We start from the raw sequence: 144,179 nt of genomic DNA on the forward strand, positions 1-144,179 counted from the left end.
GGTGTGCTTTAAAATCTGTTCTGCCATTTCATGATTTCCTTTATGTTTTATATTTAATTGCACAGGTTTGATTAGTAAATTTAACGATATCGTTAATTTATTTATGTTCCAGTAACTAGACTAAAAATAGAGTAGAGATAACAAGTGCTTCTTTTCTCATTTTCATTATTGCCCTGTTCAATTTATTTTATAACGAAACATATTTTGAGTTGCAGGGATTCAAGATGGGGATAATAATGGTATGAGATCAACAAGGTTTTCATTTAATTCATTATTCATATTATTGGGCACTTATGAATTGATTTTGGAATTGTAAGACAACGACATTTATTTAAATACCAAGATTAGTTTGAATACATTTTTAACATAAGTAAAGTGTCTAGCAACTTGAAGATATCCTCACTCAATAATTTAAATTTTGGATTGAATATTTCCATACCCTTATGATTCCTTTCCAACATCATTCGAAAGAAGCATTTTAAGTACAGATTTTAAAATAGTTTGAAATTGAATTTGTTTCATGCTTTCATATTTGCAGCGTAGCTGTAGTTTTTTAAGAAGCTTTGCATTCTTTATTTGTTGTAGTGTGTTTACTTTGGAATGTCTTTTCTTGAATGATTTCCTTTTCGAATTGTTTTTAAGATTTTGATTTTACAAATCCTTGAGGTCGTATTCTAGCATATATTGTGCTACGTCTCTAAGTCTTACGACCCCAGATTGACAATTTAAATGTGGGTGTAAATATAGCATTTACACCTCCCAACAAATAAATATTTTTGTTATGAATATATTTTATATAAAAATAACATGAATATAAATAAATAAATAGTAATCATAGTCATAGTTAATTAATGAGTAGTTAATGAAGATGCATGTCTTAAGTAGGCCCTCGTTGTAACATTCATCGTACTTGTACATTTCATATATATTAATAAAATATTGTTTACAAAATACATTTGTGTATTTCACAGTTAAAGTCAACAAGCACTAGTTTTGTTGCTTCAGTGGTATCAAAGCCATGCAAGTCTTTGAACGTTATCTGCCGCACAATATGTTGTTAAGTTTTTGCCCTAAATTCATTGAGAAATTTAGTAAAATTCAAGAAGCATTTTAACAATTAGAAAAATCATGTGCAAAAATTACAACATGTCTAAAGGGAGAATACACTGACATGAAGGAGACTAACATTAAATAATGTTCTAACCAAGAAAATGATGCAGAACATGATATAGAAGAAGTTGATATTGATGTGGATGAGGATGATCTAGATCAAGATGATGATCCAGATGAAGTTGATATAGATCAAGATGAGGATACAAAGGAAGTTGATCTTGATGTGGATGAGGATGATATAGATCAAGATGATGATTTAGATGAAGTTGATCTTGATGTGGATGAGAATGATATAGATCAAGATGATGATCCAAATGAAGATGATGTGGATGAGGATTATGTAGATCAAGATGATGATCCAGATGAAAATCATGTTGATGAAGATTATGTAGATCAAGATGATGATCCATATGAAGATGATAAAAATGAATCGACAAAAATATTCATGACGAATCACTACATTCAACAGAAGATCAGGAATATGTTATGTCAATTTCAGATTATGAGGAGAATTAAGGTGATCTTAAAGACAAAGAATACTCTAACCGAGAAAAAGATGTTCAAAGGATAGAAACTAAATGCACTCTAGATAACGCTACAATAGCTAATACTAACAATTTTAGGATTCTCCGCTTTGGTAAAGAGAATAATGGAAATATAGATTGTAGTTTAGACAATGTTGCCATATTTAATATCCCTATGGAAAGAAGTGAAGAATAAATCCCAAGGAAGAAAATATCATTACTTCTCCATCAACATCTATTATAGTGACTCCATCTACTTCTAGTCAAAATTTCCTGGTTCAAACTCAATGACAAAGACAACGAAAGAACAAAAAAGTTGAGAGAAAAAATAAAATGACTTCCATGTGCAGGAGGTCAATAAGGACAGGGGCATCTAAAGTTGTCGACACCCATTCTTCGTAGAATAGATCTCCATCTGTGAAGAAGATAGGAAATGCAGAAAGTATAAAGAAAACACCTACAACTAGGAGTAAGGCTAGAAGAGTGAAACTATCTCCTATGGAAGAAAAATTGGCTGCCAATGAAGAAGAAGGTGATAAAGTAAAGGAGGTTATCAAATTTCCTTCCAAGAAAAATCTATTAGCCAAACCAGAATACTCGTGTAACAATGATGTTAAAAGCCCTGTTAGGACTCAAAGCACATTGGGGAATAATCATAAGGATTTTACAAAAGTCCTTGATAAAGATGCCTTGGAAGAATTTGCAAGTAAGGTTAAGCGAATGCTCATCTGTAGAGGGAGAAACCCAGTCCGAAATATAAATCAGGTGATTGGTTCAGGAAATCAAGAGGAATTAAATTATGAATTAGAAGATTTAGATGTAAATGCTGGTAAGGAAGATAGAAACGTTGCAAAGGTAGGTGATTTGGGAAGGTTTCAAGCAATCTATTTTTCGAATCCAACCGACATCAACGCACATGACAACCATTCTCGTATGTCATTACATTTAGCGACATGGTCAAGCCAAAACCCTTCGTTGCCTCATCGAGTAGTGAAGCGGCTATTTTTCCTTGATGATGCCCAGGTCTTGGAGCATTGTTTTTTTTTCTACGATTTCTAAAGCACTTGGCCTATCGAAACAACATCTCAAAAAAATAAAAAATAAAAAATAAATAGAAACCTAAAATAATTCCGTCCGTGGAAGACATTGAAGAAGGGGAAATTGCAAAAGACATTGAGACCTCAGGCAAGGTTATAAGCGTTCATGATAATTTGTTGACTACCTTCTCTGCACTCTATCACCCACTGCTTCTTCTCGGACTTCTGTCTCCCTGTTCCCTGTCGACCTATTCTTAATCATCATCCTATCCACTCCGTCGTTTTCTTCGAAAAAACACTCCCCTCTCGACCAACGCGTTGTCCGACCAATCCACCACGATTTGTCTTGCGCCTTTACCTGTCAACCAACGTCATGCCATTCCATATCGCACCTTTTCATACCATATATAAGTTCAAAACTATATAGTTATATAATTAAAGTTATATAATAATATAAGCTAATTGAATTAATTAATAATTTGTAATTAATATAAGTTAATTTAATTAATTTTAATATATATATATATATATATATATATATATATATATATATATATATATATATATATATATATATATATATATATATATATATATATATATATATATATATATATATTGAAGGAGAAATAAAAAACCCTTGATTCCAAAACAATATTATCGATGATTTATACATATTGAAATGACGTGGATGAATGGAGAAATTAATAACGAATTAAGCTTTGAGGACAAAGCTTATTGAAGAGAGAGGCAATGTTACGAATATATTTTATGTAAAAATAGCATGAATATAAATAAATAAATCTTAATCATAGTTATAGTTAATTAATTAGTAGTTAATGGAGAGGCATGTCTTAATGGACATGCCCATTCATGAAAGGGCACCTACCTAGGTATATAAGCAGGGCCTCATTGTAACATTCATCATACTTGTACATTTCATATATATTAATAAAATATTATTTACAAAATACATTTGTGTATTTCACAGTTAGAGTCAATAAGCAGTAGTTTTGTTGGTTCAATTTTCCTATGATTGGACGACTTTCAAAAGTAACGGGTCTTCCTTCTTGCATTAAAACAACACCAATTCCATTTCCTGAGGCATCACATTCCACAATAAAGGTTTTTGTGAAGTTTGGCATAGCTAAGACCGGTGTTTGGCACATTGCCTCTTTAAGATGTTCAAAGGCTTTAGTTGCTTCTAGAGTCCAAGAAAATGCATATTTCTTCAGTAATATTGTTAGAGGTGTTGTTATTCTCCCATAATTCTTAACAAATTTTCGATAATACCTTGTCAATCCGAGAAATCCTCGAAGATGCTTTATGGTTGTGGGGATTTTACATTCCTCAATGGTTTTAATTTTGTTAGGGTCTACCTTAACACCCTCATGAGATACAATATGACCCAAATATTCCACCTCTTGTACTCCAAAGAAACATTTGAAGGTTTTTGCATATAATTGTTTCTCTTCCAATAGTTTGAGCACCCTGTCAACATGTTGAACATGATCCTTCCAAGATTTTTTGTGGATTAGAATATCAGCAAAAAATACTAACACAAATTTTCTAAGGAAGGGTTTGAAAATGGAATTGATCAAACCTTGAAATGTGGAAGGTGCATTAGTAAGTCCAAAAGGCATGACCAAAAATTCATAATGACCCTCATGAATTCTGAATTTTGTTTTCATAATGTTTTCAATCTTCATTCTAATTTGATGATATCCTGAATGAAGATCCAGATTGGTGAAGTAAATTGCTCCATGTAATTCATCCAACAATTCATTAATGACATGAATGGGATATTTATCGTTAATAGTGAGCTTGTTGAGATCCATATAATACAGACACATACGCCACAATCCATCCTTCTTATGCACCAATACTACTGGAGCAGAGAAAGAACTTTGACTAGGTTGAATTATACCAGCCTCTAGCATTTATGCAACCATATGTTCAATTTCACTCTTTTGGGCATAAGGATATATGTAAGGTTTGATTTTTGAAGGAACACTTCTTGGAATCAAATGAATAACATGATCATGATCATGAATAGGTGGGAGGCCTTTGGGAGTCTCAAATATCTTGGAATGATTGTCCAAGGCTTTTTGGAGATCTGGATAAATAGATTATTTCGATGTTTGAACCCATAGTGAGCATAATTATGCAATTACGCCACATTGTTCTTTCTTCAGAAGCTTTGTCATGCCATTAGAGCTGATTATCTTTCCTGGTTTCCTTGTGATACCCATTAATTCCACTTCCTTTCTTTCCCAATTTATTTTAAAGAAAATTTCTTGAAAATTTAAAGCTATCATCCCCATAGATTGTAACCATTGGACTCCTAATACAACATCAACACCACCCATTGGAATGGAAAGCATTGGACTATTCAATACATATTCCCCCATGGTTAGCTTAATATTATGACAATTTATAGTTCTTCCATTTGCAACCATCACTTGACACTCTAGTGCTGGATATAGAAATCAATTCAATTCCTTGGCTATCTTACAATGAATAAAATTATGGGTACTACCCGAATCAATCAACATTATTACCTTTTTCTTCTTGATATATCCTTCTAACTTGGGAGTTTGAGGAGTAGTAATTCCTTCTAGTGCATTACAAGTTATGGCCAGATTCATTTCTTCTTTCTCTGGGATTGGTTTCTAGTGTATATCCTCCTCTTTTGATGTTTCTTGTTCCTTTTCTTCCTCCTCTTCACAATCTACATAGAATTTTCTTCTCAACACAACTATGACTTTTATTGTATTGCTATAACAACTGTAACAAAGCCATTTTGCTCTTTTTTCCTCCAATTGTTGTGGTGTCAAACTTGTAGGTTATGGAAGGCTAAGAGCAACAACACTTCTAACTTTATAATTGTGAGTGGTAGACTTCCTTGTTGCCATAATTTTGCTTTCAACTTTTCTTGCCACCCTGAATGCCTTCTCCAATGAATCAAGTTCCCAAAGACGAACCTCATGTTGAATGTTATCCTTTAAAGTCCCTATGAAGACACACATTTTATGCTCTTATGGAATATTAGTTACCTTGATATTCAATTTTTGGACGTCCTCAATATGCTCCACCATTGAACCCTTTTGTTTGAGATTTATCAATTGGCTAAAGAAGGTGTTGCTCTTTATATCATCATAATGTGCTATCTTTTCCTATGTAAAATTTGACCAAGTGACAAGTGGTTTACGAGAACAAAGTCATCAATACCATATAAATTGATTAAGTTCTAAATATAAAGATGCAATGTGTACCTTTTGTGTGTGTTGCACATCATGGAAATCAAAATATTGCTCCATCTATAGTATCCATGTTATCAGATCCTTGCCATCAAACTTCCTCATATCGATCTTTGGAATGTGGTGGTTCTTAAACCCAACATTGAAGTCTCTAAAATCATAATTCATATTCGTTTTGTTCTCATCATGATTTTCATGGATTACCTTGTCACCACTAGGAATCCTTTCTTCTAGCAACTTTACTAAACCTTCATTCAACCCTTCTATCTTGACATTCATCATTGCTTCCATGTCTTCTTTTAAACCATCATTAAAAACTCCCATGTCCATTTTTATTCCATCTATCTTAACATTCATCATGGTTTCCAATTCATTTTTTGGTACTTTTTATGAGAGTGAAATTTCTTACACTTGGGTTCATAATTTTGTTATATCACGCTGCATTTCTTCCTCTTATTCATGCATCATAGAAGAGATTTTTGGTTTCTTACTAGGTGTGTCCATTTTTTTTCCGAGACGTTTTTGGATCAAACAATGATATCTATATTTCACTATGTCCTTTGAATCATTTCAAACTAATTTTTCAAACAAAAGTTATGCAAAATTAAAAAAAACACACACTTTTTTTTTTTAGGAACTCGATATTGACACTATTGTATCTCTGTAATTTCGGATCTTTAAGGTTTAAATTTTTATTCTGTGGTATCCCTTTGCGTGTTGTTTCCAACCCCACAAGTCATACTGAGATTGGATTCTTCAAGAAAGAGTTATGCCCAATCTCCCACAATGACCTGATTATATACTAGTTCAGTAGAGTGAACTTGTACGGAAAGCCACATATCACTGTTTCAAACTTCGACCTTGAAAATGATACACAAAAATCTGCACTCCGTGCAATTTCAATCACCTTTTACAAAATTCAAATCCGATGCTCAGAGAGAAAGTTATGTCAATTTACCCTAGGTCACCCGTTTGAGATTGAATTTTGGAGCTTGCAAAAACCTTAATTTCTTCACACCATATCTCAGAAAATATAGCGAAACAAGATATGAAATTTCTACATGAAGTTCACCAATATTTCTACTCCATGTGGTCAAAATTTCAGCTTCTGAAGCCAAGTAGAAAAAAAATATAGCGAAAATTCCAAGATGACTTGTTTGAAGCAGCGAAACCCTAGAACCCAAAGCTCTGATACCAAATGTTATGCAACCAGCTCACAAAACAAAAGAAAAGATAGATAAACGACTTAAAAATTATCCCCTTCGAGGGGGAAACCTTTTTTACATTACATAAATGAATAATTCTTGGATGATACAAATAATAAGACCTCCTTGGTATATATAGGAGTCTAAGGGGTCACAATATAATTAGAACCTATATAACAATAATAATGTAAGGGCACAACAATAACAATAATAATGTAAGGGCACAACAATAACAATAATGAGGTTCTATGAGGCACAACAATAACAACATGGGGGATACATGGACACAACAATAACAATAATGGACTACACTAACAATAACAATAAAGGGGGATACACTAGTATTATAGGGGCCTAGTGTTAAGAAATGAAATTATGTTAAGTTTTAACTATGATTTGAAATTTTAAAAGAAATTTTTCCTTTTGATAAATAATTTTATATTTTATATATATTTTTATTCTAATAATAGTTTTAGTTAATATGTTTTTGGTTCAATGTTTAAATGAGGCGGTGATATGTCTCGGTATAGATTCCTTAGAAACACAGTTTTTCTTCTTATAGATCCTATCAATTTTATTTTAAGTAGATGACATCGAGCAATTGGTGCTAACTGTAAGACCTAATCAATTGTGATTAAAAAAAAAAATCTTCATTCATGATTTTTTAGCCAATAATTTTCCCCTGAATGTTGTAAGACATAGTACATTCATTTCCATAATGTGAAATTGGAGAAAATCATACTCATTATATCATAATAAGAGGAAACTGTGAGTTTCTGATATATGTGGCTTGCGGGCTATTGCATATATATGGGGAGGTTGCTAGTTTCCCACCAAAAGTTTTACTTTGAAAAAAATAATTTTGTTGTCATACCTTGTGGGTTGTTTTTTGTTTTGTTTTATCTAAGTGATGTTGTAGGTTGTCTTCATCTAGTGAGACATCTTTATGCTAAGTTATGATTCCGCATTAATATTGCATGTCGAGTTGTGTATTTTGTGAATGATTACAAATGTATAACTTTTGTGAGACATAGGTGGTTTATAAGACAATACCCACATCAAAGGTTTTGTCACTAAGAAATTTGGCTTTAGGGTACAAGCCCATGGGTTGATGTGAAGTGTTAACACCCTCTCATGTAGATATTTTCATGGTGTGTACTTCTGGGTTTTTATGATATTTTAGGGATTTCAATTGTAAACATTAGACCACAGCTTTAGAATGCATGGTTCCAAATTGTATGATAACATTATCTTCCATTTTGATATTAACATTGATATCATACTTTGTAAACCGTCTTTTAGTTATAATTATTATCCTTATTTCCAAGGAAAACATGGCATGGAAACCCAAGGGATTCTTCCTAACATTTATGGATGGCATCTCTGACAAACACTTTGGCATAGTTTAGCATGTCTAACCTAGGGGGTTCTAATTGAACACTCACTAACAACATACAAACCAAATGTCTAAGAATAACAATCACTAGTTGAGCTAACCCCTAAGACTTAAAATGTTTGTAAGACTTATTTTGTCCCATTCTTAAGCACTTAATTGGGAGCAAGATTAATGTCCAATTAGCCCACAAAGACACACATATTGTAAGTAAGATTTAACCCTAGATAAGGAGGATAACATCTTCCCCTATTAAACACCCTTAATAAACCCTATTTATATCTTATGTTTCCATGAATGCCTTATTAATATCCTATAATTGTTACCTGTACAATATTACATATTCTCTCCTCGTTTTTTTTCAAGTTGGAAAAATCTATCATAACTTAGTTGCGAATCAGTAGTGACGACAACCATCATTGGCTTGAAGCCATGAAATCAAGCTTACTAATCATCAATATTCAAAGAAAACCATGCTACCTAAAACACCCCGTTGTTGGTCTATAAGGGGGCAAATTTTCCCTCTTGGTTGATGACCCCTCTGTGGTCGTCACCAAAACTACCTCTGATGGAGTTATATATTTTTTAATAACATTTAACCTTAATTCCTATAACCTATTGCTTAAACAGAGCCGATACATTTTGACCCATAATAAACTCTATCCTAAAAGTGCCTATGAATTCTATCTCTATATCATAATAATAATAAAAAATTACAAATCAAGAATTCACCCTAATTTAAATAATAAAAACATTTAACATTGATATCTACTATTGGCCTATTGCTGAAATAGAGTCGAGACATTTTGACCCATAATAAACTCTTTCCTAAAAATGCCTACTTTACTGAGTTCCATCTCTATATCATAATAATAAGAGGAAGCTTGTTATAACCGAGCTACATTCATTGCCATAACCTTGGATTACCTTGAATTAAAGAAAAATATACTTATCCAATCATGTTAAGAAAAGTTTACGTAAACAAATATTTTAGATACAAAGACTTAGGTTGATGTTATAGCATCATCTCTTAGGTATCCATTCTTTAAGAAAATTCCAAAGCATTTGGGTGTTTTTGAAGTTTAATATTATAAATATGTTGTTCACGGTCACTGAGTGGCCGCTACATCCACGGGAAAATATCGGGGCAGATCCACCCGAAGGGATCTGCCCGTCGGCCAATCTTAACAGGCCTAACCCCGAGGGCGTCGAGGAGATTTGACCCCGTGACCTCCCAAACTGGGAAAGTGCTTTAGCAACGGGAACTCGACCATTTGAGCTATCCCTTGGGGCTTATAAATATGTTGTTCTTAAGTTTAATTATGTTGAGTATTTAATTGTAAATTTATGTAATAATTTGTTGGGATTCCCATTTCTTAGGCATGAGAGGGGCTTGCTGCATCAACAACAACAAATTACATTTTATAAAACAACATAGATGAAATGTATAATATGAATAATGCTTATAAAATGTTAAAATTTATAGTAACAAAATAAAATTAAGAAAATTGAGGGAAATGATAATGAATATTGAACGAGTGATGAAATTGCATTTGTTATGTTAAAGTTCCATAGATTGTACAAATGGATTCCACATTCCGGGACAAAACTTGTAATTGCATGATTTTTATGTCCATATATTAATGTTTCAAAATATATAACAATACATTGTTGTTATGTTAACATTTCAAAGATTGTACAAATGGATTCCACATTGCTGGACAAAACTTTGACAATGATGCATGCAAGAGACTACCACTCAATATGATAATCATATGATGAGATAACAAAATATGCCTACAATCCTTACCATTGGAAATTTCATTGCATTCCACTTTTATGACTTAAAGGGATAGGATACAATTTGTAAATATGATAATGATAGTTGAACAAGGCACAAAGCTATGGAGTTTTATGCTTGTGACAATATGTTGCATAAAGCTATGGGGTTTTATGCTTGTGACATTATGTTGCATAAAGCTATGAAGTTTTATGCTTGTGACAATTTTTTATTGGGTCAAAGTTTTGGAGTATACAAAAAATTCTTTGTTGAATGACAACACTTTACCCTATAAAACTTACATGGTGATCACCCATTAATAAATTATATACTATTTCAATAATAATTTATAAATATTAAATTAAATTAATCTAATCATAATAAAATATTAATAAATTATATACTATTTTAATAATGAATTAAAAATATTAAATTAAATTAATCTTATCATATATATATATATATATTTTTTTTTTTCAATAAAGTTTTATGAAAAAAATGAATGGACTAAAATCCCAAAATATCCCTAAATCCTAAATAAAATGTAACAAATTTAATAAATTATTATTTTTTTACTAAATAACTCTAAAATTATATATTAAAATTTCAAATCTAAAAAATGGAATGAATTCCAAGAACATAAAAAAGTTATTTCAAATCTGAAATGTAATAAATCCCAACAACATAAAAAAGTTTGCTGCATAAATACATGGCTCCTAACTTATATATCTCAAGGAGTTGTCTATAATGCGACTTTTTGGAGATTCCGGTGACGGAATCCGGCGGAAGAAATTGAGATTAAATCATGATTTGTTGCAGTTAAAATGGTTTTTTAACTGCATATTTGGATTCAGCGCCCTGAAAAACCCTTGGGACGCTTTGATTGTGCAGAAACTAGCTATCAAACTTGCGATTCCAATAAATTGCTGCCAGATTTTCACCGAAAAAACCGGCCAGAAAGACTTTCAAAAAGTCGCGTTATAAAGAACAATCTCAAAAATATAAAAGTTGAAATCTCTGCATAATTAAACTATGTGCGGATTTAACTTTCTTGGGAAATGTTGAAATTTGTACACTTGCCATTTATAAAATAGTGGTTTCTGATGTAATTTTGCAGACTTATACTTCAAAATTATAAATTCTTCATTAAGATAAACAAATTTTAAACAGTATAATATTTTATTTTTTATAACATAATTAAACGACTAGAGATGATACCTTAAAATACTGATTTAGAAATAATAATATAAATACGATCTATTATGATTTGACATTATTGATTTGAAGAAGAATAATATAAATAAAGGCCTCTGCATCTGATGCTGATTTGGGAAATAAATATAAAAAGGAAACAACAGATTGGAGAGAGAGAGATTCGATATGGATGGGTGTAGAAAAGTTGATATTACGTCTAAAAGGGGACGATCTCCTCTTGATTCGCCCTTCCGACATGGAAGAAGAAATGCATACAAGCGTGACACAACGTGTGGGCGTGGATGGATTCGGTGGGATTTCCTATGGCCTCCTCGTCTGTACTCCCTTGCCCGTTCTGATTCATCGAGATATCTTTCTCCCTTCAATCCAAGCTATATAATCATTTGAAATGAAACCGCCTCTGACACTGATGAGATTATGCATAAATACCTGCTTCCTTCCCAAGTACAGAGTATGCAGGACTCGAACCTCTGACGGCTTTGATAATCTCGGCCCCATAAGTTCCTGACGGACTTTTCTCATCGCAGAAAATGGAGGACAAGATCACCTCATAGTCTTTCTGAAGGACCTGAAATTCTTGCAGCCACCGTCAGAGGCGCAAGAGATTTTGAATGCACTGCATAATATGGTGCTCACCGAAGAAAACGGCGGCGCCGCTAGCGGCAGCGGGCTTCAACAGACGCTGGAGGCATTTGTCCGCGAGAATCACAGGTTGAGGATTCAGAATTTGACGCTGGTGAAGGAAATTGACGGAGGCAGGAAGGAGAACGAGCGGCTTAGATCCGAGAACGCGGCTTTGGCTCGTGAGTTGCAGGGATTCAAAGGCTCGCCGTCGCCAGATCTTGTGAGGCCGAAGCTGGAGGTGGAGGAAGTGACAGGAAATTCTTCTTCTTCTTCTGTCAGTGATGGTTGTTTGAATTTTGACGTAGCAAAACGTATTCTTGTTGCGCTGGAGGAGCTCCCTGTGTACGTCAGTTACGTTGACGCTAACCTGCGGCGTATCTGGTCTGATGACCCCATGAGCGATTTTAACAAGGAGGCAAGTAGGGAAACCCTTTCTAATTATCTGCATTTTCTTCACAATGGTTGAAATTAAAATAAGCCGAATCACGTTTTTTGTCCTATTTAATTAAAAAACTGCGAAGACGTTCAACGGGGTGAAAACCAATTTTTCCGGACAGCTTGATGAATGCCATCCAGTTGGGAGTGTGCTCGTCAGAATTTGACATTTTATATATATATATATATATATAAAAGTAGCGAAACCCTTTCTAATTATCTGCATTTTCTTCAGAATGGTTGAAATTAAATAAGGCGAATCAGGTTTTTTTTTTTGTGTTTAAATTAAAAAAAGGGGAAGTCGTTCAAAGGAGTGAAACATCACATAAACCAATTTTTTCGGACAGCTTCACGAATGCCTTGCAGTTGGGAGTGTGTTTGTCAGAATTTGACTTTTGATTATATATATATATATATATATTTAAAGATGTTGCCATTCAGTTCGGAGTGTGCTCGTCAGAATTTGATTTTAGATTATTGTGGCCAAAATCTATTATTAAATGTGCAAATTATGTCAACAGCAGTTCAAGTAGGAGTATCTCCAACTTAAGTCATTACGTTTATAACTATCCCAAATTACTACTAAACCACAACTTACCAATAATTTTTTTTGGAAATTGGTAAGAAAACAAGAAATTTTGAATATTTCTAAATTTCATTTAATAAACCCATGAAGAAGACAATGCGTTTTCACTGTTTTCACCAGAGTTCCCCTCTTTGTTAACCTAGTGGGCTTTACTTTCAACAAATATCCCATGGCTAAGAAATACATTTTGCATCAAATCCACTCAGGAAACTTGTACCCAACTTCCTTCATTGATATATACTACCTAGGCAAACTGCATTGGCTGAGTTAACAATGAAATATTACAAGATTCAACCTCCTCTGTCGAGATACATTACCTGGGACAAACTGCATAGACCGAATCAACATTGGGATATCGCAAGTTGCTGCCTTCTCCTTTGAGCTGTACTATTTAAGACCGCAAACCGAATAGCTTTTGAGTTAATAATGAGATGTTATAAGTTATTGGTATATTTGGTTTGTTAAATGTTAATTATAGTTGTGAATTTTATGGGCCCACCGGCCCAGAAGCTTTTCAAGCTCAAGCGTTTACTTTTTTAGTTAGAGACCAACGTCTTGGAGCTAGTGTGGGATCTGCTCAAGGACCTACTGGTTTAGGTAAATACCTTATGCCTTCTCCGACTGGAGAAATTATCTTTGGAGGGGAAACGATGCGTTTTTGGGATCTCCTTGCTCCTTGGTTGGAACCCCTAAGGGGCCCTACTGGTTTGGATTTGAGCAAGTTGAGAAAAGACATCCAGCCTTGGCAGGAACGACGTTCAGCAGAATATATGACTCATGCTCCTTTAGGTTCTTTAAATTCTGTGGGTGGTGTAGCTACCAAAATCAATGCAGTAAATTATGTCTCTCCCCGAAGTTGGTTATCCACCTCCCATTTCGTTCTAGGATTTTTTTTCTTTGTAGGTCATTTGTGACATGCGAGAAGGGCTCGTGCAGCTGCAGCAGGATTTGAGAAAGGGATTGATCGTGATTTCTAACCTGTCCTTTTCATGACTCCTCTTAACTGAAACAATAGATCAAACCAGATGGAAGAAAAATCGATATAATTATAATGTATTTTATGAACCTTTCCTGGATTACTCAAACAAGCCTGGATTACTCAAACAAGTTAATAATTCATATTCTAGGTTAAAAAAATAAAATTATAAATTTACTTTCTAGTGATGAGAGATACTGATGAGAGATTCTTATTGAGGACAAACTGCATAGGCTAAATTAACAAGGAGATATCAAAAGATCCCTGCCCCCTCTGTTAAGATACGCTATGGAGGACAAACTGAATAGGCTGAGTTAACAATGAAATATCACAAGAATCCTGTCTCCTCTGCTGAGATACAGAATCAGGGGCAAACTATAAAGGCTGAGTTAAAAATGAGATATGGCAGGATAACGTATAATTGGCTACATTAACTCGACAATATATGCTGGAGAAATTGAATTATAATCATTCCTGGGAATAAAGTCGCTTGAATTACCCACTTCACCATAGCCTGATTGATATTAAAAAGATATTTTTAAAAAATTATATGTAAATGAGCAATTTCTTTTCCCCGAGTTTTATTCTCCAAGATAACCAAATGAAGACATGGAAATGCTAAATCCATAAATGAATAGAAACCTAATTCAGGGTTTGAGTATTAAGATTCTGTATAAGGACTTATTTGTATGCGCGGCAGTTTGTGTGAGGGTACATATAATCCTAAATCCCTCCAATAATAATTCGAAAGCTAATTCAGGGCTTGAGTATCAACATCCTATAGAAGGACTTATTTGTAGGGGCGGCAATTTGTATGAGTACATATAGCGACGGGGAAACAACAGTAAAATCCACAATGGGAAAGAGAGAGGTTGCACTCCTCATGCAGGAGTAGCCTATGCACATTGATGAGTGAACTGGCCATCCAACTGCAGCTGCTTCTAGTCCAAGTGAGTGCGAGTCCTGTAACCCCGGAGAAGAGTAGAGTAAAGTTTCAAGCACTCTGAGTTAAAACTGGGGAGTGGTTGAGTCAATTCAGGGTGAAATAACATGGAGTATCAATGCGCATTAGGTCCTTTAGAACGATTATGAGGAATATCATGCAGTATCAATGCGCGTCCTTTAGAACGATTATGAGGTGAACTAGGGATGAAGTGGAGAAAAGTGAAAGGCCATGTGCATGGTGAAGAGAAGGTGAGCTTAGTCCAACTGAGGTTGAACTAGAGAGAGACACAGAATTGGATTAAAAGTAGAGAGAAGAGAATGCATGCATTTAGTTAACTTGAGAGAAGACCTCTTAAACTCTTTCCTGCATGCATGTGACTTAGTTAACTCTAGAAGATGCCAAGTCACTCTTCGATCCATGCACGTGTACTAGTAAGCTGCAGTTGACTCACTTAAGCAACCCAATCAACTCACTGGCATTTCTAGTCCAACTTAGATGATTCACCATCTCACTCTAGCACATACACGTGTCAGATCTTACCACGTGTCATCACCAGAGGTTGCCACATGTCACTCCTCATGACCATTGCCAAAAATAAAAAGCTGCCCGCATGTCCATAAAAATATTCTTATTGGACTCAATTTTCATTGAGGAGTTTGAATATGCCCATTAGAATTGGCATACAACACTTGCTAAAAATATAAAAATATAAATTTCTCGAATGTCTGAAACTACCCTCATCGGACTCGATTTTTAACGAGCAGTCTGAATATGTGATTAGCTCTAACATGCAACCCTTTCTAAAAATAGCACTGTCTTGCATGTCGCTCGAAAGCAGCTCATTGGAATCGTGATATCAAATATACCATCATCACTGACATGACATGAGTTATTGAATTCTATCTCTTAAAAAGGAATTTTTTTGCGCATTAGTTAATTTTTACACATATATATTTAATTAAATAAATAATATTCGCAAAAAAATAACCAATTTTAATAATAAATTACATATTTTTTATTCAATATTTACCTCTATTCTATATATACCTCTATTCTATATATGTGACTTTTTAAACTAAAATAGTTACATATAATAATACATAAGCATAATATTTCAATTCTTAAAAATACCTTGCTTAAAAAGTAAGGGCATTGCTTAAAATTAGAAATTCTCTCCGATCTGATTAAACTCTCCGCATAATCTATATATGAACAACTATAACATCACTGAACCGATACTCTAGCTGAACTCCATGCGAACCAACCCTTGGCTCAAGCAAGGCTATATCTGAATATGTCTTTGAACCTCCAGCTTAATGAAATGTGTTGTTCATTAACCCCCCAGATTGGTAAGGGGAAAATGTAGGGTTAATAGTGCGGAATGTAGAATTTAGAGAGCCTAGTTGCTTTTTCTCCCCATGGGTGAGTTCCTGCATTCTTGCATCGCCACATCAAGGGTAAAGTGTTGAGCTGAGTTTTTTAGTTGTTCTTTATATATATTTCTGCATTTTGAATGTGGAATTTTGTTTCTCTTTCTTCCCATAGTCAAGCCCCCACATTCTTGCATTGCCACATCCAATGTCGTGATGGGGAGCTGAGTTTCTGAGTTGTTCTTTCCTTATCTGTATTTCCACATTTCTGCATCCCACATGCTGAATGCAAAATGCAGAGAGTCTTGTTGCTCTTTCTCCTAATGGCCGAGTCCCTGCATTCCTGCATCGCCACATTCGGTGTGAAGTGTTGAGCCAAGTTTCCAACTTGTTCTTCCCTTATTTGCATTTCCACATTTCTGCATTTCTCATATTGAATGTGGAGGCAGAATCTTGTTGCTTTTTCTCTCCCTCGCTGAGTAGGATGAATTTTCTTTTCATCATAGACAATGAAAAGGATTTTTCAATTTGCCAAAGTGCATATGATAACATTTCGAACACCTGCTTGTCTTTCCTCGCTTACACCCTATACAAGATTCTAATGATTTATGTTTCAGTTTTCATATATTTTCATTTTAAGTTTTTAGTATTTTGGATGGGGACCCTTATATTGGGGACTGTGATGTCTGCTTTGGCATTCTCTAGAATTTGATGGTGCTTACGCACATCTCCTGTATGCATTTCCCATGCTCATGGGTCCTCGTGTCTCATAAACTTGGTGGAACATTATTTATAGATACATTGTGAGTTTTCATCTACCTAAGTTCTGATTCCTTTTCTCATGCCAAATTAAATTAATTGTTATGATCAGAAGAAACTCAAATTTATAATGAGCAGACTGATTCCCTTTAAAACATTTGCAAATATCCTTCTAGCAATAAATGATTTTTCTATATCAAGCTCTTATCATGTCTTGCCCAAAGGACTGCTTGCTCTTTATGTATGTTTTTTTTTCAGCGAGGATGATATGACATGAAAGGTTCTGACTAAGAAACCGAAAAACATATAGATACTATATATTCCGTGCTTCTGTCTCTAAGGCACTCCTTTAGGATTTTTCTAAACTGCAATCTTTGTTGATATTTTCATAAAATAAAAATTTTTTTTTTTGTATTTGTTAAAAACCTCATTGATGGAAACTACAAGAAAATGAAACCAACATGCAGAACAACAATTAACTGATATAATGTGACAGAAGGTAATGTTTCTCACGCCTTCCCATATTTGTTTCTAAAAAGATTCTTATGTTCTCATTTCTAAGGTAATTATGGCCTTTCCTATGTAAGATTCCTTTTGGAAACACCTTAATTTTTCCCTTAAATCTCTGGGTTTTTATTGAAGTTCTCGGTGAGAGTTTTTGTCAAACAATTTAATGTCTTATGGCTGTAGGTGGTTGTTTCTTCTTTTTTATTTCAGATTAGAAAACATAATGCTGTATTCATGCCCAAACATTTTTCAAATAGCGGGACAACCTTAATATTAGACTTCAGCCAAAGATACAATTCTGATATACACCATACAATGACAAGAAGCACCTTTCACCAATGCAAATAACCCAGAACTAAATAATATTGCATTTCTAATTTATGAGCTGATATGCCAACCAGTCTTCAACCAGCAACTAATATACCATGCAATACTCTGAAATAACACCATTCACTGATAAATATGAGCATCATTAACAAGCTGGAAATTGTAGGGCCATTATACAAACTCAATAAAGAAAATACATGGCATTAAGTATAACAGAGGAACCTGATATCATACACAGCAATGAACCTTCATTTCAATATTCAGCCCCTTGAGGAATATCAGCAGGGATGACTACAGAAATTCGAGCTCTTCATTCCTCAATCTTTAGCCTCTGCCACAGTCCTGAATACGCTACAGGAGTTTACTTGGTGACTGATATACACGCACAGCAACTAGATGTATCTCGGCCTCTTTTTAATCTTAAGCTTCAGCCACTGAGGATAGTTAATGCAGCCAGCATATAAAGAGATAATTTGGCCCAGTAATGAAGGTGATACGACCCTCTCAAGCAGCAGAGGAACACGGCCAGCAAGGTAAGGAACTCAGCTACTGGAAAATGGAGAAACTCGGCCCAGGTGTGCCCAGAATATGTTCCCCTGAGGTGCCAAACTCGATCCAACTAGGAGCAGCCAACTCGTCTCTCTAGATTGATGTGCACAACATCTTTCTCCCAAGAACTTCGACCCAATGAGAGAGAAACTCAGCCAGCAAGTAAAGTGAAGGAATCTTGTCCCTCTCAGCAAAGGAAATCGACCCACAAAGAGTTCAGATTTGAAGGTCACGAACAGCCATGAAATGGATACCTTGACCCTTGGAAATATAGCTCATCTTTGGCCCTTCTCCTTCAGCAAATATTCAGGTAGAAAAACCAAATATTAGAAAATAAATCAACTGATAACACCTTTTACCTCCACTATCTTTTGCAAATCTTCTTCTTCTTTGAAATGAAATGGCGAAATTTGAATGATTCCTCTCTCTAGACCAACTATGGTATATAGTTTCAACACCGAAGCTAGCAATGACAGCTAGCGTTTCTCAAACCCTATGCTTTTCTCCCAAAACTCTCCAAGAGTTTATTTTGTTAAAATGCAAGTGATAGAATAAGGTGAGACTCCTCACTTTTGCCATTTTATAACTTAGTGGCCACTTTTGTCGCCATTTTATTTTTTTTCCCACTTACATAATAAGAACACTTTTCCCTTCTTTATTTAATAAAGTGACTTTTATTAAACTAATTAGAGTCACTTTTAACCCTGCGAAATGCTTAATTCACCTCCATGGTCACACCGGCCACCTAGAGCCCCTTTTTATCATCTTGCCCTTTAGATCTTTTCACCCTGATTCCAACAAGCTATTACACTAAGGTGTTTCTCCAAATAATCAGCTCGAAACAAAACCTTAAGCGTAATTAATTAAAATATTCCTATTAATAACTTCGTTTTATGGAAATCGTAGGAATGCAATGGAACCAAGAGCGAACCATGCGAAACTAATCTTGATGATAAAATATGGCAAGCGATCTCAATCGCCCCCCCATAAAACTCCTCAAAACCCTTTGGGCCCACCAATAATATAATCGTGCTGCTGTGACTTGGATGACATAAGCTCTGTAAATCCCTCCTGATCTCACCATAAGGCAATCCAAAAATTGGGGACATTACAATCTCCCCTCCCCAAAATTGCTTGTCCTCAAGCAATGTCATCGCATGTTGCCGCTCCACAAGCTGATCCAAAGTATTACTAGGGTCCCAAACCATCCTGATCATCGTCAAGCATTCTTCGCTCCACCCACTCTCCAACAAGGCATAGATACCAGAGGCCCTCTACATACTGCCAATAAGTAAAGCATCTCAAAAATCTCATCCATCTCCTAGAGAAGCTGCTCTATTAGAAATCTAATCTCATGTACCTCAAGAGTAAACTCTTGAAAGTACAATCCAATTCCTGCTGAAAAGTGTCCTCGCCCACATGAACTAACCACTGCCACCTCTGATACCATCAACGAATCATAGAGAAGTGAAACGCCCTCTGCCAAATTGAAGTCCAATGGAAGATCTAAGTGATCTTCCCATGTAAAGACTAGCTCATCTATAATGGTAGCTGAGTTGTCGAGATCTATAATGCCAGGGTCCCATGCTAATCTCAAAAGGAGACTGCCGTGCTGCCGCTGCACCACTCTGATCATAACTGACTGCTACGACGAGGTATTGCTAATTGTTGGCACCCATCCATGCCTCATCTCTAATCCCTGTATGCAACCAATAGGCGGACACCATGTATCATGAATCAATCTAGCGAATGTTAAACTTCCCTGCTCTCACCAAATCACACAACGAACTCTGCGATCCTATCTCTTGGTGATGTACCCAATTACTGCCTGGAGTCCACATGCCCCCCTGTAAAGGAGGTCTACTGTCCACTATGCCCCATGCTTGTACAATGCCTTGAGATGTCCTGTTGAAGGTGTGTCATGAAAATCTCTCTTGATCATCTCCCCAAGTGGGTACTCAGGGACAGAACATACGCTACATCTGCAGTAGGTCACACCATCCCTAATCCTGTATCTTTCAATTCACACTCCGATTATATGCCTCAATTGGGCAGTTGTTCTCCTGTCCATGATGCACTATGTCTCACCCAACTGTCTCAAGTGACCCCCATGTGTCCTGCTATATGGGATGAGAGCATCAAAGAACAACAACAAAAACCTCTACAATAGTATGTAGGACTAGAAAGTGATAGATGTGCGGGTCAATCCCCAGGGCATGATCAAGAACCCATATAGATACCCAAGGGTAGTCCTGCGTGTATCCTACTCTCCAACTCTGATCAGGGGATGTTCCAATCGCAGATCAATCTTTGAGGAATTCAATGCTCCTTGACGCTCATTCATCCACTCACTGATCCTAAGTAAGACAGGCCCAAGGTTACTTGGGAGCGAAAGTGGAGTGGGAGCAGGGAATGACATTTTCAAACGCTCCCAGTTTGGGAGCGAATTTTTATAAAATATATATTTTGATATATTTTGATGCATATTTGTCAACAAAAGCATGCAGAATGACGAATTAGATATAAAAAACATAAAAACATGGATTGAACCATATAACATCAATCATCTAGAAGTTATAATCCTCATCAACCACGTCCACAAGTTAGTAACATACAACATATCAAGTCTCATGATTTATCAATCTTAAAGTTTCAAGCTTTCAAAATTCAATATATAACATTTATCATCATTGATCACTAAAGTTGTACTTTTAACTATTGCCATTACCAAGTGACCAAACTATAACAAAAAATATCTAACATGAAATGGAATGTTTCAACTTTCAACTTTCACGAATCATCATATTCATAATTCATTATCAATGAGTTATAATTGTGAACTTCAAACTTAAATTGTCGTATATTGTTTACAAAAAATATCATAATAAATATGAAAGAGTCAACAGTTATAAAAACTACTAGAAACTAGAAAAGACAAGTAAATCTATTATCTACTACTTCCTCTTGCCGCCACGAGAAATGTCTAATGTCTAAGAAGGTCGTGGTGGTCTACTACTACTGGGAGTCTCCTCCTGCATAGTCAGATGACTAGAACCAAAAGTCACATGCCCTCCACGTGAGGATGTAGATGGAGGTGGCAACAACAAAAGCAAAGATGTTGGAACTCGAGTACTGCTACTGGATGGTGGGGGTGGTATGGCTGGTGTTGCTTCATCATCATCTCTTTGAAGTCCTGTTTGCAATTCTTCTAGATGTAGAGCACCATCCTCCAAATTATCTTCCTCTGGTTTGTTGTCCCAAGTTTTATATGATGTATCCTCACAAGCCCCAATCATAATAATGACTCAACAACCTCAAGTTGTAGTACACATAAACCAAGCTTTCTGCCCGGTTTTCATTGAGTCTGTTTCTTCTCATATTATGGATGAAGCTGTAGGTGCTCCAACTCCTCTCTGCAAAAGAAGTATTTACAGCCTGTGAGAGCACTTTTTTTGCCATTTTTGGCAAAAGTCCATGTCCGCCATATGCGTCCCACCATGTGATAGCATCAAATCTGTCCCTATCTTCCATTGCATTGAAATAACCAAACACTCCAGTGCTAGTAAAGTATCTTCTTAATTCAAGACGCAAATTAGCACACTCCTCCCTGTCAGGGACCAACTTGTCTAATGCTTTCATATATCCCTGTTGTACCTCCAGATTTGTATGGGGTTTGGCATTAACAACACCCCAAGTGCAGGTTGTCCCAACCAAGATGGAGAGTAGTATTTTGGCATAAGGATGTACGCCAAGGCATGTAGTGGAGCATTAAGTTTATTCCACTGTGCACACACACATTTGTGAATAATATCATACAAGTCGGGATCTTTTCCCTGAACAATATCTTTTATTTACCCCAACATGTTACCCATCTGCTCATACACCTCCCCAATCACTGGTGCATTTGTATTCGTAAAACAAATCATGTTATAAATGGGCTTGGTGAATTGCAAAACATCCCTCACATGTGCCCAAAACAGACCACTAAGAGCAATGTCCTACACCTGTTCAAAACCTTGCTTGTCAACTGCAGTTAGAGCCCTGTCCTTTAATACTTGCCATTGTTGACTTGATACCATACTAGCCAATGACTCTCTTACCTTCAAAAGGCGCCTGAAGGTGAGGTAATAGCTAGCAAATCCAGTCTTCGCAATCTTCAATAGCTCCAAACTTGAGTGATTGCAGAAAAGCCCATGGGTATTGCAATGGTTGGTAATAAATTTTATCATTCTTTTGCCTCTCTTGTACAAATCACCAATCCATTTGTATTGAGGGTTTTTTTCTTAATAATATCATGCATCAAAAGGTTCATTGTGTGAACCAAACACCCAGACCAAAATATGTTGGGGTATCTATCCTCAATAATTACTCCCACCGCCTTATAATTAGAAGCATTATCAGTGATGACTTGGATGACATTGTATGGGCCAATACGTTCAATTGTTTGAGGTAATGGTTCTGCAATGTTGATCGCTATCTTGAACTTTTCTGAGTAATCATATGCTGAAAGGAAGATTGCACCACCTTTAGACATAGCAAGAACACTTATCAATGGTTTGCTTTTTACATCGTCTATCCATCAGATACAATGGATACCCCATGTTCATTCCAAGAACTTGTCATTTGACCCAAAGCATGTGCTATTTTTGCTTTTCCATTATCAAGTCCCACAGTTCTAGTCTTGTCATACCCAGGGCTCTTGTATCCTTTGGGGGCATCATTAATGGCAGAAACCATTTCATGCCAATAAGGTGAGTGAACAACATTGAATGGTATTCCACATGCATAGAGAAACCGGAAAATTTTTGAATCCACCTCATTCCTACACCCTTCATCAAGGAAATCTGATATGGTTCTACGCCTTAAAGGGGTGTTTGTTCGTATGCGTCCATATCCACTACCATGGGAGGACGCTGATGCAGTTCTTTGTCTATGTGATTGTGGGCTATTATGTTCAAAGTCACCCTTTGATCTTTTAGATTTATATTGGGCTTCCTCCTCTTCCCTTATGTATTTGGCTCTTTGTTGTCTTGTCACACTTACACAAGTTTTGATTCCTATTTGTTTACCTCCATCCCATGGCCTTGTCCCATAGAGGTGCTTTCTGAAACTTGTGTATGAACCTGTGTAATTGCTTTTGCAACGGAGGCATGTAAATTTAGTGATTCCACCCCCTTTCCATGCTTTAGGCCTATAAACATATTTCCACAATGGGGTTTGGTTTGCTTTCATTTTTGTGCCCTCATCTCCACTCTCCTCTTCCTCCTCACCAAGGTACTCCTCTCCAGGGGTTTCAAATCCACCATTACCCACTTCTTCATCATCTTCATCATGATCAACCCTCATTCTTCTACTCTTCAACACCACAATAACAAAAAAAGGAACCAACATCAAGAGAATGTCAAGCCATATAGCCATGATGCTTGAAGTTTTCATTCTTTGAACTTTGGTGGAATTATAGTTTCTTTCCCTTGCAAGCTTATCAAGCTCCTAAGCAATCCTCTCAATCTTTCTCTCAATCTTCCTCCTCAACTCAAGCTCCAATTCCAAAAGCCCTCTCTTGCTCTCTCAATGTGTAAATTGTGAATTATGGGAGGGGAGGAGGGCCTTTTATTTCTTTTGGCCCCTCCCCTCTCTCCCTCTCCCGCTGCTTGGTCGCCCAATTTACCCACATGGAGCGATTTTTTTTAAGGCGGGAGCAGTTAGGAGCGACCGCTAACACCTTAAAAAATCGCTTCCGGAGCAACCACTCCCTTGGTCGCTCTCGAAAAACCAAGGAGCGGTTTTTTTCCACGAGAGCGTGCTCCCGAAATTCGCTCCTTGAATTTCGGGAGTGCGCACCCGAGGTTGCTCTTGAGCGGAGCATGTTCGAGGGGTGTGGGGGAAGGGACGCTCCCTCGCAACCCTGGCCAGGCCCACTAGTATGCCCAATGTCCTAGTCAATCGGTCTCCTTGGAAGAAATTCTCCAAGATCCTGTTGTGCAACATCGTACATGCATACAACCATGCATCATTGTGCTCCTTTGCACGCTGCGACATATCTCTATACACCACTGGATATTGTCGCCTATTGATATGCCACCTTGTATCATCTGGTATCCAACATGTGCTAATGCATTTGTCACTCTGCTAGTGAACCCACCATGATGTGAGTCATATCTCCTCATCTGTCCTGGTAGACCTGAGTGGCATAACTCCTCACATGCTAATGGGGATGTCACTGTTGTGTCGATCCTCAGTGGTTTCTGTGCCCATTACATCAATGGAAGTGCATCGTCTCCATGCAATGCCCTACCTGGTGGCATACCAATGCCCTCCCATCCGAATAACTCTTGCTTGCAACCCTGCACACAGATGATGTGTCAGGATGTCTCCTAGAGTCTGCTCATAAACCGACTGGCCATTAGTGTTGATTGGACTCCCCTAAAGAATGTGTGTGTTAAATTACTGGGTCAACCATCCCACCAATGCTATAGTCATTTTGCATCTCTGGTATATGATGGAAAGCCCCACTTGGATCCCAATGCCAACCTGAGCTTCCAATATCCTGTCCACTTGTGTCAACTGAACTTGGATCCCAAATGGATGTATCCTCGTCTTAAATATACATGTCTCCACATTCCATGGGTGCATAATCAAAAACATATGTGACATACCTCTAGTGCTAGTTCATTTGGGTGCTCCTCATGCTCAACTATCATAGGAGGCTCCTCTATCAAATAATGAGTGCCCCTAACATCCTCTTGTATGATTGTTTCCATATTTAGCTGATTATCTGCTATGGAGGATGAAGAACACACATAAGTCAACTCCATACAAAGCTGCTCGAGCTGCAACCCTGATTCTTGAAGTGCCATCTGAGTGCTCTTCAAGGATTCTGGGAAATCTCAAGCTCATGAAGAAGTTTGTCAACTTCCTCCTCTTTCCCTACTAGTGCATCATGATATATCTCAACAAGCATGAGTAGGTGATCTCTGTTTGAAAGGAGGTGTAGGTAGTTGGATTTCATCTCTACCAATGCCTTTCTAAGAATCTGAAAATTTGCAAGTGAAGGCTCTCCTCCCAAACCGTCATGTGTCACTACACTTCTCCAACAATAATCTGCCACCAATGCCTGTGTATCATCAAAATGCCTCATGGATGCAACAATCATATCTTCACCTACCTTCAATTTCCTTGCCAAATGATGGGACTCATGGTGACCATCATCACGCTTCCCAAAATCATCTTCCTCTATGTCATCCTTCATGCCTAACTCCTGAGAAATTGGATCAACATCCAAATCTTTATCATGATTAGGTGCTAACACACCCGAATCATCATAATCATCATTACTAATTGATTCGGAAACTTTATCATATGTATTCTTATCCTGTTTATCATATTTACTGGTGTTATTAGCGCCATAGGATGGTTCTAATGGAGTACTAAAGGTTGTTGTTTTGTCAACCTCATTGCACACATCCTCAACATGAACAGGTGCATGCACTTCCAAGAAGTCATTCACTTCTTCAAATTTGAGCCTCTCTTTTTTCCCCAACCGATAGGAGTGGCTTCAACCATTCAGGATGCTCTAACAATGTTGTTAAATTCTTTTGATATTCATGCATAGCTTGCAAAATTTCCTCCACAAGTTCTTGATTTGTCTTCATCTTTCCAAAGTGGAGTGGGTTCTCTACCTTGATAACTTTGGAACTCATCAAATCACTGTTAAAAGCTGCCCCTCAGACCCAACAACTGTCCAAGAACATGCTCTGATAGCACTGTAAGATTCCACTTTGGAAACACCTTAATTTCTCCCATAAATTTATGAATTTTTATTGAAGTTTTTGGTGAGGGTTTTCGTCAAACAGTTTAATGTCTTATGGCTGTAGGTGGTTGTTTCTTCATTTTTATTTCAGATTAGAAAACATAATGCTGTATTCATGCCCAAGCTTCTTTCAAATAGCGAGACAACCTCCATATTAGACTTCAGCCAAAGATACAATTTTTATATACACCATGCAATGGCAAGGAGCGACTTTCACCAATGAAAATAACCTAGAACTAAATAAGATTGCATTTCTAATTTATGAGCAGATAGAATGAGCTGATATACCAACCAAACTTCAACCAAAAACTAATATACCATGCAATACTCAGAAATAACACCATTCATTAATAAATATGAGCATCATTAATAAGCTGGAAATTGTAGAGCCATTATACAAACTCAATAAAGGAAATACATGGCAATAAGTATAACAGAGGAACATGATATCATACGCAACAATGAACCTTCAATTCAATATTCAGCCCTGTTGTCACTCAAATTGTACACGAGAATGCGACAACGCTCAGGGTAGGGGCTGTCACTCTGATCCTGACTCTCTCCGTTTACGCTGTCTCCCTACATCAGGCTAAGGGGGGTAGTCTCTAAGAATGGGATGATGAGTTCAGGAAACACAACTGAAGGGCCTAGCAACTTGGTTAAGAATGATTGGCAGGTTTAATTATTTAGCACAACTTGATTAGATTTATTGAGATTATCAATTAGAGACTAGTGCCTTAGGACTCAATTTACTTGCACAATATAGATTAAATTTCAAGTTATGGGATGAACAGTTGCTGCTAGGATGAAAAAACTATCCTATATGAGATGCACCACCTAAAACTAAGTGAGATGCAAGCTCTTGCTAAATTTTGGTTAGAATACCTGCTCTAGGTGAATCCTTTCTCTCAACTATTTTGAGGTTAGTCTCGAATGTAGGTTGTAGAGAGAAGTTCAACGGAAGGAGGTTAAGGCCTTATCAACGATACCTCCTATGGAGTTCTAGCGACCCAAGTGCCTCTGTTCCTACAAGGGATTGCCCGCAAGAGAACTGCAAGGTCACCTGTGTTGACCACAAATGAGGGTCTAAACTCTGCAAATTGGGTGAGAAAGATGTTCCTATCCTCTTACAACCAAGCTTATGCTTGGAGGTACGTTTTATTGATGCACTTCTAATCTTAGAATGGTATGCAAGATATGAGTGATAGCTTTAAGTGAGATTATTAAACGACTTTCAAGTACTTCAAGTTAAATTACTTAAGATTCAATGCTTACAATGTTCAATACGAGCATAAATGAAGTATTTAGCAATTATAGGAACAATTTCAACTAAAACAATGTGTCAATAAAGGAAGGAGGCTAAGGCCTTATTAATGATACTTCCTATGGAGTTCTAGCGACCCAAGTGCCTCTGTTCCTACAAGGGATTGCCCGTAAGAGAACTGCAAGGTCACCTGTGTTAACCACAAATGAGGGTCTAGACTCTAAACTCCGCAAGTTGGGTGAAAAAGATGTTCCTATCCTCTTACAACCAAGCTTATGCTAGGAGGTACATTTTATTGATGCACTTCTAATCTTAGAATGATATGCAAGATATGAGTGATAGCTTTAAGCTAAGTCACCTGACACGGGGATTCGGGATTTGTGGTGTCGGATTCGGACACGTTGACCCCCCGGAATAGGACACGTAGGATTCGTTTTATATATCTATATATATATATATATATATATATATATATATATATATGTTTTAAAAATTAGATATTTCTTACACAAATTTTAATTAATGGTACAAATTTATTGATTTCAAACATAGATCTTCATCTATAGGCTATAGCTATTAGCATGCATAGTACATACAAAATTCAAATACATGTCAGTGGTACTGGTCGCATAAATGATAAATCTATTAAATCATGATTCATAATTCATAACTGAAAGACAACTTACAACTACAAGATAGTAAGATAAACACACTGACAACTGTAGTTTTCTCATTAAGTCATCAAATGAAAACATGTTACATAGGTAGTGCTGGTGCAATGCCAATGGCAAATAGAAATAGAAAATATAAAACAACTACAGGTATACAAGCCTCAAGGCATCAATCAACATCAGAATCAGCATCAATGTCCTCATCATCGTGGTCCCCACTGCTCGCCTCTGCGTCCTCCTCCCCTGTATCCATAGTTGCCTCTGCATCTGTTGGTGTGGAGGTTGACCCCTCTAAGTCATCAAATCTAACAGGCTCTAGCACTAGATCATTGAGATCCATGTTGGCCAATGCCAACTCAACACTGGTGTCCAGACCCATATCATCAGGAAAGACATCCCACATCTTTGTCTTTCCCCTCAACCACTCTTCCCTCTGCCTGTAAATAAGACGAAGGTTGGTGTGCACATACACCATTGTCTTTGCCCTGGACTGCTCAAGCCTGCTCTTCTTCACACTATACAAATTCCCATATGTGCTCCAATTCCTCTTGCAACAAGAGGATGAAGTCACCTGAGAGAGGAGCCTCATGGCTAACTGCTGAATAGGAGGGCTTGTTGCCCCATGATTTGCCCACCAAGAATAGGGCTTCTTTGTCCCCCTGTCTCTAATCACATCATAACCTCCAAATCGACCACTGCTAGTGGAAAACTCTGCAAAGGCATCCTCCACCTCAACAAGTAATGCACTACCCTGATAAATCCGCTGGAATGCCTCTTTCCTCCCTTGTGAGATTTCACCATCCATGTGAGGAGGGAATCTGTGGGAAGGTCCACCATTCAGCCACTCATGGCTGTAGTATTTGGGGTTCACTGAGTGAGCCAAACAATGTAAAGGTGTACAATTCTTGTCCCATCTGCTGACAAGAATATCATGTATGGTATCATAGAAGGCCTCTGGTGATGTCTCATACTTGGGGCACTCACTCTATAGAATAATGCTGCTCACAGACTCAATCATGGAATCCCATCCCTCATAAACCTCTCCTGGGATGGGTTTGTCTGTATCTGCAAATCGAAGCAAAGAAATGATAGGGTCCATGATCCGAATAATTAGATCTACCCTCTCCCACCAAGCATCATCTAGCACTGTGTCCTTCACTCTTTTAGAGGCTACTTGATTTGTCTTTCTCCAAAAAGACCAAAACTCAGAAATAACCATGGACCCAAGAGCAGTCTTGACCTCCCTCAACCTCTTCAACATCATGAATGAAGATGCAAACCGTGTATCATCGATCTTCAACAATGATAGATTGGTGTACTCCTTGTAGATAGTGAGGGCATTTGTATGATTTTGCACAAAGTTACAGATATGTCTTGCATCCTCAATAATGCTTCCAATCCAAAGCACATCAGAAGCAATGGATTTCAGTGCTAAGTTCAATGAATGGACAATGCAAGGTGTCCAAAACACTTGTGGATATTTAGCTTCCACAATCATGCCAGCAACCTTGCAAACAGGTGCATTATCTGTAATGATTTGCACACAAGAATCAACACCTACATCTTCAATAACTTTAATAAATAACTCACCAATAAATTGTGCATCCTTGTAATTGCCAAGTGTATCCACTGCTTTCATGAAAACTGGACCACTCAAGGAAGACACCATGAAGTTGATGATTGGAAGCATAGTTTTAAAAACCGTTCCGGTCCAACCGGTTACCGGCCTAACCGGCCGGTTGGGAGGCTCACCGGTCAGAACCGGTGAAAAAACCCGGTTAGAAGCCCCATTTGCCCGGAAAATTGACCTAACCGGTAAAAACCGGACGGTTTAGGTCAAAACCGGCCGGTTTATTGCTAACCGGCCGGTTCCGTCCTAAACCGGCCAGTTTATGGACAGGCCGCCGGTCAAGCAAAAAAGCGCACGGTTTTTTGGAACTGAGGGCGGTTTAGGGGTTTTGGGGGTGAGGGAAAGGGATTTTCCCTCCAAAAACACCCTCACACTTGCTATAAGACACCCCTCTCACTCTCATTTGTCTCACACAACTGATTTGGAGTGTTTGTGAGTGTTTGTGAGTTTGTTTGTGAGCTTGGAGAGTGTGGAGTTTTTGCTGAAGTAGTCATCTTGGAGTTGGAGTTGGAGCTATTTTGGAGATAGTGTGTAGCTGTCAGTGGAGTTGCCATCATCAAGAGGAGGCTAAGGGAGCTACTTTGCATTTCCAGGTAAGGATTTGCACTTGATAATTCCTCATTTGGGTCTGCTGTCCATGAATTATTTTTTTTGTGCTATAAACTTCTCACTTCAATGATCTATCATCTATGCTAAGCCTATGAACTCTCTAGCTCTATGCTATCAAATTTTGTAGCTTGCATGTGCATTTTTTTTCCTACATTTATCATTGGTTTTCCATGTTCCTTAGCTGCAATTTTTTTTTTAAATGGCAGATTTATTTGCAAATTGTTATTATTTCAAGCAAACATGGCTCCAAAAGGAAAGGACAGTGCATGGGCTCATTGTGATGTAGTTGAGGGAAAAATGATATGCAAATTATGCCATAAATCTATTGGAGGTGGGGGTATTCTTAGGTTGAAACAACACTTGGCTGGGGTAAGAGGCCAAGTAAAGCCATGTGATGCACCAAATGCACTGTTAGGTCCTATTAGGGCAGAATACATTGCCAAGCTTGAAAATTTTTATGAGGATAAGGCTAGGGAGAAGGCCATCCAAGATGAAATTGCAAGGAAGAGGGAATTATTAGAAGCCATGAAAGAGAGTGGGTATGATGATTATGAGATTCAAGACTCCACTTCTATCCCTTCCACCAATGACCCCTTTCACTATGTTCATCCTTCTGTTGGAGTTGGCCAACCATCAAAAGGACCAAAGAGACCAAACATCCAAAGTTATTTCTCATCTTCTGCCACCATTGCTTCTTCTAAATCTAATCCCACTTCCTCCCAGCGAAGTTCTCAACCCACTTTGGATCAGCATTGGAAAAAACAATGCAAAGAAACTTCTCACCAATACATTGCTAGATGGTGGTATGATTCAGATATCCCATTTAATGCTGCTCGCTCACCTTATTACCAAGCTATGTGGGACTCTGTTATAGCTGCAGGAAAGGGCTTCAAAGGCCCTAGTATGCATGACTTGAGGGGAGCTCTTTTGCAAAAAGAGATATCTTCCATTGATGAGTATTTGACTGAGTTTAGAGAGTCATGGGTCAAAACAGGTTGTTCCATTATGTCAGATGGATGGACCGATGGAAAGAACCGCACTATCATTAATTTCCTTGTTTCTTGCCCTCAAGGAACCATGTTTTTGAAATCAGTTGATGCATCTGATAGGGTAAAGGATGCAAGCCTTCTATTTGAGCTTTTGGATAACATTATTCAGGAAGTTGGGGAGCAGCATGTTGTGCAGGTCATCACTGATAATGCCTCAAACTATGTTCTTGCTGGAAAGATGCTTGAGGCCAAATATAATACCATATTTTGGACTCCATGTGCTGCACATTGCATAGACCTCATGCTTGAGGATATAGGCAAGGTGGAGTGGGTAAAAAACACTGTAGAGCATGCCAAGTGCATTACAAAATACATTTACAACCACTCATGGGTATTGAGCCTAATGAGGAAACACACTGGAGGCAAAGAGCTTGTTAGGCCTGCAATTACGAGATTTGCAACTCACTTCCTCACGTTGCAATGTCTCAATGGTCAACATAGAAACTTGCAGAAAATGTTTTCCTCTGATGAATGGTCTGAATCTCGGTGGGCTCGTAGACCAGATGGAAAAGACACCAAAAAGAAAGTGTTAGACACTTATTTTTGGAAAAGGTCTGTAGAGCTTGTGAAAATTACCGAGCCCCTTGTTAAGGTGCTAAGGTTGGTGGATGGGGAAAGATTGGCCATGGGCTACATTTATGAAGCTATGGATCAGGCAAAGGAGCAGATACGGGCAGCTTACAATGACAGGTTAGCTAAATATGGCCGTATATGGGAGATCATTGATAACAGATGGAACAATCAACTCCATCGTCCTATACATGCAGCCGGGTATTTTTTGAACCCAAGGTATCACTATAAAAATCGGCTAGGAGATCAGCATGATGGGGAGGTCAGAGCTGGATTGATTGATTGCTTGGAGCGCATGGTCCCTAACCATGTAGACTAGTTGGATATACATAGACAGCTTACTATTTTCAATCAAGCAAGTGGTACTTTTGGCAAAAACTTGGCAAAGATGGCAAGAGATGTGGACCAACCAGGTAAGCAATTCCAATTTCCATTTTGTTTTTCATTTCAAGTTAAAATTGTTTACGTTCTTTACAATTCAAATTATAAACTAAGTTACTAATTATTGTCTTTTTCTTTGCAGCACATTGGTGGGAGTCATTTGGTGGCCAGTGTCCTCAATTGCAAAGGTTTGCAATTAGAGTCCTCAGTCAAACTTGCAGTGCTTCAGGTTGTGAGCGCAATTGGTCTGTTTTTGAGCGCATACACACGAAGAAGAGAAACCGTTTGGAACAAAAACGGTTAAATGATCTTGTTTTTGTGCAATACAACCTTCGACTGAGGAGGAACCAAATGATGAGCAAATCACCTGATCTAGATCCCATTGTGTTGGACGATATTGATCCAACATCAGAATGGGTGGAGGAGACTGAAGATCCTGTGTTTGAGGCTGATTTTGATATCGACATGGCTTTAGCGGAGGATGAGGCAGATTATGTGGCGGCATCAGAACCAGGATCAGTAGCGGCATCAAGGAAAGGCAAGGAACCAATGGAAGGCACTAGTCGTGCAGGTCGACAAACTCGTGCTTCCACTAGGTCCACTTCTATTGTCATTGGTGGCATTGATACTGATGTTGCAGATGAGGCAGAGGCATCCTCAGACTCTGAACCAGATGATGTCTATGTAGCTCCTGATGATGATCCTGTGTCTAGTAGTGGTGATGATCTTGATGATTGATCATGTGTACACTGTAGACTTGTAGTAGGCCAATGGCCTCATAGCTTGCAGCATTGTTTTTGGACTTTATAGGCCATTTAGAGCCTCATTTCTTATGTATTTTGCTATTTTGTCGATGATATGTATTGCACTCGGTGCCATTTTGATATATTCACCTTTGCATGGTATATAAATGAGCAAACTTTGCATATTTTGTCTCTATTGGCTTGGAATCATGGTTTTACATCTTAAAAATAGTTTTGTTTCATTAAAAATTAATTATTTAATGTATTTTTTAAAAACCGGTTCGTTTAGACCAAACCAGTCCCGGTTAGACCGGTTCCGGTCGGTAAACCGGTTAGCTAGGTGGACTGGTTCGGTCATCGGTTCCGGTTTTAAAAACACTGATTGGAAGTTGATGATTGGGTGTCGTGCTGGATCTGTCCATCTATCAGAAACAATGTTAACCCGAGATGTTGGCCATGATGCTACAATAGGCTCAAGCATTTTTTGCACCTCTTTTTTTGCCTTCGTCAACAATGTGGTTCTTAGCTTCTCTGACCCAGGAGGCACAGACCCTGCTGGAGCCCCTTGAGTTAGAGCTCGGGACATCTCAATAAAAAGAGGTGAACGTGCAACATTAAATGATATGAAGTTTTGATAGAAGAAGAAGGCAATGGTGAGATCAAGCTCTTCCCGTCTCTCTTTTTGGAAAATCTTGTCCATTGGACCAAGTGCTCTTCTTTTTGATGCTTGTCCCCCAGTAGAAGTAGAACTCTCAAATGGAAATTTGGTGGTGGCTTTCCTAAAAAATGAAGGGGGTCTTCATTCTTGGGTTTTCTTGATTTTGAAGCCACATGTTCCATACCAACATTGGCCTCCTTTTCCAATTCTTTTCTCTTTTGTAAAGAAACAACTTTACAAGCTCCAATCCCACAACCCGGTAAAGCCAACAAATGTGATTTCACATGGTAATATGTGCTTTTGAAAGAAATGTGACAAAAGTTGCATTTCCATTGCACATTGCCTCCTCCCTTTCCCTTGGTGTTTGGCCCATCCTCTCTTGTGACATATTTCCACAATGGATATTTATCATTGTCTTTAGGTCCTCCTCTTCCCTCAACATTACTTGCAGCAGACTCTGATGATATTGGGGGAGGAGGGGCATCTCCACCCATGACATTCTTGCCCTTCCTTTGCCCCCTAACTGCTGCCTTTGATTGAGCCATGAATACTGTAAAAGAAATGAACAAAGCATGCACAAATTTGTAAACAAAAAATCATATACAAACTGCTGTAAGAAATGCAAAAAAATGGAGGTGAAATGCACTTACCTGGTGCTTGAATCTCCTTGCTGAATGCTCTACTCCCTTAACTCCTTGCTGCAAACCCTTCTCCACTTGCCAACAGCTCACAAAACACTTGCCAAATGAAAATATGCGTGGCTGTAATGAGCAAATACACCCTTTTCATACCCGCGCAGGTCACTTTTTCCGCCTAGCGAGTCCTGGAAAATAGGACACAATTCCCAAAATCGTGACACACTGCCAAAATCGTGACACATAGTCGGATTCGACATGGCAAAAAAGGACACGACGTGTCATGGATTTTGGACACGAATTTCGAGAAAATCGTGTAGGACACGACAGATTCGGATTCGTAGGGCCTATAGGACGAATCCGGTTACTTAGGCTTTAAGATTATTAAATGATTTTTAAGTACTTCAAGTTAAATTACTTGAGATTCAATGCTTATAATGTTCAACACAAGAGCATAAATGAAGTACTTAGCAATTATAGGAACAATCTCAACTAAAACAGTGTGCCAATAAACTACTTGATTTGCCAATTAAAGTGCTTCACAATAAACCAATTCAAGATTTAGCCAATGAACAAACAATCCCAATAAGACAACATGGAAAACAAGAGAGATCACAGTTAGCAAAATGACGGGTCTTGTTATTTCTTATGATCACAATAGCACTTAAAGAACCAAAATTAGTTAACAATTCCAAGAGCTTATATTTGTGATTAGAAATCAAGATCAACAACACTTATACAATCAAAAGAATGCTTTATAGTACGATGCCCAATTTGATTTATTATGCTCCTGAATGATTAACAAGTAACAAGGTAATGATTATCAAATGCCACAATGAAATCAATGCTTATTGTGAGAGCACAAAAGAGATTGTTAACAGTGATTTCTGCAATTAGAGAACATTAACCATCAATGGCTCAAATGCAATTATGCCACATAAAATGAAATGCGATCGAAGATCTTTTCACCACTAAGATCAATACTACACGAGATGCAAATGACCTTAAACAAGAGAGATAAGGCCTCTAGGGCTAATGATGAGTTTTTTATAAGTTTTAAGCCTCTTTAAGTGTTTTTTTACCACTGCTGCAAATGTATATCAAACCTTCAAGCGCTTATATCAGAACTCAGAAAATTATATCAGACCTTAGAAGAAGCACGAGAGACAAGCATATGAGTTAATTAGCCTTATTAGTTTAGTGTTCAATGATTATAGGCTTATGTGAAAGTGTTTTTAAGCTTATCCATTGTGATTAAATTAGATTTATGCCACTGTCACAAGAGTGCTTCAGATCTGATCATAAAACAGTGAGGGAAGATTGGGGTAAGAGAGCAAACACTTAGGCCCAAAGGCCTTGTTGAATGGCTAGATGAGCTTCCCTTATACTCAAGAGCTTCCTGAAATACCTGCAACACAAATGTTATCTTGAAAAAAGTTATAGATCATCTCTTATATGACTGAAGTTGGGGTCTTTAGGGCTGGTAGGTAGATTGGTGAAGCTTCAAGGCCTTGACATGCTCCCCCAGTCAATGACAAGTCTGCAAAACCAAGTATTAGCTTGAAAAAATAATGGATTAATGGCAAAATATTTAAGTATTGAGGGGTTTTCGCTGTGCATTATATTAGATATCATTTTTTGGGATTCAACTGCGTTAACTCAAACCCTTGCCAAACTTACCATAAGCCTGCAAACACAAATGTGTTTGTAAAAAATCAAGTGCCAAACCCCAAAATAGGCTCAAAAATGATTGCGGCTAGGGAAACAAAGGCCTAGAAGGCCTGCGGCAAGGGGGGATTGGTCTCTTAGAGGCTGCGGCTGCCCAAACAAAGGCCTTTTAGGCCTGTGACTTGCCAAGGAAGAGGCCCTAAGGTCTGCAGCTAAGCCCTAAAGGGTTGCCGCTAGGGTTAAATGCCTACAAAGAGCTGGAGCTAGGCCTAAATGGCTTTAAAATCCTTGCGGCTAGCCTCAAGTGGCTTCACAACCCTGCAATCACAAAAAAATTAACTTTTTTCCTCAAAAATTGTTGCAGAATTGCCTCCAAAGGCTAGTAGTCTTCTTTTCCAGGTTGGGTGTTGGGCAAATGATGCTTGGAAAGGCTAGATCTTACCCTCTAGGGCCTAGATCAGCCCTTCTCTCTTGAATGTTTGGGCCAAAAAGGCTGTACAACTTCTCTAGAGGGCTTGAACTCCTAGCTGTCTTTAGAAAATTTGAATTCTTCCTTCAATGGCTTGAGCTAGGACCTGCACAAGCGAAATAGAGAAGACCCAAGAACCTAATATATAAAAAAATTGAAAAAAAACTCCAAAACCCCAATACTATACAAAAATAAAAAATTTAATATTTTGAAATTTGAAATACAAGGGTTAGTGGAAAAATTAATTATCAAATATTTACAAGATAAAATTTGAACTCTTTAGCATATTAAACATCATGGCGCAAGTAAATAAATTTGCAAATAATGAGAAAATAACTTTTTAAATTTTTGCAAAGCCCTCCTGATTTTTGTTAGATCAAGACTTGGAGCCAAAGAAGGGTGTGATCCCTTCGTAGTCTGTGAACTTGGAGGCCAAGAGCTGGAGCAACCTGTAACTCAATGCACTTCAAATAATAGATTATTAGACGAAAGGAGTTTGATTCACACAATAGATCTATAAGCTTGGAGATGCCTGCCAGACTTTGCTAGATCTAGAATGCTTACTCAGACCCAACACCTAAGGCAAGATACCTATACCAATAGATTTTCCTACTACTAGCAATTGAAATAATAATCAATGTTATGATTAAAGCATATCAATTAAACATCCAGCACATACCACAAATCAGCAAATGAGAGACACCTTGAATTGAACCACAAAGATTTTTTACTAAGTGCAAAGAAATTCCAGCAGAGCCTTTCTTAGTACATCATATAACTGTTACATCATCCAAAGATGAAATGAGGAGCTTGATATAGAAATGGAGAGAAGAAACCCTTCCAAGTGGAAAATTACGGCTAGTTGGCTTGATCCTCGTCAAAATCATCTCATCCATTCATCTTTATTTGAAATAACTTGATTTCCACCATCGATTCGATTTTTATTTTTTATTTTGAGGAAAAAATCAAATATCTCTTAAAACCCCTTTTTTATTAATCCAAAAAATAATATTTTGGAGTAATATCCTCAAAAAATTCACTTTGACTTGACCACCAAGGTCCAAGGGGTCAATTTTTCTTAAAAAATACATTTTTCCCTTGGTGGAGGACCTTCAAAATTTAATTATTTTTTGACCCACAAATATTTTGATGATTTTCCACTTAGAGAGAATTTAATTTCTCTCAAATTATTTTTTGGCTCAAAAATAATTATTTTTCTGGCTAATTATTTCTTTTTATTTTTGCTAGAAAAATTGATTAGAAGACTCAAGAGGGGAATACATATTTTTCCACCCTCTAAGTGTGTCTATAATAAAACAATTTAGCTATGGTGTCTAAATATGAGTAACTATGCAAAATATTCCTAAACACACTTTTACATCAAATAATTACAATATCAACCCTTGGAAGGATGTTAATTTTAGGCAACTAATGGTATGTTCTATGCTTTAGAGAAATTTTACTTCAATTTCTTTATTAGCTTAGTATCAATATTCAGATTAGCAATCACATCAACATGATAGTAAAATGCAGATAGAACATAAACATAAACAGTAAAAGACAAGCCAAGACGAGGACACAAGATGTGGCACCAGCCAGGGACAAATCCCCAATGTGGGAAACCCTTGATCAAATCTTCTTTTAGTCTTCAATAGTTCAACAAAGAGAGATAGTACAATTTACAAATCTGATAATTTATAACAGCAGCAAAAGAGCTCTAACCAGAAAAGTTAACATTGGTCAACAGGGCAGATTTGACCCTTAGCAAATCGGTCAACTTCAGTCAACTTCGGCCTCCAAACAACAAGATAAAACAACCCTCAAAACAATCAAATTCAACCTAGTCAAAGTCTGGTCAAATAGCCCACCTGTCAATCCTAGTTGTAGTCAACGCTGGTCAACAGTCAACGTTTATCCTCGATTTTTGTGCCCAGAAATGCGGCCCGCCCAAACAGACGTAGCCCTCACAAAAACATAGTCAAAAGAGGTCAACGCATGCTGGTGAATGCTTGGTCAAACTGTCCAGAAATTCGGCCTCATGAAATTTCGCTCTCTTGAAATTTCAGACTCCTAAAATTTCGCTCTCCTGAAATTTCGGACGTGTGGAGAGAGAGAGACCCAGAAATCCATACCAATCAATGAGGAGAGAGAGAGAGAGAAGTGTGAAAATGAGTGTGTCTAAATGAGGCTAAGGAATCATGTATTTATACCAAACTTTGAGGATGAATAGACGTGACTGTTGGGCTTCTGAGCCTACATAAGTTTGCTGGCCGACCTTGACAATTTGTCCATAATCAAAATAAATTCATAACTTCATTTGTACATGTCAGAATCAAATGATCTTTAGATTAATTCTACACCTCTCGGAGAGAGGAATCCAATAAAAATATCAGCCGTCATAAATAAGATGACCCATGTGGAGTTTGGCCCTAGTTGCCAATTTTAACACTCCCTCTCAACTAGGGAGAACTCCATCTGCTAATCCATCTGCCAATCTGTACTATCTCTGCCATCAATGCACTGCTCTACTAAACTATGAAGAAGAAGTGATCGAGAATGTATCATACCATTCTCTACTGACCCGAAGTCAGTCCCAATCAAAAGAGTGTCTCATACCACTCTTACTAACCAAAGTCAGTTCCAATCAAAAGAGAGTGTCTCATACCACTTTTACTGACCCGAAGTCAGTTCCCATTGATCCCAGATCAATATTGGTCATCCTAGCATAGGGAGTATGGAAGTACACGATGCATCCATCAGTAATACTATGGTCCCTATCCTCATTTCCCTATTCATTAGCCAGATGAGAGGTACTTCCCATGAGTCCTAGACTGCATGGGTAGGATGTCTCAGCAGGAGAAGGATGAACCACTCATCTTGCCTACATGTCTCCAAGGGGTATCACACTGGAAGGCCGAACTACTCACCCTATGGTTGCTCATCGCTCCAAGAAGTACCCCAAGCCCCTCGGAGCTCCCAGAGCTCAAGGTCCATCTCATACAGGACCCTCATAAGAGGGTCTCTCCACGAATCCAAGTCGTTCTCGGAAGGCCAAGAACTTGACCTTCCCCAGGGTCTTTGTCAGAATATCTATGACTTGCTCATCAATCCCAATGTGATGGAGCCTTATTGCTCCTCATTGTACCATATCCCAAATAAAGTGGTACCTGATATCTATATGCTTGGAGCGATCATGAAACACTGGATTCTTTGATAATTGGATCCCACTCTGGTTGTCCCAGAGGATCACGGTGGTATCCAACACATGTCCAAACAACTCACTGAAGAGCTTCCTCAACCATACAATTTCACAGGAGGCCATACTAGCAACTATGTATTCGGTCTCGACGATGCTCAAGGCAACTGATTTCTGCTTCCTGCTCATCTAGGATATCGAAGCAGAACCCAAAGAAAAACAACATCCAGAAGTGCTCTTGCGATCCACCACACTGCCAACCCAATCAACATTAGAATAACCATGCAACCTCAGATTTCAGGCAGTGTATCTCAGTCCATGAGTGATTGTGCCCCGAACATACCTCAGAAGATTCTTGGCAGCAATCCAATGTATATGATGAGGCTCAACCATGTATTGGTTCAATGTGTTAACTGCAAAACATATGTTTGGACGGGAGTTCACCAAGAACATCAGTGGTCCTATGAGTTGACGATACTCAGAAGCATTTCCCAACTCAAGTCCAGCAGCACTACCACATAACTTCTTAAAGTTAAGTTCCATTGGAGTATTCACAGGCTTGCAGTCCACCATCCCAAATCTTTCCAATATCTTCACAACATATTTTCCTTGAGAGAGGAAAATTTCACCTGGCTTTTGCCAGACCTCCAACCCTAGGAAATATTGCATCAGTCCTAGGTCCTTCATCTCAAATTCAGAAACCAACTCCCTCTTACATTTGTGAATGAGAGGGTCGGCACCTGTTAGAAAGAGGTCGTCCACGTAAAGTACCAGAATGAGAGGTTTATCATTTTCAACCTTAAAGTAAAGGTTCAGATCCTTCACTTCTAGTGAATCCCAACTTCATCAGATAGCTATCGATCCTTTCATACCAAGCCTGAGGTGCTTGCTTCAATCCATAGAGAGCTTTCTTCAACCTGCATACATGAGATTCTCGGTCATGAACCTCAAACCCCTCTGGTTGTTCCACATAGACTTCCTCTTTGATCGAACCATGCAAGAAAGCGATCTTGACATCCATTTGATGTAGGTTCGACCCTTGCGAGGCAGCAAGGGCTATGATCGAGCGGATGGTGGTGTATCGGGCAAAAGGTGCAAATATCTCATCATAATCTACACCTTCCTTTTGAGAGAAGCCTCGAGCAACAAAACGAGCCTTTTCTGCACTACCATCAGCTCCATGCTTGATTTTGAAGAGCCACTTGGAGGTGACAACCGATTTGTCCTGGGGTCTAGGGACCACATCCTAGACATCATTCTTCATAATTGACTCATACTCTTCATTCATAGCATCCTTCCATACTTGTTGCTTCACGACTTCTTCGAATGATGAAGGCTCATTTTGAATGATAGTGCTCATGACAGTCAAGTACCCTTGATACCTGTTCAGCTTCTTGCTTTCACGGAAAGCCCCTCTTGGTGCAATATGTCTCTCAGCATCTTCGAGAGTCTCCCTAAGCCATGAGGGTCTCCTCTTGGAGGAGGAAGGCTCGTGAAGAGGAGGATCTGTGGGATCCATATGTTCATCTACATCAGGCATCGTTTTGTCCTCTTTTTCACCCTGATTTCTGGTGTCAGCTTCTTTGTCCTTCCTTAGGATAGGAAGGTTGTTGATCTTCCTAAGGGCCATATCTTCGTCAAAGGTGACATCATGACTTATCTCAACTTTCTTTTGACCAACCACATAAATTCTATATCCCTTAGAATTTTCACTATAGCCCACAAAGATTCCTTTCTTCCCAAATGCACCCAATTTGCTTCTTTTCTCTTTTGGCACATGAAAGTATACGGGACTTCCAAAAATTCTAAAATGAGAAACATCGAGTTTCTTACTGGTGAACATTTCTTCGGGAGTCTTGGAGTCCAATGCTTGATGAGGGCATCGGTTTTGAACATACATGGTGGTATTTGCAGCTTCAACCCATAGAAACTTTGGAAGCCCTTGATCATGAAGCATGGCACGAACAACTTCTACAATAGAGCAATTCTTCCTTTCAACCACACCATTCTGCTCGGGAGTGTATGGCATTGTAGTCTCCCTCTTAATGGCAACTTCTTTGCAATAATCTTGGAATACATTGGATTCGTACTCGGTCCCATTATCAGTGCTCAATATCTTGATTTTCTTCTCGAATTGGTTTTCGACCAAGGCTTTGAAGTGTCAGAACTAGGTGAACACTTCATCCTTCTTCTTCAAGAAGTAGATCCAGGTATTGCGAGAATAATCATCCATAAAGGTGAGATAATATAAGTATCCTCCCAAGGAGTTTACGGGCATCATACTAGATATGTCAGAGTGGATCAATTGCAATATATCTGTGGTCTTGCTATTACTTGAGGGGAATGGTCCCCTTGTAACTTTTCCTTCGAAACATCCCGGACATACACCTTCACGCTCTACTTTGAACTCGGGCATACTTGTCACCAACTGTCTCACATCGGGCAGGGCCTTATAATGAAGATGGGCAAACCTTTGGTGCCATAGTTCAGATTGTAGAGATGTGTCGCAAGACATGGCTCCCAATGGACTTCCTCCAATCTGATACAAAGTGTCAACCCTGAACCCAAGAGTAAAAACATCCTTAAAATCTCTTTTCCAAACACGTACCTTTCCATCGATGAATGCCACCTTGAATCCTTTGTCCTCCATGGCTGAAATGGACACTGGGTTCTTCTTGCAAATGAATAGTGTTATCTTGATTCAATTGAAGGGTAACATTCCCTACTCCCTTCACGGGATAGGTGGCATCGTCTCCAAGGATGATCTCCAAGTTTGTCTCCTTTTCTATCAGATTAGAGAGGGCTTCCTTGTATCCGTTGAAGTGCCTTGAGGCACTACTATCAATCAACCAATTTCCCAAATTGTCAAAAAGAGAGGTAGTGGAGAGGGCCGATATAAGATAGTACTCTTTTTGCTATGCTAACAACATTTGATTCTTCATACCTGGAGTTCTTTGATTTCTCAGAGGGTCGACCATTTCCTTGATGTCCCACATTCCTTTTTCTTTTGCCATTGGACCTGCCATTCCTTTGATCATTGGTGTTGAAGTTGCCCCTGAAATGATTGTGATCATCATCATGCGATGTTTCCCTTCTATTTGGACACTCCCTTGCATCGTGGCCAAACTTATTGCAAACAAAGCACCTGCCCTTCCTTCCTCCCTTAGATCCAGGCTTTCCATGGAAATGACCTTTAGACCCTGCGTTATTTCTCCTTTTGGCATGAGCGGAGAATGCAGTGGGGTTGCTTCTATTAGAAAGCATTTCTTGCTCCACCATTCTTGTTTCTTCTTGAATGCATTTCAACATCAATTCTTCAAACCCTAGAATTTGATCATTGTTGAGAATACTGGTTCTAAATAGATACCACTTAGGTGGAAGTCCTCCAAGGGTGGTAAGAGTAAGTTCCCTGTCAGAAATGACTTCTCCAATCGAGAGTAGATCATTCTTGATCTCGGTAATCCTCAAGAAATAGGATTGAATGTCCTCGTCCTTGCCCTTCTTAATATCCTTCAACTTATTCTTGAGAAATAGAATTTGATTAGCATTACTAACCTTGAACATGCCGACCAACCTATCATAGATCTCCTTGGAGGTCTTTAACTCGGAGATATAGACCACCAGATGCTTGTCAATGGAATCCCTGATAAGCTTCTTCACTTTGACTTCAACCCTATTTACCTGGTCTTCGTAGCAGCCGGTGCATTTGAAGGAGGCTCAAGGATTTTACTCTGCACATAATCCACCACTTATTTTTCTTCCAAGGTCAAATCAAGAGACATCTTCCATCCATGATAGTCAGATTTATCATGGAGCTTGTCTTCAGTCGGGAAGTAGGATGAAGAACCCATTGAGCCTTTTGTTCTTGCCCAATTGTCTTTGGTGATTGCTCTTTCACTCTTGCTTGGGCTTTGTCTTCACCTCAGCTCTAAAACCATGTTAATTTTAGGCAACAACGGTATGTTCTATGCTTTAGAGCAATTTTACTTCAATTTCTTTACTAGCCCAGTATCAATATTTAGATTAGCAATCACATCAACATGATAGTAAAATGCAGATAGAACATAAACATAAACAATAGAAGACAAGCCAAGACAAGAGGACAGAAGATGTGGCACCAGCGAGGGACAAATCCCCAATGTGGGGAAACCCTTGATCAAATCTTCTTTTAGTCTTCAATAGTTTAGCAGAGAGAGGTAGTACAATTTATAAATCTGATAATTTATAACAGTAGCAAAAGAGCTCTAACCAAAAAAGTCAAAGTTGGTCAACAGGGCAGATTTAACCCTCAACAAATCGGTCAAATTCAGTGAACTTCGGCCTCCAAATAACAAGATAAAACAACCCTCAAAACAGTCAAATTCAGCCTAGTCAAAGTCTAGTCAAACAACCCACCTGCAGTCAGCCCTAGCTGCAGTCAACGCTTTCAATAGTCAACGTTTAGCCTCGATTTCTGTGCCCATAAATGTGGCCTTCCCAAACAGAGATAGCCCTCACAAAAAAGCAATCAAAGGAGGTTAACACATGCTGGTCAATGCTTGGTCAAACTGTCCAGAAATTCGCTCTCCTGAAATTTCGGACGTGTGGAGAGAGAGAGGCCCAGAAATCTGTACTCAATCAATGAGGAGAGAGAGAGAGAGAGAGAGAGAGAGAGAGAGAGAGAGAAGTGTGAAGATGAGTGTGTCCAAATGAGGCTAAGGCATCATGTATTTATAACAAACGTTGAGGATGAATAGATGTGACTGTTGGGCTTTTGAGCCTACATAAGTTTGCTCGCCGACCTTGACAATTTGTCCATAATCAAAATAAATTCATAACTTCATTTGTACGTGTCAGAATCAGATGTCATAAATAAGATGACCCATGTGGAGTTTGGCCCTAGTTGCCAATTTTAACAAAGGGGAAATACACATTCACACAGAGCTTCAAGACTTTAACCAATTCTGTGACAAGGCACATGATCTAGTATGAAATATACATAGACTTGATAAACATTAGGACTCACCTAAGACCTCCTCAAAGAATTCCACCCTAGCTTTGGGGTATATCTGGGAGAAAAAATCTACTAATTATCCGTGTCTACAAACACGCATAATTTGGGGAGGTTAAAAAATTCCCTAGGATGAAACCCTTTGAGAAGAATCATAGGCTTACCTAGGTTTAATAGTCATACTAGAATCATTTCAAATGTAAAAGTAGAATTTGGGATTACAATGATGAAATTGGAGGCTAAATGATGACAATGATCGGAAAATTTTGATCCACTGTTTAGTCCTCTGCTTCTCAAACTGTTGACATGTACAAGGTCAACAAGCCCCTTGAAGAATATCAATGGGGATGACTACAAAAAATTGAGCTCTTCATTCCTCAATCTTTAGTCTCTGCCACAGCCTTGAATACGCTACAGGAGTTTACTTGGTGACTGATATGCACGCATAACAACTAGATGTATCTCATCCTCTTTTTAATCTTAAGCTTCAACAATTGAGGATAGTTAATACAACTGGTATATAAAGAGATGATTCAACCTAGTAATGAAGGTGATATGACCCTCTCAAGCAACAGAGAAACATGGCCAACAAGGTAAGGAACTCAACTACTGGAAAATGGAGAGACTTGACCCAAGTGTGCCTAGAATATATTCCCCTGAGATGCCAAACTCAATTCAACTAGGAGCAACCAACTTGCCTCTCTAGATTGATATGCACAACATCTTTCTCCCAAGAACTTTGACCCAATGAGAGATAAATTCAACCAACAAGTAAAGGGAAGGAATCTTGTCCCTCTCAACAAAGGAAATCGACCCATAAAGTGTTCAGATTTTAAGGTCATGAAGAACCATGAAATGGATACTTTGACCCTTAGAAATATAGGTCATCTTTGGTCCTTCTCCTTCGGCAAGCATTCTCTGCAAATAGATAGGTAGAAAAACCAAATATTAGAAGATAAATCAACTAATAACACTTTTTACCTCCACTATCTTTTGCAAATATTATTCTCCTTTGAAATGCAATGGCAAAATTTGAGTGATTTCGCTCTATAAACCAACTAGGGTGTATAGTTTCAACACTAAAGCTAGTAATGACAGCTAGAGTTTTCTAAACCCTAAGCTTTTCTCGCAAAACTCTCTAGGAGCTTCTTTTCTCAAAATGCAAGTGATAGAATGAGGTGAGACTCCTCAACCTTTTCCCTTTTATAATTTAGTGGCCATATTTGCTACCATTTTACCTTTTTTCCGACTTAAATAATAAAAACACTTTTCCCTTCTTTATTTAATAAAATGACTTTTTTTCAACTAATTAAAGTCACTTTAACCCTCGAGAAATGCTTAATTCACCTCCATGGTCACACCGACTACCCAAAGGCCCTTTTCATCATTCTACCTTGTAAATCTTTTTACCTCAATTCCAATGAGCTATTACATTAATGTGTTTATCCAAAAAATCAACCCGAAACAACACCTTAAGTGTAATTAATTAAAAAATTCCCATTAATAACTCCATTTTATAGAAATTGTCAGAATGCAACAGAACCAAGAGTGAACCATGCAAAATTGATCTTGATGATGAAATATGACAAACGATCTCAGGTGACCCCCATAAAACTCCTCAAAACCCTTTGGGCCCACCAATAATATAATCCTGCTCCCATGACTTCGCTAACATAAGCTATGGAAATCTCTCTTGATCTCATCATAAGGCAATAAATTTGGAGACATTACATCTTAGCTCAATGTATGTTTGTTGCTACTATAATGTTGATTCTTTCAGTGTCCCACGCTCCACCTATTCAGTGGCTTCCTTTTGTTGGGTCCTTCAACGAGGTACATCTTGCCTCTGACTACCATGGCAAATTCTAAGGTATATATTATAAGCAGAGTGATAACCATTTTTTGTTTTTATGACTTAAGGCTAGTTGTTCCTAAGAACAACAATATTGTCACACTTCTTAGTTTTCTAATTCTAATTTAATGTTAGCCTAGTGTGGATGTCAGATCAAAGTCAAAATTTCTATGTAGATGATTGTACATTATTGATCTATACAACATTCAACACACCATGTTGTTTTTTGTTTATGTTTCAATGGGTCATAATACTTTACATGTTGCTCTGTTCATAACAACATTTTATGAAAACTCCTGAAATTGCAACTACTGGAATTGATTATCCTAACTATTTATCAATTTATAAATTTTTTGACTAATATCAAATAAATCTCGCTGCAATTCTTCACAAAAAATAAATACGTTGCGGAAAAATAAACTGGAACTGAGAAACTCAAATCTCACTGCAATTCTTCACAAAAAATAAATACGTTGCGGAAAAATAAACTGGAACTGAGAAACTCAAGCACATAATTAACACAGTTAATATTAGCCTAGTGTGGATGTCAGATCAAAGTCAAAATTTCTATGTAGATGATTGTACATTATTGATCTATACAACATTCAACACACCATGTTGTTTTTTGTTGATGTTTCAATGGGTCATAATACTTTGCATGTTGCTCTGTTCATAACAACATTTTACGAAAACTCCTTAAATTGCAACTACTGGAATTGATTATCCTAACTATTTATCAATTTATTAATTTTTTGACTAATATCAAATAAATCTCACTGCAATTCTTCACAAAAAATAAATACGTTGCGGAAAAATAAACTGGAACTGAGAAACTCAAGCACATAATTAACATAGTTATTTTGGACTAATGTCCCCGGAAAAACTCTGAAGGGAAAAACTGTGCAGCATATGAGGGTTTATTTTATTATTATGCAACAGTAAAAATATGAGTACAACAATCTATATGCTTCACTGGCAACCCTTCAGAAAATAATTTGGCAAAAATTTTGGGAGAGAATTTTCTCCCTTTGCAAATCAACAGGCCACTTTCTGACCTGCTCACACTGTTGGCCTGTGCAAGTCTGGATGACCCTTGAAACTGCCTCCAACTGGGCCGCCTAGCCTCCCTCTGCCTCTAGAAATGACTTGCTCTGCCTTCCAAGTGGTCACCAGACTTTCAACAACTAAATCAATCTCTTCCTGGCACTCGCACTCAGGTTTCTGGCTCACTCGCATTGCTTGGACGACTTTGCTGCAAAATAATTCGTACTCCCTCTTTCTAGCCTCTCCGAAACTGGAAATCTGCTGGGAATTCCTTCGGAATTCTCTCTGTTGCTCCCTCAATCATTGATGCTCCTCTACTAGCTCGAATTCTTTCCTCATTGAATCACTGTGCACTGGGAAATTCGCACTGTTTGGATAATTCGCTCTCCCTCTCGTGTCTCTCCTCATCCCATCGATTTGCTCTTATAATCTCTTGCTGGAGCTTCAACGACCATGATTAGATCCTCCTCAATGACTAAGATCATCCTAGACTCGATCCATGTGAGTCTCTAGAGCATTCTCGATCATCCTCAATTTTTTTTTGTCGGTCAAAAAGTTTGCATTATATTATCAGAGGAAACTTGAGTACAAAATTCTTCTCCCATGGTCTTGTCCTAATATGCCAGCCAGGCTTTGGCACCTGAGAGCCAGGGAGAAGCTGATTACAATCACCATTTACATTTATTTCTATTAGGCTTGAAGGCCATACCATACTAACATCAAAACTGAAATACATAACCAAGAAAAGACACCTCTCAAGGAGGTTGGTTTGGTGGAAAAGCAGGGGGTGGAACAAAGATGGCAGCCCGTTCATGCATATGGAAGTCGATGTGCTCGACTCGCGCCTCCAGGGAGCGAAGATGCTCGTTGGTGCGACGGTGGTGGCGACACATACTTTCCAGATTGTCCAAGATTTCAGTTTGAACATGCTGCACATCGTTGATGTAGGCCACTAGCTCATTCTGGTCCTCGTAGCGCTGGTCCCTCATAATGTCGATATTCAGTTGTATATGGTGCAACTGATTGGCGATTGAGTTCAACGTGGCCGGAGAAACAATTAGTCCTAGGGAGCAAGACAACGAACCGTTTACTGCTGCTACAGAGTCCCGACTTGTATTTGAAGAGGACCTTCGGGGCGAGGAGCCCCTCCCCCATGCCATGGACGACCCCTCTAACGGGGCATACTATCGAACCGAAAATGGATAACTTGAACTGTGTGCACGGGCCCGAGCCCCCAAGGCTGCTCACTGAACCTGCAGAGGGCGCTCAAAGGCAAGAAAAACCAAATAGGAATAGGCAGGGGAGAGGGAAAACCGATACCGAAAATTACCACCGCGAACCCAAGGACGCGGGCTATCAAGCGCCTGCTGTCTTTTATGCTGCCTCCCAACCTCTACACATAGACCTTGCTCTAGAGGAGAGTAGTAAGAGCTGCTCGAAACTTTGACCCCGGGGAGTAGCCAGAGAACAAGAGACCGAGCACCCGAACGTCAACACCCCCAGAGTTATTTTGAGGTTGTCCCTCTCCTAATCCCTGGTAGAAAGAGAGCCACAACTAAGCCAATTCCTCCCGCCAAGACAAGAAACCAGAGATGAGGAGGCAAGCACTCCGGTGGTAGAGCTTATCCTCGGCTGTTAGCAACGTACCAGGATCCCACAGGCCGCCCTAGATTGGAGGAACGCCACAAGCCAACTCAAACCAGTCCTCCTCCCCCTCGCTAGCCTAGAGCCATGCATGTTGTTGGGCGCTCTAGATCTTGACCCTCCAATGCACAATACACCAAACCTTCATTGCTCATTGCAACTCACTGTGTAGAACCTCAAGGGATACAGTGTTTATAATACCGATGCCTACGAACGGAAAGCCGCATGCCAGGCATTAACACCTGTGCGTACCACCATAATGAAACTTAAACATTTGGCCTTGAGTGTGTGGATGCCATGTGTGCATCGTACACTGACCTATCTGCCCGTCTATCCATCGATCCATCACCCCCATCGGGGATTGATCATCTCAATTAATTCCCATTAATTAATCAATTTTCCTAAGTTACTTAGGCATTTTTTAATCATTAATTAATTAATTTAATTGAGGCGTTTCGCAAGCTTATCTCGTGAAACCTTTTCTGGGTTTTGGAGATCTCATGTTCCTTAGTCTTGTAGACGCAAATCGAGACTAGAACACCTGTTCAATGCTACACAATATAACACTCCCTCTTAGCGAGGAAGTTGTTCTCTCCACTAATAATACTCTCTTGCACTTGGATAGTCCTGCGTTGCTGATGTCTGACTAACTGTCTTCACTTCTCCAAGCTGACTAGTCTCCCTATCACTGGAAATCACTGTGAAGAGAATACTGTCCATCATGCTACTTCGCAAACATTGATCTACTAATACTGCTGTTGCTACTGCAACTACTAGAATAATGAGTCTGATCTCCCCAGATCGTGAAGCGCTAGCTTCCATAGCGCTGCTCCCTTTGAAGCTAGACTCCCTCCACTGGAAACTGGACTACGTAACTCTGCGTTGGGAATCTTTTCGCTGGAACTGCACCTGCATCTTGCAACTGGGCAATTCACACTGCCTGTGTCAATGCAACTAGCTTTGCAACTGTCTCACGTGCACTGACTGCAACTAGTTCTGCAATTGTCATTTGACTACATCCTGCTAACATTGTGTCACTGTAGCTAGCTTTGCACTGTTTCGTGTGTACTGATTACAACTAGCTCCACTGACACTGAATCTTGCTACTGTGATACTGTGGGCCCTTGTAGCGAAGGTGATGGTCCCGCTGCAACAATCTAGAACTGATCTCCTTATTGCAACTGTGCTGGACTCTGCCTAGCTTGATATGCATCGGTATTGTTGGAATAAGGAATTACTAAGGGGGGGTGAATCAATAATTGGGAGATTTTAAAACTTTAAGTTTAATTCTTTACTCTCTTTCACTCTTGTCAATTAGTTATGTGAGCATTCTCAAAACAACATATGTACAACAATGTAAATCATTCATATGAGCATGCAATCCGTCAGTTTGAGTAGCAAACACATATCGACATAGGTATTTTTTACGTGGAAATCCAAAGGGAGAAAACCACCAATCTGTTTGTTATTATGATGTAAATTAAACACCTACTTAATTACATCACTTTGTTTGTGAGCACCCACTCACAAGAGGCCCCAACCCCCTTAACATAGCAAGCCACTACTTGCCAAGAGGCACCAACCTCTTATGAATGCAGACCACTACCTGCTTTAGCCATTGTTCTGCTTTTCATACAATTTTCAAACTGAAAACAGAGGGCTATAACAAATGCTTAGAAATATAAACATGATCTATTGTTGCACCAACTCCTTCACTTTTGCTTTGCAGTTCCATTTTCACTGCCCTCTTCACTGCTCTCCAAGCTCTGGTCTCTGCCCTCAACTCCACTGTAAAAACAGTTAACTCTCGACACTTAGCTCCCTGCTCCTCACACACTCAACCTCGACACAAATGCTGCATACCCTCCTTTGCACTACTGCAATCCACTGTTTTGTTCCTTCACTGTACTAGAAATGATGCAGTCCTACATATTGACTAAGGTGTGCACCATAATACTTGCTCATGCTGTTGTTGCATCAAATTGTCTGACCTTTGCAACCACATTAAACTCTAGGAATGGGCTTCATTTACTCAACTATTGCAGCTGCATTAAACCACAGAATGGGTAGTTGAGTGTCTCCCATACTGAGAATAAATTCTCAGTCAAACTGCACACTACAACAAAGCTCCCCATGCTTATTAATTTCCCACAAAACACAAAATGTATCTCAGGCATCGCACTGTCCTGTAATCAAATCTTCTGCACTCAGTGATCTTATCAATTTAATTCCTTATGACGAGCAAGTGAGAGTAGAGGAGACTTGCTTCTTCTCGGAACAAACTTTGCAGTTGCCATTAATCCAATCACTAACCTTGTTATGCAAATTTACTCAACTGTCGACTCATTCATCTAAGTGCCTAAGCATTTTGCTATAGACCCACATGCCTTGTCAAAATTGCGCTGCCAAATTAACTTACCTCAACCCCTTTTTATTTTATTAAACAATGTTGCCAAAAACTGTTTTGGCCTTAAGCCCCTTTCGCACTAGCACTAGTTTGAATTTCCGCCATAGGACCGCTGCCTGTGATCACCGACTAGGCCTTTAGGAGCTAAGCTGCTCTACGCCCGTTGCGGGTTAAATTCCTTTTCTTATATGCTCCGTTCCCTTGGTCTTATTTCTATGTGAAATGACCAAGCGCCAGTGCTAAGGCTAGAGCTCTCTCTATCCCGACGCTTTTGTTTGTGCTTTTTTAATAAACCTCCAGGCTTATTCTTGCGGGCTTTGCTATCAATGGGGTTCACTAGGACTGCTTCTCATTGGTTGCTGACTGCCATATGTTAGTTCCATCGTGGCCGGACAACCTCCTCTCGACGCTTTTGCATGTCTTATCTTTAAAATCCTCTACGCTCCTCTTGGTGGGCTTAATTGTCCTGTGGGGCTGCCCGACACCTTTTTAATTGGCTGTCGCTCTGTCAAAGCCTCGTTAGCCTGATACCTGCAACCTCGTGCATAAACTTTTGGGCTAATGCTTTGGTAGGCTTAGTTGTAAGCGGGGTTCGCCTGCTCACTTCTCATTGCTTGTTGGCTGCCTGGCTGTTAATGCCGATGTGTCCTGGCTCCTGTTACTTGACACTTCCACTTTGTGCACCTAGAAACTTCGCGGGGCTCCAACCAACAGGATGACATCATGCTGACATCACCTATGCCACGTGTCAACCTATGAGTGGTCCACCTGTCTACTAGAAATGGGCCTTTTGGGTACCCGAAAATGTCAAAATTGCTTGCTACATGTCCACCTCCAATTGGACCACGTCATGCGGACATCATCGGTCTACATCATCTCCTGAGAGCCAATAATACGCTGCCACCTGTCCCTATCAGAGAGGAGAGAGAAAGGGTCCTCGAGGCCTTGTTTTTCTACCAATTTCCTTTATAAATTTTTCTTTGTTTTTCCATCAGGCCAACTCTCCATTGTATGCTGCTTTGTAATCCCTCCGGGATAGCCCTCTGCGGGTTGAGTTGTTGGAGTGGGGACCTCTCGCTCAACTCTCATTGGTTTGTGCTTTCCTTTGTGGCCTGACAACTTATATCCCGATGCTTAAACTTGTGTGCCCCTTTTAATCACGCCGGGTGAATACCTCCGGGCAGAGTCTGCTGGGATGGCATCACCTGCTAGTGTCATCCCGCTCATTTTGATTGAGTGCTTTAACAAATGTGTCGGCCTTCCCCTGCTGGGCCAGGCTATCAAGTTGGCTCTACCTGAGGCCAATGAAGTGCTTTTTCGCTGTTTCGCTGTCCATGCCACGTCCACCTGGCTCTCCTTTAGCGGCTCTGCTAAAAGGCTCCACCAACTCTGCCCAACTACCAAACTTGGTCACCACTTTGACCCAAGGCCACATTTAACTCTGCCATCTAACTTTGAGGCACCTCAACTTTGATTGATAATTAGTTGTGATCCAGGAGGTCTATTTGCAGACTTCAGTATATAGTTGGAAAGCTCTTTCCGAGCACTATCCAATTGTATAATCTCCAAGGGTATCTGAGTTGATCTCTTGAGGCAGAATCACCTCCAAAGCCTGGGACTCTCGTCCAACATAGTCATCATATTATGGCTTCCCCAATAAGCCTGATGGTATGATGATTCTCTACAAGAGACAACAACAACCGTGGGACTCCCCCTGAGACCAATGCTAGCTTGGTTGACATCAATGCCAACACAGAAGATGCCACTAGCCATTTAGGCAATGCCAACTGCCCAACAAGTATCAATGCAAACTCCTCCAATCTGGTAGTTACTTCATCAATCTCTGCCAAAGCTGTTGTCTGCTCTTGCTTCTTGTCCTTCTTCCTTTGAGGACACTGGGTGACATAGTGGCCATACTCATCGCACCCAAAGCACTTGATCTTTGACATATCTTTCTTCTTTCGCTCTCCTCCCATTGAGCCTTGTCCTTGACTGGGACCCTTCTTCTCCTTTCCCTTGGATGCAAGGGCTACGTTTTCCTCATCCTCCTCCTCCTATTTCTGTCCCTTGTTGTTGTTGTTGGAAATACCATTCGCAAGGCTGAGTCTCATCTCCTCCCGAGTGAAGTCACTCCACAGATGATCCCATGCAGGGAGCATATCTCGCCCAGAAATAACTTGGACGAAAGTATGCCACTCCTTGGTGAAACCATTTAGAGTTGTTTTGATTAGCTCACTATCGGATGGTTTTAACTTTTTCTCTAATGGTTGCAAGTTCACCTCTGACATTCTGAATCTTGGTGAGGTAGGGTGTAGCGCATTCTCCCTTTTGCATTTTGGTGGTCCTCAACTTCTCCTTGAAAATCATCTTCTGATTCTCCGATGGATTCTCATACAACTTTACTATTGCATCCCACATTTCCTTTGTTGTGTTTAGTGTAGAAATATGTGGAACGATATGATCTCGAATACCATCTAGGATCATCCTCTTAGCCTTGGCCATTTGTTTCTTGTACGTTGCCTGTTGCTGAGCATCTGTAGTTATGGCAATAGTGTTCTTTGCATACTCCTTCAGACCATACTCATCTAACAGGAATGACATTCTAGCCTTCCATATGCCAAAGTTGGAGGCTTCGTCTAGTCTATCTTGATCCCTGAGTCCTGCGGTGGCCATCCCTGCGAAACTAAAATAAGCTGGAGGTTAAGCCTGGAAACCTCCTCTTTTCCTGCTCGGTTTCTCTTCTGCTACTCGCACCCCTCTCTAGAATGTGCAGATCTGCTTGCCTCTGGAAATCCTCTCCAACAACTCACACTAGTTGGACTCCTAAGCTTGCTACTGCAACTGGAAATCTGAGAAAATCTAGAAATCCTCTCTCTTTAGTGTGCTTTTCTCTTCTTGCCTTGCGCAAATATGCAATTGCAACACATGTTGTAAATCTTCTGCGCCCTGATCTAATAAATCTGCTTTGCAAAACCACTAATTTGCCTACCGGATTTACTACCTGGCAATACCACTACCCGCGGTCACAAATTTGGAGCAAAAACGAGCTTTTCCACTGGAAATCAATTTTTTGCTCTGGTAATCGAACCCTTGGCTTGGCTTGGCTTGCGCAGATTTGAATAGAGTGCTTCAGTTCTCCCTCTGAAACTGCACGATCTCTTCTTCTTGCCTCTGAGCTTCAGAGACAGTCAAACACGCTTTGATACCATGTGAAAATTCCTTAAACTACAGCTACTGGAATTTATTCTCCTATCTGATTATCAATTTAATAACTTTTTGATTAATATCAAATAAATATCACTACAATTCTTCACAAAAAATAAATATGTTGCAAAAAAAAAAACTGGAACTGAGAAACTCAAGCACACAATTAACACTGTTATTTTGGACTAATGTCTCCGGAAAACCCCCGAAGGGAAAACCAGTGCAACAAATGAGGGTTTATTTTATTATTATGCAGCAATAAAAATCTAAGTACAATAATCTAGATGCCTCACTGGCAACCCTCCGTCAAATAATCTGTCAAAATTTATGGGAGAGAATTTTCCCCCTCTACAAATCAACCTTTCTCCTTTTGGCGTGCTCACACTGCCCACTGAATGCTCGCATTGCTGGCCTGCGCAAGTGTGGACAACCCTTGAAACTGCGTCCAATTGGGCCTTCTAACGTCCCTCTGTCTCTGGGAATGACTCGTTCTGCCTTCCGGGTGGTCTCCCGACCTTCAGCCACTGAATCGATCTCTCCTTGGCACTCACACTAAGGTTTTTGGCTCACTCGCACTGCCTAGACGACTTTGTTGTAGAATAATGTGGCCTCCCTCTTTCTTGCCTCTCCGGCATTGGAAATCTGCTGGGAAATTCCTCTAGAATTCTCTTTGTTGCTCCTTGAATCATTGATGCTACTCCATTGGCTTGAATTCTTCCCTCACTAAATCACTGTGCACCGGGAAATTCACACTGCCTAGATAATTCGCTCTCCCTCTTGTGTCTCTCATCATCCCATCGATCTGCTCTTATAATCTCTCGCTAGAGCTTCAACAACCATGATTAGATCCTCATCAATGACTAAGATCATCTTAGACATGATCCATGTAAGTCTCTAGAGCATTCTTGATCATCCTCAATTAATTAATCAATTTTCCCAAGTTAGACTTAGGCATTTTTGAAATTATGGATAAATTAATTTAATTGAGGCGTTTCACAAGCTTATCTTGTGAAACCTTTTTCTGGGTTTTGGAGATCTCGTGTTCCTTAGTCTTTTATATGCAAATCGAGACTAAAACACCTGTCCGATGCTACGAAAACTAACACATTTGTCTTTTTAGAATTATTTGTGTCACTGTGACGAAAATATTCTTCTAAGAAAGCTTTCTATTATGATACACTATTGTCATCTCAGGCTACCCCTTTTCTTTGGTTCTGTATGCTCTAGAGATGTAAAAGTTTTTAGCCAGTCAATTTGTTTGAATATGACATGTCTGTCATGAGTGTTTCCAATGGCGTGCTGAATATAAGCTGTGGTTTCCTCCCAGGCAGATTAGAGCCAATTCGCAGCGGCTATGCTTCTGCTTATCTGCAATAACATTTTTCTTGATGCACATGCAGGTGTAGTGTGCCATTTTAATTTCTCTACCAGTTATCTTTTAGCTTAGAGTGGATTCACTAAAGTTGATCAAACCAAATGTTGTGCAGGTTATGTTCCATATAGAAACTGCGGGAGTTAGGTTGAAATTGAACGCTTTAGAGACTGGAAAACCTCAAACAGAAGATGTAGCCATTCATCTGCCCAACAAAGATCATATGGTCTGGTGGGTTAATTCTACCCCCCACTTCAATGAGGAGGGCACAGTTATTGGGGTTTCCATGGTTGCTGTCAATATTACTGAACAGGTAATGTTAATAATAATAATATTAGTTTTACTAGATAAGTCACGTGAAAACACTTTCTTAAATGTTTTTTTTTTTAAACTAAATGTCATTGGAGTTGTTATATCAAGTTTTTGCATTTTAAATATAGCCTGTGGCAATTGAGCTAAGGGTAGTTGTGAAGTCATCGGAACAAAGTTTTTTGACCAGATAAATCATAAATGATAATACTCAATTTGCAATGGAGTATTAGTCAAGTATGGCTATATGTTTTGCTGGAAAATGGAAAAATGTTGTACTTATTGAACTTAGTAAAGTTGAGGAATGTTTTAAGATTTATTGGGAATCTGGTGAAGTGTTGAATAATTTGGCGACCTATGGTGTGAGAGCTAATACTGACTTTGGTAATTATAGAAATATTTATTTTAGTACTCTACTTGCAGGTGAAATTAAAGGAATGCTTGCGGAGATTAGAGGCAGAGATGGCTGCACGGAGGGCCATGGAAGAAGAACTTTGTCAAGCAATGAAGCTTACAGGTTTGTGTATGTTAGCTGTATTATTTCTTGGTTGGATGGAGCTATAAAGAATGTGAATTTTAGAGTTTCAGTTTGTTTACTGAACTGTAGACCTGCTCAAGCATCTTTACCTTATAATACGCATGTGATATCTGCTTTGGATTAAAATTGAAAAGTAATATTCTTTCATTCAGAAATAAATGTGTTAAATATATGTCTGCCTCAAATGTTTTGGGATTTATTAAGAGAGATTGTGATGTTTGTAAATTAAACTCCATCCACTGGCATCGACTTCTTGTGGCATTACGATTCTTCAACATGGATGCATGCATATTGAGGCTATAAATTCTAAATTTCTGCTCAATATTCTGAATTAGCACATCTATTTAGAATCGTTAACATTAATAGAACCATAATCAACTGAATTTCTTGCCATTGTTAAGCTTGAGCAGCTTCTTTATATATTCTTGCATTGTGTCATTTTGTTTTCAATTTGATGTGCTAGAGTAACAAAATGTTTGCCTTCTTCATGTATTTACACAGAAGACGCCATTCAGGCCAAAAATGTATTCCTTGCTGTTATGTCACATGAGATAAGGACTCCACTGAATGGCCTTTTGGGACTGGCAGAAGCTTTGGAGACTTCAGAATTGAATGTTGAACAGAAAGAACTTGTTAGAACCATTATTTCATCTAGTGTTATGGTCGCTGATATACTGGGTGATATCCTCGACCTTGCAACCATGGAGTTTGGTGAGATCAATTCCTTTCCGTTTCATATATATCTATATTAACTGATTGAACACCTGATAATTATGTGATGGGTGGACCAATATTTTTTTTTCTCAAGTGTTGTGTCTTTCAGTCCTTGAAGGTTTTTAGTGATTAAGATGCAGGATCAGTCGTAGAGAATGAGTTTGTTTTAACTTTTTACTAATAAGTGTTCTCCATATATGGATGAATTTCCAAGACAGTAAAGTTTAAACGCTTTGATGGATGAGGATAACGATGCATGATATTAAGGGATTTCTTGTTTGAGAAAAGCAGCCAAACTAAATGGAGTTAGCTTCTTCTATTTTTGTATTGTGTGAAGGCATAGCATTGGATATGCAGTGAATGCTTCAAATAGATACCAGTCAATAAAACTCTCATGAACCTCAATAGTGACTCTAACTCTCAAGTAGCTTCACCTATGCAGTGAATGCTTCAAATAGATACCAGTCAATGAAACCCTCATGAACCTCAACAAGGGATTTTCATTTCCTTCAACATTTTGTCTATCCATGGTAAGTGACAAATATCCAAACTTCAAAGAAATGTAACTTTAAAGCTTCAAAATTTAAACTTTAAACTACAAAATCTGAGAACATGTTACGGAATGCTGCAAAGCAAAATGCATTAACTTCAAAATTCAAAATAATGAGAATTTCTATCACTGTATACATGAAATTTTTTAAAATTGACATTATGATTAAATTTAGCATCATCTAAACTATTAAACTAAGAACTTGAAAGTCAATGTTGAAAGAACTTAGATCCACGTAGACATAAAGTTGAAGGTTGAAACCGAGAACTTATAAGCATAAAGTTAAACCTATGGCATATGATAGCAAGGGGTAAAGTCAGGAAAAACTGATTAATAAATTATATATCCAAATGAGAAGTTATTAAAAGCATTGATGACTTGATTAAAATAAAAAAATGCTCAAAATATTACATAGTGTGGGTGCCAAATGGAAATATGCCTCAAAGTAAGTTAACGAATTTGAAAACAAAATACCAAATAGAAAGTTCTTGACTCAATATGTCCACACTAGCATGATGTCTGAAGCTACTCATAATTCCAGATCTTCTACATGAAGCTGATCCAGAAATGCCCAAGCATCACTTTCTTTTCCCTTGTTATTATCATTGCCTTGCAACTGCAACCAAGTATTATCTAATGATACATTAACCAATACTTCACATAGAGCTGGATCTCTTCATAGATTTGGAAAGCATCCTTAGGATCTACATCTCACTATGTTGTTGGTCCGGTTACCCCTTGTGTCAGCAGGGGTACATATGAATTTTTGCAGCATATTCACTGCCATTGTAAGCCCAAGGCCACAAGTCAAAAGTCTTGTAACAACCTTGCAAGGTCTTGTATTAGGTGTCTTAGATTTGCTTGGTTAGACCATGGCCAGTCCCTTTGGGTCCATCTTTGGCTTCTTTCATCTTGGATAGGATTGGAGGGCCTTGGATGGGCTTATACGAGAACTCATGGTTTTAGAGAAACCTGCTTTTGTCGGGGTGATCATCAATGTATGGGCCAGTCTAGCTCACGTCAAAGTGACCTATGTCTTTCCGCATGGTTATGTGTCAGTAGAGTTTGTATGTGGCCTTGGAATTGGTGCAGTATCCCTCAAATAGTTCTCATATATGGCAGTCTAACATTGGAAACATTCACAGTTCTTGAGTCCACATGTCCCAATGCAATGTGGTCCCTATTACCCACCAAAATGGATAACATTTGACAGCCAACCAGATATCCAGCCAGCCAACAGCCTCGACAACCACTATTTGACAATGGTATGCCATGTGCCTCCTCCATTCGCATCAACCATGTGCCTCTCACCATCCAACATTTATACTTGGATGAAGGTGGGCTACTATTCAAAAGGTACTTTGATAATTTTGCAATCGGGTGCTTATAATTGTTTGTTTTGGGCATTTAGTAGGGTTAACAGGGTGATATTGAAGATTGACTTATCTTGATAGTAATTTTATTCTCTCACCTTATCAAGGGGGTTATCTTTAGCCCTAATCTAGTGGGACATAACTTAAGGCCTTAGGGTTATAGGAGGGGCACTACTTGGAAAGCCATGATTGAGATAACGTGTTCATCATCCCCTATACCATACTTGACACTTTCCAATGCACATTACAAGCCCCATATCTCACCTCCATTCTTTGGATCTAATTTGTCATGGTTGTTTGGGATTTGGCATCCACACGCTCATATTTAGGGTCGAAAAACTATTGTCTTGGAGGTTGACGTAGCTAAAAGAATGAAAAAGCATATCATGGCCACAACGAAAGAAAAGGAAACAAATTAAAATGTAAAAGATGGCCAAGGACTTAAGTTAGTGCGTGGGAAAAGGCCTAGCATGAGCTTGACCCTCCTCATTAGCCATCATCCGGTACCTGAGCGCATGATGCTCCTTCACATCAAAAGGAATCGTTGCATGTCCCAACCCTGATAAGCAATAAACTGATTGATCTTAAGGGGTAATATAAATGCTACATCATAAAGAGCAAGCTCCAACCCTTGAGTTATATGTGGTAATACAAAGCATTACAAGAAGTACAAGGCACACAAGAGGGGTAGAAAAAGAAGGCCGAGGTCGGTAACTCATGCCTTCACAATTACTCCCTCCTTTACATTCATACACTCAGAATGTGGACTCCCCATTTGCTGGTCCCTTTGACCATGGCACTTGGCCATGAAGCCTTTTCCCCTCCATTTCATACATTTACGCTAACCCCTATTGATTAAGAGATGGACCTTGGAACTGTCACCCCTTGAGAGTTGGAAGCACCTAGTAGGGTTGACCATTATCCGCCTCTACCAAGGGAGGAAACATGTTTGCGGGAGTTGGTCTAGATATCGGAAGATGATCCTCGTTTGAACTTTGAAGTATTAACATGCCTTTAACATTCAAGTTTGGTCTGCTTAGATGCAGACATGATCTTAGTCTTTGATTGATGGTTGCTTTCTCTTGAGTTCATGTTGTTTTTGTCAAGTGGTCCATTGTAGCCTAGGCCTTGAGGGCACCCACTCCACAGGTACCCAAGCTATCCAAAGATATCCATTGACACTTTTCGTGCATTCAGCCATAGTTTCCTTCATCTATGTTTCCTTCTTTTGCTTCCTTGACTCTTGACCTGCCCAACATCAACTTTACAAGGATAAGTTGCCATCACTTATGCATTCTCCAACTTCCCTGCATGGGGTAAAATCATAACTTGAACCCTTATCAAATCCATTCTTTTGTTCATATACCCTGAAATTGAAAAGTGAAGGTGTACCTTCACTATTGGGATGCTCATATTCCAACTTGTCCACGACATCTAAACTTGAGGAATTTTGCTCCATGAAATATCTATTACATGGTAGTGAACATATTCTGCTTGGTTGTATTTATGTATATGACAACTCAATATCTTGTAAGGAGACAATAGGTGATTCTTGAATTAATGTTGCACGCAGGCTTATTTGATATATTCGCTGTAGTTGACTTGTCAATGTTTGAAGTGTTTTCAGAGCTTGTGAAGAGCTTCTTCAAGTGTTGGAAGCTCTTGGACTAGGATCGCTGTTTGGACTTATTAACTTCAACCACAAGATAGTCTTGTATGATGTCGAGGGACCTGTTCTAGTTGTGAAACACATCTTTATTTCGATGATTTGGTAACATGAAGGATGGCCAAACAAACAAGATATCTCCTCGCCCAAGAATATTGAAGTGTGACCTTATGTTCTCTTCTATGCTGTTTCCAATTTAAAATTCAAGAAAAAGCCAAAGATTATTGTAATTGCAGAGATATTGCTTACCAGACCTTAGCTCAAAGCTATGTTGAAGATGCATTCTCTCATCTCTATTGTTGGTGTGGTGTTGATTGACAAGGAGAACTACAAAGGGTGGTCCAAAAATATCAATAATAATCTCGTTTTTAATGTTTCGTGGAATGGCATCTGTGAAGTAGAAGAAGTTGCCACCAAGGAAGGAGAGGAGGACAGTGGACCTAAAACACTCACATCAGATAAGGAGCTAGCCACATGAAAGAACAAAACCAATAAATCTTATGCCCTAAATATTGCATTAGTAAATGAAGAGATGAGTTGTAATATTGTTTCCATTAAAGATTCATATGGTGCTCTAAAGAAGTTAAAATATTTGTATGACTCGCTCAAAATTGGATCTTCTGCAACTGTTAGTGAAACTCTTCAACCTAGAGTTGAGGGATGATGTTCCCATGGCCTTGGCTTATGAGATCAAAGCTATCATGCATGACATAGATGCCACAGAGTGATGATAGTTCTTCCTCTAACAAACTTCATCAAGGCCCTCTACCCTACATACTCTCGCTATTTTCAATACCTGCAAGCTAGTGATCAATTGAAGTTTATTACATTTGACCAGTGTTGTAGGAATCACCTCTATGGTTTAGAGGTTGGAACTGCGAATTGTGTGGAACCGCACTTCCTAATTTTAGAACCATGCTTCAACAAAAAATGCACGCTTCCTAATTTTTTGGAATCATGACGGTTTTGTGCATGATTTTTCAAGTCGAAACTATAGGTCCATGCATGGTCTTGCCATGGTTTCGACATGGTTCTTGAGTGGTTTCAGAGGAACATGCACGGCTTTGCAAGATCATTTTTTTATAATGCTTTTTTTTTTGCCTCAACCAATGTTTGGGTGGGCCTAGGGTGAGTTAAGTGTGAGTTATGGAGAGGGAGGATGAGGTTCGAAGGCCTCTTCCCCCACTCTTTTCCTCATTCTTGCATCATTGGCTTGATCTTGGAGAAGAGAGGAGAAGAGACCAAAGGAGAGAGCAGGTTTTTTAGAGTAGATTTGTGAGAGGTTGGAGGAGAGAGAGAAGGAGAGCTTGGAGGAGTGAATAAGGATGATCTTCGAGGAGATAACAAGGGATGCCATCTACCTCAACTTCTCAAGAGCCAAAGGAGAGTAGGTTTTTGAGAGTAGATTTGTGAGAATTTGGAGGAGAGAGAAACAAAGAGCTTGGAGGAGTGAAGAAGGATGAGCTTGGAGGAGATAACAAGGGCTATCATCTACCTCAACTTCTTAAGAGCTAAAGAGGTAAGTGCAAATCCCAACTCTCTCAATTTCTTGTATTTCTTGTTTGTGTTTTATTTCCTCCTCTCCTACTCTTTCCCATTCCTCCTTCTTCATTCTCTTGTAGGTTGTCCATCCTAGCTTTGTTTTCATGGTGTTGGTGGGGGTAGGAATCAAAGGGAAGAAATGGAAGAAGAGGATAGTGGTCGAACCAATATATGATGAGGAGGAAGGGTTTGAAGGGGAAGGAGATGAAGAGGGAAATAAAATGCAAAGGGGAAAAGCTTCATTGTCACCCTTGTGGAAATTTGTGACAAAACTTGAGGGGGGAGAAGTGGTGGAACCTTCCAATTTATATGCCCTCATGATTGTTAAGGTGGAAAACCTTATAGTGGTTCATATAGTTGTGTGAGAAGACATCTTTGTGGGGTAATGGAGAGTGATGACAATAAGGGTGCCATAGGGATCTTAGTTTTCCCTAAGGTATCAACCGATCAAAGGAAAAAATACATAAAAATAGAGGAGGCTTCACAAAAAAGACAAAGTAAGAAACAAAAACTTTAGTTCGATGCATTTGTAACCTTTAGATTTGATGGCAGCAATCACACTTCATCTCCTCTTGGAATTTATGGAACCTCTGAATCTAGAAGAACAATATCAGATTTCCTTAATATTGGTTGGAGGGATGACGTGGATGCAAAAGTGGTGTGGTTTCTTTGTGCTTGCAGTGTACCATTCTATGTGCTTCACTCTCCCTACTAGCATGATTTTGTTAAGGCCATCATTGAAGCCCCAAATGGAAACAAAAGCCCCAACTATGAGAAAGCTATAACTTTGTTATTAGACAGAGAAAAAACAAAGATTCATAAAGCTTTGACATAGTTTACAGATTGGGGGGGGGATTATGGGGTATCTATTACATTAGATGGTTGGATAAATGTTAGAAAACAACATTTGATAAATGTTCTTGGTGCTTCTACTAGTGATGCAATGTTCCTTGTCATGACTCCTCCATCACTGCATCCCATCAAAACATTGCAGATCTCATATTGAAAAGTATTAATGATGTAGGTCCTAATAATGTGGTTCAAGTAAACACTGATAATGCAACAATTTGTAAGGGAGTAGGAAAAATCATTGAGCGACATCGTCAACACATCTTTCGGTCCAAGTGCTTGGTGCGCACATTGAACCTATCGATGCATGATCTTGTGAAGCATAAAAAATGTCATGGATTAATCAATTGTACAAGAGAGGGAAGCAACTAATTAAATTTGTCACAGGGCATACAAGGGTCAATTACTTTTATGGCACTTACTCCAAGTTGTAGTTGCTTAAGATTGCAAAAACTATATTTGCAAGCTATTACCTCACCTCTAGGCGCTTATTGAAGGTGAGACAAGCAAGTGCTATTGTGACATGTGATTCATAGGATGACATGAGCATTGATAGAGATGGTGCTAATATAGTGAAGGACATAATTCTTGACAACCACTTTTGGTCACAGGTTAAATATGTTTTGCAATTCACCAAGCCAATTTATTACATGATCAAAGATTGCATATTCAAATTGGTCAATAATTAGGGAGCTGCATGAGCAGATGGATAGCATGTTGGGGCAGATTAAAGACATTGTTGAGCCTAGAGATATCAACTTGTGTAATTATATTCCTGCAAAGGTGGAAAAACGATGGGAAATGCTAAACATTCCATTGCATGCCTTAGCATATGTTCTTACGCCTAAATACTATATTATATCATGGTTTTCATCACCAACACCTGGTGGGGGGAGAAAAAGAAAACCACACTAAGATCTAGAAGTTCAAGCTGGTTATATGGAAGCATTGGATAGATTAGTCCCTGATGAAGAAGAATGTGACACCATATAGAGACAGTTGAGCAACTATGTCCTTGCCACTTTGGCATTGGTGCCTTTGGGGCCAATCATACACTTAGAGGTCAAGGGAATTTGTCTTCACTTGAGTGGTGGGACATGCATGCAATGCTCCTCCACATCTACAATGTTTGGCAATATGGGTGCTCTCATAGGTGGTGAACACTTCTTTTGCAAAGAGTTATTGGAGCACCTATAGTTTCATCCACAAAGTCAAAAGAAACAGGTTGAATGTAAATAGGGTAGAGAACTTGATTTATGTTCATTACAACTTGCGATTGTTGTCTCGTTACTATGAGGAGGCAAAGACAAATAAATATTTAAAGGTTTGGGAGAAAAATCCAGAGGAGGATAATTTGGAGGATGGGGTGTTGTATTTGGAGCAATTGGAGGATTCCCTTATCTAGGATGATGATGATCATGTTGAGATGCCACCCCCATCTAGTGCCATTGTTCCCATGTTTAAATCTTCAGCAGGGGTTTCATCTTCAGTTCCACAACCACAATCTACTTCACTGCCATCACATGGAGGCCCATGCAACCATCATGGTGGTGTACTAAGGAGCAAATATTAGTAGATATATTCATAATTTACTACTTTATTTGTGTATGGATGATAGATTAGAGTCTTAGACTTTAGTTTGTGAATTTGAACTTTTTTAGTATCCCCACTTCAGTGCGCATATGGTGGTGGCCTATTTTGTAAACATTATTATTTGGTCATGTTGACAGTTGCTTGATAAGTTATTTGAATGTTTTTTTAATGGTCTACTTTCTATTATATGCTTAAAAATTTGATACTTTCTACCTTCTATTGTTTGTGATATGCTTAAAAAATTGATGTTTGTTGATAATTGCTAGAATCTAGATGGTTGATGCTCAAATAATTAATCATTAATGTACTATAGATGCCATTTCTATCTTGATTTATGTACAAATATGCATGTTTTCATATATTTTGCAACTAATTTGGCATTATGTATTTTTTTTAAATAGACATTCAAAATAATACACACACACACACACGCGTGCTTATGAGACGCTTCGCTTTCAAAGATTTTTGGAAAATCACGCTTTCAACACTTTGCTTCCAAAAAACATCCCTACTTCGTGCAACATTGCATTTGACTCTTTTCTGGAAAAAGTTGCAAAATACAAGAAAGCCTTTGGAAAAAGGAAGACAACTCAACCCATTAGAGAGACCGTATGTCTTGCTTAGAAAGGGAAGAATCAGTCACATGACTCTTCAAGAGGAGAAAACAGTAAAAGAGGACATGGAAGAAAGAACTACATATGCAGGGGGTAGACACCACCAAGGAGAAAGACTTGACCTTCATTGCATTCATTGCAACAAAAAGGGACATGATGCATTGGCATGCAAAATCCCTTGGGAGAAGATCGAAGATAAACAAGATTAGAAATAAGACAAAGGTAAAGCACCAGATCCAGCGAAAGGTAAAGCACCTAAATTCACTCATTAGATTATTTGGCATAGCAATATTGGAGTAATTGAAGATTTGTTTCACACTTCATTTGCTTCTTGGAGAGATGCATATTTGCTTGAAACATGTGTATTATTGCACATGACATCCTTGAGCGACTTATTTGAAGATTTTAATGATAATGTAGATGGCATAGTGTATTTGTAGATAAATCAAGTCTCAAACCTTTGGGACTTGGCACCATCAGGCTTAAACTACTTATATTCCTAGATTTTCTTCTTCATGATGCACTCTATCTTCTAGAGCTGTGAAGGCTATCCCTTGTGCACATTCAACACCAAGGCCACTCCATCCATATCTTTGTGAAGAAATTTCAACCCCCACTTCGGTTATCAGTTTTCCTTATCACTCCATGCATTTAGTTTTAAATCCAAACATGATAAAAATTCTAAAATCCGGAAATGACAATATTTTCTGAAAACACAAATTTAGAGATTTTACAACTGCTGAAATTGCAGAAATAAAACAAAGCAAAATTATGACATTCACACACAGAAAATAACACAGTGATTTTTGGTCAATGTGACCTTGGAAAAACCCCCTACAACTCTTGGGGAAAACTAGTTTGAGAGCTCTCCTTTATTTCTAAAAATGCTTTTACAAAGAAACTGAAATACACAGTGAAAATTCCAGCAACCACAAATTACAACTTATCTTGATTTCTGTGCTTGAACTCCACCTCGAAAATCATGCCAATCAGCGAACAACCAAAACGGAAATTTTCCAGCAATAAAACAACATTAAATGTTGTACGGCATGCCTTGAAGTTGTACGGACTGTATGAATTTCAACAGTACGTCTGCCTCGAAAATTGTGCCCAAATCTGCCTTGAAATTCATGCCCTCGCTGCTGCCCTTCTTCCTCGATTTTTGTGCCTTTCTCCTACTGTACGATTTTTCCTTAAGATGCGTGCCAATAAATGTTGCTGCCCAGATTTGCTGAAATGTCTTCTTGCTGCTCTCCTTCACTTCCTTACTGCTCAGAAATTTTCTCTTTGCTCTCTCTTCTCTTTTTCTCAAACGCTGATGAAAAAAATGAATTGATCTCTTTCTCTTCTCTTCTCCTTTGACTCTCTAAATGACCTTTTGGGTTACCCAAAGATCTAATGGCTGAAATTCATTTAGATCTAGGGATGAGAATAAATGTGCATTTAATCCTCACTTTCTATTTTTTAACTCACCCACTTAAATAAAGACCCACTTAGCCTTTTATTTCCATAGTCACTTTTTCACTTTTTAATTCTTCATTGACTTTAATAAAGTCACCTTTAACTTAGAATGTAATTTTACCACATATAAAGTCACTTTTAAATTAAATTGACTTTATCACTTATAAAGTCACTTTAGGAGAAAAGTACAAATAAATTTGGACACTTTTCCCTAGACCAAAGATCAAAGCCTTAGGGAACCACTTGTCCTTTGGTACCCAAATTTTAACACTTTGATGGCAAAGTAAAAATTAGGAAAAATTTCAACAACATGGTTGTCATGATTGGAGTAGAGGATGAAAGACTGTTGAAGATGAAAGGAACATCTAATCATGCACAAAATTCTGCATACTTCTCTCATCACAATGAAGGTACATTGCCATCTATTCTTCTATGGTATGCTACATTTGGACATATTAGTTATGAGATCCTCTGTTTATTGAAAAAGAATGGTGTCTCTAGTTTTCCTACTATTCCTAGGAAAATAAGGCAACGTTATGCATGTATCCTTGAAAAACATAGCAAACAACCCCTCCATGATTCCCGACTTTAGAGCATGTAGAAAATTTGGACTAATACATTTTGATTTGTGTGGTCCCATGCTTGTTCCATTTGCTAATGGTAATAAATATATGATGATTTTTGTTGATGATTACACCAGGATGTGTTGGGTGTACTTGTTGAAAGATAAATCTCAAGCTTTTGAAACTTTTAGAAATTTTCATGTATGGATTCAAAATGAAGCACAATCACATATTAACTCTTTTCGTATTGATAATGGAAGAGAATATAATAAATTTGAAAACTATCTTCAGCAATGTGGGATTCAACATCAAACAACTGTGCTATACAATCCTCAATAAAATGGTGTAGTTGAAAGAATGAAGTAGACTATCTTGAATATGGTTCATTCCATGATGTTATAAAAAATGTAAAGTTGATGTTTTGGGCCGATGCAGTTCTATGTGCAATATAAGTGAAAAACACATATCCATTTGATGCTCTTAAAAATAAGACTCATTATGAAATGTGGTATGGATACATTCATTCAATAAGGCATTTCAGGGTCTTTGATTCCACTTGCTATACCTTGATTCCTAAGTAGTAAAGAAACAATCTTGATGCAAGGAGTTGGAAGTGCATATTCTTGGAGTATTCAAATACCACAAAGGCATATCGTCTTTATGATGAGGTCAGAAAGAAGTTTACTTTTCCTAAAGACGTAATTTTTCTTGAGTCTATTAATTGAAGTTAGAGATGGAAGGGTTTTGCTAAATTTAGAAGTGCGCTAAATTTTGCAGAGGGACCCACAAGTTAAGCTAAGGCGCAATTATACTTTCTCTTAATTTTGACTTATGAGATTCTAAATTTCCTATAGTAAAAAAGTAAATCGATCTCAGCTATTCGTGGAGTTGATGGGCTAGTTAGACTTGAGTTGATGTGTTAGTTTGATTTTATAAAGAGGGAAGGGAGTAAACTTGGCTAATTAGATTATGCGCTAGAGATTTGTGTGTTTAGCTCAGCAAAAGAGATTTTTCCAGATAAACGCATTAGGGCAAAGAAGAGAGGTCAAATTTCTTCATATTTTCTTTAGCCAATGTGCTCACTTTCCAAGGCTGACTTAGCCTTCATAGGAGGGCCAAATAGCCTGTAGAGTCCGTATAGCTGCGTATGTAGAGGTCGAGTTGGTTAGAAAGACATAGAACAATGTTTTGAGGGAAAATTAATTGAAGAGGATTTTTTTCCCAATATTTGTAATCAATTTTTTGAGATTTTTGCTGACATAATAATAATAGAACACACAAGTTGGCAGGTTTTCACAAGTTGGGGTTTCCTGGGTAAATTCTGGTGTATTTTTTATCGTGTGCTTATGTGTTCGTGAATTTATTTTCTGCTGCTATTATATATTAGAATACTCAGCATATTTAGTAAAAGTGTTTGGAGTTCAGTTTTCAGTTTCTTCATCACAATTTTTTTATTAAATTAGTAGCTGGGTATTAGAAAGCTAACATGGTATTAGAGCAGGTCTTTGATTGAAGACCAAAAAGTGTGTTATTTTCCTGAGGACCAAGTGAAAGATTCAGGAAAGGATACACGGTTCACTTCAGGGTTGCGCTAAGGTTTCTGGTTGCATGACCAAGGCATAATCTACGTAGGGTTTTTTCAAGCAGGCTTTGCACAAGGGTTTCTGAGCAGTTCGAACTTGCAGAATGGCATATTTGGGGTTGAGATTTGAGGACTGCCTTGAAGGGGCCTCAAATTTCTGTTCTTGGAAGGAGAGGATTGATGTAGTGCTAGAGGAGCAAGGAGTGTGGGAATTTGTGGACAGTCCACCAGCCCAACCACAAGACCCTTAGCAGTTGGCCTAGCATAATAAGAAGGACGCAAAGGCCAGAAGAATAATTCTTGAAGGAGTCAAGGATCACATCATACCTCACCTTTCCAGAAAGAAGATAGCTTAGGCCATGTGGAAAACTATCTTAGGGTTATACCAGGGTTCAAGTGAGGCCAAGAAGTTGGTACTTAGAGATAAACTCATAAATATCAAGATGACCAAGTCTGAGTTCGTGATCTCATACCTTACCAGATTCACCCAAGTGAGGGACAAGTTAGCTGGAGTTGGGGAGACAGTTTTAGACAGAGACCTTGTTAGTTTTGCACTATTGGGCTTTCCCAAGTCATGGGAAAACTTCATTGATGCAGTGATTGGTAGGGAAAAGCTTCCAGATTAGGAGCGGCTATGGAGTGATTGCGTGCAAGAGGAGATCCAGAAGCAAGCTAAATCTGGGTTTCATGCGAAGACTAAGGAAGAGAAAAAATTTGCCCTAGATGGAAAAGGGGGCAAGGCCAAGGGCAAAAAAAATATAGGAGGGGTTGAGTCCAGTTTAGGAGGCAATAAGAAGAAAGATCTTAGTAAAGTGAAGTGCTTCTCTTGTCATTACTTTGGGCACTGTTACCTCTCAAACTAGTAGGGGTCCTAGGAGGGGATCCTATAGAGCAACTACTAGATCAAGGGGCAATAATGGAGCAATAGCCCACTGTCACCTCAGCTAAAACTCCCTGCTCTTTACGGACTTTCACCGATGGAAGGATACCCAATATGAGAGGAATCACGAGGATGGATAAATCAATAATGGGATAAGGAGCGATTCCTAAAGCCTATTCATAAGAGAGACTCAATCAAATGGCTTACTTGCTTTAGAAGCAAGGTGGTAGGCTCTCTAGGAAGGGCTAAGGGGATACTTAAGCCTAGGTTTGGAGAATCTCCCTTGACAAGATGTATTCCAGACCTAAGGATCCCTAAGGAGAAATGGTTTCTATGCAATCCTTGTAGAATTTGAATTACAAAGTTTTGGGACCACAAAGAACCCAAGTGACCCAAAGTAGGTCAAGGGTGTGGAGTTGACCAACAATGGAGGGGCTTGAGTAGGTTAGGGATGAGAATAGGATCATAGGAGTAATCTTCTTTTGAAATTCAAATGCAATGATCCAAATGAGGACATTAACCCAAAGCAATCTAGGGAGAGGAATGATCCTTAAGCTAGGGCCTATGATATCTCGGGATTCCACCATCCAATTGAGCTCAAAATTGGAGGACCCCTTGAGAAGACCCTAGGGTAGTTGTGGATCAATTTTCAAGGGCTTTGGATGCCTAGAAAAGATTTGGCTTGATGCCCTATGAGACCTTCTAGGGTTAGGCCTAAAATTGGAAGAGATGAACAAAAGAAGGGTAATTTTGACTACCAAAGGGATGCGAGGATCAATTCCTTGCTTCTTGGGCTTAATGGAGTCAAGATACACCTATATCGAAGATTTTCTTATGCTAAGGAACCCTAATTGACTTGCACTAGCCTTTCCAAGTGCAACAACTAGGTTATTAGGGTTTTATACTTCAAATTTGCAAAGGAGATGAAGTTTCGAGGTCTTTCAACCTATGAGGTGCCTCCAGGAACATCATCCACTCCCTCAAAGAGAAATTCATGCATTAAATCACTTGTTCTAGGTTTCCAAAAGAATTTCGCATTACTCTAACCCATACAAGAATAATGATAACAATACCATGCATTAGACAAGTAAGATAACAAGAATAGCATTAAAATTTCACTTACATAAGAGAGAGAGTATATACATTCATCAACTTTGCATTAGAAAGAAGCTCCAAAGACAATAGCGAAAATCTAAACATCATAGTGCATCAAGAAACTCCAAAAATTTCATCCATAAAACAAGTGCAAAAATCTCTTAAGAGATACTAATCCAATCCAAGTGATGATGAGAGGAATGAATGAGCCTCTCATCTATTTATACAATCCATAAGGGGGTTCGAATATCCTAATAATGCCCCAAATAATAAAATAATGTATAATAATGACATGACTTGGTGACAAGCCGACCAAGATAGCTCAATAATACAAAGATAAAGCCTCTCAAGAGGGAAAAATAATAAACATGAGTCATTGGGCCATTGACAAGGTCTAGTGGAGTCCAAAGTGTGCCAAGTTGAGAGAATAGGCTTCAAACATAGTGATCAAGGGGTTGGCCCCTTGATATCAAGCAAGTCACATGTGGTGTCCCCAAGTGGGTGTGGGGGCACAATGACATCCTCATGGGTCTCCAAGTGGATTAATAATCCCTGTTGTTGGCCACTACTTGTCAACGACCCATAGCAGTACACCCCATTTTTTCACAAAAGGGATAGCGCCTGATCAATGTGTCCGTGCCGTCCAACTATCATCATCAGCTTGACTTCCAATATGTTATGTAAACCCATTTTGCATGTGTATAATGTAAGTAGTCTCAACAGACCCGTGTCATGTATGTAACGACCTAGGTAAACCTACCTTTCTAGTGACGATCTCCATTCTAGGAGGTTTTTTGTCTCGCTGATTCATTTTCAGATGATCGACATAGTTTTTCCCTCTAGTCTTACCCCAAAGCTGAAATGGATTTTGTCGCTAGGATCTTAGGCGAGTCCTAGTGTTCTAGATTGAGTCTATGTAAAAGTAATTTGAGAATAATCCTAACTATTTGGTTAGATTATTTTATTACAAATTGCTTGGTTTATTGGATTATACTTGTGTCGCAGAAATGGGTAGTCTGTGAGGGTCTGTAACAAATGGGTTTTCCCCCTTTATGATGTAAAAATATGTAAATCTTGATGTAAAATGTCTAGCGCATGGTCCCTCATAATTAGAAAACCATGGCTAAACATTTGAGGGTTGGAAAAATAATTTATCCCCTCATAGGTTAATTAATTAAATTTTCTGGCCCAAATTTAATTAAAATCCTAAGCCATAAATTTAATTAATTCTAAGTTCTAGGTAATTTTAAATTCTCCAAAAGCAAAATTCGTCGGTCCTAAAAAAATGAATTTTAAGAGGTCCCAGGACTAAGGTAAATTAATTATTTTGATAAATTTTAAATCTTTGATCCCTGGGGGTTAAGTCAAAGTCAAATTTTTGGGGAAATTAATTCAAAAATTCTTTTTGAGTTAATTAAAGTGCATTTAAATGAAAAATTCGAATTTCCTCAAAATCAATTCGACAGATGAGATTAAAATATATTTTGGTCTTTATCAACGGTCGAGATTATTTTGACGAGGATTACTCGAACTAGCCGTTGGAGGATTTATCTTTAAATTGGAGGTCATTTGTCAGTCGATTTATCTGATCTCTGAGTCGTGTGCTTAGCAAGAAGCTCTGGTGTAATATTTTTCTGGATAATACAAAAAGACTTTGGGGTTAAATTCTGCTAGTGTTACTCTTCATGGAAATGCTGTAAGATGTTTTATTTCATGCATAATTTTTTCTAAAGCCAATGATGATAGCTTCTAAAGAGTGATCTAACCACAGGTATCTTGTTCAGTTTGCTGGGGTTTGAATAATAATTTTAATTTTGAACGTAATAGCAGGTATCTCTATATGTCGAAATTTAATTAATATTTTATCGCTCTATTTTTAATGGCTAGATCGAGTTTTGCAGAGAAATCTTGAGATATATTATCGGGCGTTAGGGGATAGTCTTCAGTTGGACCAGCCAACTCCCGATCTGTATTTCCTGAAGAGTCCAGCTAAATAAGCTCCAGACTTATCATAAGATTTTATTTTTGTGATGCATGAGGGTTTTGAGCTAGCACCTCCTTTTAAAATTTAAATTTTTTAAATTTTTGTACAACATAATGATAGATCTGGCTAATTAGAGCCTTCAATTTGTAATTATTGTAATTATCTAACTAGGTTTTTGCTTTTTTGTTTTTGTTTTCAGATTTATCATTGTATATATTGCCTGGGTGTGTTTTTTTTTTGTCCCTAGCTGCAGATTCGGGGAGAAATACAGTGTAGAGTTCGGATCTAGGCCCTGGAGGGTAAGATCCGGATCTCTAGGGTTCATTTGCGTATTTTTCCAAGGGTTTTACGACACATTTTCATAAAAAAAATTCGAAAAATTAAAAAAGAAAGTTGGGCATCACACTGCTTAAGCTCTTGGCTTCTTCCTTTGCTGCCATCCCTGTGTCCCTTCCTCCTCGACCCTCATTGCATCCTTTCTTTGCTGCAACACACTCCTTTTCCTCTGTCGGCTACTCCTTTTCTTCTTGCAGTCACATTCATCTTCTTCCCTCTGCTGCTGCTGCGTTTTCGTCATCGTTGCTCGACCTATAGCTCCTCTCCCTGTCGGCACCCCTACATATCCTTTCGTTTCTTTCGTGTAGCACCCATCTCCATAACCCATGCGGCTCCTTCTCCTCTTCAAACTGCAAACTCCCTTCCTCGTCCTAGCTGCTTGAGCTCCCCTCTTCGTTGCTTGCTACCATTTCGTCCCCTTTTCCCTCGGCTCCGCACTCTCATTCTTCCTTCTGTTGATGCCCAAGCTCCATACTTGCTGCTCCTTGTCGTGAGTTCCTCTCTGCCACCGCCAAGTTCGAGCCTGCATACAAACAATCAAGTCGATTTCCTTTTTATTTTTGTTTTATCCTTTGTTTTGTTATGAGTTAGGGTTAGACCTTTTTTTTAAAACAAATTCGATTTTATTTTTTTTAGTTGCTTTTCACGTTTTTTATTTTTTGTTTTAATTTTCTCATGCAACTTTGGTTTTATTCGTGTTTTGATTTCTTTTATTTATTATTATTATTTATTTATTTTATTTTGTTTGATATAAAAACCTAAAAGATTAAAAAAATTTCATTTTTATGTGAATTTGAAATTTCGAAATGAATTAAATCAAAAGAGGACTTACGCTTTCACATTAAAAAAATATAATTTTTTTATGTGGCATATGGCCCATTAAAAAATTAATTTATTAACCCTTTTGATTTTTTTTACTTTTGTCACGTTAAAAAAGTTAATTGATCATTTACCACATTAAATTTTTTCATAAGACTTCGCACATTAAAAATTATCCAAGGGACAGTTTAAATTTTTAATCTAAAATTCCTTCTTGGTGTCTTTTTGTGTCCGAGGTAAAATTTAAAGGGAAATTTTTGTGGTATTGATTATTTTAATAGTCAAACACGCTTAATATTATTTTAAATTGTCTCTAAAGATTGACCATATGAGAACGAAATTTTTTCTAGATCTGGTTCATTAAAGAAGAATCATTTTAATTCTAGGATTGTGAATTACTTAGCATTTAAATTTCATAATTCTTCATGGGATTTAAATTTTTCGAAATTTAATTGCTAGAATATTTTGCATGCTAAGGTTTTGAGCATTTTCTTATGCTTTACATCTAATTGTTCATGATCGTTGTTTCTATCACATCTTTAATCTTCTTCTGAATAACTTGATTTGATTTCTTCAAGTAGGTTCATGGTTAATTGAGCATCTAAGGCACTGGTCTAAAAATCATTTCTATCTTGTGGTTGTGTCTTATTCATCTCAGTTGATATATATAAATAACTCAGTTAATCAGAACTTGTCTCATTTTCATTAAGTTATTCAGCCTTAAGTCTCCTAGAGCCTGTGTTCCACAGGTTTTCCTCATTCATTTACCCCTAGGGACTACCCCCCTTGACTTGTCTAGGAGAGAGTCTAAACAGAGTGAGTAAGGATTAGAGTGACAACCCTTACTCTGAGTGTTGTCGCGGTGCTTGAACACTTTGTGCGACAACACCTGTAAACATTTGCAAGGGCTAGAATGGTGACATAAGCCCTCCCTTTACCTCCCATGGTGAGACACATCCTCATCTGGGCCTTGGAACATCTGCTAAGTGTATGGTACAAGTGTGAAGCCAACTGGGCATGGTGATCTAGGTGCATCATCCTCATCCAAAAAGGTGGAACACGAGGAATCAATGAATGGTGCTGGGGATCCATGAAGTGCTCTCTGCTATGGTGGAGGCCCATGGCTCTCAATGCTCACCCTACAAGTGCCAATGTGACTCTTTGGAGGGTTTGGACCCTGTATAGGGAGACCAAACCCCAAATGGAGACCCACCTGCAATCCTGTATAAGATCTAATGTGTCCCCTCACCTTCCAGTACAACAAATTACTAGAGTAATCGAGTAAAGGAGCTTATAAACCATGGAAACAAGTGGACACTTCTTAGTGGCATGCCCTTCCATAGTGGGCTTTGGCATGTACACGTGTCTCCAAGCTCAATAAGGACGTTAACCAAGGACCCTGTTAGGTGGTTTCAACCTCTAAAGGGGGTGACATGTCCATGGTACATCCGTCAAATGGTAGGTGGCATGCAATATAGTGATGAAATGGACTGGGGCATGAAGAGGAAGCTCTAGGCCACATGCCATGGTACAAGGGTAGCCTAAACAAGGGAAGCTCACATTTGGGTATATGAATGTAGGAAGGAGAAATCGTGGTAAATGAGTTACCCCGACCTTTGTTTTTCCACCCTTCTTCATATGCCTTTTTCCTTTTATTGATTTATCTCTTATAACTGCTTGGGGCTCCAGGGGATGAGAGCATGATGTGTGGGTTATAGTAACGAATTCCCCTCTCTTGGTAGGGCAGTTCGTCACCCACCAGGGGTTGGGACCATCATGGGTTCCTTTATGATGGAAGGGGCTCATATAGGGCCCTATGAACCAGGGTGATGGCCATAATGATAGGGGGTAGAGCCCATGTTTAGCTTTTGCCCATGTGCTAAATGTGTATGTCTCGACCATCTTTTGCATTTTATGGTACAATTTCCTTTTGAGAGGCCAAATATGCTTTTTCTTTTCTTTTTAACTGCATCAACCTCCGGGGTATCGTTCTAGGCCCGACCCAATTTGTGGACAAGAGAAGGGGGAGGCTAACTCCTTGTGGACCCAATGGGCAAATGTGGACCCAGATGGGAAATATGATGAATGGGGTTGTAATGAGCAGAGGGGGGATGATAAATATGGTGTCGGGAAGCAGGATCATGAAACCAAAATTGAGGTTCCCCATGTAGTGCTATCCTAAAGCATAGTAGTTAGTAAAGGAGATCCCACATGACTAGAACACAAGGTTAACTACCAAAAGGGGCTGAGGAAACAAGAGTACAAACCTAGTCCACTCTTTCCACTGAATCCCCCCACTAATCAATGCCCAAAAGTGTCCATGATAAGTAAACAAAAATATTCAATCACATAATGAAAAGCCATACCTTCGGGGTTGGAAGGCCCACCTTCAAATATACGATCATAATAGATGGGCAAAGGACCACATGGCTGACTCATGTCGTGGAGAAAATGGCACATCGAGCTATCTGGTGGCTACAAGGGGTTGCTGGCTACTAGCTGAGGATCATTTAGGAGAAAAAAATTCTCCTATAGATATCACCCACAAGGTGTTAGGTAATAGGCACTACTCCACCAAGTTTCCAAACAGGAAGAAGGGATCCAAGAGGGGTCAAATGGCAATATCAACAAAGGTGGAGGAGTTCACTTCTTAGTTTGAGAAGGGTTTTTTGTTCATAGCTTGCATGACAAGCTCAATGGTTAGCAATGTGTGGTATATTGACAGTGGAGCATCCTGTCATATGACCGAGAACACGACATATTTCAGCTAGTTGACGGAGAAGGATATGCAGTTTCATATAGAAATGGGAGATGGTGGAAGGTACCTAGCACAGGGCATGGGTACTATCAAGTTTGAGAGGGATTTTTGTTGAATTTTCTAAGTCTATCCGTTAGAAAATTAATTTGTATTCTGCTGGTTTATGTCTTCTACTTGTAAATTCTAAACAAGTTATTTAAAACATTTAAATACCAAATAAACACAATACAGTCACAACATCTACAGATCATCAACTGAAGGAAAACAAGCACACAAGTGACACCGTTATTTTTTGGACAAATGTCCTCGGAAAAACCCAATGCGGGAACATCGGTGCAGCTATTTAGAGGGTTTATTATTATGCAGTATTTCCTTGAGTACAACTGGGTGCCAGACTGGCTCACCCGACAGAGAAAAACAACCAGCAGTAATACCTCTCTATTCGGAAACAGGTATTCAGAAAACTTGTCCCACGAAACCCTCTCTAGCAGCTATGAAGCATTGTGTCAGCCTCCTGCTGCTCTGCGTCAGCCTCAAAACCCTCTGCGTCAGCCCTCTGAGGCACTGCGCAGCCTCTGGGACCCTCTGCGTCACTCCTGCTGCCCTTTGCGTGGATGATGCAGGTCCTCTGGCCTCTGCGCTATCTCTGCTGGGCTCTGCGTGGCCTGCTTTGGCTGCTGCTTCTCGCTCTCTGCCTCTGCGCTGGTCTCTCGGCACTATCTCTACCTCTCTGTCTAGTACTCACTGCCCCTCACTACTGATCACTAATTCGACTTTGCTTAGCAACCCCGCTCTAGCAAAATGAATGACTGATCACTCTGGTGTGTTCTCCAACTGACCCTCAAGCCTCTTCTTATACTTTTCTCGTTGGTCCTTCAACGGCCGAGATTAAATCTCTAATCAACGGCTAAGATTAGATTTGGCTTTATCCATGACTTTTGGAACCTTCTAACATTTTTATATTAATACCCATTAATATTTTATTTTTCCTAAGTTTAGACTTAGGAACTCCATTAAAAATATTAATTATTTTAATATCTCCCTAACTGGGTACAATCTGTCCAAACCATTTTTGGGTCTTGGAGATCTCATGTGCTTTAGCCTCTCCACCAATTTTCGTGGCTAGAGCACATTCGATGCTACCCCAAATCAACGTTCCCTCTTAGCGAGGACTGTGCTCTAGTAATACTCCTCACTGAGCATGACATTGATTATTCAGCACCGGTACCTATGCTTATGCAAGGTCTCCCTGCCCAACATCCTCTACACTGCTGCATCCTATACTGCTGCCCATGGCCCTACCACTACCACTGCTGCCTCCGTACGACAGCTCCCTTTGCATCTGTGCTGCTGTTGGTCCATCATCCCAACACTGCATCTGCACTGCATCCCCCTCTCATCATGTTGCATCGTGCTATTGCCAACTGCTACTGCACTGCAACTCAGTTACTAAGAAGTAAGTAACTGATACACCCAACTTCTGACATTCTTATTAGGCTAGAACACTCTTGATGCTGAAGCTCCCTTTGCCGCTAACGAGTGCTCCCTCTATTGACCTCTGCACTGCTGCAACAACTCCCTGCATCTCGCATCGTTGCAACTCTCTTTGTGCCGTCCTGCACTGTTGCAACACTCCTGTGCCTCTCGCACTGTTGCAACCTGCTAGCCTCGCGCTGCCCGGGGACTCCTCCACTTTAGCACTCTCTGCTGCATCATCTGCATCTATCTCTACCTACATCCTCCAGTTCTGCTACTCCTCTTCGGGGCTCCCGTAGCAAAGGTATAATCCAAGAGGTTGGGTACCTCAAGAATCTTGCCCCTCATCGCCTATAGTCCTCTTGACTACAGCTCAATGTCTCCCCACTTCTTGTCAAGTGGCACATGAGCACTCATGGCATAATCGTCATCCTCCTCTACTTCTTCTCCACCTTCGCTGGCACTGCCTTTGAGTCAGAAGCCTCTCCCTTGCTCTTCTTCCTCGGACATTGGTTCGCATGGTGACCCAGTTCCCCATAATGGAAGCACTTGACCTTGGAGAGGTCCTTCTTCTTCCTCTTCTCCTGCTTTCCTGTAGATGCTAGAGCTGTATCCTCTTCCTCTTCCTTCTTGATCCTGACCCCTTTTCTGCTACTTCCTGTCTTGGTCAGCCGTCTGATCTCTTCTTGATGAAGAGCTGCCCACATTTCTTCCCAATCCGGAAGACTCGCCCTACCCAATATGCTTTGGACAAATGTCTCCCAATCCTCAGAGATTGCGTTAAGTGCGGTCCTTACCATCAACTCCTGATCCGGCCTGGCCCCTATGGAAGTCAGTTGGTCATGGATCTCCTTCAACCGACTGAGGAAGACATCTATCTGCTCTCCCTGCTGCATCTGGTATGACCTTAGCTGATTCTCCAGGAGCCTCTTTCTCTGCACGGAAGTATGCTGGTACAATGTCTTCAAAGTGTCCCACATCTCTTTTGCCATTTCCTTCTTGGCATTATGTGGGACCACATGATCCTTGACCCCATCAAGGATGATACACTTTGCCTTAGCCATTGCCTCCTCGTACCTTTCATTAGTTACTAGGTCAACTGGGATAGCTATCACTCTCAAGGCGAAGCCCTTGATACGATGTCTGTCTAGAATGGACAAGATCCTGGCCTTCCAGGCCACAAAGTTGGACGCTCCGTCCAGCCTGTCTTGATCTTTCAGCCCATTCACGACCATCTCGCTGCTCTTCTGTCGACTCCTCCGAGTCTCTCTACTTCCTGCCTGGAAGTTCTCAGTTCGACTCCTGTTGAGTCTCTCTACTTCCAGTCTGGAAGTTCTCTTCTGGACTCCCTCTGAGTCTCCATTTCCCTCTTGGAAATCCTTCTACCAACCATCAAGTTGCCCCTCTCCAATCGTCTGTGCAACTGCAACACTGATCCAGATTCCTTGGCTAGAAATTCGCCTTGGCAGAAACTTCCTCTACCTTGGTTTTGTCGTGTTAGGTACTGTTCTAACCACAGTACCCCACCAGCTTCACTCCCGCAAATAGCCCATAGCTTCCTTTGCCCCAACAACTGAAGCATTGAGCCTCTTGGCTCTGTGCAATCCTGGCACTAGAAAAAAAACTCCCTCAGCCAATTGCGTCAGCCCTTTTGACCTCTGCGTGAGCCTGTTTTTACCCTCCTCAACCTCTGCGCTGGCCTCTCTCAGGTATGGACTGATGATGTAGTCCCTTTGCATCAACCCTTCCTCTGTTGCTTTCTGCAAGGATCAAATTTGTAACTTGGGACAACTGAATCTATTGCAAATTCTCTGCTCAGCTGATGCCTTCAGATTTCTTGTGATCTGCAACCACGCTCTGATACCATGTTGAATTTTCTAAGTCTATCCATTAGAAAATTAATCTGTATTCTGGTGGTTTATTTCTTCTACTTGTAAATTCTGAACAAGTTATTTAAAACATTTAAATACCGAAATAAACACAATACAGTCACAACATCTACAGATCATCAACTGAAGGAAAACAAGCACACAAGTGACATCGTTATTTTTGGACAAATGTCCCTGGAAAAACCCAATACGGGAAAACCGATGTAGTTATTAAGAGGGTTTATTATTATGCAGTATTTCCTTGAGTACAACTGGGTGCCTGACTAGCTCAGCCGACAGAGAAAAACAGTGGATAGTGATACCTCTCTATTCGGAAACAGGTATTTAGAAAACCTGTCCCATGAAACCCGCTCCAGCAACTATGAAGCACCGTGTCAGCCTCTTGCTGCTCTACATCAGCCTCAGAAGCCTCTGCGTCAGCCCTCTAAGGCATTGCGTAGCCTCTGGGACCCTCTGCGTCACTCCTGCTGCCCTCTACGTGGATGATGCAGGCCCTTTGGCCTCTGCACTGTCTCTGCTGGGCTCTACATGGCTTGCTCTGGCTGCTGCTTCTTGCTCTCTGCCTCTGCGCTGGTCTCTCGGCACTATCTCTACCTCTCTGTCCAGTACTCACTGCCCCACTGTTGATCACTAATTCGACTTTGCTTAGCAACCCTGCTCTAGAAAAATGAATGATTGATCACTCTGGTGTGTTCTCGAACTAACCCTCAAGCCTCTTCTTATACTTTTCTCGTTGGTCCTTCAACGATCGAGATTAAATCTCTAATCGATGGCTAAGATTAGATTTGGCTTTATCCATGACTTTTGGAACCTTCTAACCTAGTTTTATATTAATACCCATTAATATTTTATTTTTCCTAAGTTTAGAATTAGGAACTCCATTAAAAATATTAATTATTTTAATATCTCCCAAACCGGGTACAATTTGTCGAAACCATTTTTGTGTCTTGGAGATCTCATGTGCTTTAGCCTCTCCACCAATTTTCATGGCTAGAGCACATCCGATGCTACCCCAAATCAACAAGTTTGGGAATCCTCTCTACCTTAGTGATGTCATTTATGTCCCAAGGTTGAAGAAAAACCTTGTTTCAGTTTCAACCTTGGAAAACAAAGGTTACGAGGTTATCTTCAGTAGAGGAAGGGCTTTCCTCAAGCCCTTAAATTATGGAGCCATGAAGCAGGTTGGAGTTAGGCTGAAGAACCTCTATAGGTTATAGTTTGAGATAGAAGCGACCTTGAGCAACAGAGAGATCAATGTGCATAGATATGTTCTTGGGAGCTTTAGCATAGGCGTATGGGTCACTTACACCATGAAGCACTGAAGATTTTGAGGGAGATTGCTACAGGATTACCATAGTACAGTGTAGATTAGCATGAGGTGTGCAAGGGTTGCCCACTTGGCAAGTGTTCTAAGACCTCCTTTTCTAGCAAATATAACAGGGCTAAGAGCATCTTGGAGCTGCTACATTTGGAAGCACATGAACCATTTTCCTCTCCATCCCTGATGGGATACATATATTATGTCACCTTCTTTGATGACCACTAGAGAAAGACTTGGATCTTCTTCATGAAGAAGAAAGATCAGATTTTCTCAAAGTTTGTGGAGTTAAAAGCCTTGGTTGAGAACTACACTGGTAGGAGGATCAAGGCATTGATGTTAGACAATTGTGGGGAGTACATCTCCAATGCCTTCAGAGACTTATATGCCAAGGAGGGCATCAAGAGAGAGCTCACCACACCTCATAACCCTCAGTTGGAGTTGGGGGAGACAATTTCGGACAAAGACCTTGTCAGTTTTGCACTATTGGGATTTCCCAAATCATGGGAAACTTCATTGATGCAATGAGTGGCAGGGAAAAGCTTCCATATTGGGAGCGACTATGGAGTGATTTTGTGCAAGAGGAGATCCGGAAGCAAGCTAAATTCGGGTCTCATGTGAAGAATAAGGAAAAGGAAAACTTTGCCCTAGTTGGCAAAGGGGGCAATGTTAGGATATTCCGACACATAGGAAATAGTTAAGTTCAACTTGGTCTAGTATAGAGTTAGGTATAGAGTTAGGTAAAGTGTGTTTCTTTACCGTTGTACATTTTGTAACTTACAATCCGACGGTCACGATATGTAGTGATCCGACGGTTCATTCTCTCCTTGGTATTACCGACACTTGATCCGTGGCTTGACACCCGATTGGTCCATGAGTTCTATTTAAAGTGCATGGAGGGTCATTGTTCGGGTAATCCGTGCATGAGAGAAGCTTATGTAAATTTTCATTCTTTGATTAATAAATTGCCTGTAGTACCCACGTTGGGACAGGCCGTGGACTGTTTCCCTCTTTGAGGGTTTTAACCACGTCAAAAATACTGGTGTATTGATCTGTGATCTGGTTGTGAGCGGTGTCCTTTTGGTATTCTTTCTGAGGAACTTACCCTGTAAATTCCTACATGGTATCAGAGCTATTTGAGGGCCGCGTCCGTTGGTGATCCAAATCTGAAGCCGGTAGAACTGCATGCGGCTGTCGTTTCCTAGATCTGCTGTTTCTGACTGCTTTCGGGCCGAGAAGACTGCTCTGTTGCGTTCGGAGCATCTGTTCCAGTGAGGAACCCCTTTCGTTTCACGCGAAAAGGTTTCCGGTAGCCCTAGCTGCGTCATTTTTCAGATCGGGAGGTATACAGTGTTTTTTGCAGTTTACTGTTATTTTCTCTCTGCTTATTTCGGTTTCGGTTTATTTAGCCTTTTTTTAACCGGATCTATACCTTTCATTTCTGTGTATGCTCTTTGCCCTGCGACTCTGTGCGATCTGGGCAAATCAGAAACAGAAAGGAAGGATTTTTCTCATGCGTATGCTCTTTTCCCTGCACCTTAGTGTGATCTCGGAAAATCAGAAACATTGAGAAAAATATTTAGTTTTTCGGCTAAAGCTAACTTTGAGATTTTTTTTTTTTAAATTTCTAGTTTTTTGGCTAAAGCTAACTTCGAGCCGCAAGGTTCGTTTTTCTTTGCATATTCGTGTTGGGTTTTGTGTTTTGTGTTTTGTAGGGAAAAAGAGCTTTCTCAAGGCAAGCACGCAAACCAAGGCCCCCCCCCCCCTCCCTCTCTCTCTCTCTCTCAAATTTTTTGTATAGATCAATTGGTTCAAAGCTATTTTAAGAGAGTAGAGGTCTTGGGTTCAAGTCTCCATTTTGTGGGGGCGGATTTTTTCATTCCCGCACATTGGCGCACTTTGCGGGCAATGTCAACAATTTTTTTCAAAAAGCCATAACTTCTTCATCCGGAAGCCTTTTTCAGAGCCGTTTTTTTAAATCCGCCTATTTTTTCGAGATCTATCCATTGGAACACTTACTTTCAGCATCTTCAGCTTCAGTTTTTTTAAAAATGGAAAGTCCATGCCAAGTCATTCTTGACAGCACTAACTACTTCCAATGGGTAGCCTACATGGAAGATTTACTTAGAAGTAAAGGTCTCTTCAGAATAGCCACAGACCAAGAGAAGAAACCAAAAGATGAAGACAAGGCTGCAAAATGGGAAAATAGACAAGATCAAGCACGTGGTTTGATAGGGATGTCTATTTCTCCTGATCTTAGATTCCACATTGCAGAACTTGAGACTCCTCATGAAGCATTAGAAAAACTCGCTAAAGTTTTTGGGATTAAAAATGAAATTAGAGCCCATCAACTTGAAAATGAGTTGCTTACTTTGGATTCTAATAATTTTTCTTGCATTGAAGATTTCTTGTCCAAATTCAAGACCCTTAGATATCTCTTGGAAGGTGTTAAAGTTAAGAAAGAAGATGGTAACCTTATTTATTCCATCCTTACTAAGTTGGGACCAGCCTACTCTGTATTTGTTTCCACTTTCCATTCTACAAGGGAAGCTTTCATTTGTCAAGGAAAAGACTACAAGGCCCCTTCCTTTGACTCCTTTTGTGATTCCTTAATAAGAGAACAAGAAAAACTCTTACACCTTGGTCTTCTTAATCTTGGAAACTCTTCCACGAAAGCGTTAGCCGCCCAGCAGCAACCAAATTCAAAGAATCCTAAGAAGTCATATCCTCAAAAGAATGGTTCTAAACCAACTCAGCCTCAAAATGAAAGATCATTTCAGCAAAATGATAAGACCAATAAAAACAAATGGAAGAAGACTGATAGACATTGTAACTTTTGTAATCGAGATGGCCACTTAGAATCTAAATGCTTTAAGAAGATGGAAGCCTTGGAAGCCGCAATGAAGAAACATAACATCCATGTGGAGCCTACTTCAACTTCAACTTCCGGAATGGCACTTTCTGCATGTCGTTGTCAATCATCTCAGTCTGGTTATGCATTAAATGTATCTTCTTCTTCTCATTCTCATGAGTGGCTCATTGATTCTGGAGCCTCTTATCACATGGCCAAAAACCAAGCCATGTTTTCTTCTTTAAATGATTGTAACACCAAAAGTATATATGTTGGTGATGATAGATCTCTTAATGTTGTAGGGACTGGAACTGTTCATCTAGACAATGGTCAGTTTAATGATGTATTATGTGTTCCAACCTTATCCTGCAACCTTCTATCTGTCTATTAGATAACTCATTCAGGTGAAGGTAAAATTGTTGAATTTTCACCTCATGATGTTGTAATCAAGGATCTAAAAGATCCTAAACAGATTCTAGCTACTGGTCTTGCTGATGATTCCACAAGGTTGTATAAGTTTCACAACTTTGGGTCATCAAATCTTCCCTCGGTATTTGTTGCTCATAATGATGAAGTGAGCAAACTTTGGCATGAGCGATTTGGTCACTTAAACTATCGCTCCCTTCAGCATCTATGTAAAGAAAATATGGTGACAGGTCTTCCTATGGTATCTTGCAGAGATGGTGTTTGTTCCGGATGTGTACTCGGAAAACATCATCGGGACAGTTTTGACAAACGTGCCTCTTGGCACGCCTCAGCCCCTTTACAGCTTGTGCACAGTGATTTATGTGGTCCTCTTCCTGTTGCTTCATTCTCTGGCTGCAAGTACTTCTTAACTTTCATTGATGATTTCTCCAGACGCACTTGGGTATACTTCTTAAAACTCAAGAGCGAAGTATTTAACACATTTTTGGCCTTCAAAGCCTTTGTTGAAAAACAATCTGGACATCAAATTCTTAAGCTAAGAACTGATAATGGTGGAGAATATGTTAAAAACACATTCATCAACTTTTGCACCGAAAATGGAATTCAAATGCAACATACTGTTCCATACACTCCACAACAAAATGGTGTAGCTGAAAGGAAAAATCGCACCTTAAAGGAAATGGCTAATTGTATGCTGCAATCTAAAGGACTCAGTCTTAGTTTTTGGGCCGAAGCAATTAATTGTGCAAATTATATAATCAATCGCACTCCTACTAAGGTTCTAGAGAATATCACTCCAGAAGAAGCTTGGAGTTCCATTAAACCAGATGTAAGTCACTTTCGTGTGTTTGGAAGTGAAGGATGGGCCCATATTCCAGATGAAAAGCATAAAGCTTTAGAACCTAAGAGTGAGAAATGTACTTTTGTTGGATATTCTGAAGATGTAAAAGGTTATAGACTTATTCCATTTAAGTCCAAAAATGTTATCATTAGAAGAGATGTAAAATTTGATGAAAATAAATCGGCCTGCGAGCCTAGTCCGGCGGATGTGCCACCTCTTCCTATCTCTTCTACTTTTGAAAACATTTCTTCTTCAGATGATGAAAGCGAGGATGATAATCCTCCCCCACCTTCTCAGGATCCTCAACTTCCAAGATGGGTCCGTGCTACTCGGGATGCAGCAGGTGATCTTGCTGGTGATCCTACAGATCAGCGACGTACACGTTCTCAGTTTGAAAGAGCCTCTTCTTTACTGGCTCAAGCTCCAGTAAATCATGATCCTGACACTTTTGCAGAAGCTTCAGGCCATCCACATTGGGAAGCAGCTATGAATGAAGAATATCATTCATTGATGACAAATGATACATGGGATCTTGTTCCTCTACCAAAGGGACGCAAACTTGTTAGATGTAAATGGGTTTACAGAACCAAGTATGGACCAGATGGGAAAGTTGATAAACATAAAGCTCGTCTCGTTGCTAAGGGCTTTTCACAAGTTGAAGGCATTGACTACACTGAAACCTTCTCCCCTGTTGCCAAAATGAACTCTATCCGCCTTGTTCTTTCCCTTGCTGCCTCTTTAAAATGGGAAGTCCATCAGATGGATGTTAAATCTGCCTTCTTGCATGGGGACTTGCAGGAAGAAATCTATATGGAACAACCCATTGGCTTCATACAAACAGATTCCAGCCTTGTTTGTCGACTTAAGAAATCCCTTTATGGCCTCAAGCAAGCTCCTCGGGCTTGGTATGCCAAAATGGATAGCTTTCTTTTAGAATCTGGCTTTTCTAGGTGTCATTCTGACAATACTGTCTACACCAAGAAAGTGGGCAACTCTCTTATCATCCTTGTTCTTTATGTTGATGATCTTATTCTTACTGGTAGTGATCCCAACCTTATAAACCATGTGAAGTCCAGCCTTAAAAAGAAATTTGAAATGACAGACTTAGGACACTTACACTATTTTCTCGGTCTTCAAGTCTTGCAATCCAAGGAGGGTATTTTCCTTTCCCAGTCCAAGTATGCTTGTGATATTCTTCGTCATTTTCACATGGAAGACTGTAAGCCAGCCCCTTCTCCCTTTCAGTCTGGAGTCAAACTTTCAGTCTCTTGTACTTCTCCTGAAGTTGATGCTACCTTATACCGTCAACTTGTAGGAAAACTCTTGTATTTAACCCATACTCGTCCTGATCTTTCCTTTGCTGTTGGCCTTGTTGCTCGTTTTATGCAAAACCCCCGTGAAAGTCATTGGAAAGCAGCTAAAAGAATACTTCGTTATGTTCGAGGTACAGTACAGTTTGGGATTCATTACAGTGCCAAAGCAGCTCCTCTGTTAGTTGGTTTCACTGATTCTGATTGGGCTGGTGACCCTGATGATCGGAAGTCTACTGCCGGTTATGTCTTCACTCTTGGTTCAGGACCTATTACATGGGCTTGTAAGAAACAGGCTGCCATTTCTCTTTCGTCAGCAGAAGCAGAGTATCGTGGTGCCGTGGAAGCTAGTAAGGAAGCCTTGTGGCTTCGTCAGATCCTATCAGAGTTTGGCTTTGAGCAGCAGCATCCAACCACACTTTGGTGTGATAATCAAAGTGCCATTCAGCTATGCAAAGATCCAGTGCAGCATCAGCGCAGCAAACACATTGAACTACACATGCACTTCATCAGAAAGCTCATTCATGACCATGTTCTTGAAGTGCAATATTGTTCAACAGATGATCAGGTTGTAGACATCTTCACAAAGGCTCTCACAGAGGCGAAGTTCACTAAACTTCGATATATGCTTGGAGTTCAGGAAGTTGTCACTAAGGGGGGATAGGCTCTAGTGCCTCCTTCCTTCTCCTATTGTGTCATTTTTGTAAATCCTTCAATCCTATCCCAAGTTGTTCTTAAGGGGGGATGTTAGGATATTCCGACACATAGGAAATAGTTAAGTTCAACTTGGTCTAGTATAGAGTTAGGTAAAGTGTGTTTCTTTACCGTTGTACATTTTGTAACTTACAATCCGACGGTCACGATATGTAGTGATCCGACAGTTCATTCTCTCCTCGGTATTACCGACACTTGATCCGTGGCTTGACACCCGATTGGTCCATGAGTTTTATTTAAAGCGCATGGAGGGTCATTGTTCGGGTAATCCGTGCATGAGAGAAGCTTATGTAAATTTTCATTCTTTGATTAATAAATTGCCTGTAGTACCCACGTTGGGACAGGCCGTGGACTGTTTCCCTCTTTGAGGGTTTTAACCACGTCAAAAATACTGGTGTATTGATCTGTGATCTGGTTGTGAGCGGTGTCCTTTTGGTATTCTTTCTGAGGAACTTACCCTGTAAATTCCTACAGGCAAGGTCAAGGGAAAGCAAAATCTAGGAGAGGCTGAGTCTAGTTCAGGGGGCAAGAAGAAGAAATATCTCAGAAAAGTGAAGTGCTTCTCTTGTCATCAGTTTGGGCACTAGTCCATCAAATGTTCAAACAGGAAGAAGGGATCCAAGAAGGGTCACGTGGAAACATCAACAGAGGTGGAGGAGTTCACTTCTTAGTTTGAGGAGTTTTTGCTCATAGCTTGCATGGCAAGCTTAGTGGTCAACAATGTGTGGTATATTGACAGTGGAGCATACTGTCATATGATCGGAAACAAGGGATATTCAACTAGTTGATAGAAAAGGATATTCGGTTTCTTATAGATATGGGAGATGATGGCAGGTACTTAGCACGGGGTGTGGGTATTTTCAAGTTTGAGAGGGAGTCCAGGAATCCTCTCTACCTTTAGAGATGTCATCTATGTCCTAGGGTTGAAGAAAAATCTTGTTTCAGTCTCAACCTTGGAAAATAAAGGTTATAAGGATATATTCAACAGAGGAAAGACGTTCCTCAAGCCCTTAAATTTTGGAGCCATGAAGCAGATTGTAGTTAGGGTGAAGAACCTCTGCAAGTTACAGTTTGAGACAAAAGTGGGCTTGAGCAACAGAGAGATCAATGCGCATAAATGTGACCTTGGGGAGCTTTGGCATAGGCATATGGGCACTTACACCATGGAGCTTGAAGATTTTTACGAAGATTATTATAGGATTACCACAATATAATGTAGATCAACTTGAGGTGTGCATGGGTGTCACACTTGGCAAGTATGCTAAGACATCCTTTTCCAACAGAGACAACAGGGCCAAGAGCATCTTGGAGTTGGTACATTCGAATGTATGCAGACCATTTTCCTCTCCATCCTTGATGGGATACAAATATTATGTCACCTTCATTGATGACCACTCGAGTTGGTACATTTGGATGTATGTAGACCATTTTCCTCCCAATCCTTGATGGGATACAAATGTTATGTCACCTTCATTGATGACCACTCGAGAAAGACTTGGATCTTCTTCATGAAGAAGAAAGATCAGGTCTTCTCAAAGTTCGTGGAGTTCAAAGCCTTGGTGGAGAACCAGACTGGTAGGAGGATCAAGGTGTCGAGGTCAGACAATGGTGGGGAGTACATCTCCAATGTCTTCAGAGATTTATGTGCCAAGGAGGGCATCGGGTGAGAGCTCACCACACCTCATAACCCTTAGCAAAATGGGGTGGTTGAGCACAAGAATCAAAGCATTATTGGAGTGGCTAGGGCTATGTTGCATGACAAGGGACTACCTATGTTTCTTTGGGCAGTGGAATGCAACATTATAGGCTTTTTGTAGAACAGGAGTCCACATAGGGTGCTAGGTAGAGTCGCACCAGAGGAGGTTTTCACAGGTAAGAAGTTTGATGTGTCTCACTTCCGAATCTTAGGCACTCTTGTTTACTGCCATGTGTCTTCAGATAGCCAGAAGAAGCTGGAGCTCACAACAGGGAAGGGCATTTTTGTGGGTTATAGTGAAACATCTAAGGCGTACAGGGTGTACGTCCCAGCACTCTGGAAGACAGTGATCAGACGTGATGTGAAGTTCGAGGAAGAAAGGGCTCTCAAGAAGTCCTTGGAGCGTGAAAAGCGTGCAACATAGGAGGGGCAAAAGCAAGCTCCCAAGCAGGAGGCTCAACCAGTTTCTCAGGCTTCATCACAACCAGTTGATTAGAAGGCTAACCAACATGTTGTTGAGGTGAAAGTGTAGGAACAAGAGGATAGAGTAGAGTTAGAGGGGCCCACTCAGCCAGTGACTCCCAGTGTAGGGAGAGGACGAGCTAGGTGGGCAGATCAGTTGATTAGGGAGGCTTAGGAGAGAGTTGGAGCCCCCAGCTCCACATTCAAACAAAGTAAACAACCACAGAGATATACGGGGTACATGGCACTTATGACTGAGGTGATAGACTCAAAGCCTTCTTGTTATAAGGAGGCAACTTCTCAGCAGGTATGGCAAAATGCCACGGTGGAGGAATATTTCGTCTATCATGCAAAATGACATCTAGGAGATTGTGCCAAGACCAGTTGTCAAGTCAGTGGTTGGTTCACATTGGGTGTACAAGATTAAGCATGCAAGGAGTGTGGAGAAGTGTAAGGCTAGATTTGTGGCCAAAGGGTTCTCTCAGGTTGAAGGTATAGTCTACGATGAGACATTCACAAAAGTGGCCCGATATTCGTCCATTAGGACTATTCTGGCTATTGCAGCACAAAGGGAGTGGAAGATCCACCAAATGGATGTGAAGACCACCTTCCTTAACGAAGTTGTTGAGGAAGAGATATATATTGAGCAACTTGAGGGATTTGAGACTTTTAGCAGAGAGACACATGTGTGCAAGTTGAAGAGAGCTCTTTATGGGCTCAAGCAGGCACCAAGGGCATGGTATGCCCAGATAGACAACTACCTTCTTGGATTGGGCTTCACCAAGAGTGAAGCTGACCCTAACCTGTACTATATTGTGGTTGAGGGCCAACCTCTCATTCTTGTGTTATATGTTGATGATTTGATATTGATAGGGGACGACGAGATCATCTGTGACTACAAGAGAGATCTTGTAGAAGAGTTTGAGATGAAGGATAGAGGGCTTAAGCACTATTTCCTTGGATTGGAGGTTTGGCAAGGTGATGGGGGGATATTCTTGGGACAATGTAGGTACACGTGGGAGATTCTCAAGAGATTCCACATGCAGGATTCCAGGTCCATGACCATGCCTATAGTCACAAACTGGAGGGAGGTGGACACTACCAGAGGTGAGCGGGTGAATCACACTCTCTATAGGAATATCATAGGGTCATTGATGTATCTAGTGAATACACGACCAAGCATTTGTGTCATAGTAAACCAGGTTAGCTAGTTCATGGTTGAGCCCACTAGAGTGCATTGGGTTGCTACTGAGCATGTGTTGAGGTATCTTAGGGGCACAACAGATTATGGGTTGTTGTACAGATAGGTTGATGGAGTGAGTCTTCAGGGATTCACAAATGTAGATTGGGTAGGGGGTTCAGTAGACAGGAAGAGCACTTCAAGTTGTGCTTTCAGTGTTGGATCAACAATTGTTTCCTGGTTCAGCAGGAAGCAAAGATTAGTGGCATTGAGCTCAGTTGAGGTTGAGTATATGGATGTCAACTTGGCAACTTGCGAGGCTATTTGGTTGAGGCAGCTACTTGTTGGGTTGTTCAGTTGGAGGTTGGAGCCCACGACCATAAACTATGATAGTTAGAGCTGCATCAAGCTCTCTGAAAATTAAGTATTTCATGACTGCTCCAAGCACATCGAGATCAGGTACCACCATATCAAAGATTATGTTTAGAGGGGTAAAGTTAGACTTTAGTATGTACCTACAGAGGAGAAGACAACAAATATCTTGACCAAGGCATTGGCAAGAGGCAGATTCGTCTACTTTAGAGATAAACTGGGTGTAGTACAAAACACCTTCCTCTCTAAGAGGAAGTATTAATTGAAGTTAGAGATGGAAGGGTTTTGCTAAATTTAGAAGTACGCTAAATTTGGCAGAGGGACCCACAAGTGAAGCTATGGCGTAGTTATAATTTCTCTTAACTTTTGACTTAGGAAAATTCTAATTTTCCTATAGTTAAAAGGTAAATCGATCTCAATGATTCGTGGAGTTGATGGACCAGTTCAACTTGAGTTGATGGGTCAGTTCGACTGGAATTGATTGGCCAGTTCGATTTGAGTTGATGGGTTAGTTCAATTTTATAAAGAGGGAAGGGCACAAACTTGGCTAACCAAATTACACACTAGAGATTTGTGTGTTTGGCTCAACAAAGGAGATTTTTCCAGAACAACGCATTAGGGTAGAGAAGAGAGGTTGAACTGGTTTAGATTTTCTTCAAATAGTGTGCTCATTTTCCAAGGCTGAGTCAGCCTGCACAGAAAGGCCAAAGAGCCTATATGAGTCCATACAATTGCTTATGCAGAGGCCAATTTGGTTAGAAAGACGCAAAACAGTGTGTTGAGGGACAACGAATTGAAGGGGAATTTTTCCCAGTATTTGTAATCATTTTTTTAGATTTTTGTTGAGAATAATAATAATAGAACACACAAGTAGACAGGTTTTCCCCAATTAGGGTTTCCTGGGTAAATTTTGGTGTATTGTTTATTGTGTGCTTGTGTCTTCGTGAATTTATTTTCCGTTGCTATTATTTGTTAGAATACTCAAGATATTTAGTAAAAGTGTTTGGAGTTTAGTTTTCAGTTTCTTCATCACTGAATTTTTATTAAAATAGCAGCTTAGTATTAGAAAGCTAACAGAATCTTCCAAGATTTACAAAATTGTGTAGTGGCAACTTAATCGTCTAGTTCATAGTTTTAAAAATCAGAATCTAGTTTTGAATCGGGCCACCTATCAAACTAGGTTTCAAACTGGGACTGGATTAAACCAGATTGAACTTGATTTAATGAACCAAAATTGAAAAAAATATATAAACTAATTATTTTTTAATGAAAAAAATTATTTTTAAGATTTCAAATGATGATTCCAAACCATTAGAGACAAAATTTGCAAATCCTACCCATCTATATACCATTTAAGGGTGCATATATCAAAATGTAACTGATTGCAATACATATCATTAACAAAATACATAACCAATGATTCTATAAATAGCCTCTAGGGTCCAAAAAGAATGCTACAACTCAAGCTTCTAGGCCACTAGCCTACTTCAAATCATTGATCAACATGATCACACATCAAACTTATCACCATTACTACACATGGGATCATCACTAGGAGCTACATAAACATCATTTGGCTTAGAGTCTGAGAACTCCTCAAACTCCTCTCCACCTTCATTAGCAGTAGCAATGACACTAAGCCTAGCAGAACTAGAAGCACGAGTTTGCTGAGCTACATGACTATTGCTTCCCTCACCGTGTGCCATGATTGGTATTGGTGGTTCACTTCCTTTTGCTCTTGGTCTGACTACTAGATTTGCATTGGGATCAATACCCCCCAACTCCATGGCATCAATATCAAAATCATGATCAAATTCAGTTGGTTGACTCTCCAACCATTTTGAAGTTGGATCAATACCATCCAACACAATGGGATCTATATCAAGTCATCTTCAGCAAGAGATTGCACCTTAGTCGAAGGTTGTACTATGCGAAGGCAAGCTCATTTAACTACTTTTGTTCCAAATGATTTCTCTTCTTTATGTGAATCCGTTAAAAAATAGACCAATTGTGCTCACACCCAAAAGCACTACAAGTTTGGTTGAGAAATCTAACTACAAAATTTTGCAGTTGAGGACATTGCTTGCCAGACGACTCCCACCAATGTGTTGCAAAGACAAAGACTAAAGTTAGTTCATTGTTCAACAATTTAGATTGTAAGTTTAGCTAAAAGAGCAAGTATTTATAGTTTGAATTTTAAACATTGAACTTTAAATAAAAAAATTGGAATTGCTTACTTGGTTGATCCACATCTCTTGCAATATTTGCTAGGTTTTTGCCAAATGTATCTGTAGCACTAGCGAAAGTACTAATCTGTCGATGTATTTCCAACCGCTCGAACTCTTCAGGGACCATTTGCTCCAAGTACTCGTACAACCCATCTTTGACTTCCCTTGTATGATCTTCTTCTAACCAAGCTCAATAATGATACCTTGGGTTCAAGAAATACCCGACTGCTTGTGTAGGATGATGGAGTTGATTGTTCCATTTATTATCAATGATCTCCCAAATAGGCCCATATTTACCTACTCTATCCTTGTAGGTTGCCTGTATCAGCTTCTTTGCTTGATCCATAGCCTCATAGATGTAGCCCCTGGCTAATTTTCCGCCATCCACCAATTGCAACATCTTAACAAGGCGCTCACTAATTTTCACAAGTTCTACTGCTTTTTCCCAAAAAGTGTTGTCAAAAACTTACTTTTTGGTGTCTTTTCCACGTGCTCTGCAAGCCCACCAAGATGCATTCCAATCATCATTGGAAAACATTTTTTGCAAGTTTTGTTGTACGAAAGTGAGAGATTGCAATGCAATGTGAGGAAGTGAGTTGCAAGTCTCGTGATGGTAGGCCTAACAAGCTCCTTGCCCCTGGTGTTTTTCCTCATTAGGAAATACCCATGAGTGGTTGTAGATGTATTTAGTAATACACTTAGCATGCTCTACAATGTCCTTTACCCACTCCATTTTGCCTATTTCCTCAACCATGAGGTCTATGCAATGTGCAACACATGGGGTCCAAAATATGGTCCTATATTTGGACACCGACATGTTTTTGGCAAGAACATAGTTTGAGGCATTATTTGTAATGACTTGCACAACATTCTGCTCCCCCATTGTCCTAACCATGTCATTCAAAAGCTCAAAATAATTGGTTGGCATCATTCACCTGATCAAATGCATCAATTGATTTCAAAAGCATGGTTCCTTGAGGGAAAGAGATAAGGAAATTTATGATAATGTGGTTTTTTCCATCAATCCATCCATTTGACATGATGGAACAACATGTTTTGGTCCTATTACCACAAAATCTAGCAGACCTTGGAGAGGGAAACCTTACAAGACAAGGAGCTAGACTAAGTGCTAACAATGGGGCGATGGCCCATGGTCACCACAACCAAGGCCTCGTGCTCTTTACAAACTTTCACTAATGGGAGGAGTCTCGCTAGGAAGGAGATCACTTAAGATAGATATGCTAGGTATGAGGCACAAAGTGATCAAACTAGAACTCATTCAAGAGAGAGACTCAATAATGGTTCAAGGCTTCAAAGAAGCAAAATGCTTTCAAAGAAAATCCCTAGAATGTTGAAGAAGAGTGTAACTAGGTTCGGTATTTGTAAATGTAATTTTGATCTTTGTACTTGTCAAGAAAAATAAATATTATTTTTGTAAATTATTTGAATGAGTTTCTTGCTCATTCCATAGGTCTAGAAAAGTCAAAGAATCAAAGTCATGTTAAAGGGCTCTTCTTGAGCATGTTTATGAGTCAACCTAGTTTCAGTAGCCCTCCAAGACAAGTACCATCCTCCAAAGAAGAACATTGCTAGCAAAGTGAGGTAAAAGACAGTCATGTCGGCCTAAAAAGAATTAGATTCACTCATGTCGGCTCAATAAATAGACACAACGCTTCACACTGTAATGTCGGCTTATTTATGGAGACGTGACTACTATAAACACCCCACTGGGGTCACCATAGGAAGCACACAACTTCAGATTACTCTGAAACTTCAGACAACACAGCGAATCTCAGATTAGTTTGCAACTTCGGATGGGTGCAGGAAGAACAGAGTCTCAAATATCTCAGTGGGCAATGTAACCTTCTTGGTGATATCAGTCTCAGCTTAAATATGATAATAAAGCTTTCGGTGCAAGGAGTCACAAGGTCTTAGCACAGGAAGAAGATAGTCATGATCTCGGTAATGAAGATGATCTCAGATTACACAGTAGTACACACAACCTCAACATAATCATGGTAAAATGATCTCATAGTAATGATATCATTGTCTCGGCATATTGAATGGAGTCACTGTCTTGACAAGAAGGATTACAGTGATCTCACTGTGACAAGAAGAAGCTCGGCGATCACACAGTAATGCTTTCTCGGCATACTGAACTCAATCATGATCTCGGTCTCAGGAAAGAAGCAACAAGGATATCAGCGAAGGGGCAACAATGGTGTGCAACAATGATTTCCTCAGTGAAGCAACAATGATGATGAAGAACTCAACAGTGACAAAGGAGAGGATTGGTGTCTTGGTCTTGGAATGGCATAGTAAGTCAAGGGTCATGGTCTTGGTGTTCATCAATTGGAATCTCTATAAGAAGAATTATGTGCGGGGTTTCCTCTCCAAGAGAGAGAGGTTTGGCCCTAGCAGAATGCCAACATCTAGTGTTCTTGTCTATTTGTTTTTGGTAGCTATTTGATGAAATAAGAAACACACACTCCAATAATGTCAAAGAGAAGATTGTGCTAATAAGAAAATAAAAAATGCCTCACAAATAGTTATCAAGTCAAGAAGAATCTCATTAACTATAACTTCCCTAGATTCTTCAACATGGTTTTAGAGCTAAGGTGCTGAAGTTAAAGGAAGGGCAACAAAAAGAGACATACAAGGATCAGTTTTCAAGAAGTGCATCAAAGCAAGTTGTAGGGCTTTGACAAAACTAGTGATGATAATATCGGCAAGATATCGCCGATAATCGAAAATATCGCGATATTTTCGGCGAGCCGAAATATCGCCGAGAAAATATCGCGATATTTTGGCTCCCGAAAATATCGCGATATTTCCGAGATATCACCGATATCTCGGCAAAATATTGCGAGACGATAGAAAATATCGCCGGGCAGGTTATTCCGCGACTACAAAAAGGGAAAATCGTATTTTTTTTCTTCATTTCTTTTTTTGAGTGTTGGAGAAGGAAGGGGAAGAATTTTGTGGTGGTTGTCAATGAGGGATTGAGGATCAAAAAGCGATTATCACCACCAACTAAGATTTTTTTGTGGATCAAATCATCAAAGATTGAAGAACAGTGAGACAAACTCCATTTCTTCCATTAACAGGTATGTTCTTGAAAACCCCTATGTTAATGATTTTTTCATAGATTTAGGGTTATGCTTGCTTGCCTCTTTGCCTACCAACATTTTGTTTCCTTGTTTTTTTTCCATTTGCTATGATTTTCATGCCCATGAGCCAATGCAAGGGTTTTCTCCATATTTGGATAGCAAGCTTCATTTTTTTTTCAACTTTCTTATGCACCCTCTTATTGCCATTTTTCATTCACATTGCAAAATGCAAATAATGTAGTAATTTTTTTAAAATGAGGGGTTATTACTTTTTTCTTTTATTTTTATTTTATGTTGGGGGGTTTAATGCCAATTTTTTGTTTTTTTTTGTGCACTAGGTTTGAATTAGTTCACTGCAAATGTCAAATATGCCAAAAGCCTTGGACCCATTTTGGAGTATGGGGAGCCTGTTGGTGGGGCAAATCAAGCATATATATCATGCAAATTGTGTGGGACCAAGATCTCAGGAGGGTTTACGCGATTGAAATACCATTTGGCTAGACTCCCTGCACATGATGCAGATGTAATGCCTTGTATGGTTGTTAGTGCGGAGGTTATACAGAAAGCTCTTGAAGCAATTGCTGAACAAAACAGAAAGATAGCTGCTAGGGAGAGGGCATTGGTCTCAGATAGCTAGCTGCTAGTTTTATTTGTTTTGCTACACATAAGTTTATAACTCATGATGATGAGATACTTTTATATATGTGATGTTATTTTGTTTGAGTCCTTGATTGGACAATTATTAGGGATCAACAGGATATGTGATGTTATTTCGTTTGAGTCCTTGATTGGACAATTATCAAGGATCAATAGGATTTGGTATTGCCTTTGAAGTTTGATGTATCATTTCTATTTGACATCATATATTTCAGTGCTTTCTTTATATTTATGTGCCAATGTGTTTAGTTCATGTTGTTATTGCTTTATCTGTTTAAAAATCCGAAAAAAATGAATATATTATGCATTTTTTATGCTTGCCAATATTTGTCGATAAGATGTTTTTTGGACCTTCGCTGATATTTTGCCGATACCGATATTTTTAGCATTGGACAAAACTGAAGGATCAGTCTACAACAACAGTCTACATCAGCAGGGGTTTTTTGCCTATACAATATAGAAGACAATCTACAACAGTCCTCATCAAAAGGCTGCCAAGACCCTCATCAAGATGTCTACAAAACACGACAACTCGAAGGATTTCAAAATGAAGGTCACATCAGCTTGGAGAAAGTTGAAACCCTAGGAACAATCCTGATCTACAAAAGAAGGCAAAGCATATTGAAGGCACTATCATCTCCAAGGTTATGAAATCAAGTAAGGATCATCTCCTCGCCTTAGAAGAAGACCATCCAAGGAAGATATAGATCATCCTCATCAAAAGGGAGCAACCTTTTCTATTTAAGGAAAGGCTTTCTCACTTGAAAGAAGATCATCCAAGAAGAAGCTCTCATACATCTTCTTCAACCTTCATCAAGGTGAAGATTTCATCTTCACATGACAAACAAGTATCTTTTCAATTTATAAATTTGGTTAAATGACTTCATGAATTTCAAGGACATCTATAAGTTGATGGTTCATCAAGATCCCTTGCATGGAAAAGAAGGATAGTCATAGTACTCTAAGAAGCTGAAGTCACTAAAAGGTCTCCTCTGAATTTATGGAAAGGGATACTTATAAGATCCCCTCATGTAGCAATATTCAAGACATCAAAGAAAATGTATAAGATAGACTCATTCTTTGAATGTGTAATGAAGAAGGTCACATGAAATCTGATCTACATGGAAGCAAAGGTATCAAAGGATGTAGGATATCTTCATAAGGCCCCATCTACATGTTGGAATTTCTCTATCTAACTGTTAGAAATCCTTCATGTACTTTCTGATTTATTTCTGCCTACTTGTTCTATTTAATTAACAAGTTATTTATCATGTAAATACTGAAAATAAATACACGTAGATGCTCAACACATTACAGATCATCAACTGAAGGGAAAACAAGCACACAAGTGACACTGTTGTTTTTGGATCAATGTCTCTAGAAAAACCCAATGCGGGAAAACCGGTGCAGCTATCTAAGGGTTTTATTATTAAGCAGTTTCAGAATACAATCTGGGTGCCAAAACGGCTCACCCAACAAAGAATGATCTTGGCAGTGGTACCTCTCAGTCGGAGACAGATATCCCGGCTAAAACCCCGGATGAACAATCCCACAGCTCTCCGCTCCTAATCTGCCCCAAGAAATCTCCAGCGTCTGCCTCTAGGGACTGCGTTAGCCTCTCTGGCCCAGCGTCACAACTCGCCCTGCGTCAGCCTCTGGAGGCATTGCGTCAACCTCTAGAGCCTCTGTGTCACGCACGCTGGCTCTCTTTGGCACTGCACAGCCCCTGGCTACCTCTGCGTGGGTCCTGACTGGCTCTGCGTGCCCTCTAGCTGGATCTACGTCCCTCTCTCCCAGCTTCTGTGCTGATGCTCCCGATACCCTCTCTACCTCTCGGCTTCTGTATTCACTGCCCCTCAGCTGCAACTCTGATCACTCCTTCGATTTTCTCAGCAAGCCCTACCCCATAAAATTGAATTCTTGATCAACTTGGTGTATTCTCCTAGTGACCCTCAAGCCTCCTCTTATACTTTTCTCGTTGACAATTCAACGACTGAGATTAAGTTCCTAATCAACGGCTAAAGATTAGATTTGGCTTGATCCATGACTTTTGGACCATTCTAACTCAGTTTTATATTAATTCACATTAATATTTTATTTTCCCTAAGTTTAGACTTAGGGACTCCATTAAAAATATTAATTATTTTAATATCTCCCAAACTAGTTAGATTCTGCCCAAACCATTTCTAGGTATTGGAGATCTCATGTGCTTTAGCCTCTCCACCAATTTTCGTGGCTAGAGCACATCTGATGCTACCCCAAAGCAACATTACAAGATCGAGGAAGGAAGATAACCATCACTGATCTATAATGCACTAACAAATAATCAAGGTAACAAATATCCATGAGTTACCTCATTCGACAACTTATGGTCTCTATGCTAAATAGAGAAAGACAAGTCGATGACAAAAGTATTGAAGGTTAAAAGGACTTAAACATGTGCAAGAAGGAAAGGAAAGTTTGAAATAAGTATAATTAAGATTCAATGTTATGAAAAGTTTATAAAAAGAAGCTCATATCACTAGAAAGATGGAGGAAGCTGAATAAAAGGACCAAGGAAAGAGGGAGTAACAAATCTCTCCTATGAGTAAGATGGTATCCCTCACAAAAGGGTCCTATCATAAGCTCCTAAATCTTGTGTTAGAGATATGAACAAGATAACAAGATACATCGTAGCATCATGGAAGCATCAGAAACAAGAGCTCGTGATATCACCATGGGAATCATGAAGGACAAAATCCATGACAGATAAAACATGAAGGATATAGCTCTTGGGAACCTCAGTGACATTGAAGGAAAGGAAGAAATCATCTAGGACAAGGCTCATTATACATCAAGTAAAAAAGGAAACATATGCCAATTGGGGATATACAAGTTCCTCAAAATTCTCTGATGGAATCCTCGTTGGGTTCACTAATCTAGAGAGGAAGCAAGTGTTTCAACTTATGGAATCCATGAGATGATGATGTGATGACATGGAGCAAATCAAGGGATTAAAGATCTCTTCAATCAAGGAAGCTGCTGGAAGAAACCTTGATGACCTAAAGGTAAAATAAGGTATGTATGCTTGTGTTTAATATTATAATGTCATGACATATGGTTGCAGGTAACATGGATCATTGCTTCTATCTTGAGAAGCATGATCAAGAGAAAAAGATCTCCTCCTCTGAAAGGATGCAGGAAGGCATAAGTCGCACTAGATGAAATCAACATAATATGTCCTCATATGAAGTATGAAGTGGTTGACTACAATGAAGAAACTCTGATTGAAAGCTACTAGGAATGGAATGTGTAAGGAAGGAAGCGATCGTAAGATATGCAACCATGATGAAGGCAATCAACATCCAAAAGACCAAGAAGATTTGACTAGGAAATCTCCCCGAAAGATATGAAGACCCTGATGAAAGTCTGAAAAAGATGAAGATCCTTGACAATGGATATCTTTGGGAGATGTGTCAATATGCGTGCAGGACGCTGATACCTACAAGAAGATGTCACGATAAGGAGCCATTTCTTAAGGTATGATTTAGTTTAATATGATGCTTTGATTTTTTGAATAATATTTGGAAAATGCAGGACTACTCGAACAAGAGTTGTAAATACAAGTACAACTAGCATTAATGTGGTGGATGGAAGAAGCATGATGAGAAAGAAGTAGTCATATAACGAAGGTTCCAGATATGAAGAAGGCCACTTTCCATGAAGAAAGGAATGACATGACGAATGAAGGAGGAAAGTGATCGATGGTTGTTGCCGTACAAGAAAGAAGCTCAACTATTTTTCATGACATCAAGGAGAGAAGTTGATCAAGCAGTTGAAAGACCCACGAAGAAGAAGTTGATGATGTATGGAAGAGTCCCTAGCTAAAAAGGAGCTCTGACTGGTCCTTGATCAAAAGGGAGCTTGGATTAGATCACCCCTGATTAAAAAGGAGTGACAATTGTGTTTTTCTATCTCATGTGTCATGCACTAGACCAAGGCTAACAACCATAAGTCTAGGTGAAGGCAATGAATGGAAATGTAGACACAACATTCTTGTCTTCACTTTGGAAGAAAGAATGGAGGATTGGGTAATCATCTGGCATCCGATGCTCTTTGAGGATGTGTAGGGCATCCAAGACAAGAGTAGGCAAGAGGATTGATATTCTTTGAGGGTTGGGAACCCAAGATAAGAATAGTCCTAGAAGGTCATACTCAGTGAACATTCGGGTGGGTATGTACCTTGAAAGACAATGATGAAGGTGCCTATAGTCATTGGTCTCACCAACATTGTGCTCTGATCTAATGAGAGATAGAGCTGTCAGTCAAGGCCTTGTTGTGGAAACAATGTTGGTTACTATGATGCTATATAGATGGGATACCAATCCGATTCTTCTTATGAGAAATTCTTTAGATTGAGAATGACCAAGTACCATCGTAAATACCTCCCTAGTTAAGAGGGAGTGTTGAAGAAAAGTGTAACTAGGTTCGGTATTTGTAAATGTAATTTTGATCTTTATACTTGTCAAGAAAAAGAAATTTTTGTAAATTATTTGAATGAGTTTCTTGCGCATTCCATAGGTCTAGAAAAGTCAAAGAATTAAAGTCATGTTAAAGAGCTCTTCTTGAGCATGTCTATGGGTCAACCTAGTGTCAAGTAGCCCTCCAAGACAAGCACCATCCTCCAAAGAAGAAGGCTGCCAACAAAGTGAGGTAAAAGACAGCCATGTCGGCTCAATAAATAGACACAACACTTCACACTGTAATGTCGGCTTATTTATGGAGATGTGACTACTATAAATACCCCGCTGGGGTCACCACAGTAAGCACACAACTTCGGATCACTCTGAAACTTCAGACAACATAGTGAATCTCGGACTAGTATGCAACTTCGGATGGGTGCAGGAAGAACAGAGTCTCGGATATCTCAGTGGACAATGTAACCTTCTCGGTGATATCAGTCTCAACTTAAATATGATAATAAAGCTTTCAGTGCAAGGAGAACACAGTCACAAGGTCTTAGCACAGGAAGAAGACAATCATGATCTCGATAATGAAGATGATCTCTGATTACACAGTAGTACACAGTCTCAACATAATCATGGTAAAATGATCTCAAAGTAATGATATCTCTATCTCGGCATACTAAATGGAGTCACTGTCTTGACAAGAAGGACTACAGTGATCTCACTATGACAAGAAGAAGCTCAGTGATCACACAATAATGCTTTCTCGACATACTGAACTCAATCATGATTTTGGTCTTAGGAAAGAAGCAACAAGGATATTAGCGAAGGGGCAACAATTTTGTGCAACAATGATTTCCTTAGTGAAGTAGCAGTGATGATGAAGAACTCAACAGTGACAAAGGAGAGGATTGGTGTCTTGGTCTTGGAATGGCATAGTAAGTCAAGGGTCACGGTCTTGGTGTTCGTCAATTGGAATCTCTATAAGAAGATTTATGTGCGGGTTTTCCTCTCCAAGAGGGAGAGGTTTTGGCCTTGGCAGAATGCCAACATCTTGTGTTCTTATCTCTTTGTTTTTGGTGGCTATTTGATGAAATAAGAAACACACTTTAATAATGTCAAAGAGAAGATTGTGCTAATAAGAAAATTAAAAATGCCTCTCAAATAGTTATAAAGTCAAGAATAATCTCATTAAGTATAACTTCCCTAGATTCTTCAACATAGAAAAGGAGGCTCAAGGCCTAGGGTTTTGAGATTTTTCTATGGTGATAAGTATTCTTAAGGTCAAGGCTCGGGAAAAGGCTTATTATGATATACTTCAACAAGTACTAAGCTCATACAACCTTCAAGGAAGTCCTCAAATTGATGGGAAAAGAACTAGGGTTTCCCTCTTGGAGCAACACCTAGGGCAAGAGATTTTATGGATGAAATTTGAGTGGATGCCAACCAAACTTGAAGAATAGGTAGCTTAGACCCTAAGCTTGATGTTTAGGCTCTCAAATCACTGAAAAAACTCCTCCCTGATATTTCGTTGCAAGCCCTAGATTTTCGCCATAGCCTTAAAAGGACTGATTTTAGGAGAGAAAATTATGGAGAAAATTTAGGATTGGTCACCAATGACTTGGACTAGTTCCTTGTCTTTTAGGCATATGGAGTCAAAAATGAAATAGATAAGCTAGATCCTTTCTAAGGAGGCTAAAAATTGATGCCCTAGGTATCAACTTCTAGCATTTACCCACCTCAAAAGGCAATGGAGTTTGATGGAGAGATTCACAATTTCATCCACTAGGAACATTCATTACATGTTGTACAATGAATAACGTATGCAATACACAACTAGATAGCCTTGGGCACAAATTAGCATGGCCTAGAAGCAACAATTCCATACATTAGACATTTTCAAGATAAGATTCATCAACAAAAGGTTCTTAGAAGACAACATGTAGTATATCCCTCCATTATCCAAAGACATAGCTCCAAAGATAATCAAAAATAGCTTCCAAACATCGAAATGCATTCAATGGGTCTCCAATAGCCAAGAAGGAACAAGTGTGAGTCTCTTTCAAGAAGTCAAATTGTCCAAGAGATGATGATGAGAGACTAAATGAGGTGTCTCATATTTATACATGTCCAATCAAGTCTAATTTTAGCCTAAAGCCCCTCATAGTTGCCAAATGGAGGGCAAATGCCAAAAAGTAATTGTGGTTACAAGCCAACCACAACCAATGTGAAATCATAAAAGTTAACCCACAAGATGGCCAAAACACTGACATCATCATTGTGTCGGCCTCTTGGAGGCATGCATTGAGCTCCCTCGGTGCCAAACTAAGTCAAGAGGGCTCGAAAAATTATCCACTAGGGGTTGGCCCCTAGATCTCCATGCAAATCATCACGTGGACCCCATTTTGTGTTTGGGGCACAAAATGGGTCTCATGGGTCTCCTGGTGATAGAATAGGTTGGTTCTACTCCAACGTTGAGGGCTCAAAGGATGGTGCTAGCCCTCCTATGTCTCAAGGGGTGAGACAAACCTCATTTGGGCCTTAGTTCAACTGCCAAACTGTGTATACACTCCTAAGTCGATTGGGGGCATGTTGGTCCAAGTGTGTCATCTCATGAATAATGTGGGGCAAAGCGCAAATTGCTAGGGTGTTGTAGGTGCCTATGGAATGGAATGATGCTCTGCAAGTGATAGGAGTCCTATGGCTCTCAGTGCTGTGCAATGGCTCTCAATGCTTCACCTGTGGGGTGTCATATGCTCCTTTGGTGGACTTAGGCCGTAGTTAAGTTGCCCAACCCATGATTAAACCTCCTGCCAATCACACAAAATATCTAGTGCTGCGTCTTCACCATTAGGTACAATAATTCATTAGTGCATCTAAGTGAACCAAGTTTGTTATTCAAGGACACATTGAGACTTCATATGGGGCTTCTCTTCCAAATTTGGTGTTTTGATCTTGAAGTAGTGTTACCTCCCTAGGTAGGAGTGGCTAATAGATGATCCTATTAGGTGTTCCTAGCCCCTAAGGGAAAATACAGGTTCTTGGTACATCCTTCAATTAATAGGCTGCATATGAATGATGATGAAATGGATGGGACCCAGGGGACTCAAGGCCAAGTGCCATGGGTACAAGGATAGCAATGATGATTGCTGTCCACATATTAGGCATACTGATGTGAGGAGGGAGCAATTGTGGTTACAGGAGTTACTGCAACCTTTGTTTTTCCACCCCTCTTTAGTCGCCTTTTGCTTTTTCTTGTTTTTTATTTGTATTACTGCTTGAAGCTTTAGGAAATGAGAGCAAGCTGTGAATGATGTAAAGCATTTACGACCCCCTTAAGGTGGAGCAGTTTATTGCTCACTAGGGGTTGTGATGTGCATGAGTTCCTTTAATGATGCGAGGGACACTCATGGGCCCTAGGAACTAGGGTGATGGCCATAATGATAAGGGGTAGAGCTTATGTTTGGATTTTGCCCACATGCTATATTAAATGCCTCGATTATCTCTTGCATTTTGTGATCTTCTTTTTTCTTTTGTTTCTTGCTTGTGTTAGAAATTAATTTACGGAGCAATGAAATACACAAAATATTGCGGAAACACAAATACAGAAACGCATAAAACAAGAGAGACACAGATATATGTGGTTCACCCAATTTGGGCTACGTCCACAGAGAAATAACTAGTCCTTCCTTTTATATTATCCAACAAAATGAAGAGATACAACCTACAACAAATCCGCTATAATTTCCTCTTCGCTCTCACACAGTCTCCTCTCTCTTTCTCGCTCAGAATAATAATACACAACTGCAATACAATTCCCTCATATAAATCAAGGGTTGCCTTCTAGGGCAAAAACCCCTAAATTAACATAACTTCTACCGTCAGATCAAATGCATAATGAACGAACCAGATTGACTACGAAATTACAATATTTTACAAGGCAAATTTTCATCTATTTTTATCTTCAGGCTTGCTGCCCCTGAACCCTCACCGGGGGGGGGGGGGGGGGTTCATTAAAGTCGTCATTGCCCCCCCTAGACCCCCTTGATGGTGATTAAATTGGAACATGGATCCAACACGGCTGAAACAAAAAACCTCTGAACAATCAGCAAGATAATCAGGCTCCACACCCAACAAATTGTGGCCATGATATGCTTTTAACCTTCTTTTAGCTGCATCAAACTCCAAGGCAATGTTTCAAGGCTTGACCTAGATATTGGGCAAGGGGAGGGGGTGTGCCAGTGCCATGTGTACCCAAAGAAGGAGAATGATGAAATAGGGCTTGTAATGTGCAGAGGGGTGTGAAACATGTGGAATGAGAAAATGAGACTACGCTACCAAAATTGGGGTTTTCCAAGTAGTGCCCTTCCTAAAGCCATATGCCAATAAGGGAGATCTGTCAGGACTAGGATTGGAAATTAACCCCCTATTTAACATGAGGGAACAAAACCATGGTCAAAGCCCTTCCTTCTTCCACGTCACCCAATAATCAATACCCAAAATGCCCAAATGAAGAACAAGCATAAGCACCTAATTGCACAATGAAAAACATACCTTGTGGATCGGATTGTGCACCTTCTAACATATGATTTCGACAGATAAGCGAGGAAACATACAACTAATGTAGGGAGTCAAGATAAAATGACACATAACATCGGCTATGAGGTGGCTCTCAAGGGCTGTTGGCTGCCAATTGAAGCAGATGAATAAGAGCAAAGCCCGGGAAGTCCCGGTTACCGGGTGCAAGCCCCGGAAGTGATGATTGATGCTATGTGATTCGTTCTCCACATTTCACTAGTTTCAATCCCACTTCTTCACCCCTGTGAGCATCACCCGATGCAATGAGTGCTAAGTGAACTATTCAAAAATCATGAGAAATTAGTCAGTTACGACTACCTCTCATGGAAATGGTCATACGTGAATGACTTACTTAACGCAGTTGAATCCCAAAATGATATCTAATATAATGCACTGCGTAAACCCCCATACTTAAATTCAAAAAGAGTCAAGGGATCTCTACTTGAATGGTTCATGAGGCACAATACTTGCTAAGGTTTTGCAAATGGGGTAGCAAGCTAAGTGGGCTTGATTGTGGGGAAAAACTCCACAGTTAAGCGCGCTTGAGCCAGAGGAGTTCTGGGATGGGTGACCTCCTGGGAAGTCCCGGTTACCGGGTGCAAGCCCCGGAAGTGATGATTGATGCTATGTGATTCGTTCTCCACATTTCACTAGTTTCAATCCCACTTCTTCACCCCTGTTAGCATCACCCGATGCAATGAGTGCTAAGTGAACTATTCAAAAATCATGAGAAATTAGTCAGTTACGACTACCTCTCATGGAAATGGTCATACGTGAATGACTTACTTAACGCAGTTGAATCCCAAAATGATATCTAATATAATGCACTGCGTAAACCCCCATACTTAAAGAGCAAAGCTCTCTTAGGGGTACCCACTTTTGGTGGGAAACAAAACCACTTTTTGCAAAAGAGTTCCCTTCAATTCATGCATACTAGGGCCTTTGAAGCCCTTTCCTGTAGATATAATAGAGTCCCACATAGCTTGGTAATAAGGTGAGCGGGAAACATTAAAGGGGATATCTGCACCATACGACCATTTGGCAATGTATTAAAAATCAAATTCTTTGCATTGCTTTTTTCAATGGGTACCTAAGGTGGGTTGGGTTAGAATTGGTTGAGAGGCAGTGGCACTAGTAGAGGCAAATATGGGAGAAGGTGTGAAATAACTCTTCATGTTCATCCTCTTTTTACCTTTAACTTGACTCTAAGACCTAAGAGGGGGAGGAACATAATGAAAGGGGTCAAGGAGATTGGTGGAAGGGATAGAGGAGTCTTCAAGGTCAAAATCATCAAACTCACTTGTGTCCATCTTAGCCATAGGTTTTGCAAGTTCCTTCTTCCCTACAATTTTTGCTTGTATAGCCTTTTCCTTAGCTTCCGCCTCCTCAAGCTTCTCAAAATTTTCTAGGTATTTTTTCCTAATAGGCCCTATCACGTTTTTTGGTGCACTGTAGGGGGTTACTTGGACTCTTATATGAGCCAAGTGTTTTTTCATGTTTCAACCTATAAATACCTCCCCGCTTTCCATTGGGTGCTTGCAATATTTGCACAACATTTTTCCATCAACAACATCACAATGAACCCATGTAAGCATCATTGGCTTTTGGGCCATGGTGGATGATGGAATTTTAGATTAGAAGGGAAAAGTATCTGCAAATAAGAAAAAAATGCATCTAAGTAAAATGCAAAACCTATCATAAATTTGAAAACAAAAAAAGAGACAAATTTAGCCTACAAAGAGGGACTATTTTTCACTTCAAAAAGGGGGAAAAATTAAAAACAATGACATCAATCAAATGTGGAAATTTTCAAGTGAGAAATCATACTTGGGAATGAAAACCAGCTAATAAAGCCTCCTCCCAAAGATACCAACTCCACTAGACAACTCCACAAGAGCTCTATGATTACAAACTTCTTGTTGTTGCTCCAAACTCAGTGTTGTTCCAGGACCCTCCAAGCTCTTATATGCTCACAAACACTAGAAATGAGATGTGTGAGGAAAATAGGAGCTTAGGGATGATTTTATGAGCTTAGGTGAGCAGATTTAGCAGGGAACTTGCCCATGGTTTGCAAGAAAACCGCCTAAAATCCCACTTGTGGTTCTTAGCTCCATGTTACATGCGTGTTAAGCAAATCAGGCTAGTTTTTTGGGGACCTGTCTGGTTAGGTACCTCATTATCAAATTCATGATATGCCTTTACATGAATGAATCTATCTAGACCATAGTTTTAAAAACCAACCTATTCGAATCGGAAACCAGTCAGGGCATCTGCAACAATTAACCAATAGAGAAATTTGATCCAAGTACCAGTTGGATACCAAGGCTAGTTAGGATTGGTTATTACCAATTAGGTACCTCATTATCAAATTCATGATATGCCTTTACATGAATGAATCTATCTAGAGCCTAGACCATAGTTTTAAAAGCTAACCGGTTTGAATTGGAAACTGGTTAGGCCACCTGCAACAACTAACTGGTGGGGAAATCCAATCCAAGTACCAATTGGTATCGAGGCTCAATACCAACCAGTACTTGGATTGGATTTCCCTTCTGATTAGCTGTTTCAGGTGCCCTGACCGGTTTCCGGTTGAAACCAACTGTGTTTTAACACTATGGTCTAGATAGATTCATTCATGTAAAGAAATATCATGAATTTGATAGTGAGATTCCACGTCTTGAAGGGGGTATCTCTATCTTGGATCAATCTTCGGGATCTCTTTCTGAAGTGCCATCTCCACCTCATGAAGTTCTAGCCACTTCATCAGATTAGGAAGATCCTTTGAATGATGTGATTGAGAGGATTGGAAAGTTGAATCTTGATGCAACAACATCTCAATCAATGGAGCAATTTTAGACCATATTAAAAAAGTCCACCAAAACTAGCTCATTATTGAAAGTGCTCATCTTGATGTGGTCGAAAAGACAAGAACCAGAGGTTCCACTAGACAAGATGGAGGTCATGTAGATGATACAAATGTTTCATATGATTTTGAATTGAATTTATCCACTAATTTTGAGTCAATTTCCTTTGAAGAAGCTACTTTGCATGACGAGTGGAAAGAAGCAATGAAAAAGGAGTATGATACTCTCATAAAGAATGGGAAATGGAAGTTTGTGGGCCCTCCATTTACAACCAAACCAATTGGATTCAAGTGGGTCTACAAGAACAAGCATAAATTAGATGGCTTTGACAGGAACAAAGCAAGGCTTGTGGCAAAAGGATTTCCACAGAAATAAGGCATTGATTATGATGAAGCTTTTGCTCCCACAGTAAACTAGGCCACCATCCACACTCTCTTTGCCTTGGAAGCACAAAATGGATGGGAAGTCCATCAAATGGATGTGTTTTTTTAAATGGAGACATGAAAGAGAATGTCTTCATGTCTCAACCAAAAGGTTTTGTTGTGAAGGGACAAAAACAAATAGTGTGCAAACTCATCAAATTCTTACATGGTCTGAAACAAGCACCATGAGCTTGGCATAAAACGTTAACTGAGCATCTTCTGAAATTGAATTTCTAACACTTTAGTCTTGACAATGCATATCTATTTGTCAAAAAAGTTGGCAAAATTGTTGTATATCTTGTAGTGTAGGTAGACGATCTGTTGATGATAGGGAAAAATGAGATCTATATTTCATCCATAAAGAAAGAGTTGAAGATGTTGAAGAATCTAGGGCAAACAGGCGTAGAGTGATTCTTCAGGACAAGATAAAAAATTTGTGAAGTCTTTTTACAAGTTGTCTTTGTTAGCTTAATCTTCTTCTTCTCTTATTAATGCATGTGTGTGCTTCATCAAACTGCTATCAAAACATAAAACAAGAACACAAGATGTTGGCTCTCTGCCAGGGCCAAAACCTCTCTTCTCTTAAGAGGAAAACCCTTTAGTAAGTTTCTCTTATTGAAGGTTCTTATTGATCAATGCCAAACCCTAGACCCTGACAAGAATATCCTCCAAGCACAAGTCAAGCCCTTTCAAGATTACTTCTTCTTGCAACACTTGGTCCTCCTCCTTCCAGCGCTTTGTCTTTCTTCCTGTGACACTTCTTCCGGCAACTGTAGAGACCTTCTATTGTAGACTCTAGAATGTCCCTTGACCTTTTCTTCCTTCACTTATGATGGAGCCTTTCTAACTTCAGGAGATGACCTTGTTGCCTCCCAACCGAGCCTTCTTTTCTTTCACAAATATTGCAGACTTAGAGTAGCAGTAATGCAGCCCTAGTTCTTGGCATGTGTGAGGGAATCTCCTCACAAGAACTATGTTAAACTTCTCTTACTCCCTTCGCTTGTATACCCTTCTTCCACGCTTGATAGAGAGGCCTTGTAGGCCTAGGTTTAACCCTAAACAATGAGATATGGTAAACTATAAGTTACTGCTGTCATAACCGTAGAGACAACTCTCCTTTCCTCACACGTGTGGTTGTAAGTAGCCCTTTAACACTTTGGTTTTCTTCTTCCTTTCTTTGCTGCCTTGGAGACCCTTTTCTTGTCCTCTTCTTACCCTTTACTTTCCTTCTACTTTCGCAGATTTCAGAGAGGAATACTTGACGTTATAGTGGAGTGGACAACCTCTATATATAAAGGACTGTCCCTCCTTTTAGGCCGACATGAAGATTGTTTGCAGGCCGACCTGAAGACTGTTTGGATGGCTTCTTTGGTGGTGTCACATGCTTGGAGGAGACTCTTTGATTGTGCCTTTGCTTTGGAGGAGACTTGTCTTCGCTTGGAGGGGTATTCTTTGACTCTTATACAAACATATACATAGTGCAACTTGCCCTTAAGGTCTTCAATATTTTCTTTTGACTATTTGACTCACCTATATCACTTTAACATGTGCTAGACCTATTTCAATGAGCAAGAAACTCATTGACATATATTATAAAAATAATATATCTTTTTTTGAATGAATACAAATATCAAAAGTACATTTATGAAGACCGAACCTAGTTACATTTCCTTCAACAGAAGAAGGGCTTTGAAATGATAGATTTGGGATATCTTTTCTAATACTTGGGCATTGAAGTGACTCAACATTCAATGTACATATTCATCTCCCGAAAGGAGTACTTTGGAGAATTGTTGAACATGTTTGGCATGGACAAGCGTAACCCTCTTTCTACTCCAATGGAATAGAGTTTGAAGCTCACATTAAAAGAAGGGGATGAATTTGAGGATGCAACCAAGTACAAACAACTTATGGAGAGCCTTATTTATCTTACGACCACCAAACCAAACATTTTATTTGTTGTTGGGATTCTTTCCATGTTTATGCAAAAGCCTTGTGAAGGACATTGGTTTGTTGCAAAAAGAGCTCTGAAGTACTTGAAGGGAACTCAAGATTTTGGACTCAAGTAAACCAAGGTGGATGCCTTCAACTTTATTGGATGTTATGATTTAGAATTTGATGGGGATAAAGAAAATGGGGTGTCAACTTTAGGCTATCTCATGAGTCTTGGATCAATAGTTGCCTCTTGGAGGTTATGCAAATATTCGATTTCGGTAGATTCCACAATAGAGGAATGGCAATTGAAGAAGCAACAAAAGAGATTATATGGCTCAGGAAAATACTTGAATATTTGCAAGCGAAACAAGACAATTCTAATTCTCTTTGGGTCGACAATACTTCTGCAGTCATGTTGGCCAAGAATCCCAAATTTCTTGATTGAACCAAGCACATCAACACAAAGTATCATTTGATTCAATATTAGGTAGAGGCCAAGACTTTCATTTGATAAATTGTTCCACACATGAACAAATTACAGACATCTTCACCAAAGTGCTCAAAAGAGAAAAAGTTTGAAAATTTTAGTTGGCAACACTGTTGTATATCTTGTAGTGCAGGTAGACGATCTATTGACGATGGGGAACACTGAAATCTATATTACATCCATAAAGAAAGAGTTGAAGAAGGGCTTTGAGATGAAATATTTGGGACATCTTTACTAATACTTGGGCATTGAAGTGACTCAACATCCAAAGTACATATTCATCTCCCAAAAGAATTACTTTGGGGAATTGTTGAACACATTTGGCATGGATGAATGTAACCCTCTTTCTACTCCAATGGAATAGAATTTGCAGCTCAAATCAAAAGAAGGGGATGGATTTGAGGATGCAACCAAATACAAAGAACTTGTGGAGGGTCTTATTTATCTAATAGCACACACCAAACATTTCATTTGTTGTTGGGATTCTTTCCAAGTTTATGCAAAAGCCTTATAAAGGACATTGGCCTGTTGCAAAAAGAGCTCTAAAGTACTTGAAGGGAACTCAAGATTTTGGACTCAAGTAAATCAAGGTGGATGCGTTCAACTTGATTGGATGTTCTGATTCAGAATTTGATGGGGTTAAAGAAAGTGGAGTGTCAACTTTAGGCTATCTCATGTGTCTTGGATCAATATTTGCCTCCTATAGGTTATGCAAATAGTCAATTTCAAAAGATTCCACAATGGAGGAATGTAGCTGCAGAAGCAACAAAAGAGATTATATGGCTCAGGAAAATACTTGAAGATTTGCTGGAGAAACAAAACAATTCTACTTTTCTTTTGGTCAACATTACTTCTGCAATCATGTTGGCCAAGAATCCCAGATTTCATGATTGAACCAAGCACATCAACACAAATTATCATTTGATTCAATATCATGTAGAGGCCAAAATTATTCATTTGATAAATTGTTCCACACATGAACAAATTGCAGACATCTTCACCAAAGTGCTTGAAAGAGAAATGTTTGAAAATTTTAGTTGGAAAAACTGTTGTATATCTTTAGTGTAGATATATGATCTGTTGATGATAGGGAACAACGAGATCTATATTGCATCCATAAAGAAAGAGTTGAATAAGGGCTTTGAAATGATAGATTCAGGACATCTTTACTAATACTTGGGCATTGAAGTGACTCAACATCCAAAGTACATATTCATTTCCCAAAAGAAGTACTTTTGGGAATTGTTGAACAGGTTTGGCATGGATGAATGTAACCCTCTTTCTACTCCAATGGAACAGAATTTGAATCTCAAACCAAAAGAAGGGGATGAATTTGAGGATGCTGCCAAGTACAAAGAACTTGTGGAGAGTCTTATTTATCTTACGACTACCAGACCAAACATTTCATTTGTTGGGATTATTTCCAAATTTATGCAAAGTCCTTATGAAGGACATTAGTCTGCTGCAAAACAAGTTATGAAGTACTTGAAGGGAAATTAAGATTTTGGACTCAAGTAAACCAAGGTGGATATGTCTTCAACTTGATTGGATGTTCTGATTCATAATTTGATGAGGATAAAGAAAATGTAGTGTCAACTTTAGGCTATCTCATATGTGTTGGATCAATAGATGTCTCTTGGAGGTCATGCAAATAGTTAATTTCAGAGGATTCCACAACAAAGGAATGCAATTGCAAAAGCAACAAAAGAGATTATATGGCTCAGGAAAATACTTGAAGATTTGCAGGAGAAACAAGACAATTCGACTTCTCTTTTGGTCAACAATACTTCTGCAATCATGTTGGCCAAGAATCCCAGATTTCATGATCGAACCAAGCACATCAACAAAAAGTATCATTTGATTCAATATCATGTAGAGGCCAAGGCTATTCATTTGATAAATTGTTCCACACATGAACAAATTGATGACATGTTCACCAAAGTGCTTGAAAGAGAACAGTTTGAAAAGTTTAGAATGATTCTTGGATTCACAAACATCCCTTTGTTTTAAGGGGGGGAATGTTAGATACATAATCCTATGGGATTTTTGTGTCATTGTAAATATTAGGAATATGAAAAGATAGAAAAACCTATTGGAAGATGAAACCAAGAGTGACTCATCTATTGTATTAAATATGGTTCAAAGCTTAATGAATGACATCCAATTATGGAGTTACCTTTGACATGATCAAATAAACCAACTTGTTCTTAATTTGATAATCATGGATGAGCAGATCTACTCAATTTCTTGAATGATAATTATTAACCATGAGAGTTGTTATTGCAAAAATCTAGTAGGCCTAGTGTAAAGCTTCACTAGGCAACCTAGGTCAAGGGAAACAAAAGACAACCACCCACTGTCACCTCGATGGTTTATCTTCTGCTCTTTTGTGGTATATGAAATCCCCACAAGGAAAGCTTCCAAAGAGGAAAATATTAAGGTTTAGATGTTCAAAGATAGGCCTAAAAGGCACCTTAGGGTTTGAGAAAGAATCACCGAATAAGTATGCAACAAACGAGGAGTAGGGTGAGAAGAAAAGGCAAGGAAATCACCGGCCAAAGCTTGGAAAGGTTGAGATAATAAGGGCCAAATTTCAAAATTTCAGGTAACTTCCCTTAGGACATTCAAGAAGAAAGGGTTTACTACAAGTTAGGGTTTGAATGGTTCTCAACAAATAGGGCGTGCAATGGCATGTAGCAAACAAGAGATAGAGGAAATGACCTCAAATTGTTGATTTACAAACCACCAAGGTCATCAAATAGGCAAGAGAGACAAGGATAAATAAAGCTTTTCACCATGCACTAGCTTACAATAGCTAGGATGATGCCACACTTAAATATTAGGTTTTGTATGGTTTTAATGCTAGATTTGCATGAAATAAATATTCAAAATAAAGCCTAAACTAAGAGCAACATTTTTGTCCAAAAATTATTCAATTTCATCCATAAAATGAGAAGCCCTAAAATACCCTAACCCTAACTTTTCCTAAGAAAGATAAAAGAGAGGGAGAAGGTGGATTTTGTTAGGTTTTGAGTGATCACCACACCAATAGCTAGTGCCTTGTCCTCCTAGGACCCAAAATGGTGTCAATTTCATGGACCAAATTTAAGGAAAAAGAAGTTTTGTGGAGTAAACAAGGATGCCCTGAGTATCCACTTGAAACCCTAGCTAATTCTTTTGTGAGGAGAGAAATTAAATAAAGAATGCACATTCATAGTTGAATTGTCGGGTTTGAAGAGAACAATTTTTCATGCAATATTATAGCAAGATTTCATAAAATATAGAGCATTTAGCCACGACAGAAAGAAACCCTATTTTATTACATAAAACATGCAAAATTTCAATGATAAAGCATTAAAAAATCACAAAATTCTCTAAGAGGCACCTTCTTTCAATGCCGAAGAAACATCTCCACGAAAGTATTTCCAATCCAAGGGCTTGCACCATGAAAAAGACTACATCTTGCCAACTAGAGTGAAAAAGAGAAACTTGCACTCTCAAGTCTCTAGTGAGGTAGATAAGAGAATTGTTCGTGTGACGATGAGAAACAAGAATGGAGTGATCCTATAATTATATGAGGTCAATGACTTCCATTAATTTGTCTAAAGCCCTATGACAAGTTTAATTTTGAGTGAACATGAAGCAAATGGGTTACAAGCCAACCCAATAGCTCAATACAATAAAATAAGCCACTAATTGCCCACACGTGTCAATTGAAACCAATGTTATCGAAACTGAACCAGTTATAAAACCGAAAAACCCTCTAAACCGAGAACTGGTAAAAACCGGTTGACCAAAAACACATATTCAAATTTTAAAGAAAAACATATATATTCATGTGCATCCACATGAATCCAAACCATTTATGCACAAATAAGCAAAAGTTCTCATTTATATAGCATGTAAGGGTGCACATAACCAAAATAACTACGAGTGCAACCCATCTCAGAACCAAAAATACATCAAGAAACAAACTCTCGATGGCCTCTAGCATCCAAAACAAATCATGCTACAACAAATACCTACCTCTCATCAAAATCATTGCCTATATTAGGAACTTCGTCATCAGTATCACCCTCTAAGCATTAAAATAAGATAGAAAAAATGTAGCATGTCGAGATTTTGTTTAAGGGATGGATACATTTTTAGTAGGGTTATGATTGAGGGGTTCGACAACTAATGCCACTAACATCAAGGTACATAGAGGGCTTGGTGCTCTTGATTAAATACTAGTTTCATACCCTTGTACATGACGAAATCCAGTGGAAACATTGCAATTTCCTCAATCCTGAAAAACTATCAAGTCTGCTGGATTTTGAGTGAAATATCAAATTATTCTTTCTCCATATGAAATCCAATGAGGTCAGAACCACTCTCAAACATCCAGAGTCATTTCATGGAAATGTAAAAATTTAAGTAAAAGGATGAAAATGAAAAATAAAGGAGAATGTCAATTCTTGTTTTTTTGTCTATTTTAATTGCGTTTGGAACATCTTTGGTCAAATTGTACTGAACCGACTGGTTTGGTACAAAACCGGCTAATTCAGTGAAAAAATGCCAGTTCAGTACCAAATCGGCCGGTTTGATACAAAATTAGCTGGTTTGGTTCTAGACCTCGAACCAGACTGGTTTGACCTCCAAACCAGTTGAATCGGCTGTTTCCATCAATTCCGGTCTGGTTCTGATAATACTGGTAGGGAGATTTGTCTGTAAAATGACCTTCCTAGTAATGTTTCCTGATAAAATATCTGTTGTTATTTCCTTTTCTGCAGAATCTTGTGTAAATCAAACATATCGGGGTGAAAGGAAAACATAATTGACAGCTTCACAATAAAAACCAAGAATAGGATGCAATCACTTGATCCTTATCTGTTTTTAATCAAAAGAGATCCATGCCTAAAGTCAGTCAGCTAGGATGTGCCAAGAAGCTAACATTTTGTGTCAAAAGATATAAATGTTTAAAATTAGTCGGGATTGGTTTTGATATTCAAAAGCGTATTAATCATAAGTATAGGGTTGTCCCTCATGCCAGCCTTAATGCTTGTAGAAGTTAGTAGGAAGATTTCTATAGGAATCTGTTTGCTATCCACATTTCTGAGCATGTACATGTATTGTCTTTATCTTACGAGGCAAATCAAAAGTTTGTTTACTGGTTAAAGAACTGCATGTTTGCAAGGTGTGTAGGAGGACTTGAAGTCAGTTCCAAAGACAGCTAGAAACAACAATTACAGGCTTTTCAATGTTATTTCAGTCCATACTAAAATAAATTAGTTTAATAGCTCTATAGTGGAGAAGTTCAAATTGAAATGTTAGCCATGTGGATAGGACGGGGAATTGAATTTAAAAGGAACTTAAGCATAACCGTGATTTCATGTCACTGTTTGTTATTTCAGTTTGCATAAACGTTGAAAACATATTGGTGATAGGTTTGTGTTGGAAAAGCAGATTCAAACTAAGTTGACCCTTTGTATTGTTTGAGTGAAGGAATGATGAAATTTGAGGAGAAACCATTCTGTCCAGCCGATCTTGTTCAGGACGTTACAAAGATGGCACTTGCAGCCACTCAGGAAAAGGATATTACTGTTACCTCTGAAATTGCAGATGACATACCGAAAATGGTCAGTTACATTGCCAAGGGTGCAGTTTACAGTTTGCACATTTATTGTAGATGATTGCATTTCTTTTCACTCAAGAGTAGAAAATACGTACGTCTTTGCCATTTCTTATTTCGCTTATCATCACTAAACATTATGCACACTTTTTTTGGTGATGGGGTGGATTGCCGTACTGACAAACTCATCCCTACAGGTTAGTTGTGATCCACTGCGAGTGCGCCAAGTCATTAAGTACCTGATACTAAATGCTATTAAGTTCACTCAGAAAGGAACAGTGAGCATACGCATGGGGGTGAAACCCGACCCTGGAAGGAAATTGGTCCTGGGGACGGAAAACGAGATGAAACTTAGTGAACACTTACATAGCGTGGAGAATAACAACACTGTAACTGGGGTTGAATCTGACCAACATAGCAAATCAGCGCAGAGTTCGTCAAGAAGTAGAATTCTTTTATTGATTTGCTAGACATGAATTTATTCCAAATGAAGCTGTTAGAGATATCAAGGTCTTCTAAAAATGAGATCAGATGTGCCGTTGACGTTTCAAACAACGTGAGAGATGCACAACGAAATGGTGAGAAAATAGTTAGGCTAGGGAGAGAAGATACCATCCTTATTCCTGTTAATCCTTCCACGGTGACTGAACAATCAGGGCTACTGTTAGACACATCATCAAGAAGGAAAGGAAGTTTGAAGCATACAAAGTTTGAAGATTGCAGTGCCAGTGAAGACGTAGAAACTTCAGAGAATGAACTTTGTGATCAGCATCTACTCTACTGTGAAATTACAGATACTGGAGTTGGAACAGCAAAGGAGGTAGCTACTTGAATTCCGGTAGTAGTATCTTTCTTTACTTCGTTGGTCAATTAATTTATGACGAATGTCACTATTTATTGTTGCTATTCCTGTTAATTATAGGTATTCACGTCGTTATTTGGCGAATTTACTCACGTTAATGATGGACTGGCCAGGAATTATGGGGGCACAGGATTGGGTTTGGTAATTTGTAGACAGGTCAATTCTTTACTACTATTTACTCTTTCCAAATTACACCTGTAGTTAGTAAAGAGACTTCGTACGATAATTATTGGGGAAAATGTTTATACTCGTCTGCTGTTCTGAAACATGAAACAGCAAGTTGAGTAGATCATAAGGTTTCGTTTCTGATCCTTGGCCCAAATTAGCTGTTTTGTATCCATTGTACTCATAATACTCTTCAACTTATCTGACAGAAAAAGCCTTAGCTTAAGAATTCCAATTTTATGGCAGTTGGTGGAACTCATGGGAGGACAACTTACAGTCGAGAGTGAAGTAGGCAATGGATTCAAGTTTGCGTTCACTGTCAAATGTAAAGTTTTAGATGGCACGCCAGTCGAGATGACATGCAGAAGACTTGAAATGTCCAGTTCAACTACGCTTAAGTCAACTGGACTGACATCTGAATCCATTTTGGCTTGCACTGAAGGTCAGTCTATCATAGCAAGAAAAGCTGATTTTGTAAATAAACTGGAAAATAACAGAACAGGTGGAAGTCCCAGAATCTTGTTAGCCGATGATAATAAAGTTAATGTTATGGTTGCAATTTCAATGCTCAAGCGCCTGGGGTTTACAGCAAAGGTGGTCACAAATGGTTTGGAAGCTTTAGAGGCAATAAGGAAGGAAAAATATGACCTTATTCTGCTTGACATTTGCATGCCATTAATGGATGGATTGCAAGTAGCATATGCTGTTCGAAAATTTGAGGAAACAGGACAATGGCCAGATGGAGATCTGTCCAATATGTTCTCAAATTCCCACCCCTGGTCCCTTGATTCAGGAAACACTTCATTAAGCCAAGTTCAGATGAACAACATGGATGGATTAGCAAATGCCATAAAAGATCTTACAACAACAGATCCAAGGAATCACATACCCATTATTGCAGTTACTGCCAATGCGTTGAGGTCTGAAATTGAGAAATGTTTTGCTTGTGGAATGGATGCATTTATTGCAAAGCCTGTTGTTTTTCAGAAGTTGCGGGAAATTCTTGAGATGTACCTTCCCCAAAAGAACTCACAATTGACTTGATGCTTTGAAATGGACAAATAACAAGCTGTATGGTGGCACTTAGAACATTAGTCATTGAGGCATTTTTTTTGTATGCCCAGCTTTATTGTAATTCATCTCTATGAAGTTCGATGAAAGCGTTACCTCATGTACTTAAGTTTTCTATCAAGCTTGGTATTAAAAGCAGTGATGGAATCATTTCCCATCTACGATTGAGAGCTTTCTTTTAGTTTTATCTCCAGCAGAACTTGGTGGAGTAGGACATGTCTTCTCTCATTAAGGTTGTAGAGGTCATATAGAATATTTAATAAGAAAATTTCAAAAATATATTTTGTACAGCGTCTCAGAGATGGCTCATTGTAATCTTCAAGAAGATGCATCTTGCTGTAATACATAAAGATTGTTTCTTGACTTCTCCATGTTAATCATCTCTGTGAAGGGTTCCAGTTTTCTCGCATGTCTTTGGTTGCTTTCTAAGAAACTCATGCATGCTTTTTTCATCTTTTGGTAATCTTTTTACTCATGTTGATCTGCGAACCTTTGATCAAAAGTGCTAACAAACATAATCCTTGTTTTTTTTATACGAATGAAAGAAAAGATACAGCCATAAACTATGCCACCCAGTGGCTAGAAGAACTCAAGCCTTAAATAAATAATCAGAGTGAGTGACATAAAAAGCTTGACAACCACCTGAGAGAAACAGATGAGTTGTTTTAGCAAGTTCCAAAAGCTCTTATTATTAACATACAATGACACCTAACAGACCAAGTTCAAACGACCGATATTAGTAGCAAAGGCTAAACGGATAATTATGAAAGTCACAAAATAGACATTGAAATACTTCCATTAGGCATCAGTTGCTGATGCTCTACCCTAATCTCAGAAGCACTTATGTCACCTGCATCTAACAAATTACATTCCTGAATGTTCAGATCTGAAATCAATTGAATGGTGACTTGCTCTGGCAAGTCCCGAGGACTTATATTAACGGTAAATACTAGAAGGATAATTATCAAAGTCCCAAAAAGGCAGAAATTAAACTAGTTAAGCATCAGTTACTCCACCCTGATTCTCAGAAGCACCAGCACTACCCACGTCAAGTTGAATACTTTCCTGAATGTTTGGATCTGCAATGTGAACACTTTGAATCCTGTCTTGTGGCTCGATGGGATTACCCCATTAGAAGATCATGTATTCAAGTTTTGTTTCATCAAAAGCATCCTACCAAGGTGCGCCTTGAGGCTGCATTGTTCAACCATTATGTATAAGGAAATCATCATTCTTGTAGTGTTTCAAGACAAATCCTTCTTGTGGACAAGAGTGATCTCCCTAGATCCGGTACCCAAATCTAGAACAAAACAGATAGGAACATGTAGCTTTCCCTAAGTTCAATACAATCAAATCATCAATGCAAACAAGAGTGGAATGAACTGATACCTTTTATCGAAGGTTGTCGCTGATTGTTTGAAATGTTGTAGCTCCCAGCTTTGCCCTCAATGCTCCTGAAGCAAAGACCTGCAGAAAACACAAACAAACAAGCCACGAAAGCATATATAATCCAAAAAATTATTTGATGAAACTTATATACATGATTAAGGAATTGTATACCAAAAATTGCCAAATAGATAGACAATAATTTGTGGGAAAGGAACATATAATTGTCTTAATAAAGAAAGAAGAGGTTACAACCTGATGCCACCTTGATGTTGTAGATCTCCTTCCAACTGTCCTTTGTCTCAATACCTTGCTTTCAAAAGTCTTAAGACCATAGGTTGGATACTTCAACAAAATTTCACCAAAGCCAAAGCCTTTCTGAGATTTACTAACTAGCTATCTCAATGGGAGAGGGTTGTACTTATAGGCTTGGGAAAGGATAGGGGAGGATAAGGGATGGGGGTTGAGATCCAACAAGTTTGGGATACAAGCCATATCCATACCACTCAAAGGAGATGCCATCCACGAGGCTTCTATTTTAGAAGCTTCTCATACTTTTATTTTTCCTTTAGAAATTCTAAAGTGTTGCATCATGTGAACTAGCAACTTGCGACACTATCACATCTTTACAATCATGCAACCTGCAACAATGAGCTCTGTTGTAGGTTGTCAATGTGTAACATGTGACATCCTTCTGAATTACAATTTTTTAAGGTATTTGCACAAGATTCCTATCTTCCAGATAAGGGTTTTTCTTCCATCTTCTTCAGGGATTGGATGGAAATGATACTTATGATGACAAAGGATAGAGGTATGACATCAATTGCCATAAATGCGACATAATAATGTGTAATAGAATGCCCCCTAAAGTATGAAGTCAGAATAGGAGTGATCACTGAAGTACTTTATCATGCAAAGGCATTGAAACAAGGGATCAACCAGTCGGAAACCTGCCAACAACAATCAAAGAGTTACAGTACAATAATATCATATGATCATCTCTGAGGTAGGCATTCCCATACTTAAAATACAAGTGACTCAAATTATAAGTATGGACATGCAAAGAACCATGTCAAATGAGAAAGGTCATGGCCGTAAGACATACATTGTGGATCCTTGCCTGGAAGACTTAGTATGAACATAGCCACCAAACATACTTTGTGGATCTATGCAACAATTATAAATACTCAAACAACTCCATCGCAACTTGGATATAACATACATGATCCAAGGTCTTCATCTCCATCTAGCCATAGTACAAATCTAACCATGCGAATTCATGTGTTGAGGTTGGACATGGTAGAAACCATTTGATTATTGATTAATGATAAAAACCATTAACAGAGGCAAAATAAACCACCAATAATGATAATGGCCCTTAAGGTACTCAAGTACATTCTATGGAGTGAATAAATGATCTGCAGTTGAACACTCATAGAATTAATCGATCAGAGGTCAATGATGTAAACCTATTGTCGAAGGTAAGGAAACTTGCCATTAAGGCGTGCAAGCTCCAAGGTACTAAATGGTTTCTAAATAAACTTAGATGACGTGTTGAAATCGATAGGAAGTAATTCATAGCAGGAGGGCTTTGATGTATCCCCCATCAATGACACGAAATAGGTACAAAGATGTGAGGTGGAACAAAACATAGAGTGATTTAGGACTGACTTAGGGATGGATGACGCAATAGAAGGCTTGGGCACTGTAGAAAATGGCTAACTAAGGTTGAACTTCTCTTGAACATATTGACGACACATCAAATGTCTTGGTAGTAATGACTCAAAAATGGATCACAGACCAACGTGTAAGACTTTTCAAAGGAGTATGATCAACAAAACACAAGCAATCTCTCAACCTTGACACAAGGAGTGAAAGATTTCATGTTCAAGAGTGACTTGCTACCATAAAATTTTTACATAGGATTTATATATTCCTTTCCCAAATTCCCCTCACTATTTCTGGTGAGTACTACTTTTTTTTACGCAAGCTTGAGGAGGATAACATATGCTCTATTATGCAACCAACTCACAAAAAGATAGATCAACGACTTAAAAATTATCCTCTTCGAGGGGGAAATCTCCTTTACATTACATAAGTGAACAATTCTTGAATGATACAAATGACAAGATCTCCTTTGTATATATAGGAGTCTAAGGGGTCACAATATAATCATAGCCTACATAACAATTAGAATGTAAGGGCATAACAATAGCAATAGTGGGCTTCTATGGGGCACAACAATAACAATATGGGGGTGACATGGGCACAACAATAACAATAAGCGGGATACACTAGTATTATAGGGACCTAACATGCCCCTCTCTTTAAAAAAAGTGTTGTCCTCAACGTCTGAGTAGTTCTGGATGCTTTTATATAAATTTTTATCCTTCCATGTGGAATCTTCAGCAGGTAAGTTCTTCCACTTAATGAGAGATACTATGAAATTGATCGATTTTGTAGCTGTCGGGTTCTTGTTTCCATCGCTGTTTTAGGCTCAAATATGATTTTTCCTTCTTCGTCAAGTTCTAGCAACACTGTTTGAACTGGAAGCTTGTCACCAATAACCTTCTTTAAGCATGAAACATGGAAAACTGGGTGTACTCGGGAAGATGCAGGCAACTCCAATTTGTATGCCATAGTACCAATCTTTTGCAATACCTTGTAAGCACTGTAGTACTTAGGTGATAATTTATTATCCTTCTTAGCTTGCTTGAGAGATATTTGTTTGTATGGTTGTAGCTGTAAAGATACCCAGTCACCTACATCAAAACTTCTTTCACTGCGACGCTGATCTTTCTGTTGTTTCATTCGATTCTTGCGCCAAAATGAGGTTATCCTTTAAGAGTTGGAGAACTTGTTGTTGATGCTCGATGTGATCTTCCATTGCTTGAACCTTAGAATTTTCTCTTAAAGATGATGTGATGGACAGTGGATGATATCCATAAAGTGCCATAAATGGGGTCATTTTTCCTGTAGTGTGGAAGTGTTATACCACCATTCAATTAGAGGTATCCAGTTGACCCGTTGTGTTTGTTTATCAGATACAAAGAAAAGAAGATATTCTTCCAAACATTTGTTCACTATCTCAGTTTTCTCATTAGATTGAGGATGATAAGATGAGTTATGAGTTAATTGAGTACTAAGACAGGAAAATAATTCCGTCCAAAAATTTCTAGTGAAAATGGGATCTTTGTCACTTACTGTAATCTTTGGATTTCTATGAAGATTTTTAATTGTTCCCATAAATGCAGTAGCAACTGTACTGGCTTTAAAAGGATGAGATAATGCACAAAAGTATGCATATGTGGTAAGTCTATTAACTACCACCATGATGACACTCTTCCTTCAAGCTGGGTAAACCTGTGATAAAATCCATTGCGACCTCCTTCCAATGCTGACTTGGAATGGATAAACGCTGTAATAGATCTCGGGTCTTAATTGTCTCAATTTTATTTTTTTGGCAAACCAAACATTCTGCCACAAACTTTTGAATATCAGTTTTAAGGCCATCCCAAAAAAATTCATTTTTGACCCGATGGTAAGTTTTTAAAATTTTTGAGTGCCCTCCTGAGGGAGAGGTGTGCAATTCCAAAAGAATCTTTTGTTTGAGTTGGGAATTCTTACAAAGATATAAATGATCTTTGTACTATAATGAATCATTTTTCCAGCGAAATGTATCAGATGTACTAGGATCTTGCTGCAACTTTTGAATGAGTGACCACACCTCTTCATTATTTTTCCATTCATCCCTTGCTTTGGTTATCCATTTAGGTTGGATAATAGAAATGACACAAAGCAATGCTTCCACATCCTCATCCTTTCTTGAGAATGCATCTGCAATAACATTTTTCTTCCCTTTTTTGTAGATAATTTCAAAGTCATAACTCAACATCTTTGTGATCCATTTTTGTTGCTCTTTTGAAGATAATATTTGTTCCAAAAAGTATTTAAGACTATCATGATCTGTTTTTACCTTGAAGTGTCTTCCCATTAGGTAAGGTCACCATTGCTTTAGTGCATGTAGTATTGCCAATATTTCATTCTCATAAATAAGTTTTTGTAAATACTTTCCTTTGATTGGACGACTTTCAAAAGCAATGGGTCTTCCTTCTTGCATTAAAACAACACCAATTCCATTTCTCGAAGCATCACATTCCACAATAAAAGTTTTTGTGAACTCTGGCGTAGCTAAGATCGATGCTTGGCACATTGCATTTTTAAGATGTTCAAAGGTCTTCGTTGCTTCTGGAGTCCAAGAAAATGCATCTTTCTTCAGTAATGATGTTAGGGGTGCTGCTATTCTCCCATAATTCTTAACAAACTTGCGATAATACCCTGTTAACCCGAGAAATCCTCGAAGATGCTTTATAGTTGTGGATATTTTCCATTTCTTAATGGAGTTAATTTTGTTAGGGTCTACCTTAACGCCCTCATGAGATACAATATGACCCAGATATTCCACCTCTTGTACTCCAAAGAAACATTTGGAGGGTTTTGCATATAATTGTTTCTCCTCCAATAGTTTGAGCACCCTGTCAACATGTTGAACATGATCCTTCCAAGACTTGCTATAGATTAGTATATCATCAAAAAATACTAACACAAAATTTATAAGAAAGGGTTTGAAAATGGAATTCATCAAACCTTGAAATGTGGAAGGTGCATTAGTAAGGTCAAAATGCATGACCAAAAATTCATAATGACCCTCATGAGTTCTAAATGCTGTTTTTGGAATGTCTTAAATCTTCATTCTGATTTGATGATACCTTGAACGAAGATCCAACTTGGTGAAGTAAATTGCTCTATGTAATTCATCCAACAATTCATCAATGATGGGAATGAGAAATTTATCTTTAATAGTGAGCTTGTTGAGCTCCCTATAATCTGGACACATACGCCATGATCCATCATTCTTGTGCACCAATACTATTGAAGCAGAAAAATAAATTTGACTAGGTTGAATTAGACTAGCCTTTAGCATTTTTGCAACTATACATTCAATTTCACTCTTTTGGGCATAAGGATATCTGTAAGGCCTAATGTTCGGAGGAACATTTCTTGGAATCAAGTGAATTGCATGATCATGATCACGAATAGGTGGGAGGCCTTTGGGAGTCTCAAACACCTTGGAATTGTGCAAGACTTTTTGGAGATATGGAGAAATAGTTGATTTCGATGTTTGAACCCCTAGTGAGCATAATTGTGCAATTACACCCCGTTGTTATTTATTTAGAATATTTGTCATGCCATTAGAGCTGATTTATCTTTCTTGGTTTCCCTACGATACCCCTCAATTCAACTTCTTTTCCTTCCCAAAAAAATTTCAAAAAATGTTCTTGAAAATTGAAAGCTATTGTCCCCAAAGATTGTAACCATTGGACTCCTAGTACATCATCAACACCACCTATTGGAATGGAAAGCATTGGACTATTTATTACAGATTCCCCCATGGTTAGCTTGATATTATGGCAATTTATAGTTTCTTCATTTGCAACCATCACTTGAAACTCTGGTGTTGGATATAGAAAACAATTCAATTCCTTGGCTATCCTACAATGAACAAAATTATGGGTACTACCGAAATATATCAACACTATTAAATTTTTCTTCTTGATATATCCTTCTATCTTGAGAGTTTGGGGAGTGGTAATTCTTGCCAATGCATTACAAGATATGGTCAGATTCATTTCTTTTTTCTCTTGGGTTGGTTTTTGGTGTATATCCTCCTCTTTTGATGTTTCTTGTTCATTTTCTTCCTCCTCTTCACAATCTATGTAGAATAATTTCTTCTCATCGGACTTATGAAATTTAGTGTATTTTCTATCACAATTTTAACAAAGCCCTTTCGCTCATTTTCCCTCCAATTATTGTGGTGTCAACCTTGTAGGTTGTGGAAGACTAACACTTCCATCTTTATAGTTGTGAGTGATAGAATTCCTTCTTGTTATAATTTTGCTTTCAACTTTTCTTGCCACCCTGAATGCTTTTTCTAATGAATCAAGTTCCCAAAGGCGAATTTCATGCTGGATGTTATGTTTTAAAGTCCCTATGTACACATCAACCCTATGCTCCTTTGGAATATCAGTTACCCTAATATTCAATTTTTGGAAGTCTTCAATGTGCTCTGCCATTAAACAATTTTGTTTGAGATTTATCAATTGGCTAAAGAAGGTGTTGCTCTTTGTATCTTCATAATGTGCTATCATTTATTCCATTAAAATTGACTAGGAAACAAAACCATCTATACCATACAAAGTGATTGGGTTCTAAATATAAAGATGCAATACGTTCCTTTTGTGAGGGTTGTATATCCTGTAGATCAAAATATTGCTCCATCTGTAGTATCCATATTACTGATCCTTGCTATCAAAATTCCTCATATCTATTTTTGGAATGTAGTGGTTTTTAAACCCCATATTGAAGTCTCTAAAATCGTAATTCATATTCCTTTTGTCCTCATCATGATTTTCATGGATTACCTTATCACCACTGGGAAGCCTTTCTTGCAACAACTTTGTCAAACCTTTTTTCAAACCTTCCATGTCTGCTTTTAAACCATCCATATCACCTTTTAAACCATCTATGTTACCTTTTAGTTCATTTGTGGCTGCTCTTTGTGAGAGAGAAATTCGTTTTTGGTCTCATAATTTTGATATATCATGCTGCAATTCTTTCTCTTCATGCGTCATAGTAGAGCTTTCTAAGGGCTTAATGAGTGTAGAATTATTTTTCTTAGGAGGCATTTTAGAACCCAATACTGATATCTTTGCTTCAATATTCCCTTGGAATCTCTTCAAACTGGTATTTCAAACAAAAGTAATGCAATTTAAAAAAATACATTTTTTTTTTTTAGGAGCTCAATATTGAAATGGTTGTAACTCTGTAATTTCAGATCTCCAAGTTTTGAAATTTCTTGTTGTGGTAACTCTCCGAGTTTCTTTCCAACCCCATAAGTCTGATCGCGATTGGATTCTTTAAGAAAGAGTTATGCCATTTCTCTCGCGATGACCTGATTATGGACAAGTTCAGTAGAGCAAAGTTGTATGGGATGCCACGTGTCACTGTTTCAACCTTCGGCCCTGAAATTACTACACGAAAAACTGCAGTGCATTCACTTTCAGCCATTTTTTACAGAATTCAAATCCAATGCTTGAAACGAAAGTTATGATGATTCTCCCTAGGTCACCTGTTTGAGACAAAATTTTGGAGCTCGCAAAACTCTAACTTCCTCAAATCATATCTTCAAAAATGTAGCGAACCAAGCTCTGAAAGTTTTACACGAAGTTCACCAAGATTTTGTTGAGAAATATAGGGCATTCAATGTTAACAAGTTATCTGTTTGATAATTGTTTGTGATATGCTTGTTCTTCTTTTACTTATGATATTTCACCTTTTTAGCTTATTAGTGTGTTCCTTTTCATCAAACAACCTAAACTTCGAAAAATGAATTGATACTGTTACCCGTTTCGTAGAGATAGCAAAAAAATGACCTGATTTTGAAAAGGGGTGATGCAGAACATATTTTTTTAGAGCATAGTTTTTGACACTTTAAATAATCGATACGATTACCCGTTTCGTAGGGGTAGTAAAAAAGTGATCTGATTTTGAAAAGTGGTGATGCAAAATACACTTCTTTTTTTCGAGGCATATTTTTGACACTTTAAATTTTCTTTTGTATCAAATATAAATATTTGTTTTTAAATGTTAGTGATTTTCATGCAAACGTGTTGATGTAACGTACATTTTTTTTAGAGAACTTATTTTTCACACTTTAAAATTTATTATGTCTAATTTTTTTTAAATTATGATTACTTAACGAATTTTCAAGTTGTTTTTTTTTTTTTTTTTTTTAATGTTGATTACTTAAAAAAACAAATATAAAAATATATATAAAAAAGACAAAAAAATAAAAAATGTTAAAAAAAAATTATCTCAGAAACCATAAATGAATTTAGAAAAAAAAAAAAAAAAAAAGTAAGTAGAAAAATTTAAAAAAACATTATTTAAAATTCGAAAAAATAAAAAACAAACTAGATTAAAAAAATAGAAAATTAACAAAAAAAATTAAAAAACTAGTAAATATAATATTAAAAACATTTAAAAAAAATTAAAAAAGAAAAATAAACTCAAATTATAAAAAAAAACCAAAAAAGTATGAAAATTTTAAAAATATATATATCTTTTCAAATTAAAAAAAAAATAAAAAAAAATATGTATTTTTCATTATTATTATTATTTTTTAAGCCCAAATTTTTTTATTTAAAAACAACAAAATTAAAAAATAAAAAAGTAAAAAATTTTAAACATTTTTTTTATTAAAAAAAATAAATTTACCCTTGCTGCTGTTCGTGGTGGTGCGGCCCTGGGCGGAAGGGATGCATGTAGACCCCTCCACCCCCGCACCACCACGGGCGGCCGGGCAACGAAGAGGCGATTCCGGGAATCGCTTCTCGGCCACTTGACCGCCCGTGGTGGTGCCACCCTGGGCGGAGGGGTCTGCATGCAGCCCCTTCGCCCACGGCCGCGCCACAACGGGTGACAACGGGGTCAAACTTTTTTTTTTGGTTTAAATAAAAATAAAAAATTTATTTATTTATTTTGTTTTTAAATAAAAAAGTTTATAATTTTATTTAAAAAATTAGGGTTAATTATTTATTAATCTTGTTTTAAATAAAAAATACCGTTTTTAAAATTGTTTTATATATATATATATATATATATAGAGTTTTTTGCGGAAAAAATCACATTTAAATTTAAATGTTGTTGTTGTTGTTGTTTGTTTGTTTTTTTTTTTTAATTTGAGTATATTTTTGTTTTTTAGGTTTTTGTAAATTGTTTTAATCTTAATTTTAGTAGTCTTTAAATTTTTTGTTTTTTTTTTTTGGTTAATTTTCTATTTTTATTTTTTAAATCTAGTTTGTTTTTAATTTTCATTTTTTTTGTTGAATTTTTTTGTTAATGTTGTTTTTTTTTTTTTTAATTTTTCTATTTTTACCTACTTAATTTGTTGTTGTTGTTGTTGTGTTTTTTTTTTTAAATAAGCTTTTGTTATTATTTATTTGTTTATAATTTTCAAGAATTTTTTAGTTTTTTAATTCTTAATCTTTTATAGGTTAATTTTGTTTCTTTTTTAGCATTTTTATGATTGATTTTTTATTTTTTTTGGTTAATTTTATTTATTTTATATTACGCCTGATTTTTTTGGGGTCATTTTTTTAAATATTTGAATTTTTTTGTTTTTTATTTATTTTATGTTTTGTTTTTAGTATATATTTTAATTTATGTTTTATTATTTATTTATTTATTTATTTTTTGTGTTTTTTCATTGTTTTGATTTTTGATTTTTTAATTTTATTTTATATTTTCATTATTCTTTTGAAATTTTAATGTTTTTCGGCGTCATGATAAAATTTTTTACGCCATTATTTCGAATGTTGAAATTTTACCCTTGAAAAAAAGTGTTACTCGAGCGTCAATACTTTTCATTTTGAGGGCGTTTTTTGCACAAAATTTACCATTGAAAAAAAAAGGTGTTATTTGAACATCAACACTTTTCGTTTTGAAGGTGTTTTTTGGACAATTTTTGCACAAAAAATTGGTTTTCACTGCCATTTTTAAAACATGTTGAAAATTTACCCTAGAAAAAAAAAAGTGTTATTCCAGCATCAACACTTTTCGTTTTTAGCACTATTTTTGATGTTTTTACGGGTTTTTTTGACCACAGTTCCCGTTTCAAAGTTTACATTGTTATCAAGACAATTATCAAAATAAAGACAAGTGGCACAAAATATAGGCTTCTCCAACCATGGCCAAAATCTCTCACCTCTTGAGAGGAAAACTCGATAAAATTCTTCTTCTATATCTTCAATTAATAAGTACCAAGACCATGACATTGACCCTTGACTCTAGTATCCTCTTCAAGAACCTTGTCACCAACCTGGTCTTCCTGCCCCCTTCTCTTGCTCCTTCTAGAGAAACTCCGTCTCTATTTGTTATGTTGCACCTTCACAATTTCTCTAGAGAATCTCAGTCTCTAGGTATTCTAGAGAAACTCGGTCTCTACTTCTTTATTCTAGAAGATTCCTTCCTCCGCTATCCCATAAGAAACTTATTCACTGCCTCCCAGAGGATTCCTACTTCGTTGCCCCATAAAATATTGTTGCCCCAGAAGATATCTCTTCATTTCCCTAGAAGATCCTACTTCGCTGCTCTAGAAGATTCTACTTCGTTTGTCCTAGAAGATTCTTCCTTCGATATCCTAGAAGAGTGTCCTTTTTTCTTTAGAGAAAAACCTTTCTCACTGTGTCTTTTTCGCACTTCTTTCTGCACTTCTCTTCACTGGAATGAGTTCAACTTTATGCTTAGAATGGAGGCTAAGTTCTTCTACTTATACCCCTCTTCACTAGGTATTTAGGCTGACTTGTTTTGGCAGCTTCTTCAATGTTTGTAGGCCGACTTGAAGAGGTTTGGTGACAAGTTCTTTGGAGGATACTTTACATAGACAAGATGACCTTTTACAAAGTGTAACATGACTTCATTTACATGACAATGACCCTTATATTTTATGACTATATGACAAATAAATCCTAAAGATACTCATTGGGAGTCTTGACTCAAAAACAAAATCCTTGCTCATGAAACCCATGAAGTAAGTCAATATAATAATTTCATTTTTCTTATTTACATCTCTTTACCTAAAATCATAATTACATGTTGTTATGAAGACCGAACCTAGTTACACCTTTCAACGCTCCCTCTTAACTAGGGAGTTATTCATAATGGTACCTTGGACTTTCTCAATCTGAAGAATCTCTTTTAAGAAGAATTCGGATTTGTAACTCATTTGTATAGCATCATACCAACCAACATTTATATAGCAAGGCCTTTACTAACAACTCTATCCTCCATAAGATTAGAGAAAAATGCTGGCGAGACCAATGATTTATAGACATCCTCATCATTGTCTTTCTTAGAACATACCCCACTCAGGTTCTCTCAGGATATGTTCCATGAGGAGTATTCTTTTCTTAGGCTCCCTAGTCCGCAAAAGAATATCGGTCCTCTACGACTGCTCTTCCATGGGATTCCCTATCTCATCCCACAAGAGCATCAAATGCCAAATGATTACACAATCCTCTATTCTGTCTTCTCAGGTGAAGCACATAACAACATGTCTATCACTCCTTATACCAAGAGGTTTCATTCCATTAATGTACTCATTCCTATCACAAAAGAATGTACCTAAGCTTCCGACTTAGAAATTTTTGAGTTTCTTCCAAGTAAAAAACTTCTCAGGCTCCCTCTTAACCAGGGACCTATAAAAGCTCTTCATGTGGGGATCCTAGAACACTCAGCTGCATGAAGAGCTCCTTTCTTTAATGTCATGAATTTCTTCTACAATAAGGAGTCTTCATCCTTTGGGAGCTTCTATATATAGGACATAGATCAGTCATCACTTTTGTTCATGAGATAGTCATGTCCTCAACTCATCAGAAAGTGATTTATCAGATTTTGCATCTGGCTTTGCTTTATATCATTTTACTTTCATGCCATATTTCTCGGAAGGACATTACATCCTTCTATATGGTCGGTTTGGAAGTCATTTACAAATCTTCCTTTCAACAATCCTACAAAAGGCCTTCCAGATGTTAGTTAAAAAATAATCAATGAATTCCTCAAATCAGAGTTACCTTTGTAATGATCTTTCACCACGACATCTTCCTGTAAGCATCGACATCTTGCATGCAGATTGACACATCTCCCACAAATATTAAGTGTCAAGGGTCTCTTATCTTTTTCTGACTTCTACCAGAGTCTTCATACCCTTCCGAGAGATATTATAGTCAAATCTTCTTGGAATTTGAATGCCTTCTACCATTGTTGTATGTTATCATGATCCCTTCCTTTCTTTTCTCACACACTTCATTCCCAGGAGCTTCCAATATTGATTGTAGTCAGCTTCCTCATGTTGCATATATTATGTTGATTTCATCTAGTGTGAATTATGCTTTTATGCAATACTTATCTTTCTTTTTGTCATCCAGACTTCTTGTAGCAACTTCATTCGAAGGGACTTTATCCTTTAGACCTACTTCCTTGTTGTGTCGTCATATCATTATTCCTTGAATCCCACAAGTTGGAATTCCTAATGAAAAACTTTTTCTTCCTTTCTCTATTGGTGAATATTTTGATGATAATTCTATTAGAGAGGCTTGAGGATATTTTATATCCTTACCTAGCAGATGTTTTTTTCTATGAAGATCCCAGTCGATGATGATCTTTGCTTTTATAAATACTCATGAGGTTTCCTATGAGCTTCCTAATTAGTAGGATTTTCACCAGACATTCTTTCTTACCATGTCACGAGCTCGCTCTTCTAATGTTTCTATGCTTATTTTTCTAATGAGAGGCATCCTATCTAATTTAAACTGTATCAAGACTATAGTTTACAAGTGAAAAGTACCTTCTTGAGAAGAAGATAATATTAGTCATAGTAGAGATCTTTTGCGTCTTCATTCTTAGGCTTCTTGGACTCAAGCTCTTTCACTTCTTCAATAATGCGTGCTCTTTCTTTATTCCTCTTGTCCTTACCACGATTAGGTGCTAAAATTGGAAACTAGGGCCAAACTCCATGTGGGTCATCTTATTTATAGCAGTTGATAGTTTTCTTGGATCCCTCTCATTGAGAGGTGTAGGATTGATCTAAAGATCATCCGATTCCGATAAGTATTCATGAAGATATGAATTTATTTGTGTTATGGGACAATTCGTCAAGGTTGGCCAACAACCAAATAACCCCCACATGTGCTCAACGTTTTAGTATAAAAGGAAGTGACTTGAGAGTCACTTTCACACTCACTTCACTCTTGATTTCTCTCCACTCGCTTTGGGTTTTCGTGGAAGAGAAATCTAGGAGAGGGAGCCCTAAACGCAAGAGGAAAGGAGGTTGATCTAGCTGCCCTAGCCGCAGTCCTAAAGGATGGTCTACCCGTAGTCCTAGAGAGATGATCATTGCTTCTATATGCTGCCTAAAGGAGCATAGCTGTAGTCCAATCATGGAGATATAGCACCGTTAAGAAGGCCTATACTCACTGCCCTATACACAGGTATGTCCTGCCCTAGCCGCACGCCTACCTTGCCCTAGCTGTAGGCCTATGATGCCGTAGCCACAGGCCTATGATGCACTAGCCGCAGGCCTATGATGCCCTAGCTATAGCTGGAAGGAGGGCCGAGGATTTTTGCTATAGGAGGCCGAGTGGGCAAGCTGCTAGGCCAATTAAAGGAGGAACAAAACACTGGCTGTTTGGGCACATTTGGAGGAGGTCGAAATCTACAACAAACTGTTGCTAGGCCGCAGGCCATAGCAAACAGTTGGAGGTATCCTAGGGCTGCGTTGAGGTGGTCAGAACCTTCAGAAGACAATGTGGCATGGGAGGAGCCTCTCCTAGGCAGGGCTCAACCCTTGAGGGCTAGTTTTGTTGACTGTGGGATAACATTAAGGCTACAAAAATGTGCACTAACAAACAGGGTTGGAGCAGCATGCCAAAGTGTGAAGGTATGTAGGACTGTTGATGGCCTAACCTGTCCATGATAAAGGATGTCCAAAATGTCTTCCAATGCAGCAAATAGAAAATCCTCTAAACAACATGATGATGCAGTTCAGGAAGGTACATCAGTATGAGATCTGACAGCATTGTGATAAGGGCAGCATGATGTGAAATGCTACAGCATAATGATGGGCATCGTGACAAAGTGAAGTGTAGCATGTTGTGTGAAACACTTGCAAGTATACAGTGGCAAGAATGGTGCAACAATGGCACATGGGACAATAGTGTGGCAGCATAGTGCAACAAGCACATGGGACAACAGTGTGGCAACATGGTGCAACAATGGCACATGGGACAACAATGGTACATGATGTAGTATAATGATGGGTACAAACATGATTAATGAAACATGATGAGATGCAACATAGTGATGATGGGTGCAACATGGTGCAACACGGTGAGGTGCAGCATGATGATGAGGAGCAACACGATGATAGGTGCAACAGGGCGATGGAGTCACCTTGGAGAATTAGTTGAAGCAGCATGTCTTCAATTGAGTTCAACTACCTCGTGTATCATCTTCTTAGAGATGATCTATGCTCTTATTTAGATAAGTCAAAGTGTTGACTTCTGTTGTATATGTACTATATCTCTCTCTCTGCTGAAATATCGAAGAACATATAAGAAGAATTGATCAAGGGTTTCTCCACATTGGGGTTTGTCCTTGGCTAGCGCCACATCTTGTGTCCTCTTGTCTTAGCTGATCTTCTGCAATTTATGTTTATGTTCTATCTACAATTTACTATTATGCTGATGTGATTGCTAATCTGGAAAAGATATTGAGCTAACTGTGAAAATTGAAATAAACTTCTCTAAGCATAGAGCATACTTAAATTTAACATTAGGACAATATCTTTTGTAGTGTCCAAGTTCTTGACATACGCAACACCTTATCTTATCCATGTTCTTTTTCTTTGAAGGACCAAACTTTCCAAATTTTCCTTTTCTTCTTGTCATTGTAGCATATGCCTGATTCTGTTCGCTTGGTCCAATCTTTTCCTTTAGTCTGGTTTCGTCGATCTTACACAGTGACCATAAATATTGAAATGGAGTAGTTTCTTTCTTCCCATATAAGCTTGAAGTGAAGTTACCCCATTCTTCTGGTAGTGCATTTAGTACCACTGTGGTCATCTCTCTGCCAGACATAAATTCTCCTAGTTCTTGTAGTTGATCTCGAATTTCTGATATACTCATGAAGTATGATGCTATTCCATCTTCCTTGGATATCTTGAGTTTGTAGAGTTCTTGCCTTAAGGAGATTACTTCTCTTGCGGTACTTACAGAAAACAACTCTACTAGATTGTCATATATAGCTTTTGCAGTTTCTAATTTTGATACATATGGGATTAGAGTCTTTTTTAGATTCTATAAGAATCCTTTGGGATCTCACTTCTCCCTTCATGTATTTAGCATGAGCTTGAGTGTCTTATTTTTGAGGTTGGGTTATTGATCCCTTAATGTGAACCATGACCTTATTCTCAATAAGATTGAGGTCAGTGCTTTTCTTCCATGCAAGGAAGTTTACAACCCCAACCAGTTTATTGCTTTCCTTGCAAAAAGACCATTTTATATTATCGGATAGTCATGGACTTACTTGTCAGATTTTTTCTTGCTTCCTCCTTCTCGATGTTGATGGAGGGCCTTCTTCTTGAGTGATTTAATGAGAGAGAGCTTGATTTATGATCCTTTGATGATCTGAAGTGCTTCTAGGGTTCCATTCTTTCTTCTTGCTTCCTTCTTCGATCTAGGGTTTCTATGATGTAGATCTTGGACTAGTTAATAACCTTTGACTTGCTTTGATTCCCCTTTTGAAGCTTGATTTGTGTGTCAGCTTGCTTTGTCTATTGCTTCTTGTCTTCAGCACCTTAGCTCTGATTCCATGTTGAGAAATCTACGACATTCAATGTTAACACTTTCTTTGCTTGATAATTTCTTGTGATATGCTTGTTCTTATTTTACTTATGATCTTTCACTTTGTTAGCTTATTAGTGTTTTCTTTTTCATCAAAACAATTATCAAAATAAAGACAAGTGACACAAAATATAGTCTTCTCTAGCCAGGGCCAAAACCTCTCATCTCTTGAGAGGAAAACTCGATAAAATTCTTCTTCTACAACTTCAATTGATAAGTACCAAGACCATGACACTGACTCTTGACTCTAGTATCCTCTTCAAGAACCTTGTCACCAACCTAGTCTTCCTTGCCCTTCCTTCTCTTGCTCCTTCTAGAGAAACTCCGTCTCTATTTATTATGCTGCACCTTCACAATTTCTCTAGAGAATCTCGGTCTCTAGGTCTTCTAGATAAACTCTGTCTCTAATTCTTTATTCCAAAAGATTCCTTCCTTCACTATCCCAGAAGACACCAATTCACTGCCTCCCAGAAGATTCCTACATCGCTGTCCCAGAAGATACTGCTGCCCCAAAAGATTCTGCTACCCCAGAAGATATCTCTTCGTTTCCCTAGAAGAACTTACTTCCCTGCTCTGGAAGTTTCTACTTCATTTGTCCCAGAATATTCTTCCTTTGATACCCTAGAAGAGTGTCCTTTTTGCTTTAGAGAAAAACTCTTCTCACTGCCTCTTTTTCGCACTTATTTCTGCACTTCTCTTTGTTGGAATGAGTTAAAACTTTATGCTTAGAATGGAGGCCGAGTTCTTCTACTTATACCCCTCTTCACTAGGTCTTTAGGCCAACTTGACAGCTGGATGTAGGCCGACTTGTTTTGGTAGATTCTTCAACGTTTGTAGGTTGACTTGAAGAGGTTTGGTGACAAGTTCTTTGGAGGATACTTTACATAGACAAGATGACCTTTTACAAAGTGTAACATGAATTCACTTACATGACAATGAACCTTATATTTTATGACTAGATGGAAAAATTATTCTCTTTGAGGGGGAAACCTCTTTTACATTACATAAATGAACAATTCTTGAATGATACAAATGAAAAGACCCCCTTTGTATATATAGGAGTCTAAGGGGTCATAATATAATAAGAGCCTACATAACAATAATAATGTAAGGACATAACAATAATAATGTAAGGACATAACAATAACAATAATGGGCTTCTATGGGGCACAAAAATAATAATATGGGGGCTACATGGGCACAACAATAACAATAGGGGGGGTACATTAGTATTATAGGGACCTAACATGCTCGAAGTATAAGTTCATCCTTCATAGTATTTTTAACGAAACCCAGGAAGGAGTGGTTCAACCCCAATTTATAGATGGGTCCTTCATTGTTTAAGTTTTACGAGTCCAATGAAGGTGTTGTCACTCCCAAAGACAACCTTGGATTGCTTACAAGAGTAGTGCCTGGGTACATCTAAATCAGTGTGCCTCAAATGATTCTCAAGCAGGGGGAGACATCACCCATGTTCTATACACATATATAAGAGGCATGAGTTGGTTCTTTCATCCAAAGATACATGTAAGGTATTTCAATGTTTCTACACATACACATTTCCCAGAAATATGACAAAAAATAGTGGAGGTCGAGCACTTCAAGGCTTATAGTTTGATCAGGTTTAATGAATAAATGAGAGAAGACAAAGAGAAGGGACAACTCGAAATGTAGAGCTCAAAACACCAAGAATTCTATATTAAAAACATAGACCCTGAAACCATGATATTTGCTACAATTATTTGAGTTACAGGTAGATATAATAGACTGAAAAGGAACTGGATGTTGTGATTCATGTAGTGCAATTTAAAGATATATTTTCAACCCGTCAAACAGGCATGTGCATTAACAACTCAATGCAAATGAATCTGTAGGCAAGTATGAAATATTCTAGCATCTATTGTTACATGAATTCAGAGAAGAAAATAGACAAAATGGATGAAAACAAGAAATAACACACTGTAATACTTCAAAGGGGGAATCACCACTACTCCTGTGATATTCTGCAAGATCTATGTAACTAAGTGATACAGTCTCACAAAAATATCAGCCTTTCTTTGCAGATTTCAGAACCTTTATTTAGTGTTGCTACCCCCTATTTATAAGAAGAGGGGGTGCGTCATCAATCATGATACATTACAAAATATCCCTGGGCCGAGTCTCAACTGTCAGATTGTTTAGTCAATTTAGTGTGATCTAAATTGCTAGTATTTATTGTCAACCCGGGGCTCGTAAGCTGATGAAGTGAGGGTGTACTATATGTACTTAAGTAACCTCTTAGAGTTTTTCTTATCGTTGGGGGTGTTGTTGTGGTTAATTATGTTCCTAAGATGGAGTGAGAATTTATAAACAAGTGAGTGATGGTGTGTGTAGAGTGAATCCTAAATGAGTGAAAGTGTGTGTTGAGTGATCTCTAACTACTTGCTTGAAAGGAAATGCTTGAAAAGAATAAGTGAACTGAAATGACTTGAAATAAACTTGAAAGCAAATGACCACTACCAATGGCACTAGACACCGTTCAAGTTGCTGCTAATAAAAGAAAAGAGAGTCACTTTTAAAACCCAAGAATAAAGATTATCTCTCTCTAACTCGATGCTTCAAAGAACATGTACTGTGTAAAGCACGGAAAGAAAGTAGCTTAAGTGGAATTAGAAAAGTGAGAAAAATATGCTTGAAAGACTAATGATAATGATTTGCTATTTCTAATTCTCTACTTCAGCCATATGTACTATGCAAAGTATGATTAGAAAGTAGTGAGAAAAATAGTCTAATAAGCACTTAAAATCAAAACTTCTACTTTAAAGACTAGTGGTGATGATTTGCTCTTTCTAACTCGATGCTTCAAAGCACATGTACTGTGTAAAGCACGGATAGAAAGTAGTGAAAGAACAGTCCAAAAAGCACTCAAACTAGCTGCAAATTAGTGATATTCTGATCTTAAAAGATAAGAGTTTATGATGAAGATCATTCATGTATGTTAACAGCTCTTTGAGAAATAAGATTAAAAATCAACTATAAAGACAAAGGCAGCACTTGAATTGTCAACTTCAAATACCATTAGCTGTAAAGCAAACACACACATATAAAAAATAAATCCCGAGCTAAAAGAAACCTGCAAAGAAATAACACTGATCAGCTTGAAAGAAAGAAAAACAAGTAAATGAAACTATACATGCTTAAGGAAATAAATAAGAAAATAACGAAATACTGCACATAAAATACTTTACAAAGGCTGAGATGAGCAGGGGCCCTCTGTTCATTCAGCCACAAGAAAACTCAGAGATCTGGAAACTTCAAAACGGTGCTATGTCTATTCCTCCATTTGCAAAAAGTATACAAAACAGAGTGCTGGAATAGCACTAGAAAACAGAGTTCACAAAGCTCTTAAATTTAACACAAGTTCAGAAATTACAACTGATAAAAGTCTAATGAGCGTACACAGACGCAACTATTTATAGAGGTTTCTAAGATAGCCTACTCGTACAGCTAATTAACAGAAAAACAATAAACAGTCATGCGTATTTATGGTCCCTTGACACATCACGGCTGCGTGGACGAGTTTAGTGGTTCTGTCGTCATGGATAATAAATCCCATGTTGGATTGCGTCCCCTGCCACCTGTAGATCATGGACAAATCACCATTTAAGATGACGTGACCAAGCAGCTCTCAATCACCGTTTAAACAGCCTTGAGTTGACCGTAACTTAACCAGCTTTGACCATGGGTGAAGATGACGTGGATGGCTGGAACAATGGGACAGGAACCTCGAGCACGTTGATACCTGAGTGCCCATGTGGCTCATCTAGCAAACCGACACGTGGATCATTGTGTTTAACAAAAAGGCTGCAGGATCTTCAGATAGCTGCGGGATCATCAGATAGCTGCGGGATTCCTGCAAGTAAGTCAAAATCTAAACAAATAGTCATCCATTAGCAAAACTTGCTTGATCATGCTTATTGACACTTACTGTAATGATCTGGGTGGTTTTATGGTGAAAATGAGGCAAAAGTGAAGGAAAGATAAGGAAAAACTGAGGAAAATGGTAGACAAGTAGGTGTAGAATAGAGGCTCTACATACCCCCACTCCGAGGGTATTGCATGTCCTCATGCAATGAAAACACAATTCAATCCATCTGCTGGGATGCCTCAGCTAGGACATCCAATCTCCTTCTCTTCCTTTGTGTAGAAACATTAACCTTTGGCCTCTTGAACATGCATCTGAATTTCAAATTGATTAAGGCTCTGTTCAGCCTTCTACATCTCTTCTTGAGTCTGCTGTGTTTCTTCTGCCACATGCTCATGTGAAGAAAGGTGTTATCTTGGATTGCTTTGGCAATATCAGCTTGCTGCTTCATTTCTTCATTTCTCTGTTTTATGTGACGGTTTAGCACCTCAAGTTCATATACCTCTTGCTTGAGTAAGTCTATTTGATGCTCATGAGGTATGACATTACTTGGGCCAGCAGTGTTCTGCTCCAATGTTTCAACCCATGTGTCTTGTTTTTCTTTTAATTGTTCTTCTATCAATAACTTGACAAGACTATGGTGACAGAGGTAAGCTTCTATGTTTCGAGGATTCTTTTGAGCCATGGAACACATCTTCCTAAGGCTTTGGAATAGGAAGTAGGGAAGATTTATATCATGTTCTCCTTGAAATTGCTGCATAATTTTCCCATGATAGACGTATAAAACCCCAAATCTCCCTTCGCATGTAAAAAACTTTTGCACTAATAACAATAGAACTTTCCATTCTTCTTTAACATGAGAGATAGGGATTCCTTTGGTGAAAACACTTGTATTCATACCTGGGTTTTTAAAAATCCGTTTCCATTGTTGATCCTGGACTGCCCGGTTTTTGAACCAACGCTCACCGGTTTGTGGAAGAGATGTAGCCCTTGCTATGCTTCCTTCACTGACTGCAAATGTTAAATCACCCACCTCTACTTGACTGTTTTTATCCTGGAATGACCTTGCAAAGGTTTTTGTTACTTCTTTGTGGTAGCCCTTGAACTTCCTGATGCACTGTAGCCAATTAGCTTTTTGTAATGCTTCCTCAACCTGAGGGTATGCCTCCAAGAATTTCGAACCTTCTGGTTCAGCCCTTAAAAGCTTTCCCATCGACTCCTCAGCTCTGTTTAAAACACGAATTTGATGGTGACCTTACACAGTAACCCCGTCACTTTACACAGTAACTCCTCGGTTCTTGTTCAGACTTTGTGGAACAGAGGGTATACGGTGCATCAACAGCCTCAGACACCGAGAATTCACGGCTTGAATTAGAGTTAAGCGGAGGATAACATCGTGGACACAGTGAAACGGTGATTAACAGTCGTAATACGACTGTATCACAGGTTTACTGGGTATACGGCAGAGGGAAAACAGAGGATGGTTTATGGAGGTAATCGTAGTGAGTGAAACGGAATAAGGGAGATGATAGCGAGGAATGGAGTGTTATAAGCATAGAGAGTTTCGAAATGATGAATGGAACGGCTATATTCTCCGATTCCGGCTGTGGATTGACACATGGCTGCGGGACGAGAACTGAGAGACGTAATACGGTAGGTTACGTCATTAGGGTACGAGACCTTAATGACAGAAAACAGCCATATGTGATTTCAAAAATCGTGGTTATTATGAGCTGGTAGACGTGGAGGATTTGTAGATTTGTGGTCGCATGGGAAAAGAAAATGGGTAATCATTACGATTAGTGGCCAACAAAACATAACCCAGAAAATTCCGCATAATGAAATAACCATAGGTTTAGAGTTTTAAACATACCTCGGATCCGCATTTGATTTGGCTTCTGATGATTTGCTACTAACCTTTTGTTAACTTTATTGCTAGCACATGATCTTTCCTCCTTGTCTTTGATGATTTTGAACTGTAAATATTTTCTTCAGACAAACTGTGTTTCTTGTGCAGGTGCAGAAGGCTGCAGGAAGGTTAAACAGCTGCAGAATTGTTAAATAGCTGCAGGAACTGTAATGAAGTCTTCCAGCTGCATAAAATACTTTAGTTGCCTAAAAAAAACTTTATTAATGAAATGAGATGGAATGAATGAATGAATGAGTGGGTGGAAAGCAGTGAAGTGGAGTGAGGATGGTGAGATGGAAGGAAATGGTGAGATAGAATAAATGGAATGAGATGAAAGAGAGAGAGAGAGAGAGAGAGAGATGGAAAACATGAGGTGTCAGGTGACCCTAATTTTCACCTTATGTTTTCTGCATGAGACTGCCAATCAGAGATTGGTTTTCAGGCTCATACATTTATTTTTTCCTTTTTTTTTTTTTTTTTTTTTTTTTTTTTTTTTCATTGAACTTGAAAGAAACAGAGATTAGGCTGATGGGGGAGAAGAATTCTTCTCCACCAGCCTCATTTCAGAATCGCCTTGGAATAACTTAACAAACTCCTCTTTTGAGAGTGGCTTGTGGTAAACTTTCAACCAGTGGCCATTCACAATAAAGGGAGTTTGAAGTTCATCAATAGTCTTCACTCTAACTGCTCCATTATTAAAGACTTCATCAATCTCATATGGCCCAAGCCAATGAGTTTGAAATTTTCTTTTGAAGTCCTTAAATTTTGAATCAAACAAGAGTGTCCAATCA

At 38.7% G+C, this 144,179-nt stretch overlaps 2 protein-coding genes across 3 annotated transcripts; both read left to right on the forward strand.

Moving 5' to 3' along the window:
- The first annotated feature begins 11,740 nt into the window (after positions 1 to 11,740).
- Positions 11,741 to 119,287, forward strand: LOC149158259 (histidine kinase 5-like). 2 transcript variants are annotated; one of them, XM_089436165.1, is made up of 6 exons: positions 11,742 to 12,566; positions 56,588 to 56,785; positions 57,205 to 57,298; positions 57,821 to 58,030; positions 118,444 to 118,577; positions 118,768 to 119,287. In XM_089436165.1, the coding sequence occupies exons 1-6, from the start codon at positions 12,153 to 12,155 to the stop codon at positions 119,038 to 119,040; spliced, it is 1,323 nt and encodes a 440-aa protein (XP_089292291.1). In that variant the 5' UTR covers positions 11,742 to 12,152; the 3' UTR covers positions 119,041 to 119,287. The 2 variants fall into 2 exon arrangements, with proteins under 2 accessions (XP_089292292.1, XP_089292291.1); XM_089436166.1 differs by lacking the exon at positions 56,588 to 56,785 and having other exon boundaries at positions 11,741 to 12,566.
- Positions 119,043 to 121,031, forward strand: LOC149158260 (histidine kinase 5-like). Its single transcript, XM_089436167.1, has 3 exons — positions 119,043 to 119,390; positions 119,493 to 119,588; positions 119,844 to 121,031. Exons 1-3 carry the CDS (start codon positions 119,043 to 119,045, stop codon positions 120,639 to 120,641), a joined length of 1,242 nt encoding a protein of 413 aa, XP_089292293.1. The 3' UTR covers positions 120,642 to 121,031.
- Positions 121,032 to 144,179: the final 23,148 nt, after the last annotated feature.

Source organism: Pinus tabuliformis, chromosome 5_2 (assembly GCF_031772625.1).
Source record: "Pinus tabuliformis cultivar Carrire ecotype Pingquan chromosome 5_2, CPIR1, whole genome shotgun sequence".
Classification (NCBI taxonomy): domain Eukaryota; kingdom Viridiplantae; phylum Streptophyta; class Pinopsida; order Pinales; family Pinaceae; genus Pinus; species Pinus tabuliformis.

What these genes read in the sequence shown, in the direction of transcription:
- LOC149158260 (XM_089436167.1), top strand. Translation starts at nt 119,043, where the DNA reads ATGAATTTATTCCAAATGAAGCTGTTAGAGATATCAAGGTCTTCTAAA. An exon ending in GAGTTGGAACAGCAAAGGAG is followed by an intron (nt 119,391 to 119,492) that starts GTAGCTACTTGA and finishes TGTTAATTATAG; the next exon opens with GTATTCACGTCGTTATTTGG. An exon ending in GTTTGGTAATTTGTAGACAG is followed by an intron (nt 119,589 to 119,843) that starts GTCAATTCTTTA and finishes ATTTTATGGCAG; the next exon opens with TTGGTGGAACTCATGGGAGG.
- LOC149158259 (XM_089436165.1), top strand. Translation starts at nt 12,153, where the DNA reads ATGGTGCTCACCGAAGAAAACGGCGGCGCCGCTAGCGGCAGCGGGCTT. An exon ending in CTGTCAATATTACTGAACAG is followed by an intron (nt 56,786 to 57,204) that starts GTAATGTTAATA and finishes CTCTACTTGCAG; the next exon opens with GTGAAATTAAAGGAATGCTT. An exon ending in TCAAGCAATGAAGCTTACAG is followed by an intron (nt 57,299 to 57,820) that starts GTTTGTGTATGT and finishes GTATTTACACAG; the next exon opens with AAGACGCCATTCAGGCCAAA.